This window comes from Electrophorus electricus, chromosome 11, assembly GCF_013358815.1.
Source record: "Electrophorus electricus isolate fEleEle1 chromosome 11, fEleEle1.pri, whole genome shotgun sequence".
In the NCBI taxonomy this organism is placed as follows: domain Eukaryota; kingdom Metazoa; phylum Chordata; class Actinopteri; order Gymnotiformes; family Gymnotidae; genus Electrophorus; species Electrophorus electricus.
The window spans coordinates 14008941-14153119 of record NC_049545.1 but is presented as its reverse complement, the minus strand read 5'-3'; the positions used below and the strand labels follow the sequence as shown (position 1 = coordinate 14153119).

At 40.4% G+C, this 144179-nt stretch overlaps 7 protein-coding genes across 16 annotated transcripts; 6 read left to right on the top strand and 1 right to left on the bottom strand.

Annotated features, from left to right (window-relative positions):
* Positions 1-27592: 27592 nt before the first annotated feature.
* On the bottom strand, positions 27593-50564 carry myom2b (myomesin 2b). The gene is made up of 36 exons (XM_027023031.2): positions 50487-50564; positions 48961-49065; positions 47999-48056; positions 47532-47686; positions 46845-46931; positions 45460-45548; positions 45292-45342; positions 44810-44974; positions 44283-44444; positions 43972-44113; positions 43247-43446; positions 43101-43154; positions 42331-42458; positions 41864-42047; positions 41353-41527; positions 40927-41048; positions 39201-39388; positions 38957-39083; positions 38624-38802; positions 38401-38515; positions 37463-37625; positions 37238-37344; positions 36574-36618; positions 36134-36270; positions 35706-35850; positions 35529-35591; positions 34856-34923; positions 34460-34573; positions 32614-32701; positions 32469-32507; positions 31531-31636; positions 30560-30723; positions 29764-29800; positions 29573-29595; positions 29410-29465; positions 27593-28217 (listed from the first exon to the last, which is right to left on the bottom strand). The coding sequence occupies exons 2-36, from the start codon at positions 49044-49046 to the stop codon at positions 27807-27809; spliced, it is 4233 nt and encodes a 1410-aa protein (XP_026878832.2). The 5' UTR covers positions 49047-49065; positions 50487-50564; the 3' UTR covers positions 27593-27806.
* Positions 50565-51606: 1042 nt separating this feature from the next.
* rnaset2 (ribonuclease T2) lies at positions 51607-54685 on the top strand. 2 transcript variants are annotated; one of them, XM_027022748.2, is made up of 10 exons: positions 51607-51707; positions 52168-52236; positions 52322-52376; positions 52489-52538; positions 52664-52721; positions 52892-52956; positions 53061-53174; positions 53553-53598; positions 54048-54122; positions 54262-54685. In XM_027022748.2, the coding sequence occupies exons 2-10, from the start codon at positions 52172-52174 to the stop codon at positions 54469-54471; spliced, it is 738 nt and encodes a 245-aa protein (XP_026878549.2). In that variant the 5' UTR covers positions 51607-51707; positions 52168-52171; the 3' UTR covers positions 54472-54685. The 2 variants fall into 2 exon arrangements, with proteins under 2 accessions (XP_026878549.2, XP_026878541.2); XM_027022740.2 differs by having other exon boundaries at positions 51610-51881.
* Positions 54686-62780: 8095 nt separating this feature from the next.
* rps6ka2 (ribosomal protein S6 kinase, polypeptide 2) lies at positions 62781-89305 on the top strand. Of its 2 annotated transcripts, none has more exons than XM_027022994.2 (21): positions 62781-63199; positions 71177-71293; positions 71472-71553; positions 74068-74148; positions 74457-74536; positions 77623-77729; positions 78721-78758; positions 78861-79003; positions 80154-80224; positions 80395-80483; positions 81262-81326; positions 82313-82415; positions 82940-83070; positions 84458-84583; positions 85006-85095; positions 85339-85497; positions 85613-85774; positions 86023-86099; positions 87615-87732; positions 87897-88034; positions 88234-89305. In XM_027022994.2, exons 1-21 carry the CDS (start codon positions 63101-63103, stop codon positions 88357-88359), a joined length of 2202 nt encoding a protein of 733 aa, XP_026878795.2. In that variant the 5' UTR covers positions 62781-63100; the 3' UTR covers positions 88360-89305. The 2 variants fall into 2 exon arrangements, with proteins under 2 accessions (XP_026878795.2, XP_026878787.2); XM_027022986.2 differs by having other exon boundaries at positions 82901-83070.
* Positions 89306-93322: 4017 nt separating this feature from the next.
* sft2d1 (SFT2 domain containing 1) lies at positions 93323-106297 on the top strand. Of its 3 annotated transcripts, none has more exons than XM_027023163.2 (9): positions 93323-93756; positions 95576-95662; positions 96701-96777; positions 99407-99488; positions 100926-100961; positions 101100-101158; positions 103426-103455; positions 104359-104401; positions 105759-106297. In XM_027023163.2, the coding sequence occupies exons 1-9, from the start codon at positions 93691-93693 to the stop codon at positions 105840-105842; spliced, it is 564 nt and encodes a 187-aa protein (XP_026878964.1). In that variant the 5' UTR covers positions 93323-93690; the 3' UTR covers positions 105843-106297. The 3 variants fall into 3 exon arrangements, with proteins under 3 accessions (XP_026878964.1, XP_026878980.1, XP_026878972.1); XM_027023179.2 differs by lacking the exon at positions 104359-104401 and adding an exon at positions 103997-104020 and having other exon boundaries at positions 93324-93756; positions 105759-105812; XM_027023171.2 differs by lacking the exon at positions 104359-104401 and having other exon boundaries at positions 93326-93756.
* A 1656-nt stretch (positions 106298-107953) lies between these two features.
* Positions 107954-109504, top strand: prr18 (proline rich 18). Its single transcript, XM_027023513.2, has one exon. The coding sequence runs from the start codon at positions 108108-108110 to the stop codon at positions 108897-108899; it is 792 nt and encodes a 263-aa protein (XP_026879314.2). The 5' UTR covers positions 107954-108107; the 3' UTR covers positions 108900-109504.
* A 766-nt stretch (positions 109505-110270) lies between these two features.
* On the top strand, positions 110271-125252 carry si:ch211-130h14.4. 6 transcript variants are annotated; one of them, XM_027023727.2, is made up of 14 exons: positions 110271-110403; positions 110514-110609; positions 114209-114346; positions 115210-115365; positions 117187-117279; positions 117418-117544; positions 117831-117943; positions 120569-120700; positions 123114-123200; positions 123460-123572; positions 123747-123807; positions 123950-124101; positions 124178-124286; positions 124372-125252. In XM_027023727.2, exons 2-14 carry the CDS (start codon positions 110520-110522, stop codon positions 124411-124413), a joined length of 1413 nt encoding a protein of 470 aa, XP_026879528.2. In that variant the 5' UTR covers positions 110271-110403; positions 110514-110519; the 3' UTR covers positions 124414-125252. The 6 variants fall into 6 exon arrangements, with proteins under 6 accessions (XP_026879528.2, XP_035387664.1, XP_035387662.1 ...); XM_035531771.1 differs by having other exon boundaries at positions 117463-117544; positions 124178-124390; XM_035531769.1 differs by having other exon boundaries at positions 120572-120700; positions 124178-124390.
* Positions 125253-125572: 320 nt separating this feature from the next.
* On the top strand, positions 125573-129104 carry tbxtb (T-box transcription factor Tb). The gene is made up of 8 exons (XM_027023523.2): positions 125573-125893; positions 126397-126661; positions 126805-126939; positions 127049-127110; positions 127240-127301; positions 127480-127656; positions 128039-128171; positions 128443-129104. Exons 1-8 carry the CDS (start codon positions 125688-125690, stop codon positions 128711-128713), a joined length of 1311 nt encoding a protein of 436 aa, XP_026879324.2. The 5' UTR covers positions 125573-125687; the 3' UTR covers positions 128714-129104.
* Positions 129105-144179: the final 15075 nt, after the last annotated feature.

Below are 144179 nucleotides of genomic sequence, written 5' to 3'. Positions count from 1 at the left end.
AGGCTAAAAGCTTCCTGTAAAGAACTAAAATCTGAAGTAAGGTAGATTGTTGGGAAATCAAAACTATCACAATAACTCTGGGCTGAAATTTGGAACTTTAATATGCAACAGGAACTCAAAGTGATCCTTATGTCATGTTATTTTTGCCATCTATTCTATATTAGCGCATGTCGGTCCAATTTTTTCTTTGTTTTCTATTTCCCATTTTCTTTGGTCAGAATCCAAGGAAAACAAAAATACACAACAGATCGAGCATGTAATATTTTTGGAATTTGGATAAACCCAGTTTGGTGATTAAGATTTATCAATCTTATTTTTTGTTTTTCATTCTGAGTCTTGAGTGGTCTCAAAAGCATCATTTTAGGCAATGCAATACACATCTGTAATGGCTGCTTGATTTTCTATCTGGCAGATGGCAAATGAGACCACCAATTTTACAAGTAGTTTGCAGAAAAAATAACAGAATGGTCTCCTTTAGTCTCCAGAGGAGATAGTAACAGTGCAAAACCTTGGAAAAAGAAGCAGTAAAATATTTCACAGATTAGCTGTGAGTTGGAGCTGAAATTGAAATTGATCAACTATAGCAGCAATGAATCTAAAACCACAGAGGGAATAAAATGTGTAGTTGAAGTACAGTATGTTCAGGGTTTCCTGAGGGTTTACCCTTTCCCTGATCTCCTGTATTCTGTTATGGGTTTGGGGAGGAGGTGAAAGTATAATGAATACACAAACATACACCTCAAGACTAATTCATTTTTTGCTTTGAACTATAATTAACCTAAAGAAGGTGCCTTTAATGACTTTCTTTCTAATATTATCAATATTATCTCATTTACATTCTAATTCTCACCCACCAACTAGCTAACCCCCCCGTTGTCAGACAACTATCAAGTATGTGTACCATGAGCACAAGCTTCCTCCAAGACCCATGAGGCCTAACACCACATCTTTTCAAACTGCTCTTCATGCTTCAACAGAGCACAGTCCAGATCACTCAAAGGATAGTTCTAACTGCTATCATTGGCAAGCACAAACACACATGGCTACACAATTGGCTAGTGTTGCAGTGAATAACAAGGAGCAGAATAATACCATCCCACCCACCCAAAGTCTTGGTCTCCCAGCCACAGATGGATGTGGCACCATCATCATCAAACCCGCAAACTCAATGATAGGGCAAACATTTTTCTGTTGCAACATTCAGGGGCCCAAAAGTGCCATTCTATGGCCATATTAAGCTAATAAATGTGTTAAGTGTCAGAAAGACACTGACTTTAAAATGCATGATTCTAACTTGCTGCTAATCATACAGCTGACTGCAGAAGTCTATAATGGGTAATAAGTAGAAAGTCCAGCGTCAGTCATCATAAAAGAAAAACATTTTCTTGGCTGAAGGAGCAATGTAGCCTTTGAATCTCCCCACATACCATGTAATATGTAATAACACATTATATGGCAACAGCATAATATTCATTGTTTCTATTATTTTGTTGCATATTGATGGTATAATGCCTGGTGTAGTAGCTTGATGGTAAACAACAGCATATGCTCCCTTGCCTTCACCTCCAAATCCAGCTCCATTCAGGAGATAAATCATATCAGAAATGAGCCCCCCAAGCTCAGCCACTCAACACCTCACTTCTTTAATGTCCAGAAATATATAGCCTCATTTTTAGGCTCTCTTCTGACAGAGCCTTTTTTAATGTGTCCCATGAGAAGATTTTGGGAAAGGATGCATTTTTATTTCTTTTCTATTTTTGTGGCAATAAAAATATATATATGACCACTAATAAGTATAATTGTTTATTCCTCACATCAATTTTAATATGCATGTTAAAGTGATGCCTTCATCATCAGGCTAGGCAAAAGCTCAAGTTTATATTCATTTATTCCCTTTGTTTTGTTTTTTGACATTAAAAGAACTCAAGCAATGTTTCTGGCTAGCTGTGTGGTTATTTAGACATTTTCAATCCATTTTCATTCCACAATAATAGCATGTTGATCAAAAAAAAAAAAAAAAAAGCAGATCAGTTTCGAGAAGGTTCCAGTACAAGGAAGCTCTGTTTTAGTCTTACTGCAAGATTACTATAAAATAAACCAGTTTGGTTAAAAATGGGAAGAACAACTTATTTTAAATCCTTATTTTTAGCTATACAAGAAAATGTCTCCGGATGCCATCTTGTTTAAAGGAAAATGCTATCTTGTGAAGGAAAATAAGTGATGTTGGGTATTTATACAGATGATTTAGTGTTATAGATATTTTACAGTGAACACAACATAAAAATCTTTTCCACACTTTCATAATAATGCTTCTCTAACATGTTAAGAGATTTATGTATGTGAATGTGTAGTTTCCATCACACCTTTTGACTGAGAAATGCTCTTCCATTTACCACATGACCTTTGATCGGGGCTGCTTGGGATGATCCACTGTCAACGGCAGTAAAAATCACTCAGCTTCAAAACCAGAGTAAATGGGTTTCAGCTTACCTGGCTTTTTTGCCCATTTATGACCACTGCGGATTTCCATTCTGACCATAACAAGAGCAATCATCTTCATTTACGCCCCAGTATTTTTGTTCTGCAGAAAGCAGCTGTGGATTTTTGGGATTGCACAGCTTAAAGTGTGGGCATTATTACTCCCCTATTCTGCGAAATATGGCCCTGTTTATTTTAGTATTCTGCGCAAAATCAATTTCAGATCCCCTTGTCATTTTGTCCTGTGCAATTTGTCAGGGAAGATATGTGGTAATATTCCCAAAGCACAGCCCTGTGCTGGGGGTACTATAAAACGACAATGATGTCCCCACTTTGCTCATCCTTTTTTTTTTTTTTATTGAGATCCCTTGTCCTTAAGACTGCCTCTCCAGCCAAGAGAGATTGATGGTTGTTCCTTTTAAGCCATATAAAAGTACAAAACCCCTCCATATATAAACGGGACTGGTGTAATTTCGGGCTGAGTTTCAGGGGAATGGCTCACAAGCTCTCAGGACATCCATTCTTATCCCCACTGTGGGCCAATGGGCTGCACACCCCCCCCCAAAATTGTAAACAAAAGAAAGAATGATCACCAACATTTTTCGTGCCTCCCGTATTTTAGAAGGCCTCCAGATTAAGCAACTTTGGCACTTTGAGCCAAAGGCAAGGTGAAATACTGCCCACAAATAATTGAGATTTATGTTCTTTGTCATTGAGCAAATGCCTGTGCCCGTGTAGAAGTGATGCTTGCCCTGGCACCATTAGATTCTTGTTTTTCTCCTTCATCTTTTGTTGAATCTAAGAAGAAGAAGAAGAAGAAGAAGAAGAAGAAGAGAGCTACCTTTAAGTGCATTTCATTTAATTACAGTGCAGTGAAATGCCCAGTTTATCAGACACCCTCTAATCCATTCATCACTAACCCAAGCATCACGTCTGACTGGATATTAGTGGCAGCTCTTCTCAGCACATCATAAAATGTTGACATGGTCGAAGCATGCCGCAAGTCTGAGTGCTTCAGGCACAGCAGTTTTACTGAGGTTTTACATTTGTTTGTGTCAGTGCTGTGTGGAGAGAGATATATGCTACACAAGATTATCTAGCCAGCAGTGTCCCTGTGTTCAGAAACTGACCATTGATGAAGAGTTGGAGAATGGTTATACAATATTGTTCAAAGCAACAGAGGGGCACAGGTCTGTAACTGTATGCATTAAAAGTGTTTCTAATATATAAATGTTGCTAAATTGTGGGTGGTGGATGTATATTGTCTTTTCAATGTACATTCCTAAATCTTAAGATATATATATATATATATATATATATATATATATATATATATATATATATATATATATAGTTGCATAGGTTAAAAAGGAATATTTTTATTCTATGATATAGGTGACTCCTGTGTTGTATAATAGTCTTCTAAATTTCTTGCTTCCCTGAGCTGATCCTGATCTGATTCCTGCCGTGTGTGGTGAATTGCCTACTGGGCTGACTCAGGCATACTTTGACAAAACTGTGATGTCACTGATGACTAATGCAGCACTTGCAGTTGTATTTATGTGGCCTTTTATTGTACAAGCTTCCAATTCTTATCTCCTTCTATAAATCCTCCTGGTATTTATTCCCAGTGGAGGGTATTTCTTTATTAGATTTACTCCATTATTAAGTGTCATTTTCACTTGGTTTGAGGACTTTGTCATGCACGTGGATCGTTTCTGCTTCCAATGACACTAGAGACTTGCCCCATGGAGTGCAGGCTTCAGACTGATAAATACTGCTGTTAGCCAGATGACACTCTGATAGCAGTGTTTACAGTAGGAGATCACAACTAATCCAGCCAATACACAGGAAAGATTGTCTTCTTCAACAACAGCTGAAAACTAATCAGTCAGAGCAGCTTCTCATTTTGCATATGGATTCGCAAACCTTCATCCATGCCACCAGGGAGGTGTGCTTGACTGAATCATTAGGACTGCAGGCTCTCACTGCATTTCACTCAGCTTGTTTTTCGAAAATGAAGGGGATGTGATCGGTTGTGAATAACAAGCAAACCAATTCAACTTTTTTTTTTCTGTTCATGAACATTTTTGGTCTATTTGCCTAGGATGGATACAAAGATACCAGACCAATCAGCTGAAATAATATGTGGTGCTTTTGACTTTAGCGCAAACCATGTGATTGCTCTGGGATGATTAGAATGAAAAAGAAGTTAATTAGTTTACCACAGTAGCTAACACATCTGTACCAAACAAAGCAGTTCTGTAGTAGCACATTTAGTAGTATAAAACAAGCCCAAGTAAACATAGTCACCAGATGTGTGATGGCATCCTTAAGTCATCTATTTATGTGTATTATGTTTTAATGGACAAGGCAAGCATGGAAGCTCCTGTATGCATGAAACATTATATCATTGCACCATTGTACCAGAGTAAGGGAATCTCTGGTTACCCAGTGTGGAAACAATCACCAGGCCAGTCTGGTTTCCATAGGGACCTCTAAGGCAGTTGTGCTGTCACCACACATCTGAGAAGGATTGACTCTGTCATGTTGCACCTGAGAGAGCACGGGAGAGGGTTGTTCTCATTGTCCAAGGTGGCGTATCAGTGTGAATACAGCCTAATGGAATCATTGGATGGAAATGGGTTCTGACTGAAGGATGGGTAGGGGGAAATATTGATAATCACTTTTGTTTTCTCGCCGAGGAGCATGACACAGAGTGAATCACATTTTCTATTACCAGTCTCCACCTGGCTCTATTATCACTGGAGAACAGGTAGGATATGCTTCTGGTGCTTGGTAAGTACTGCTTTCTCTCTCAGTCACTCAGTCATTGGGTCAGAACAAGCATCTCAGGTCCAAATGGGCTTTGGCCATACCTTTCACAGGTGCAAAAGGATGGTAAATAATAATGGGCACCCTTATTGCCTGACCCTAGAACGGTGTTAGCTGTCAGTGTAATATGTTGGGTCATTTAATTGTCCTCTGCTTTCTGGGTGTTTTTTGCCTTTGTTGTGTCTGACAAATAAAAGATGACTTAACTACCCTCCCCACCGTTACTCCCTGCACACTAGGACTGTTTTTCAAGGTGAGCAAGTGCATCATTTACTAGATTAGACATTTAATACATAGAGGTGTAGGAACCGCATCATTTAATTTCATGTATTGCCACTCAACAGCAAACCACCAAAATGCTCCACATTCATTAATTTCACTTAAAGCATGTTCAGGGTCTGGAACAAACATAATAAAAATCAATGGAACCGCAATGCAAATATTCTTACAAAAAGATGGAGTGTTCCAATCATATCCCATTTCTCCATGCAACCACAGCAGTTGGCCTGTGATCATAGGTATCAGTGCTTATTAAGTGACAATGACCCCCCCCCCCCCCCCCCCCCGTCTCCTCTGGGAAGATGCATACAGGATGGTTTATGCAAGCTTATGTAATGAGGCTCCCTGAAAAAGAGTTCCAGCAGATATCAGTCACAATATTGCATTGTGCAAGCACTCAAATAAAGTAATGCACTTGTTGCAATGATAAGGTCATGGAAGGTTTCCTCAGATTACACAAGGCAACTACAAAATCGACTTCCTTATTTACTTATCAGGGACAAAGATGAAGGATATATTACTATTTAGATATAATATATGAAGAGCATACTATTGAACCATTAACCTTTTTTATCATTTCTTGCTTTCTATATGCTCCTCTGAACTATGGTGACTCTCCATTCCCGGTTTGCCAGATGTCCATCCCGCTCTACAAGGATGGATTTGTACAGATAATTACTCACACCTACAATTAATTGATAGACTACTTAACACACCTACATATAATGACTGATGATGTGAACCCTTATAAAACCCTTAATAAAGCCTGTATTCACATGCAGCCTAATGCCTTAGGTGATGTTGTAGGAGTCTAACTGTACAGCTTTTTAACATTATAATATCTATAAAGATTCCTTAGCTGAACCCCCCCCCCCCCCCTCAGCTAATTTTGAATGTTTCCTAATTTTATCCCTGGAATACTCTTAGACTGCATGGCTTAGTGATCAGACACGCCAGATTCATATCCTGTGTTCCTATCCGGCCTTTCATTGGCTGAACTGGACTGTGCGGTGTGTAGACATGCCAGAAGTGGGAACAAGAAACACTGGTTTTACAACATGATCCCAAAAATTGGCCCCTGTGTGAACACTCTTGATTCTGAGAGGCTTCGTGCACAAAGCCTGGCCTTCATGGCCTTTAGAAAGCTGTTCAGAATTGATGGATGGAATATTTTATCTAGACAACCTTGGAGCGATGTCTGGAAATCATAGACATGGATGATCTAAGCTTGAGAGGTACTTTTTTGTTCTCAGGAGGGAAGTCACATTTTCTTTTTCACTGTGCACTAGGCTCCACACAGTCAATGTGGAGTACAGATGATAGCTTGAAGGTTGACAAGTCCTTCCCTACAGGTCTGCCATGGAGAACCCTGGTGTGCTGTCCAAATGATCCGTGGATGATAATCACTCTGACAGAATAATCTGAAACAGGTATAGACAAGTAGTTCTTGCTCTTTTTTTATATGTTCTGATCAGGGGAAAGACTGCTTAGATCCATGTCATTTATGTGAACCAACTTGACATCAGTATGTGTGAAATTATATGTGAAATGTATTCAGATTTGTGAAAAGTTGTCATCTTAATTTTAAAAACACCTCAATTCATTAATTTTATAACATATAATATCTCTCAATTGGTACCATGTTTTAGTGAATTACCCAATTTTCAAGCTCCTGATTATGCAAAAAGTTTTGAGAGGATATAGTGAGCATTTTTATTGAATATATTTTTTCTATTTAGCTTTCCTATCTTTGGCCATAGCATACCTGCAATTGTAATTAGAGCAACGCTATGTCACCATGGCAGCTTTTTGACAGACTGTATCTAATATACATACATCCTAGCTAAAATGAATCCTTGTCTAAAAGACTTTACCATCCAAGCTGTCTAATCTCCCTAACCTGTCAAAGATATAAGTGTGGAGGAGGGGCGACATTTTACTGTTTGCCGCATTGAATTTCACAGGAGTGGGTTACCATGAGCCCAGGACTCCAGGGTAGGGACAGCGCCCCGCTTCAGGGCTCCAGAGGTGACCGCAGCAGAGATGCACATACACATGCCAGGCATCTGCTCCTCCCTCTTCTTCTGGGATACACGGTTCTCCACATAACTTGCCATTGTCTTCCACTTGGCCTGCTGAGAGCCAGCAAATATGCAATTAAGTCTGACTGCATACTCCTGTGAATTTCATCCTCCCCCTGTCCCACACTATCAATGCAGCTGCATTTCCACATGACTTGTCGGCTTGATTAGGAGTCGATGAAAAGAGATGAACTCTGGGAATTTTTCGATCCCTGCTCCTCCCCACAAACAGCTCCCACCATTTTACATTCATGCATCATTTCCAGACATTTGGAAATGCTGAAGGTACCTTGCTGGGCTAGACTTCAGACTACAGAAGGATTTTCTGTATTAATTTGATGACAGCACAAACTCAACAGAAAAGAATTATAGAATAAAAGGAATATAATTTTAGTATGGAAGGGTTTTTTGTTTATTTTTGGTTTTAGCTTACCACTGAGCCCCTGACAATCTCACAGAGGCAGGAAGCAGTTTCCAGATACCCGACAAAAATAAAAACATTAAAGTGATATACTGCCAGACCAATGGGAAGGTCCGGCTTACTAACAAGCAAAACAACTTTCAGCCAGCTGGGGTGGGGCAAGCTGAGCTTGTTTGGGCCGGTGGCTGCCATACGACCTGCCCCGTGGCTGTTTTGCGCTTGTGCCCAGCCCCCTTTGTCACAGGTCATGCCCCAGTCATGGCTTAGGCCATAGCCCTTGAGCTGTTGCCCTGGTGATCCACTGCTTCCACTGGAGTCACAGCTGTCCGCCATTGTGTTGTTCTGCAGCCCACACAGGTGCAGGAGGTAGCCCTGCAGGGAACGTTTTGGAAGAAGATGTTTAGAAAAAAGAAATGGAGAGGACAGCACAGCTAACAAGGATGCTAACGAGGCTGAAGGAGGTCTGAATTTGCCCGGTTCCTGCTCTCTGGTGGCACTGGTGCTGAGAGAGTGTCATAAACTCAGGTTATTCTCCAAGTTGTGTGTCAGTGGAAGATTTATCAAAGCAGGAGGCTCAGGGAGCTTTGTTAAAGCTGAATCCCCCATGTTCTGCTGTAACTCATGTCACCCTATACATTACCCTGGCTGTTTGCATAGATACCTAACACACCAGGACTGTCATCTTTCGCTGAAGAACCTCAGTAGTAGGCTGCTTGCAATTCTTACTAATTTCCTCAGGATCACATACTGTAATCTGTGAGGATCCTGAAGTCTGAATAACATGGTATATTTCGGATTTCAACACACATCTCCTCTACCTGAAGCCTCTTGGCCATGGTTTATTTATGGATGTGAGGAAAAAAGCAGCATCTTTTATTGTGAACTTGGAACGGAAGAGGCAAAAGTTATGAACAGTAAGGAGAACGCTTACTAACATACTAATACAGTGTGGAAGCCCAGTGTTGTGTGTTTTGGACAGCAACACTGCTTTGTTGTATCTTGACCTCCAGCACTGGGCCTGAAATGAAACAATTTCAGATCAGAATGTCAGCTTTAATTTCAAGGAACTTTTTCAATTAATTTCAGTGAATCATTACAGAATGCAAGTCCTTTTCATACCTAGCTCCCTGATTTTAGAGGACCATAACAAAAAAATTATTGTTTAGTGTTTTGTTACAAATCTTTAAGTCTGCATCCAGACTCAGAGTATCTGCCAGAAATGTAATTCAGACGTTGTTCAGTTCCTGCTTGTTTCAGGGACTTTTACCTTCCGCTTGTCTTAGGTACATGAAACACATGCTTATTGTGATTCTGGACATGTGAGTGACTTGGCTTTTGCCCTGAAATCTCCATAGATGCTTTAGTAGTACACATCAGGTCATTGTCTTGTAATGTGCATCACCATCCATTGAAATATGAAGCATTTGTTGGGATCTGCACCATTCAAGTACTTCAGTGCATTTCAGAATTTATGGTGATACTGCTCCTGGAAGTCATAAAATCAATAAAGACACGTGAGCCATATATGCCACCAGAGGAGCTGGAATGCTTTGGGTCATGATAAGATCCCTTTTTTCCTCCACAGTTTTGTAATTCCACTCTTACATTTCCACTATACTCATTTACGGGTTTATTTTTGTTTCATCTGTCCTTAAGACTTGTCCTAGAGCACTACAAGATTTCTTATGTACATTTTTTAGCAAACTGTAACCTGGCCTTTCTGTGCTTGAGGCTTATCAGTGGTTTAAATGTTTTTTAAAAGTCATGCTAATGTATTCTTTGTGGAGTCTGTGACACATCTGCAGCTATATCCCCAGTAGCAATCTTAATCTGTTCAACCATTTTTTCTTCATGTATTCTGTCTTCCACAGTGCTATTGTTAAACTTAGAGGTGTTCACTTGTCACTTATCAACATACCAAACATCTTTTAACACACCTAATAGTTTTTTTAAAAATATATTAAACAGGGATGTAATTCTTACATGGTTTATCCTTGATTTAAACCCAGCAGTCTGTCCAGTAGCATCCTAGTAATTGCTTCAATTTCAAATCTAATTATGGAGCAAGAACATAAAATCATGTCAAGATGCAATTATTCATGGACTGAAAGGGTGTCACTTCATTTCCAGGAATGAATGATGCATTATGATGCTTCATCCAACATTCCTCTCAGGTCAGTAAGAGTATGGTAAATAATATTGGTTATCTTTAGTGGGCATTCGTGGCCTTGGGGAGATGAGGGCAGCATGGCTAAGGTATGGATGTTGAGACCACACTGTCCCTTCATTTTTAAATGACCAGAAAGGTATTCCCATGGTCTCCATGGTCGAAGACTTCGTGCAGCCGTTCATTAGAGTGACACTGACTTTTGTGCAGATAGAGGCGAACTGAATGAGTCCCACAGGGTTTGCAGACACCCTGCAAGAACCAGAGCTCTGGATCTCATACGAGAATGAACTTAACCTCTGTAATCTATAATTGCCATGATGAATTCTTACCATGTAGCACTGCCTGATGAAGAGGCAAGGAGAGGAAAGGCCAGGCTATTTGCACTCTCTCTTCTCTCCTCTATAGTACCTTTTGTCCAAAGCAAAAATCTGCCACCTGGAATGTCATGAGGCAAATGGTGGTGCTTCGCCTAATGTCATCTGACCTTTTATTGCGACACCAATCCTAATTGCATTTAGAATTATTACACAACATAATCACTTTCATTGAGATCATGAATAGATCTATAAATAGAATGTTTAATTGACACAGTGAATGGACCAATGGGTTGTCTCTGAACCTGCCACTGGTTAGAACGTGCTTATTGATGGCATTTAAAATTCTCTGAGTAAGTGAGTCTGACTGTGAGTTCTGATCCTTCAGGGTAGCTAGAAGAACCTACATGTGTGTTTGGGAATTGTGTGAACACTGTAGGCACCTTAATAGGGCAGCAAAAGTGTTAATATTAATCAGTATTTTCAGATTTTGTCAATGAGTGGTCCATAGGTATTTGATGTCATACAAGTGATCTAACACAAATCAATATTTTTGGTCAAAATGCTGCTATGCAGCAGGTCCATTTTAAAATACCAACAACTACATCGAGAGCAATAAGTTGAAAACAACACTCTAAAGGAATGTGTACAATTACTTGTGAACTTAATCTCATAAGACCTTATTATGAGGTGTGGAAAAAATAACTCCCAAACTGGTAACTGGCAGTGTATTTCGAGACAATGGCAGCAGCTGTCAAACAGCAAGACATCTAGATGGTTTGAATGTCAGTACGAATAGCATTCTGGAATGGCTTCAATTTGATGGACACACATGTTGCGAGGGTCAGCTTTGCCTTGACATTTAGAGCCATCATGAATTTGGCAATAATGTCTGGCTTCAGGACACTATCCCACTGGATTTGAGTGGATTTGAGTAAATGGTTGTATACACTGTAGAGGAGATAAGTAGGCCAGTGTTTTCCAGTCTGACCAAATGCTCCAATTTTTATATATATATATATATATATATATATATATATATATATATATATATATATATATATATAAATTTTTACACACACACACATGTGAATGATGTGAAGAATATGGGGTCAGGGACGAATCTGGCAATTAATTAAACTAAATCCTTCTTAATAATTTCTATGTAGTTGTTTTATGAGCTAAAAAAAATAGTGTTATGTATTTGAAAGACTTTGCCCCAATTGAGTGCTGGTTATTTAACTCCAGTGATATAACTAATCTAAGCAATAGTGTCAACTGGAAATCAATGCAGGAATCAGCCTTTCCCTCTCTCTAAATACAGTGCAACACCTGTTAATATATGTTTGTTTTGACAGTTAGAGAGTGCATTCCAAGGCATTTTCCCTGTGGCTGTCCTACTTAAATTTTCAAAGCTTAATGTGCACTTGGCTGGTTGTTCTAACATATGTTAAGTGCCATTTAGAAATTGCACACATGACTAAAGGTTAAATGCAAATGCCAATTATTTTGACATAATAATGAAAGCAGTGATTATCTTGTTCATATCATTGCTTCTGTAGCATACAGAGATTAAGTATGTCTGCTATAGTGATAGCATGCACTCAGTATTTTAATAATATTTTAGTTTGCAAATATACAGCAAAACTATAGTATCCACAGGGAAACTGGTTAAAAAAGGTTACAACAAAGGCAGTTTAGTGGACATAATTTTTCAAAACCTTCTTTTAAACTCTGAAATATCAACATTTATTCTGAGGCAGTACACTTTGTTTGTTTTGTATGTTGTGGCATTGTAAAGTCTTTATACCAAAATGACGACGCAAATTCCGCATAGACTGTTGACTTAGCTTAACAACCTTGCGAGAGAACATGTGAGCACCCCAGTTATGGCTTACAAAATACATGATATCTGGCCACAGGTAGACTCCTGCATGCTGATTGGTTCAGCCCATAGCAGACAAAACAGGGCGCTTATTCAAATGCTCTACATCTCTTCCCTTTACTTGTACCTCCTGAAGAAGGCAGAACAGTTTAACTAGTTGCATAGGTAGCCTATTACTCAAATCACTATGTAGAAAACAAGATATTTTAAAAATAAATCAATCAATCAAACCACGTCATTGCATGTATTTTGGGTTGAGTCTACAGACATGACCCGAGCGCACTGTATAAGGTGTAACAGTATTCCCATTGGGGAATCATGCAAAGGGCATAGGCCAGGAAGGGGATGTGGGTGCGCTCCACACAGGGCTTTATCACCATTCCAAGCTGGTCGTACCCTTTAAGGGTTTGCATGCGAAACACTTGACCCATAGTTAGGGTCTTTTATTGAGAAGTTGCACACTGACTTGCTGGGTGATCTTGGGGACACACTCTAGGAGTCTGGTACTCACTGGAATGGCTGCGTGTGTCTGGCGTGACATCAGGCGCTCAGCAGGAGACCCTGGTGTTGGATCACGGGGGATATTCATGAGGTTTAGAAGGTTGAGAAAGACATCAGTACCGTCTCTGTGTGATTTCTCCATGAGTTGTTTTGTGCTGCGGACTGCCCTTTCCGCAAGACCACTTGACTGGGGAAACTCAGGACTGCTGGTGATGTGGACAAAATCCCATTGTTCGGCAAAACCTTTGAGATGTTGACTGGTGTATTGTCTAGCATTATCAGTGAAAAGGGTGTGGGGCGTTCCATGGACGAGAAATATCTTTTCAGTTTAGAGATGATCGTAGACAATGTCATGTTGTGGAGAAGATCGATTTCAAAGCAACTGTAGTACGAGTCAATGAGCAATTGGTAGTGTTTCCCATGCCAACCAAAGATGTCCATGGCCACTGTGGACCATGTAAGACTCGTGACTGGATGGAGGTGGAGAGGCTCTCTTTGTTGGTAGGACTTGGTGCTGTTGCATACTGTGCATGAGTGGGCTTGTAGTGTGTCATCCTTTGTTGTGTGCTGTCTAAGCTCCTCGAGACGAGCTGTGGAGATGTAACTCACTGACATAACTTCGAAGGCATTGTCCTCTGCAGGACATGACGGGGTTTGCATGTTTGGAGCTCTTGAAAGTGTATCTGCTAGATACATGTACTTGCCCTTTTTGTACACCAGATTGAGGTCATAGCTCTGTATCTTGAGCAGCATCCTCTGAAGACAAGCAGGGGCTGCGTGAAAGGGCTTCCTCATGATTGTCACTAAAGGCTGGTGGTCTGTCTCAACAATTGTTGGTTTGCCATAGATATAGTCTGAATTTTGTGCAGGCAAACACGACACCCAGGAGCTCCTTTTCTATTTGAGTGTATCGTGTCTCTGTGTCTGTGAGGACACGTGATGCAAATGCTACTTTTCTGCCATTTTGCAAGCATGCAGCTCCGAGTCCGTGGCATGACGCATCGCACGTGAGTGTGACTGGCTGTCTGACATCATAGTACGCCAATACTGGTGGACTGGACAGGCATGCCTTGAGGCAGTCGAATGCCTCCTGATGCTGCCGGAACCAGCACCATGTGGTCTCTTTTTGGGTTAGTTTCCTCAGGGGCACTGCGATGTCACTGAAATTTTGTATATACTTGGCAAGGTAATTGACTATGCCTAGGAAGCGTTGTAGTGACATGACATCTGTGGGGACTGGCATGTTGACGATTGCTGCAGTTTTGGAAGGATCAGCTTTTAAACTGTCACTTGTGAAGATGTGGCCTACATAGCTTACTTGGTCCAGATGAAACTTGCACTTATCTGGATTCAGCTTGAGGTTGACTTCTCTTGCACGATTGAGTACTTTCCTCAAGTTGGCATCATGTTCAGCTATTCCTCGGCCTCTGATGATGATGTTGTCGACAATGACAGAGCATGGCTGGCCCGCAAATAGATGTTCCGTGAGCGCTGAAACACTTCACTAGCAGAGCTGATGCTGAACAGCATTCGCAGAAACCTGTAGTGCTCAAATGGAGTACTAAATGTGGTTAACATTGAAGACTTCTTGTCTAGATGGATCTGCCAGAAAATACTGTTGCTCCTGCCATCTGGGCTGCTACTTCTTCAACACTACACATAGGATGATGGGGTCTCTTCAGTGTTGTGCTGAGGTCTTTTGGATTTATGCAAAGTCTAATTTCCTGCTTGCCCTTTTTATTTGCTGCCACCATTGAGGAGACAAAGTCTGTAGGCTCGGTGACTGGAGTTATGACACCAATACTCTGCAAGCTCTACAATTGGGATGGTTTGGACTACTATTAATGTTGCCCAAACCCACCCCACTTCAGGACATTGGAGAGAACCTTCTATAGGATTTCAACACTATGGTAGAGTTCAGAACTATAATAAGAGAAACCAGTGGTTCCCTCAACAAACACGGAGGATAAGAACCAGATTGCTTAAGGCTGGAACCAGCTGGAAAGCCTCTAACACATTCCATTCTCAGACATCTAGTTCTTAGTCTTCTTGCAGATTCTCCAGATTAGAAAAAACATTTCTCAGAATGACAGAAAATGATGCTTCAGCTGAGCCTGAACTCTACACTCCATTGTCTGTCTCCTGGGCCCCAGAGTACTCTGCCCAGCTCTCTAACCTTCATGTCACATGAACTTCACCCATGCACTCCTCACCTTTCTGCCTTCTCTCAAAATACCTTGAATGCAAATATGCAGGAAGAGGTCTGAAAATAACTCAAACTCTGTAAATAACAAAAAATCTCAAATTTCTTGGGGGGGGAGAGGGGGCAGTTGCTGTGTGTGTGTATGCAAGGTCTGTGCTGGGCCTCTAGGCTTACAGTTCATGAAGGTCTCTGTATTTTTGTGGAGACATAAGTCAGTCCTTTGGGGCACGAGTGCCTCCAGCTATGAGTTTCTTCTCCCGATTCTCCACCATAGCTACTGCAACCACCCAACTAGTCTTTCCTAGGCTCCAGCTAAGGATAGCACAAACATTACCACTGCCTGGAGTTTTTTGTGCTCAAATATGAGGTAATAACAAAAACAAATATTATATACACATGCATTCTCCCTAGGAATGATTCATAATGTATTTAGATATGAATTTGTATTTTCATAACTGCTGCCAAACTGTAGTATTTCCCTGTAGAGCCATTAAAATGGATAAGCAATGGCTAAAAAAGCAAGTGAATTTAATTTCAGGTTCCTCAAGCGAACTCCACCAGCGACACAACTTTTAGCTGTCCCTCCAGGAATCCGCATCACAAGCTTATTTTCCAACCATAGCGTGTTTAGAGCTGAACTTACATCCGCTTGGGCTGATCCAGTTTAAGCTCGAGCGAAAGAGTTGCGAAATACCATTGCACTGTCCGGAGCATCGAACGCCACCTCCGATTTAAAAAACTGAGCAGTCACCCATAAAACAGGGGGTAATGAGTGTGGCGAGGGGGCCAGCCAAGAGACCTGAGCATTGTGTGAGTGGATAATGCAGTTATTAACCCGCCGACATCGGCGAATATTAACAACACTCGAGCCGGAAATTAGAAATACTGTTTCCATAACTCTAAACGCCGCGGAGACAGACATCTCAGTGTGTTTCTTCTAGGGACAACAACAAAAAACATGTTACCTGGCGGAGGGGCCTGACGTCCCAAGAATCACAGCTCAGATCCACGGTGGCGCTTGGTGTCAAAATCATCTGCTATATCCTCAGTGCTGTGAAGCCCAGTGAACTAGAGGTTAATGCGGTTTGTGAAGCTGCCGCTGTTTTGGTTTTCACCTATCAGCCACAATACAGACAAAGCACAGCAAATGAAGAGGGAAATTATGTTCAGTCATTACAGCTAAACTAAATTACATCGCAGAAATCTCGAGGTATTTTTAATGATCTACTCCTACATACTCGTTTAGTTAAATGCAGCCTACCTGTCACATATAGAAGAAGAGGATGTGCTAACCTGACAGGACTGCTAGGAGTAGTACGCGCAAGCGTAACCTTAACAGCCAGTTTGAAAGAAAGTAGTATATAAAGATAAATTATTGAATGAAGACACAGATGCCCTCTGTGTCTTGCATTTCTATTTTTCAAGATCTAAGAAAGAATCAGATTGGTATGGATTAAGAGTGACATGAGAGACACCTCAAGCAAAGTAAACAGTTGGCCTGACTGGAAAAAGGTTCATAGCATTACTTCAAATTTGAATGTTTTCCGCATAGGAATATTTAGGCTACTTCTGCGAAACTATTTTCTCTTGTGTTTGCCCGACGGATTGGAAACTTGGCACTATAGAGAAAATTCATGCTGAATAGGTTACACATAGCGTGAATAAAATTAATTAGGATCAAAATCAATATTTTACAGGGAGAAAATACAAAAACCAGAGACAGTACAGTCAGAGGTTTGATACAGTGCATTATCAAACATTCTCTACATTGCATTGTTCAACTATTTTTCTTTTTTTACTTAGCTAGCCTCCTGTGTTTACGTGTTTGTAGTAACATTTTCATCCTCCCTAAAGTATTTCCATGCTGGGGAGTAAGTTAGACTACTCCTGTTTTTACTTTTCTCATTTGCTGGAAACAAAATACATCCGATAGCTCAGTCTGAAAACTGGAAAAACAGGAGGGAAGAATGCGGAACCACAGCTGTCCTCTTTCTGATAAAGCCATTGTATGGTTGTCTTTTGGAATTAGGTCCAGTTCAAGTCTGGCTGAGATGACCTCGCAATGCAACTTCGCTGTGTGCTCCCGAGCATTTGTGAAAGGGAAACGTCCAGACCCTATGGCACAGGAGTTACCGTGCACTGTTTGTGCTTCTCAATTAACGCATCCCGATGCTGCCAGTGCTCACTCGCAATTGAGAGAACAGAAGAGAAGCAAATAATTCCTTTTTATAGGCCAGATGGGTTTAAATAAGAAGACAGTGGCGGACGAGATTATCTCCAGAAATTCCCGATGCTGCCAGAATGTATATAAAATGCTTGAGTACAAAATTATACACATTTAATTCAGACTGGCAAATGAATTAGATTGTAGCCTTTAAAATTGTTTTTTTTTTCAGTTCCTGAACTGCCAATCAATGATACAAGCGACCAAATATGACGTTTTGGCATATTTATTTATAAATCTTCCTAAACAAACCTTGCATGACGGCTGACTCAAAGGGAAGTAGCAGCGCACGCGGCAGTGTTGCATAACCAGTAGGACATTAGCCACAGCATGCGTGTGTTTTGGTGGTGGCTTTGTTTTGGATTTGTATGTAGGAGAACTGCCTGAATGACTGATTTAAACACAGGTCCCACTGCTTCCTCTTTTCCCGTTTACGTGGCCTGCGCAGCACTCAACGACACACATTACTTCAATCCTCAGTATTGTTCAGCTGTTCTTAGGAATTATGGCAGGCACCGTGCTAAAACAATAGCACGCCAAATTCCACATATCCGAAGGCCCAAACAACTCACATATTTTAGCTCCACACTCTTGGAAAACCTTTCCCTAGGCGGTGTGACGCCACTCACCTGAGAGCTCATTACTCGGGTCTCATTGGCTCCACTCCTAAAGCTTTCCTCATGAACAACGCAAATTCGGCATGACTATTATGTTACATCATTTTTGCTTAGAGTTTTTTTTTTCAATCTTGTTGTTGTTTTTTTTGTTTGTTGGTTTATTTTTGCTGCGTGTATGTGTTGCTTTGAGTCATGGAATAGATTATTGTTTAAATGTAAGTAAAATCCAGGTCAGTTTGAGTATTAACTTTCCCTATTGGTACCTTTCATGTAAGAAAAATAGAGGTGCAGTGGTGATAACTCTATTGGACTGAAGCCGTCCAATCACATCAATATGTAGTTGCTAGTTTTCAAAATTGAGAACTGAACAAGAAGTGCATACATGAAACGTGCTTAAATAGACATATTAACAAACCGCGAGTCTCACCAGACACTTGATATGTTCTAAGTATACAGAGTTCATTATTAGAAGAAAAACAATAAAACGTGGTAGTGTAATTAAAAAGATTCTGAATGAAAGCAGAATGCTAATTACTTTCAGTAGTATGACTTGTTTACATGCCTTTCAGGATTAATTGGATGTCAAATCTGAATTACAAGAAAGATATTAATTTCCTCTGTGCCGTTTCTTCTTTCAGTTCTTAAGAGAGATTACGTCTTTTGTTACATTATTCTTTGGTCACTCTGTTTGAAATATGTGGATGAGGTACTCGCTGGCTCATCAATTACTAATTCATGTATGTATGTAACTGAAGAGCCTGAATTCTGAGCCTTGATCACCCCTTGCAGTCACTCTGACCATTACGTGAGGGACACCGACATAATTTGTTTTCATATCATTTATCAAACAGTGTACCCAGCTGCAATGGTTTTGGCTCTGTACGACTACAGTTTGGCTGCAGAATTGAAGAGAGGGCAATTAATGAGGCCTTCCTCCAGCAGCAATGTAAATAAATGTAAATGGGCTGCTCGAAGCCCGCTGACTGTGATTATCACTGCAAGTCAATAGCATTCCACTCCAGCTTCCACTGGTATAGGCATTTAACCTTTGCTTGCTTCAAGGCTCCAGTAGTAGAGCACACTCTGATCTTCTGCCTTGCTACACTCCCTTAAAACACAGGGAATTCCAACATATTACTTCTAACTCTGCATATATGGCAATGATATTCTGTTTATTCACCAGGTGGTCCAGTAGCTGTGTTTTAAGGTAATTATGTTGTTTTAGGAGATGAAATATATTGTCTGCAGAAAGAAGCTACATACAACAAAACACTTTATTGCTTTTAACACAAGGTGTATTTGTCCATGGTCTGATCATTTTGCTGCTTCCTTTATATAGTCCAACAGATCTCATGGCCAGCAGTGAAAGGTGCTACCACTTTTTTGCCAAGTTACAAAACAATGTTAGGCCATTCAAAATAACAACTTCTTCCTTGTCAGTTTTATACAGTAACAACACAGTGATGCAATGATAGAAATATAAAGAAGCAAAAATAAAGACTGCCAAATTACTCATGTAAATATAACAGCAATGCACATCATGCAGATCACAGTGTTGTTCAAACAATGTGACATAAAAATCAACTAATTTTAAAACAGAATGATTTTCTTGCCAATAGCTTAATTAAATCACCTTTCTTTCTCATTCTGATGCTCAGTATGAACTGTGATTCAGCAGTGATTAGATTACTAGAAATCTAATACTTAATATGTGTGTGCATGCATATATATATATATATATATATATATATATATATGTGTGTGTGTGTGTGTGTGTGTGTGTGTGTGTGTGTGTGTGTGTGTGTGTGTGTGTGTGTACCTCAATAGACAAAACATTTGTTGTCTTATTGATTCCTATGTCCACATATCAAACATTAAATGATCACCTAATGTGAAAACTGGTCATTAGCTGCTCTTCTACAGATGTTGTATTCTGGGCACCTGCTGTGTCAAGCCTCTGTTCCAGGAGCGGGAGCACAGTGGGCTTGGAGGGCCAGTATCCGCAGGAAGCTAGTCGTAATGGGCACCTGACCAGTCCTCGCATGATTACAGGCTGCCCACTGGCTGCAGGCGCTGGTGGCTGGAGGTGGATGCCTGGATCTGGAGGCCAGGATCTGGAGGGCAGCCGCAGGAATGACTGATGCTCCCCTGAAGACACTGCTGTTGTTGCAGCAGGTGTGGCTGGCTTTGTTTACTCTGGCACCAGGAAGCTCAGGCAGCAGTGGCCCATCAGTAAATATGGATTTGGGTTTTTTCGCTTCCCATCTGCTGGAGTGGTGTGGTTCTTCAAACATGGTGTTCAGACCAGCAGCCATTACAGGCCTCCACAAGCTGTTGTAGTGTGCTTCAAGAACTGGCAGTGATGCTGTTGGACTTCTGTTTAGACAGGCTCCTAAGCACCAAGTCAAAAAGCAACCATTCCAGTGGGCTATGAGTAATAATCATGTTTGTTATTATGCTTGTATAGTCATTATGTTATGTGAACAATTTAGATTTCATCACTGAATAATAGCAATGCATCTTATGGCAGATCACAATATAGTTATGGCACATGGCTCATATTTCAGCAAGAGTTATATCACTTTAAATAGAAAATACTGTAATTAGCAAAAGCTTATGATGTTATTATACTTTATATATCTGCAGCATACATTTGATCCATATTTGAATACAGATAATGAAATTAAAATATACATATTATGAAATAAAAATATTAGGTGAAATATTGCTCACTTTGTATCTGGCCATGTATATGGCCATTTAGCTGCAAATCTGTTTCACAAGCTCAAACCTTATGCATCCAGTACATCACAATACTTTGAGATTTTTAAAAATCTGCATGACATCATTTGTCAATCCTGAAGAATATACTAATTACACTCCTGCTTTCCCATGCCAGGAGATCATCATATATGAAATGCTCAAATAGGTACACAGCAAAAGGCACAGGTTTATTTTTTTGTGACTACAGCAAGCTGGATTGGACAGAAATCACATCGCCAGATTTTGGAATTACAAAGCAGTTTGAAAAATCTACCCTTAAACAATGCGTGAATACAGCTATGACCTCATGACTTGTTTACAAGTAGCAACCATGGAGCATTGGTGAGTTGAAAAAACTGCATGAATTGGTGCAAAAATTTGTAAGTATAGAGCTGAATATACTTGAACATATTGTAAGGCTGCAATGTTTTTTAAATGATGTGTATCACAGTTTCAAGAAGGAGCCAACTTTTGAGTTTAGCACTTAATGCTTGACACAATTAATGTCACTAAGTGTAAGTAAGGTTGTAGTATAGTTATAATTGGTCATATTTTATGTATAACATCATTATAATCCCAGAAACTTTAAATAATTTAAGACTTATTAACATTCACATATAAGCAAAACAAAAAGATGCTAATTGTGCCTTCATTAAAAATGCATTTTGTACCTGAAATATTAAAAGCAAGGCAATTTTCAGACATGCACTCTATTTATTTATTTATTTATTTATTTTCACATTCCATATTGCCATTTAGTGACAGAGAAAGTCTTTGTTTGCAGTCTACTGAGTGGTTCTTTATTATTATTTATTTTGTGTATCGTGCAGTGGCACTGCCTCAAGGCAGCATTTTAATAAACAGCTGATAAGTAAAATACTGTATCTGTTCACTGCAGTAAAAGGAAAGGCTCATCGAACCTGAAATAGCCATTTAGAAGGGTTCTGAATGGAAGGCTTCATATATATATATATATATATATATATATATATATATATATATATATATATATATATATATATATATATATATATATGGCTGTATTAATGAATGCTCTACAGACTTGAACTTTCTTCTTTCACAAAATAAATGATGAAACACATTCCAGCCCTTTTTGCTCCAGGATTTTCTCCTTGATTATGATGATTTGGTGTCTATGATAAAGCTTAGCATACACTTCCTAACTTGTTGAATTATGGTGAAATTGTATAATCTTCAGTGCAGCACACTGAGGGTGCACAGAGGATGCAAGCATGATCATCAGATAACTCTAGGCTGCTGCAACATTCTTTGTTAAATGATTTGGTCTTTTCCAAAGAATATAGGAGCAGAGAGGAGACAAGAGGCCAGACCTGTGTATGTTGCAACGGTGTCCTTCTTGCGATATTACACTGAAGCCATTCTCCATATCAGCAAGCTAGGGCTTCACTTTTGCTGCTAGTTTTATCTGAGATGGAGCCATATTACTCGCACTTGGTTTCTGGCATAATTCCCATACCATTTACTGGGAATCAAATCTGGAATCTGGAGGGTGTACCATTGACCCAGTGTTGTTTCATTTAAATTGTTTTGAAATGCAGTTTCTGAAAGCTTACAACTCAAAGTAAATTCACAGACCAAACTGAACCTGTGCAGAGAGAGTCCAATGCATGAGTGTGAAATGTTCTGACTGGGTTTAGCATGGGCCCAGTCTGAGTTTATTTGTGCTAAGTGACTGAATTTGGGACACAGAACGTTTTAATTGTCTATAGTGTATAGATGGACTTACCATACCCATGAGGCTAATGTACTTTTGTATGCCCCTGCCTGTTGATAAAAGTATTTCCACTTTATCATTCCTTCTTTAATATTCCTTTCATATTCTCATTTCCTAATTTTGCTTGGGGCAAGGTTAGCTCTTTTGAAAGTGGTCCTCTTTGTGCGGTTTACAGCACAAAAGTGTGTTATTTGGGGACCTAACACAATTTTTTAAAGTTTAACAGTTGTACCAGGATAGTCAAGTTGGAGACATGACTCTAAAGCACACCAGTATTTTATTAGGTGCTCTCCACAGTGGCCTTTGTTACATGAAGCTTTATTGAATGCTGTTTCTGAGATATTAGTAAGACCCATATTTGATGCAGTGTGCTGATATACAGTGTGCTGATATACTTGGTTCAAGCTTCCTCATAGGCCCTGAACAACTCTGGGATGAATTCTAGATGAAACTGTCTGCAGGCCCTTACCTTAGTATTTGAGCCAGTTCTCTTCTGCATAGCAGGTTTCCATGACCTATGGTCAAAGCTTGTAGGCTTGATGTCTGATAAAATTGCATGTTTATTTTACAGCACCCACACTCACTGATTTTTAGCTGATTGCTCTCCTGAAACTCACTGAACCGCAGTGCAAACATCAGTGTTTTCATTGATGCTGAACTCCCAGGTTTCTTTTTGCAAATTAATGTTGAATTTTCTATTTCTTGAGAAGCTAGTGCCAAAACTACCAGGGATACTTAATTTCCTATAGAAGAGATTTATCATGAAACCCAGTGTGTTTAGTTTAAAAAAGCAATAATAAATATTGAACGGTAAAACTGGACAATATGTGTTGAGATTTTGCTGAGTCCATGCCCATTATAGTAAAAAAAAAAAAAACATTGTAGTAAACATCATAGTCTGTTGTAGTAAAAAACTTTCAATCAGATAACATTATGTGCCTATTTCATAAAAAAGGCTGTAACATTCCCTTACATTGCTGAGAGTTTCCACTCATTTACAAATTGTTTTAATCCAAACAACTTTCACAAGAACAAGAAACACAGAGGTGCTTGTGGCTATAAAGTATAATCTCTAGTATGAGCATGACTGCATATTTCTGCATGCAGATTTTGATCTGATATACCCCAATCAGTGTGCAGGCCCATTAAAGCACAATTAGGCAAAGCTACAAATGCCAAGATCATTTCAGATACTCCAATTACCCAAACTTTGTAACAAGAAGAATGCTACACAATTACCACTAAAATGTACATTTTACAGTCTGCATGTGTTTCGTTAACATTAAAGACTGTGAGGTTATAGTGGGTTTAAAATATCTCTATTGGGTGAGCCATATTGGCACAGCCCATTCACATCAGAAAACAAAAGCCCGTAGTTAAATTGAAATGCATTCTTGGTGGGAGATCTACTTGGCCAGCTAAAACATTCCACACTCTGGTCCTGAAAATCTTCTACAAGGTTAATCTCCACCCAATTTGGTTTTGAGGAATTCAGTGGCATATGAGCATATAAGATGCTTGTGTCCATTTGGAGATGCATCCTACTGTTGCTGCTGGCAGTTACATCAATAAAGACAAGTGAGACAATACCACAGACAGCCTCCTGTGCTCCTGCAATCGTGTTTCACAGAAGAAATGAGAGATTTTGGACTTAACTCCATCTTTGAGTATTTTAACCCTTCATGGCTAAGATAATATACATGCATACATCCCCTCGAGCTAACCCTGATGGCTTGTTCTTTAACTTTTCATTGTGTCATAGAGTCTTTTTCCCAAATCCGGTGTGCTGGATCACAGAACCAGAATGGTAAAACATCTAACTGTATTACACCCACACTGGTTAGTTAGCAATTCCTGATTGAAGCTTTAAACTTTGAAGGTCACAGTTCCAAATCCCTAATTACGGTTAAAGCACATCGGAATCTTATCTGGCTATACTGTGGGTCAGAAAGTCAGTTTAAATATCTTATATAAAATGAATATTTCAGAAAGTTCATAACGCTACATTAGCTAAACAGATGTTTAGTGTTACTGCCTTAAGCTTCTGCTGCGTGTGAAAGCAGTGTATACGGAGCAGTTTAGTTCAATTCGTCAAGTCTGAAAGTTGAGTTTCTCTTTTCAGACCACTGAAAACGGAAAACATCCAACATTTCAAAACAAGTGCTGCATTATGTTTGAATGTGTGTCACTCGAATGTGTTGTTTTCGCCCTGTAATGTACCTCTCTGACCAGAGACAGAGGGAAAAAAAACGCATCAAGCTAAGAGCCTGCTTGGCTTAAACAGCTTACTACATTGCGACCTACATTTTAAGTGTGCTTAAATGCCGTCCATTCCACAGGATATCAGCTTATGCAAGCTGATTATTATCAAATAACCCTGATGGCATGTTCCAAGTCTTTGAGCTGCAACCTCCGTTTCTCATATCCATTCCCTATCATCGTTATTAAAAAGATTTCCAGACACGTCGCCCAGCAGTAAAGTTAACCCCTACTTCCTGGTCCGTTTCCAGCCATAGGACCCACTAAAGTACTGACCACTGGTTCACCCCCGAGGCTGTATCAATCACCGTTATGTACTTGATGTCCTTCGGCTAAAGCTTTCAACAGTGACAGAAATGGCTCTCAACATTTTAATGTGTTATTACTGCATTGCAGAAGTTTAAATGACCAGATCAGTACATGGCAGGGGGCACAGATCCCCAGTGCTGATTTAACTGTTAGTGTTCGATTGCGTTTATATGTTAATTTAACAGTGCAGGCATTGACTCAACACAGTGTTTTGCCATGAATCGATGTATCGAAAATGTTTAAACTGACGAAGAGTTTCATTTTTGTATCTCGGGGATGCACGAGCGAGCTTTGCACTGATCACTGAAGACCAGTTTCAGATGCCCAACTTGCGCAAGCTGTGTGAATAGTGCAACAGGGACAAAGTACTGTTGTAAATACAGGTACTTAAATTCATGTCGGTCGTTCAGATGTTCAACAAATGTTCAACAAAATAAACAATTTCCACTTGATTTCATAAACGCTACATTGTACAATAGAATAACTTGCAGAGAGAAACATATGGTCTGGTAAACGTGGTAGGTTAGGAGGGAAAGCCATGCTCATGTCGAGGTAACTTCTGGTCCCAGTGTTTACTATTGTATTTATGAGAAACTCAGTATTTATTTTCTGCCAGTATCATTTTTTGTTTAGTGTGACGGAAGCGCGCAGTCGCTCATTCAGAGATTATCTGCAATTGCAAAGGTCTTGTGTGCTCAGCTACGATAACAATAGCAAACGTCCTACTTCAAAGTAATCTCAAATTCTATTAAAAAAACACCTTCCAATACGTGACAGCATGCTTCTTCACAGCACATCTTCATAATTTTGATTGCACGTGCGTTGTGGGGTGCATGCCATGTGAAACAGAACATGCCCCATCGCCCAAAAACAGAAAAGAAACCCAGGCTTTATTCGTTACCGTGGCTACGGTTGTCACGTGTGGGTTAGGGGCGAAATTTGAGATAAGTGATAATACCGCTGATGGGGTTTCCACTGCACGTGAAGGTGTTCATAACAACCATCCAAACACCTGCGTTTCCTGGCATTTTCCATTGTTTGTGGGCGGCTTATTTTCTTGTACGGTCGCGCTCGTGTAATGCCTGGACGGAGCACGACTTTGAGAGGACAATTTTGATTCATCCGATGACACTGTGTATGTAAAGAGATGCTTCGTCTACATCGCCAGTTCTTTTACTTTACTTTCCCCCAGCAAATCAATGTGTAGAAACTGAGCGCTGTAATTTGGATGTCTTAGCTGCTTTACCTATTGGGTCAGTTGGTTTGGTGTTGATAATGTGCAGACTCCCCCACTGAGGCAGCAGCGCCACCATGTGGTGGTCTCTCGTAGAGCGCGAGTCTATCGTGTGCTCTGCCCTGCAAGAACTGGCCAACCATAACAAGTGTAACAACAGTTGAGTCCTACATGTTCAGAACTACACATTATTGCAGAGGGGAACCTGTCGTGTGCAAATAAAATCAATATTATTCCATAGGGCAAAATGATATATCAGGAGGTGACATTTTGTAAACAAGTCTGCTGGTAGGATTTATAGATCTTCTGAGTTGCCATAGAAACCCATGATTTCTAAGCAAACCATTTACAGTGATTAAATATGCATGATTTAATTAAAGCCACATTTGAAATCTAAACAAGCTCAATTTCCTTACATTTTAATTATTCTAATCAAATTCCCATTGAAGTGTAATGATTACTGGAGCCGTTTCATGAGCATAACGGGAAGCGTTAGAATATTAACTATTCCCATTTTTCTAGAATATTGTAAAAGTGTGAAAATGCACAGAATGTGAAGCAAGATGAGAGCATGGCCAAAATATATGCACATTCTCCTACAGAGATCTATATCAGTGGCATTGAAAGTCATTTGCTGTGAAGTATATGCAGGCATGTAAATCAGAGTCATGCACTGGGCTCTGAATTAGAGTCTATTGCCACGTACTCCATGCAAGGCATTCCATATACAAGAATTGTGGGTAACAGCTTGCAAGTGTGCAAAGTGCTGATGCAGTTCAGATAGGCCCGCTAGCTCCGCTAATTGCTTTCGTCTTTTGTCGGGGCCGTGCATTCATGCGCTGCGTGCGTGCGTCCGTGCGCGTCTGTCTGGTAAACAACACAAGTACAACATGGCGAAAGTGATGACTGCTTCTTTTTAATAACACAAAAGCAAGATGGAAGTAAAAGAGGAGAGGCTGTGGGGGGGGTCTATTGCTGAGGAGGATTACTGACAAGGGGGAGCTGCTGCTGACCGAGCCCAGGCCCCGGCCCCAGAGCCGGGACAGACCCACTTAGAGCAGGTACTTGGAGATGCCACCACCTAATTGAAAGTGCAGCTTTTAAAAACCAGAGATTTAATAGAAACAAAACACAAAATGGGGACCATTTTTCACCAAAGCACCTCCAGGGAGAGGCAGCCAAATTCATTAGGCGCACACTCCGCTTAAGCAACCCAGATGACAAACTGTTTCGGACTGTTTTCTTTGTGTGTGTGTGTGTGTGTGTGTGTGTGTGTGGTGAGGAAGGCACTAAATATAACTTGACCCCTCTCTTTGACGTTCCACCTTTTATTTTCGTTCAAGACACTAGATCATCTTAAAATACTCCGAATACCAACTCAATACAACTTTCATTATTTTGATTTCATTCTACAGTTTAATCTTTTTTTCCTCCTGCTTCTTTTTGTCTGGAATTAAACAGCACTGGGAAGGCCTGTTTACTTCCTCCTAGCCCCAAAGCGGCTTGAGGATGGGGATTTGGTGCTCTGAGGCGGGGCTGAAGACTTAGAAGGGGCAGGGGCAGGGGAGGAGCTAATAGGAATTACAATAGGATGAGTTGGAGGCAAGATCCTTTTGGGTGCGGCCATGGGCTTGATGTCTGGGATTTTATCGCCATGCTTGAACACGCTGACGATGATGTCCACTGACTCACCACCATACTTGTTCTGCACACACATCGTGAACTTGCCCGAGTCCTCCAGGGTCACGCCCTTGATGGTGACGCTGGCAAATTTTCCCGAGTCCAGTAAGATCACGTACTGGTCACCAGGCTCCACCTCCTGGTCATTCTTGAACCAGGTAACCTGTGGTTTAGGGTCACCGCACACTGTGCAGGTCAGGCTCAGCGTCTGCAGAAAGCCAAACAGAGAAGAGATGCAGTAGATAACAGTGTATTTTTCCCATGCAATATATCCTTAAAGTAGAATGCATATTTTTAAACCAAAACCATTTTTTTTAAATCTGTGGCATACTGTCTTTCATCCCAGGAACTCATTTTGGATTTGGGTCTGCTTTAAAGTAATTTACCGCAACAGTGACTTTTCCCACTGTTCCCCAGTGGAGCAGCTTGACTCACATAAACAAAACTTGTTTGTTTAAAATCTGCAAATTATCCAGCCTGCCAATACATATCTTAAAATGGCATTCATATGCAGTAATTCTTCACTGAAGGCTTTTACTGTTATTAAACTCCATTTTCTGTCAATATCAGGCAATAACATCAGTCTCATTTCTGACTTAATTGTCCCACATGAAATATTCACAAATATATATACATATCTACGTTTTTATGAATATTTCATACCGGTACCTTTGTAACTAAAACTGTAACCGGTGCCTTTGTAACTAAAATAAGTAATGTTGATTTCTGATTAAATTTTAATATTCTGTTAAGTTTATTTTCATATGGATACAGTATATATACATAAATAATGACTTTAGCCCAGTTTTGTCATAGTAAAGTAGTATGTTAAATTTATAATTGTTAGAAATGTTTTAAGTAACACTTGCTTTACGATGTTCCAATGAACATTACACTACAACGTGTTAAGCCACTTCAACTAACTGTTACAAACAAGAGGGTGGAAGCACTGGAGACACCTTCTGCCATCGCCCATTTAGAAGAACCACAACCATGCTAAATCCAAATCCAACTTCCCACACACACACACACACACACCACTTCCAGCTGCTCCGACCTTGGCTTACAAGGCCAGAGACAGCTCACATGCCTCTAGAACAGGAGAAGAGTGCTGACTGCTCCTCTGCATTCTCTCTAGGAGGAAGACAGGAGATGATCCTGGGCCTGCCTGCTACTCATCAACAGCTAGCAAGAGCACTGAGCAGCAGCTGGGTCAGAGGCACGGCGGCCGGCGTAACGGCCTGCAAAATGCGGGTGAACACAATGCGCCAATACCTTCGCTTCTGCGCTATTTGTCTCTGAAACCTACACGACTTCGATGCCTGTGCATATTTTTTTGTTTTTCCCTCACGCATGTTTGCTTTGTGTTACAGCACACCCGTGCTGAGGTGAAGCCAAACCTTCTTTTCCATGATACTGACGACATCGGGCAGACCACCAAGCACTTTGCCACGATCTGGAAAAAACGAAATCATGGCACATGGAGTCACACCGAAGGATATAATTATATCAATAAAAGAGCCCAGCAGGCGGAGGGGAGGGGCTCGCATTCAGCATACTCACTCTTTTCGGCATATGCTTCCGCTCTGAAAAGGAAAAGAAGAATGGCGTTGTTAGTGGGCTCATTAGCACGCGCTAATATTTTACCCCCACGCTGACATGCGGCTCACATGCTCTGCATTGGTAAGCATTCCATGCAACAAAAAAAAAAATACAGCCCAAATGCATTGCCTCAGAAGCAAGGATCAGCTTACTTGAGTCTCTGGAACTCCACATATGCATTATCATAGACTGGAGGGAAGAAGAGGGAAAACACAGTAAGAAGATAAACACTGCGTTTTGACAGAACAGAATAAGGTGAGACTCGAGAAGGAACTATTTTCTGCTTCTACCCCCTGATTCCTTGTTTCTTGTCCTGCAGGGACAAAGGCTCATATCTCATTATTTTAAAAGCTTTGTTTTCTAGTGTTGCAGGGAATTGGTCTTTTCCTCCTACTAATTACTGTCTCTCCTCCACGGAACTGCCAGACACCAAGCTGACTTTAGTTATGTTTGCTGTGAAACAGTCTGTGCACTAACTACCAGAGCCGGGATCCACACCTTTGATACTTTGCCTACGGTGGTTTTAGCCCTAGATTTGCTAAATTCTTTTGCTTGTATGCATAGCGGTGCAAATGGCCTGTGCTTTTAATCAGCAGCATACCTGAATTAACTTTATATATGTATATATATATATGCGCATATACTTGAACAAAACAACTTTGAAATAAAAATAATAAATACTTTTTAAAAAGCTTTTCCATTCGGATAGAATTCCATGAAAGGTACAGCTACAAGGGATATGAATTTGCGTTCAAGGGGGGAAGGTTGTGCAAAAGTGATATGATTATTCCGAGGTCACACAGACTGTTCAAACCTTAATTAGACTTTTTCTTGTCTTTGCCTGGAACTCTGCTGCTAAAAGGCAGTGCTAATGCTTCACTTTTTGTGAGTCATGAAACACATCATTAAGAGATTATGGAAGACCTGCTCAAAGCGAGCTCCACTTGCCTTGGCCAGAGAGTTCAAGGGTGCGGGTGTATGTCTTCTCAGCGTCCGTGATCTGAAAGGTGTACACGCCTTTATCTCGCTCAGTAGGCTCAACTATCTCCAGACTGGCCATGGCTGGGGTCCCACCCACACGCATCCTTTCAGATGAACTAATTTTACTGTCCCTGTTAAAACATGAAATCTATGGTGACATATTGCTACAAATCTAATACCAAAATCACATGGGTTCATGTTAAGTCTGTACACCTTTATAAGACCAGTAGTGTACTCGTGCAGAGTGCATTGAACTGTGTGTGTATTTGCCATTTTAATTCAAGCAATTGGCTTTCCAAATCACAGGGGGCAATTTCCTGGCAGATGTCAAGTAACTATGTGAAAAATCCCTGCGGAATCGATGCCTTCTCCATGCTCATTTCTCAGGATGCGTCGGTGGGAAGGAAAGACACGGAACAACCACTTCAAAATACTAATGCGGGGATTAGAAGGCTCACGAACGCGAAACAAAAGTGGGCCGCATTTGCGCATAAGACAAAGAGGCGGGAGCAGCCTTGTCCCACTCATTGGTATTCCTCATACTCCCACACCTTCCCAGAGCGAACCCTACCTCTCTCCCCAACCCCCCTAGAGGCCCGGTCATTATGTAACTGTAAATCTGATAGGTTTGGTTTGTATTGACAGAAAGCGAGCCACTCTCTTGTCACTCAGCCCAAGGTAATTTCCCGTCGTTCAATAATCATTTTCATGCTTGGTGCAGTAAAGTGACACAGCTGTAGACAAAAATCTTCAAATCACATTTGCATGTGACACCGCTGACACGCACACAGGAGGGCAAGTGTAGGTCACACATCTGCTTCATGTCCACGAGCCGCCCTCCCGCACCTCCCAGTTCCATCCCTGCACATCACACCCCCACCCCATGTCACAGAAGCTGACAATGCGCAACAAGCGAGGAGTGGGAGGAGCATATGTACTTTAGCATCCAGATGATCTTCATCTCCTCTGTGTAATATTTCATATGGCACTGCAGCATTATCCCCTCGGCAGTGCACTGGATCACCAAATCGCCAGCACTGGAACCTGTCCAAGGCAAAGAGGGACAGAGAGAAAGAGATTGAAAGAGAGTGGCTTCCTCAAATTTAAGACAGGCTGCAGGTTTTTCCTGTTATGTAAAACTTCAGCCCCACATTGAGGTGCACATTGGAGTCTGCAAGGGAGTAACTGGTGATTGGTTTGGGAAATGGGAGATTAGCACTGGGATTTGGAAGAAAGGAGGTTGACATGCAATAATCCTGCAAGACAGAATGCACCGCTAATGAGTGGCTCACAGTGATTAGACCAAAAAATACTGGGATCAAAACCAGCCTATGATGTTATCCGTATTGCGTTATTCTTGACTCATCAGCTGTTAACACATGGGTTATTCAATTATCGGGACACTGCTATTTATCATGGGTTCTGTAAACAGGTTGATACCTTGAAACCAGAAACGTTATTTATGACAAAAGCCAAACAGCATACAGATAGAGCGTGAAGTAAGCGGATTTAAACTTCAGTAAATGTGTGTAATGTCTTACTACTGAATGAAAAAATCAGCCTGTTTTATGGAAGTCTAAGAGTTCACAGACTTGACATTCAGCCAGACCACCTCGGGCTCAGAAGTGCCGAGGTATACAGCAGCTCTTCATCATGATTCAGGCACTGGTCAGCAGCGGCACTAAAGATGATATATGGGAAATCATAAAAGCTTAATAATTGCAGCTCTGATTCTGTTTAAGATAGACGGCCCATCTTTGAAGCACCTGATGGGCAGGTGAAATCTGGTCAATTTAAGATCTGTCAGCAGTTGGACACCGAACGCCGACCAGCTGTAGTGTCAGAAATGGGGCTGCAACACCAAAGCGATACGTACCAGCGATTCGGGCGAGCTCGTTAACAATGTTGTCAAAGGCTGCGGGTGAAAGAAAAGGCATGTTAAGGTGGCTTCATGGGACATTTTCTTAAAGTCCACAATATTGCATGATAGAACATATTAGCCGAGGCAAGCACCCAGTTACCTTTGCCAGAAATATCAACCTGTGACTCATCTTTTCCTCGGTCGTCGCTGATGGTTGCTTTATGCATGCCCATGTCCTTCTTTGAGAACTAGAGATGTAGTTCCAGGAAACACAAAAACACATTTGAGGAGCTCTTCCGTGGGCTGCTCACTCCAAACGGCTCACTTAAGGAGCATTATATGCTCTGGGCTCCTCAGCCAAGCACCAAGATTTCAGTGAAGTGTTTAGGCAGCAGCGGCTGGGTAAATGGGGGCCAAGACCACCCACCAGAGGAGTCAATTAGATGTGAAGCACAGACATCCTCCAACTCACTGACTAGGGTGTCTTTGTAGAAGGAGTTAGCACTGGAACTGTTTGCCCTTAGCACTGTGACTATATATATCGTATAATTATGTAACTGACAACTCTGTTGTATACTATTACTTTCCCATTGATACCTACTGTATATTCCCAAGGGTCACTCACGTTGCCGTCAACTAAGTAGGGTCAATTTGGCATTCTATGACATTTGCCATGTGATAGCATATGATAAGGGCTACAGCAAAATCATGAGTTCAAGGAAAAATCTACATGTGCAATATGTAGTTTTTGGATGCATTTATAACAGGTGGCAAGAGATGAGGCTCTGCTGATCACTGCAGCTGAGACAACGTTGCAGGTGACCATAATACTGATTTGACTTGAACAAACAAAAGGATGTCTTATGTCATTCAGGAGGAGAGGACAGCATGGACCACCTACTCTCCAAAAAGAATCACAGGGTATTGGGTTTATTACTCTAAGATATGAGATTGAGAATTGTGGGAATAAGCTCAATGCATATGCGTATCTGTCTTATTTTAAATATTTAACAGATCAATTAAGACATTATTGTTGTTGTTGTTGTTGTTGTTATATATTACCATAAGTTTCTTGATTTCCACTGAGCAGTCACTCAGTGGGTTAGGTTAGTCACACTGCACGGAAGTTTCATTACTGTACCTTGGTCTTGTCCCACTGTATAACCAAAAGACTGAAAAAATAACATCCTTGATACCGGACAGCATTGCTAACAACCATAAACATCAGCTAAAATCTTGCAGTGTGATCCAGTAGTTAATCCTGAGTTTAAATGCCATACATGAGCAGTACTGCTAAAGTGGCTGTCACAGAAGACATATAATGACCCTTCAGTTTTCACAAGGAACTAATGAGCCCCATATTCTCTACTTGGGAGCTGGTACTATGAGCAAGTAATAGCCACATTGAGCCAGATGTATATTCTGGAAATGGGTGGGACATATTCATTCAGCCAATTGCTACTGCCTAAAGGCTTGACTGAAATGGGTTTCATCAAATTACATAGAGCATCTTAGTCTCAATCACCTGTTTAGTGAATTTATGTTTCACACAAAACTGGTCAGATTGTATGGTCATTACCATGGAGACATATCTGCACTTCATTGTTTTAGAGTCAGTTATAGTAATTTCATGCAATTTTGTAACTCTTTAAGAGTTCTGCTTAGATCAAAGCATTTGAAACACGCTTTGGGCATTTTGGCTTGCATTTCTTTGAAGATTGCAGAAATCTGATTTACCTCTGTAATCATGAACCTGACAAAAGGGGCCAAAAAGCCCTACTGATCTGGCATTGATCCAGCGTTGAATCCTGCAATTAATCTCCACAACTTTATGATGGCATAAACTAACACTGCAAACGCTTCAACAACATCTCTTACTCCTGACTGCCGTTGCACGGCAACCTCTCATCATTCCACCATGCTGCTGGCTAAGCCCTGTAACAACAAAGCCGTTTGTGTCTGTGCTTCCTCGGCAGGGAGCAGAGGCAGCGGGAGTCGGCTCTCACCAAAGGCAGCGGGAGTCTGCACACTCCGGAGCTCAGGTCGGCTGGCACATCGGGAATCACTTCCACGTCGTCCTTAAACCAGTGGAACGCAGATTCCTTCTTCAAATTGGCCACCTGAGGGGAGGGGAGGGCATGTGAAAGACTGACAGACAGGGTGGGGTATGTTGGGGGGGGGGGGGGGGGGCGGGACGGGACGATGGAACAAGCACAAAACACGCCATCTGTCAGGCTCATTCCTCAAGCGCCTCCAAACACTGGGCGACCACAGTGATCTCTTCATGACAGAGACGAATGAGACTCGCCGTGCTAGCCGCAGGTATCGGCGCTGCCCGTAACCCGGGCCATTTGTTCCCGCTCGGCTGATCTAATTGCATGGAGGACGAGGGCTTCACTTGCCTTGCAGATGAGGCTGATGCTGGCGTCCTCGCTGATGTGGACAGACAAGAACTGGCTAAAATGAGGCCCTGGAAAAATGGGAAAAATGGACATGTCACATTAAAGGGGCTAGTGACCTAAAACACTAACCTTGCTAGCAGTAAATAAAGAACATGAAGGGGTAGCCCATCTGTTTACTGCTACCTTCTATTGGCTGGGTCCAGACGTTATTAGAAATTTTAGCAATGGGCACCGAATTGATTCTTTGAAGGTGCAGCAGTGCTTTGATGTTTCAGCTAGCCACATTACAAAGGCACTGCTGCCCGCAAACCCATTTCTTATTAAATTCATAAAACGCTGTAAAAATGCACAGCTTTTTCTGCATACCATCTATCTGCATACATAAATCCAAGATTAATTTGTGTCAACAGCTGGTAGGCCTGGTTCTGTGATGCAGATGGAAAATTGAGGTTTCACGACTCTATTATATGACTGTATTATATACCAAATAGTTTCAAGTTTCAAGTTTGACTATTTGGCTAGTCAAATATAAATATAATGACAAAATATAAATATAAAATATAAAAAAATGGCAAAAAGTACAGCTTGGGTATTAGTGGGCCACAGACAGATATTTGGTCTGGTGCAAGCCATTTCTTTCCCTTGGCACAGATGCCCGTGTAGAGTTCTGTACCCTCTTTCACGCGGATGTACTCCCTCCTCTGATAATCAGCCTCAGCCAGGGCTGCTTTGAAGGCTGAAGGGGGAAAAATATATAGCGTTAAGGGTTGGCAAGCAGAGCATGGGAGAGATACATCATATCGCAAACGAGGGTGAGATGACCCCCAACACAGGATGCAAGGAGGCTCACCATTCCCAATTAGCACCAGGGAGGACTGGGCCTTTGCCCTCCCATCCTGGATCTGCACGGAAAACGTGCCCTCGTTGTCCTCAGTGAAGTGATCCAGCACCAGCTCAATAATGCCCGTGGCTACATCATGTCTCATCTTGGTTTGCTATAAAAAAGAAAGACAGGTAGTTTTCTTCTGATTGCCGCAAAGGGTAGGGTTTTTTTTTCCTTTGGGTGGGGGGGTGGGTGATGGATTTGAACTTATTTGATTGGATCTGTTATTACCTTTTTCTTGCCGCTCACAGGCATTTGGGGGTAAGGCTGTGCTCAATGCGATGTGTTACGGTCGACATAATAAAAAGTTCTTGCCGAGCGCTCAGAGATTTATGCTGGAATAGGCAGTGTGGCAGCGGCTGTCGATGCAGCTCGGCCTAACTCTAGATGCCTACCTCACTGTTGACAAGCTCCTTGTTATTGGCAAAGAATTTGTAGGTCACAGCAGAGGAGATGCCCTCAGCTTGCAGCCAGAAACACACGCGACCTCTCTCCATGATCTTGTACGCCAGCTCGCTCTTCAGAGGGATAACTGAGGCAGAAAGAAAGGTGACGACAGCATTTTTTTTCCCCTCTGGCCAGGCTGTCATGGTTCATGCGTCTGACCTCTGAGGCGATACAAACATAGACTCAGTTTGCTCTAAATTCTCACAGGTCCTGTGTGCACTGATAAAAGATGGAATGCAGAAGAAACAGGCAAGGCTCATGCAGTAATCCCTGCCTTTAACTCATATTTTCTGTTGGATTTTGGGCCAACAGAACTTTTGGGCCATGCTGGAATTTAGCCGGAGTAAAGAAATAGCAGGAAAACAAGTTTTTGGGGCCTGTCCCTTACTCGGATTACGGATGTCATAGCTGAGGGCCATCATTTTCTCAAGCTCTAAAACAGAGAGAGAAGAAACATATTTTTGTACCATTAAACGATTATCAGCACTATAAAATAGCAATTATGACTTGATATGACAATGGGAATGTTTTAAGGAAACTGGCACTTTTGGTAAGACAGGCACTTTGATGAATGCTTCACTGAAACAGAAATGTTGAAAAAGCCAGATTCATTTTTACCAATCTTTAAAATCTTTACATTTTTTTATATGGTTCTAAGAGTAGAATATGTATTTTTGCAATATGGTGCACAGTTCCTCACAACTCTAGATTTGCCGTAAAAGCAAGAGTGCTTATAAAAATGTGTTATTAAAGGACAGTGGATGCTGAATAAATGCACTGATTAGAGCTACAAAAATCTTTCATCCATAATATTCCATTGCATTTGGCAATAGCTGTGGAGGTGAAAATGTGGCTGTGCAGGTCAAAATCTCTGTGTTGTGAGCATATTGGTCCAATAACTGCCTGGACTACATTAATAAGTAAACTTAGGGTCATAGTGTATCTGGCACTATCCTGATGTTCAGCATAACATACTTCATAATATGTTGTGCTTCTTTTATAATCATTTTTACCTGATTTATATTCATCATACAAATATGTCCAGGCCTCACCTTCTGCTGTGATCTTGTAACTGGCTGAAGCTCCATCAGTGTTTGTGACGGAGACTGAAAAAGTGCCCACATCCTCTTTATCAGGGTTCTTGAAGGACAGAGTTGATCTAGACGAGCAGAAAAAAGCCAAATGATTCATTGCATTTAAGGAGAGCAGCACGGTTACAAACAGAGTATGACGGAACTGCTCCATTCTCAGATTTCCCACATTTTTTCCCCCCTTACTGGTTGCCTGATGTTTTAATGGAGATTCCTTTGGAGAAGTCCGTTATTTCTTGGTAGGACTTCTTCCACACAAACTGCGATTTCTCAGTTATCTGGCAGCTCTCAAAACAGAGGTAAACGTCACCCGTCTTCTCATCCACTCCACATTTGATTTCCTTGGTGCCTTGACGACAGCACACAAAAAGAAGAGGATTTACACATAAGCCAGGTAAATCGGGTGCTGCGTAAAAGGAGCATGGCATGGCCATGTTGGATTCGTGTTAAGGACATGAAGGTCTGCTTCCCATGTCTGTCTCCAGTGCCTCAGCTCCCTAAGTCTGCTGTCCTGCACTGAGCCACTGGAGCACAGACGACCCCACAGTGCACTCTGGTGGCCAAAGACTGACGGGCCTCACTTTCTCCATTATGAATGTTTCAGAGGGGATCAAGATGAATCATCATCATCTCTCCTCGGCTGGCGGCTGGGTTTTTTCTTTATCGGCAGCTGGGCAGACAGCTGCTCCCCGCGCCACTTCAGAGCGCCTCCTATAGCAGCTCCCACACTGCCTAGAACAACCACTTCGCCCTCACTCTCTGTCACAGTCTCTCTCTCCCTCTCTCTCCCCTCCCATTCACACCCATTCAATCTCCCTCTCTCTCTCATTCCAACCTGCTCTCTTTCTCACCCTCTCTTCCCCTGGCTTTCTGTCCCCCTCTCATTTTCCCCCAGCCGCTCTCTGTCCCATATGACTCAATATCACCTCAACAAGCTCTTTCATTGCGCACCTGACCCCTTCAGTTTGCAGTTTGCCTATATCTGCTTTAGCTATATTTGGAGGGCGAGTGTGTGGTCATGTGGGTTTTTTTGTTGTTTTTGTGTGTGTGTGTGTGTGTGTGTGTGTGTGTGTGTGTGTGTGTGTGTGCGTGTGCATGTGCATGTGCATGTGCATGCAGGTTACCTGATAGAGCCTTGGCATAGACCGGGTCAGAGGGGACGGAAGTCTTGCCAGTGCCACTGGCGTTCTCTGCACGCACCCTGAACACATAAGATGAGCCGGTCTCCAAGCCTTTCACCTGAGGACGACCCATCGTCAAGGTTACTAAATCCGCTCACAAGCTTGTTCGGCTTTGTGTGCAGCACCAAGTGCTTGCAGGTGTCTTTCTTCTCCACAGATGTTTTACCTTGAGGTAGCAATGGTTGACAGCGGCCGCATTGGCAACCGTCCAGGTGTCTGTGCCTTCCTTGCAAATGTCCACATAGTAACCGGTAACAGCGCTGGCACCATTGTAGACAGGAGCCTTCCACTCCACCACCCCGGAGTCATCTCTTATCTCAGTGATGCTTAGGTCATACGCTGGCCCTTTGCAACACATCAACACACAAACTTCCATTTGTATGTATTATTGCAAACCGCTAAAGAAAACAAAGCACAGTGTTTCAGCTTAAAGGGGCAGTTTACTTTTCCTTAGACAAACTTTCCTTAGCATATTTGTTGACTCGTTTTCTGTACGTACCTGGCTCTGGCATGGTCCAGGCCTCACATCTGAAAGGTGCGCTGGGGGAAGAGGGCTCTCCCAACCCGATGAAATTGGCAGCATAAACCCTGAACTGATACACTGTGCCAAGAGTCAGTTTGGGAACCTGCAAACACGGGTCACAAAACCAGTCATCACCTGAAGCTTTTGGTCACGCTACTCCAATCCTCTCAGTAATGTCAGCGGTAACACAAAATGGCATCTGAGGACATGTTGTAGCTACCTTGTACAGCCTCTCCTTAAGGGGTGGCACATTAACCTCTCTCCATTCTCTTTTGGCCACATTGTACTTGTCGATGTAGTAGTCGGTCACCGGGGTGCCACCAGAGCAGAGGGGACGCTTCCAGTTGAGCACCATGGACTCACCATCACAGTGGAGGAGGGCCACACCATAGGGGGATGAAGGGAGCTCTGGGGAGAAGACAAATAAGATGCCCCTTAAACAGGATGCATGACAAATCTGAGTGTGATGGTTCTGAGTGCACCAGCTAGCACCAGATTTGAACAAATCTGTTTCACAGTCATTTGTTATCTGCCGCAGCTTAGAACAGGAGACTGTATAACAACAGGCTTGACACATCATATCTGGCATTTGAGGCAAATTACCAGTATTAATTTAAGATTAAAATTGACTTTTAAACTCAAAATGTATAAGATGCATTTGAGCCTTCACAATGACTTACAAAGCCTCCATTTGTGTATGTTATTGCAAACTGATAAAGTGCTCATTTATTATCATTTTGTAAAGGTAGACAGCACTAAACCTTTGAGACACTGAGCATATACAGTATATGTACTACATACATATATAGCAGTCTTGGTACAGAAAAGGGCAATTGCTCCACACCTTCAAACACTCAAGCCTCTATTTGAAGGTCCAGGTCTACACACTTCTGAAAAAGCCCCACAGTGCATTGCAACCAGCTCAATATATCTCTATTTTCAGGCAGTGCATATTTCACCCTCGACAGTGTTGCTAAAAAGTGCATCCTATGTGGATTTAGCAGTGTGAACTTTTACCCATGCTCTTCATACAGTACTTTAAAGCACTTTGAGGTCCTCCAAACTCCTCGCTTGCCATTGCATTCCCCATAGTTTGCTCAAGAAAAGTACTTGCAAACGTTTTATGGAGGGAGCATGGACCTAACAAAGCGTCCCCTCTGTTCATGCAAACCAGCAGGACTTTTTTTTTACTACACCACAGCCCATTTTATTACAGGGAAAAAGGTTAGTGTGTTTTTTAATTCACATACATTCAAGAATGTTTAAGAACGTTTGGGCTTGTACTGAAATGTCTGATTTGTTGGTTCTTTATATGTGTGGTTTACATGTGTTTCCTGTGAATTTAAGACGTAAAACAAAGATGCTTGGGAGAAATTGCCATAGTGCTGCGACTCTGGTACATGACTAGAGCCCCATTTTGTGGCCTTTTACTGCATTTGGGTGCCATCTTTCCCACCAGCCAGCTCTTAGTATGTGGAGGGCTATAAATAATTTATGGCTGGAATTGTAACTTGTCATCAAAATTACATTAATTCAGAATAAAGTAATTATTTTGATAAAGTGTAAATTGTTTATCAAATCAGAAAAAAATGCTTGAAATTTCTTCTGAAGAAATCTGCACTGCTGAGTGAATTCACACAGATAATGTTGTTCTAAAAATAAAAAGGATTTGAGAATTATTTTCCCAGATCACCAAACATCATCAAAGAGGTGCCTCTGGCTACACCCAGTGGGTGACTAGCAGAAACTAGCCCTGTTTTCTTGCTTTCTTCCACTCTTGTCACTGCTTACTGCATCTAGATCAAACCGCAGCAAATAACCAGTGCCTCCTGCTGCAGTTAAAGGCGGACTCTGGGGAGAGCTGCTATGAGATTTCAGCTTCTCAGCAGGAGCAATGAAGTGGTTGAGGAGGAGGGTGGTAGGAGGGGCCAGTGATGTGTACGTACTAAGGGCGGCCCGCACAGAGAGTGGGGCAGATTCCTGTGACTCGTCGCTGAGTCCCAGCTCATTGATGGCCTGCACGCGGAACATGTACATCTCGCCCGTCGTCAGGCCATGGACAACAAACCTGCAGGAAGACAGACAGCCCTTCATTTCCAGAGGGAGTGGCTTCTGCTGTATGGAACAGGCTTTAAAACACTACACAGTGTTACTAGTATGCTAATAGAGTGCTACTAGAGTGAAATGAGGAAACATTTTTTAAATTCTGTCTCTCCCAGAAAGAGGACGGTTTTCTCAAATTATTCAGTGCCAGCAGGGACACAAACATGTCACAAAAGGAGTTGGGCTTATCTGAGGTAAAACAGTATACTCACACGAATAGAGGTCTTGGCAAATGACATGCACATGTCAGAATACTATATAACATGTACCTTGTGTCCTTGAGAGGCTTGTGGTTAGCAGAGGTCCAGTTCTTCGATCCTTTAACACATGAGTCAATGTAATATCCAATGAGGTTGTTAGGCTCCTTTGGAGGGGCCCACTGGATCAGTACGGAAGTGTCAGTTTCTCTTGTGGAGACCACCTGACCAGGAGCCGAGGGCACACCTGGAGGACCAGAGAACTTCACTTGAGGGGTGACATCACACAACCTTGATTGGGGTTTTACACAGCATGCTATTTGTCATGGCCAAGCATGGGCAGTATAATTACTATTCAAAAATGACAACAAAGCCAAGCCCTTCATTATGCTCCATCTCTAAGTGATACTTCTGAACATGCAACAATCAAATCCTAACTGGATATATCCAAGGTAAGGAACCAATAGTTTACTCAGGAGAGACTAAAATGTCCTGAAGTGTTAGGAATCCTGAAGTCTTTTTCTTCATCCTTTCTTTCATTTTTGTCTTTATAAAAATGGCACAACTTTTCCGGATATCTTACCCCGCAACACCTGTGTCCGGATTGGTCTGGTGGGCTCCGATGGGTTGCTAATGCCGTGCATATTGGCTGCGAGCACTCGGAAAAGGTACTCCTTCCCCTCAGCCAGGTCAAATACGGCGTAGCGTGGCGAGCGCACAGGAACCTGGGTGTTAACCCTCTGCCAGGATCCACTGCCAACCAGCGACTGTGTGGGCCCATAGAGAAGCATTCCATTACCTCACAGAGTCACGCCAGCCAACAAGCCACAAGCAAAGAACAGTTACACTAATTCAGACCTCCTAATTTTATGGAATTAAATGGCTGGTTCACGGATTCATTTGAGCTGTCCTTAACGTGCACAGTGAATGTGAACTGGTGATGGTTTGGTATGCTTTGTGCAGGAGCTGTCGAGTATGGAGTGATGCAAAGTAGCCAGTAGTTTGTTTATCTGCGCTGAGCTTAGGGTTCCAGGGACGAATGAGACCAACCTTCTCAATGTAGTACCACAAGGGGGCCTTGCCGTGGTAGACTGGGGGGGTCCAGCTGAGCACAACATATGTTCTGTCGGTCTCAGAGGCGTAGACTTTGGAGGGAGCTCCTGGAGCTTTTCCCTCAGCTGCAGGCAGAGCACATCAAACAGAATTACTGTTCTTGCCAAACGGTGTGCTCACAATCATTCTATCGCTCTCAGTTGCACACCATCACGCCAACACACGCAGAGAAACATACACACAGCCACAAAACATCTCTAGCAAATGTCCTCCTAGAGTCTTTTGCTTTCAATGACACTATCACAGCATTAGTCTGAGTGCATCATCACTGCCTCTGCTGTGCACCCCCTACCCATCCACACACACACACACACACACACAAACACACACACACACACACACAAACATACGCACACATATGACTGTACACCCCCCAACACCTGACACAGCTTGATGTGTTCATTTCAATTTGAAAAAGCGCCACAGATGTTTGGATGTTCCTCTCCTGATGGAATTCTCATCAAAAACTAATCTGTACCTCTCAGATGAGAGCCAATTACAGGCCATGTAATCACTGTTATTTTCAAAGGACAAACCCATGAAGAGAAAAGTGAAAATAAAAAGTTAAATGAAAACAACTGACATTGTACATACAAACATGTAGGGCTTTAAAGGTTCTTTAAAAGAACCTTTTTCTGTAGCCCTTCCTGAAATACACTTCGCCCAAACACAACTAATAATGGCAGTAATGTGCGAATGCACGATACCTTCAAGGTCGTCGTGAATGGTCACAACATCGAGTTTTCCACCAAGCTTTGTGGCTGTTCAAACAAAGAGTGAAAATCCAACATCTTAGGTCATCAGTGGGCCACACCAGTGCAATCTCACTCCAATGGTGGTTGTGCATTTTTACCTTGAAGTCTCCCGAACTCGGTGGGGTCCAGAGCGGCGACTGGGTTGGACATCCTGGATGGCCTGCTGATGCCATGCGAGTTGACAGCACGCACACGGAAGCAGTAGGAGTGGCCCTCGAACAGGCCGGACACGGGGTACTTGCAGATCTTAATGGGCGAGTCGTTACACTGCATCCAGTTCTCCATCCCAACCTCGCAGCTGTCAAGAAAGGAAGACACGGTTGAAGAGAGCAAAAAGTGAGATAGGGAATACTTTTCTAAAATCATCCAGATAACCAGGGTGCGTATCCTGTCATTACATTCGTGTGTACTCTGAAAGACAGCGAAAATTGCTGGCCCTCTTAACGTCAACATGTGAGCTTAATGCCCATTGATAGTAATCGCAGGGATAAGCTTTTCTTCCCCACCTGATTATAAGTTTGGTGAGCAAAAATAGAAGCAACACAGCCTTAAAGTTCCACAGAGTTAAAATAATTACTGCATAGATTAGCACATATGAACTGGATTCAAGGGAAAGGGCCCTTTTTTCATCAAAGCTTAATTGTTTTTCATTTTTGAGGACTCCACTACAATGAGGTACATATATAGCAACACCTAATGCTTTCTTTTCTGAGATCAGTATTGGTAAGGTTCCCCCAATGCACACATACACAGTTGTGAAGTCAATCAGTGTCAGGTTAGCTAAGGTTTTTATGGTAATCATCAGACATCTTAGCTCAGTCACCGGTCAACAAAGTATCCAATGATGGGGCCCTCTGTAGTGGTGTTGGGAGGCTTCCAAGACACTATGACATAATCTCTATTAGCATCATGGATCTTAATGTCCATGGGGGCTCCAGGGGCCAAAGGAACTGGAGGGGGGCCATCTGAAGAAAAACAAAACAAAACACCAGTTGCAGGTTTTGTGGGAAGTGTAGTTCTACAAGTTCAAGTTCAAGAAGACCTGTACGAGGGTGGAGATATTAATAAGCAGCCTTGACTGAAGTATAGCAAGGGGAAATCTGTATCGGCTTCATTAAATTCAGAAATCTTTACCCTCCACAAAGACATAGGCCTTGTGGACTGCATCCCCTCCCTTGGTCACCATGCGGAGCGTATAAAGGCCCTCATCATCCTTGGCGAGGTGAGTCAGTGTGAGTTTGGCAACACCTCCCCCGGACTCCATTTTTACCCACTTAGATTCTTTCAAAAGGTGCTCTGGAAGTTGAGGAAAAAAAACTTGTCACATGTGCACCTGATTACTTTTTTGAACCATACATGAAATATAGCCTTTCTTTTCTAATATTTGCCCGTGATGTGGAACAGGGCTGTAATTTGATCGTGTTTTTGTGGGCAAGGAGCGACAGTGTGTGTCACAGAACAGAGAAAAAGCAAAGCTCAATTTCAGTGTTACAGACCTGATACAATATGAAAAAAGAAAGAGTATATAGAATCTGCTCAGAGGTGGTGAAAGTGTGAACTGTGAACAGCCATTAGAAGGATTACATAGGTCTTGAATAGCAAGTATGGAAGATTTTGGACCTCAGTCTGTATGTGTGATAAAGGTGGAATGCATTTCCTACCATCTCTGTACCACTGGGCTTCAGGCTGCAGATTGGCCAGATTGGGGCTTATGGTCATCTTGCAGGCCAGAGTGACACAGTCACCCTCTTTACCAAATGTCACATCAAATGTCTCCAGAAATGTGATATTGATTTTGGTGTATTTAATCTCAGGCAAGATGGCATCTAAAAAATGCAGTAAAAGAAAAATTTTAAATCATAACAAAGTTACATGGCATCTAAACCACAGCAATATCTAAACTAAAAGACTAGTAACTTTAAATTCAGGTCACTACATAGGGTTTTCTAAAGGTTTTAAGACTTGCTTATAAGTAGTAGACATACATATATGAAAGCTTATAAATCTAACTATACACAGTTGAAAATAAATGCTTATTCCAGAAAGCAGCATTCATAAATACATAGGTTTTGTGAACTTGTGTAATTTTTATGAATGTCAAATTCAGTCCTTAACTAGGAACTTTCAAAGCTTTTAAACTTACACTGATAGGACATCCAAGAATATGGAGAGGGTTTCTCTTCCTCTTTGGCCCCTGTAAAACAAGCCCAAACAGATATTTCCAGTTACAATATTACAGTAACTCCTTCCATAACAGAAATAACTAAAATCCAACAATATATGAAAAACTATCCAGGGAGCAGGGACTCACTCTTGACAATCACAGCAGCCTGAGAGGAGGCCTGACCATGAGAGTTAGAGGCTACAGCTGTGTACTGGGCAGTGTCATCAATCCCACACCTGCATAAGGGACACACTCACGATGGTGGATGTTGTACCTCCACTCCCAGACACCACCCCAGGCTCAGATCAATACACAGCTGAATCAATAACAATTTCAATCTCATTCGACTCATAAATCAATTGATAAATCTGCCAGAGCAGCACAATGTCTGCTTTGATTGGATATATGGCGCGGTAATTTCTTAACTGACATTTGGACAGCACACAAAATTCTCCCGTCTGAAATGGATAAACTCTCGATTATCTGGCGCTGGGAGGTTAGTGGGACATTGCCTGTGTGCAGAAGAGCACAGAGCGTTAGGACACGCACTGCAGTGAGCCGTCAATGGCAAACATGTGACGCTGCCGGGAGAGAGGCGAGCTACAGTAATTTGACCTTCACCCCGATGTTGCTATTTTAAAGTAAAGATGTTGCCATCTTCGCTGACGGTGCAGCGCGTTACCCTTTGTTAAAGGGAAGTGAAAATATATTGTTCGTCGCAGGAAGAATGCAGAATATCAACGTCGCTGTTAAGGAGCTCCGGCCTGAAGCGTTATAGGCGAGCGGGGTTTGCGATTTGACGCAAGGGCCGGGTCGAACGTCGGCGGGACTGACGCGGGTACAGAGAAAGCGAACCCACACTCTTTAAGGAGCTGGAGGATCGTATGACGCCGAGATCAGCGTTTATGCATGAACAGCTGACAAGGGCTCAAGACGTGAGCGACGCCCAGGTCAAGGCTTGGACTAAATTAAGAAAGGCTCACACGCGCGGGCATTCTCAAAGCTTCCTTTTGAGGAGGCTCACGTGTCCATACAGTTACTGTAGGGTTACTTCACTGTGGAGGACTGCGTGCAAATAGAATGGCAAATAATCACATTCTTCTGGGATCAGTCTTTAGGTTTATACATCTTAGTTAATACAAGTGTATGGATAGAGGGTAGATGGAGTCTGATCATTTATCTGTAAAAAAAAAAAAAAATTATCTGGGCAAATAATATGGGCATTTATTTATTATAATATGGGCAACATTTCACCAACCTTGTGACAAACTACAGCTGGATGATTGAAAGTTTAAGAAAATATTAAAATGTACATACGGGCATGAAAAAAAATCTCTCTCTAAACTTGGTCAGGTAACATATACAGTAACTTGGAGTTGCTAAGTATGAGTGTAAAGAGGCCTACAGTGAATTATGCCATTCTATTCTAAGTTATTATAAGAACAATAGACCCTGAAATTACAGTCATTTTTACCTAGTAGTTAGCACCCTCATGTTGGAAAAAACAAAATCTAGACCAATAACATAATTACTTTAAAATGGTAAGGCTGTGAATTCCAACACTGCCTTCCACAAAGTATTTCCCAGAAGAAATGTCCAGGAGAACATCATCCTTGAACCTGTCAGAAATCAAAAGATAACCAGTTATTATAGCCACTATACTCTTCACCAGATTTTTCTGTACATCTCAGTGTAATTCAGTATCAGTTTACACACTACTTAATAGACAGGGGTAGCATATACAGTAACGGCTTTACATTATCTGTGCATTAAATGCATTTCTTTGACAGAGTGTCAGGCCTTTTGTCTGCATGCTAGCATATTTTAATGTATGCTTTTATTGCTTATTTTACTTCTTGCATTGGGGTAGTGGTCATGCAACCCTGACCAGTTCGAAGCTTTCTCTCCTGTGGCCCTCTGTCGATCACCACAGCCCTGCATGATTAACAGGTGCTAACTTAAGCCTATCTACTGAGTATGGCTGTAGGAGTGAAAGTTCACAATTCTCCTTTTGTGTTCTGGCTGTGGTATTATATTGCAAGTCCATTCATCTTGATTTGCTACTACATGACTTGCCACTAAAACCATGAATGACTGAGAACTCCCCTAGACACTGGTCTGCGCTAGTTTCTGCAGGGCCGCAGACAACCTGTGGTACTTTTTATGGCATTTAGCTGACTTGACCTGTCATTGACTACAGTAGGCTTGTCCATACTCACCAGCTCACTTGCGGGGTGGGGTAGCCCTCTACAGTGCAAAACAGCTTCACAGGAGTGTTCTCAAACACAGTGTGCGACCTCAGCCTGACCAGGAACTTGGGGCCCCTTATCATGGATGACTCACGGACATACTTTTCTGGAACCTTCTTCTCCACCTGTTAAAGGGAGAATGAACAAAGGTTTTATTGCCTAATTTGATTTTTAAAATCTCTGCAATTCCAAGTAGATGTTCCATGTCACTGATATAAGGACACAATTTAGTCTAACTTAGGAAGCATATGACTTTCAAACACATTCTCCTAAGAAACCCAAATAAAAACTATATTGTTAGACTAGGGTTCACGAAGTAAAAGCTGTTATAAATGTAGGATTACTGTAATTAGAGCTGTAAGATGCTCAGCATTCAAAAACATTTACAGACAAATTCTTCATGTAATGTTTAGGTGCAGACACTCATAAGGGCATACCACTCTCTTGATATTCTTCTCTGTTTTGTATTCATATCTTACTTCTTCAACTTCAGAGCTAAAAGCACAGATATTCATACACATTAGAATTAATACGGTGCATGTGCCAAATGATTGGGTGCAAACAGTCACCATAAGTGCAGTGAATACACAAGCACATAATCAGAAAGTCAGCACATATATATGCAGGTCCATTATAGTAAACATTCACTGAATATGGCCGGCCAGACCAAAACATGGAAGAAATATTAACAGAATGATCTTGTAAGATTCTCACCAAATTGCACTTAATCTTAATCTTGACTGAAATGTTTTTGTGGCAAAACTGCTTTATTTAATCTTGAACGAATGTAGTTCAGATATGAGGTCTGATTCAGAATTAGAATTAAGTTCTAATTTTAACAAATTTAATAACTATTTTATCTGTATCTAAAACTCCTACAGAAGCTATGACCTCAACCCATTCCAGACACTAAACCTATACATAAAATTAAGAAATGTTATCATTCACTACAGTTCCCTTCACTTTCTGTCCTTATTATAAAACTGTAGTTCACTAGATAAAATGAAAACCAAAAAGGCCTCTTACTACCTTTTGTGTTAATACTAATAATATCAAACTGCAATTTTGACTGCAGTGTAACATCAGTTACATAAAATATCTGATCCACAATAAGTTTAATGTGTAATGTCACTGATGCATTTTGTTTGAGCACAATACTGTATCACTGCTACATGTGGTATAATGGCCTACCACTATAGCCTACTTCTAATGTATTGTATGCCTTTCAGTTATTAAAACATGCCAACCATAGTTCTCAAATAATTCCAGTAAATCTCCTATGGACCATAAATATGAGAGAAAGGACATGTAGGACCATCGTTTCCAAACCTGGTGATTCACCAGGAAAAGTTAATATACTGCATTTTATCTGAAGAAATCCCAGACTACATATTTTTACCTGGAGTAATCCTGGACTACATATTTTGAATGTGTACTGCGGTAGTCTTCAGTGAAATGCTTGTGTCTGGCGAGAGCTGCAGCCATGTTCAACAACCTCAGTGACCTTTGGATCAAAAACCAGTAATAGAGTTATATCCTCCACAAGCATAATGAATTCAGTAATTTAGAGATAAAATGCAGCGAATGCCAGCTGAATCAACATTCATTAAACAATTTTAGCCCACTGTTTTGAATAGGATTCATTTTCTGTGTAATTTAGATGTTGCATAGTAAATTTAGTTCAGCACAAAGCTGAATGCCAAACGGAAGGCCAGATTCAAAGAGGTTTTAAATGAGAGATGATCGGCCGGGGAAACAGAGAGAAATGGATTACAGGTAAAGCATTCTGTGAAGCATTTTCCGCAGACGATAGATCAGACCGCCTATGAAAAAATCCGCAAATGTTCATTAATTTCTTTGTTCGCGTCTGTGTTCCCTTCACTTACAACTACCATTACACGTTGCTACATCAAGATATAGATACTGTACCACATCACACATCAACACGAAAATATACATAACTGCCATGTCAAATTGCAAAACAAACCGATTAACAATAATGCTTATCTATCCAGCTAGTTCACTTAGGTGACTGGAACCATTTTCTCCTAACTGCCTCCTCAAAAAGCTAAGCTACATTTCCAGTTGCACCCAAAGATTTTCAAATGAACCTGCTCACATTCTTTTCATCTCGTGAAACAAGCTGGACTGAAATTCAGTGGTGTACTACTCAATAAGGACGTGATCACACACTGTTTTTGTAACATTTACTGCTATTCCATACCTCAAAAGAAAAATCTGGTATTGCGGACTTCCCAAAATGTACATCTAAACCAAAGGCGCCCCCTTCTATCGCAGGGGTGTACTGTCTGAACGCAACATGGAAGCAAATAACGACTTAAGACCCAAAATGTCAAACCTTTTACACGTGCACTAGCATTGCCTACTAGAGGTCTACTGCCGGCGTTAATGTAGTTATGTAAGAGATGCATTTAATGTGCACGGCAGGCTCTGTGAAAGTTTCGGTTCCAGCTAACTTTTTATTAATAATAATTTACATCTAAACCAAAGACGCCCCCTTCAATCGCATCATAATGATGATGATGATGATAATAATAACAATAATGTTGGGGATGTTTTTACACAGTCAATTATCACTCTGTCTATTCATATAACATATCCATATTGGATTACTCTTACATCCTTAATCAACCAGCAGCAGAGTTAAAAATATAGCAATAGTGGGCTAGGTCTAATTAAGCTATCATACTAATCATTATTGTCACCATAGTAATCATCGCCATCATTATCATTAAGGCAACCAAGGACGAAGATAGGTGTTGAGAAATCGCCTACATTTTCCCTCAAGATTCAATTTCAGATATAAACCAGCTACTGTAAAAACTGTTTCTGCAGTGTCTATAATGACTTTTACAAAGACTTTTTACAAAGTACAAAAACATTTTTAAAAGCTCACAGACTTACCCCGAGAGACTACAGGAGCGCGAAGCACAGATACATCAGCCTCAACTCGCCTGGGAGTCACCCGGTGATAACAAAAATATTACCCACACAGAAAGCTGTAGCGCTCGCATCCCATTTATGGGTAGGCCGAAGACTATATATAGCATTTACACTAACCTCCCACATTATTTCTTAGCCAGAGGGAGACGTTTAACAATGCCGTAAAGGACATATTATTAGGTGTTTAGTTCCATTTATATATCTGATTGAATAGGTTTTGTGTGAATTTATTTGTTTTAAGATATCACAAAAGAAGAGGATAAAAGATAAAAGCCTTTGATTTAAGATATAAAAACTAATTTACAGTAAAGTAACCTGTCTATATATCTTTTAAGATCAGTCTTTTTCTCTTTTTTAAAATCCGATTGTTAAATATTACACATTCTTAAGACAGCCCACTGCCGAGTTCTATTTTTGAAAGCAGATTAAATTTACAGACATTAAGGACCATATCTCCCAACGCAATGGCTGAAGCTCTGGCTATTGCCACGACCTATACTTTTTGGTGTATTTTCAATGTTGAATAAGTCGTTTGCTTCTTAAGTTGTCAGACCTGCAGTTTTTCCGTAGTGCAACAGTTACAGGCTACAGAGCGTTAAAGGCAAAACATTTTTATTAAACTGAAGCAGTGTGCAAGTTTCCGCAGAAGTAGACAAAAAAGAACAGTTCTCCTTTTGGCATGCATAAATAATTTAAACATTTTTATAAGAAACTACATAGGTACAATCTCCCAGAGGACACCAAAATTTGACTGTCGAGTAGAAAATTAAATTGCTTTACGATACTGTTAAAGCACCCAAACTAACATGGAAGGGTATATTGCTAATTATAATGGGACATTTTAATAATTCTTCTTAGTAGTAATAGTAGTAATAGTGGTGGTGATGGTGATTTTAGTAGTAGTAGTAGTAATAGCCTATGTATTTAATGAGTAGGATAGTATTTAATAATAAGTTGGCTAATATTTAATAATAAGGATGAGCGTTTTACAGAACAATCAGCAGTCTCACTTGAATAAGTTTGCAGCAACCACATTCACGTGACATTGAAAGGGCTTATGCTGCTGTCACGTGACCAACCGCGCAAACTCACTGATCGAAGAATGCAATGTAAACAGGTTCAGCATATTAATCTATACATTATAGCTACGACGAGCGTTTAACTTCATATTGAAGAAGCTGGGTAGGTTACTCTTTACTCGGCAGTTTTTGTTCGAGAACGTTTGTTTTTCTGTCTATTGCGTTTTTTAAAACGGAGACCCTCTCTTGAAGAACTCTTTTACTATACAAAACGCCCTCAACAAATTTCGACGTTATTATCCGTTTTTACATAGCTCTGTATTACGGAGAGAACCTGGTAAGGAACATGCCTTGTTGTGGCCATTATCAAGACTTCCGCTAACCACTTTGACCATATTCTTGGTTCTTGCTCGATATGATAATAGTTCGATATGGTCTTTACATTGTAAACTACTTAACCTAAGTAGTTTATAAAAAGTCAGAATTTTCAAAACAGTAAATGTGCGATAGCTTTCCGTTTATCTATGCCTACCTTTTGTCTCTATTTTATGACTTAGTTTATTGTAATATTAAACACAGCCTATATTACTGTCTCGCTCTCTGTGTGTGGACTTTTTTCGTAGAAGAATGAAAACCCTTATGATCTCCATTTTTCTTGGCTACGTCCTGTCATCGACACTGAAGTTTTCTCCGTAGGGATAAGTTACTTTTGCTTATTTTAAATTAGGCTTGGATTGACTCTTTTTGTTTAATATCAGTTGATTTTGCTTCTTTTAGGCATAAATGGACTAAGGTCATCTTGACTCACCACTGGCCAGAGACATTTTGCACTGTAAGAAACTTGAATGTTTACTTTTGTTCTTGGAAATGTTACATTTGTTCTGTCAAGTAGATGTTTTAGTCAGTAGGTGCATGGAACTAAAGACATGCTTCTGTATTGGTAGATCGAACACTGCAAAGCCAACTTTAGTTACTGGACCCTACATGGATTTTGGTAGGTTTCAAATCCTAGATTTTTTGTTGTTGTTGTTGTTGGTGGTGGTGGCTTGACCTTTTTTTATGCGTACATTGTCCCTTTTCCAAACTGTTCACTGCATAAAAAATGTCTTTGTGACACAGGCCTAACCATGGCAATGAATGTAACTCATCCTGGCATTTCAATGCAAGTTTGATAAAGGTGTGTAAGCATGTGAGCTTTGTGAGATGGTGGGTAAAAGTTAGGACATTATTGTAATAATGAAGCAGACATATTATTATACTTTTTATTTTGTAAAAAGATCTACAAATAACATGGAAAATTACTTTATAGTAGCCACATTTGCATACCCACCTTTGTCTGGTTTACAGGACTTAATGCCAGAAATGAGAACATACTGGCCAGATCTTCTTAATCCTGCATCTACAGCATTTTGGTATGATTTTGTATAAAACTGATCTTGTGTAATAGTCATCATTTCCTGATATCCCAACTTTATTACTAAACATTAATGTTTTGTTTTTTTGTTCGTTTGTCCAGGAAGCATGAATGGTTGAAGCACGGAACATGTGCTGCTGAAGTAGAGGCTCTAAACGGTCAACACAAATATTTCAGCAAAGCACTTGAGCTCTACCACAAACTGGACCTTGATGGGTGAGGGAATACTTATGGCACATCCCTGTTCTGTTTTTGCCCCAAGATGTGCCATAGGATTTCATTTACCGCTGCAAACCTTTCACACCATTTCATTTTGTCATTCTTCACACAGGAATAATTTATTCCTGACATAGACTTCAGTAATGTGCACATTCTTGATGAAAGAACATTTATTAGCAGTTCTGCAAAGGCCTGGATGTGCCAAAAAATCAGGAAGTGTCAATGGGGAAAATGTGTAAATGCTTATTACAGCAGTTTCTGACTTCAGTTAAGTCACGCAAGCCACTGCATGCTGTAACAGAACCAAAGTCATGGGTTGTTATGCTTGGCTCATGTAGATTCCCAAGTCATCAAAATATTTTTGTCCGGCTTTAGTGTACTGAAGAAGAGTCAGATACTTCCCTCTGAAAACCCCTACAAGGTGAGAAACTGCTGAAAAACATAGATTAGAACACCTCTAATTATGTGGCTAGAACTACATCCTTGTGCAGATGAATATGAAGAAGAAATTATAAATATTTACAGCTCAATTTTGACTGTATATGCTGTGTGGGTTGTTTATGACTTGATTTTTGTATGTTGATTAATGCAAAAAGTAGACATTGGACCATTGGTGACATTCTTAACTTAAGAGCAGAACCAAAGAATACTTTACAGAAGTATTTCTGTCTGTCTGTCTGTCTTGTTTTTGAGGTAAATAGACAGCTCGCTGTTCTCTTTTTTTTTTCTTTTTTTTTTTTTGTATAATCATCAATTGTTCCCCTTAGTCAGGTGGCAATACAGTGCCAAGCCTGTTGCTCAAAACCTGTTTTGTAATGCTAAAGCTGCTGGCTGTGATTCCTATCCATGTTGTGTGTCGTTTTTTTGAAGCTGGCAGATCTGGAAATGAGCATCAGCGATGCTTATAAAGTAACGCCAAAGATTCAGTGCATTTCCCAAGAACAGGTAGGAACCCAAATACCTCAGTCCAGAATACATTTGCGCATGCCCAAGGAGTAATACTTAAAAAGTAATTTTTTATTCTCAGATGACTAACATGCAAAAATGAACAAGTTTCTCCAATGTCTTGTGGTGTTTTAATCAGGGTGGTCAGATTCTGGGTCAGATTGAGATCTGTATGGACAGGCAGTTTCAGCTCATTGACTGTGAGAAAACTTCAGAGGAGCTTTGGAGCAGAGACAACGAAGTTCTGTGGCTTGCACTCAACAGCAGCTCAATCTACAGTGTGTGTGATCCATCTGTGCCAGTATACTATCCCTTAGTTGACACACTGGAGAGGACGAAGGCTCGTTAAGATACTTACACTTCCGTGCTTCTGTGCATACACGTCTTTTCCATTAGAGGTCAGCACTTGCACTCTCCAATATAGGTTTGAGACCTTATTTTAAGTCATATTTTAAGAGAAAGTTTTTTTTATAATGTATCTTTTAAATTTTAACTACAACTCTGTGTGTAACCTCATAATTTAAATAAAGAATAGAAAAAAGAATGATATATCCTTTTGAAAATGTCTAGTTTGGTGTATTTTCTTTCCCTGGCAAGTTAAGTAAATGAGAATTAAGTTATATGAATGTTGTTTACATGAATATGTAAGTTACATGAATGTAATTGCAATTTGGGCATTTTAATGTTAACCTACTGAATTTCAAACCATGGAACCAGTTGGTGAAAGCATATGAAATTTTCTGAATTATGTGGCCTGTAGTACTATACTGAAATATAAGCCCTCTTAATTTGTTAAACATTTTTTTTATTCTAACGATGTAAGGGAGTCATACATTTTTCTTTTGTTCTGGAAAGGACAGCATTGCCATGAACTCTGCTCCATTCCTTACCATGTGTGCAAGTGCTCCAGCAGTGAACAGACAATACAAATACAGTGAGATAAGCCTGGTCTGTGGAGCTCAGAGTCAGCCCTAAAGGCAGGGCTATTCTACCTCATAGATTATCATTCCTAATTTCATCTATAGAACACTGTTAGTCTCTGAACTTTCAAATGAGTACAATGAAATGGTTTAAACATGTATTATATGTGCACAAAAAGGAGGATTCTGCTTGTTGGTGCCTCTAATTTCAGATTTCTCGGAGTAACGTTTCTAATGAAAGATAAATATGTTTTTTTTTCTGGAAGTAAAGAATGCATTGAAATTTGGTGGGTGATTTTAAAAAATGAGTACAGTTAACATTGGTCGATTATTTATTTAATGCTTTGCATAAAATGATTGAATACCATTAGCTATGCAATTTCTGAATATTTCAGAATGTCTGGTGTAAAGTCTTTCTGCATTTATTTATTCAAGCGTGTAATTAAGTAGGGACAGTTCAGTTTGGTCAAGACAATAGTTTTCAATGCCAGCTTAAATAATTCAATGTATTATTTCAAAGTACAAAGTTTTCCTAAATATTAACTCAATATATGAGGTATAGAAAGTTTTGAGCCAAACATTTATCAGTGAGTAATTCATTTAAATATTACTAAAGAACTATTTGTTCTTGTATGTTAAACTTGTAACTCTCAGACTTGCATGTAATCCTGACTGACACTTCTTTCCCAAACTAATATGTAACATCACCAACAGGATACCAGGATTTGCCCAGTATAGGAGTCAAAAAATGGCACCAAATGGACAGGTTTCCATTTAAACAGTGTCTGTAACTTGTACTAGTGATTTCCAACTGATCCGAATATTCCCAGACTCAAAAAGGTTCCCAGGATTTTGGGCTGTACAGTCACCTCGGAGACACTGTATTTGAGAGCACGCTGGTGATGACAATCACTTACAGTACAGTCCGTACCCTCCACAGTCATTGGCTTGACTAAATATAGTTTTAATCCTTGGAGACATCTTTGGCTTTCATTCCAACCAACTCACAGTGCATGGGAGCAAAATACATTTACAATATTTGGCAGATGTTCTTATCCCGAGAAACTTCCTTATATATTAGTATGATACTATGTTCTTCTTGTGAACTGAACCTCACTTTGCTCCACCAGATGAGTTGCAGGAGCATAATACACTTACATGTTTCATGTGGGTTTATCATGGTTTCAGTTGACTGAAACATCATATTTATTGCCGTAATAGTGAAGATGAGTATTACATTCACTACCCCCTTTTAGAAATGCCCACCCAAAACCTTCACTTCCAGGCTCCTTTATAAGGAACACCTCATAGCTGCATTTTATAGGTGTACAATCCAAAGATTGCAGCTCATTTGTAACACAAGTTCATCTTCTAAACCTGCTTAATCCAATATGTGGCTTGGGGGGACTATCCTGGCAGCACAGAGTGCAAGGTGGCAACCAACCCCAAAGAGGGCACCAATCCATTGCAGGGCACATGCAGTTACTGTTTGTATAGGTGGCAATGTTTCCTATATTTTTAATATGCAGCTAATAATTTAGCATTACCAGTACCTGATGAAGAATGACTAATGTCATTAATCAATGAGCTCCTGGTTGTACTTTAGAAATTATTTTACTGTACTGTACTTTAGAGTCTTTGAGAAAAACTAGGAGTTTAATTTAATTCAGTCAGTTCCATAAAGTCTTAGTGTGCTGTAGACTTGCATATTTGAGACCCTGTCCAACCTGTTCTGAGATCTGCTCTATGTAAGCTGACAGTTAAAACAGATCACAGTGTCAAAATGAGATCTCATATAGAAGGTATGTCATAGATCATACTGAGATGTGTACTCTTGTGATACACAAAACACATTCATCCATCTTCTTGTATCACGTTTAGTGCTCCTTGGCTAAATCATTATTCTCACATATAAAAGCATATTTTGCTTGAGTTGATTTAAACCACTTTTTGTCACCGGTAATGACTCTCAGTGATATGACTTGCTCATGCAATAACGATTACATACAGAGGCTTGTTTGTAGTGCACCTTCTTACACTGGAGCACCTTGGGGAGCTCAGAGATCATAAGACGATGTGTCTGCTCTGTGATCTGTGACTGAACCTGGCCACTGGCCTTCCTTTGTTCATTCCGCAGAGGTAGCTAGATGTAGCCATCAGTAGTTAAAGTCGTCTGAGCTGACAGCAGCCAAGGTGAATTCTGCCCCTGGCTGTTGCTGAAACCTTCTCCTCTTGGGTATTTGATTGCAGTTATGGAGAGACTGAATAATTCCTGCTGGGGAGAAGAGGGGACTCACCATAGACAATATAGTCTGTATACACTCTATGGGACACCTGAAGCCAACTGGGAGCTCCTTGGTTTATTAACAGAGGTCAGAAAGGATTGTGTATCTGTCTGCGTGTGTGTGTATTGTCATATAATCTCCTCCTTTTTACAAGGTGGTGACAGAATGAAGCTATGGCCTGGCACTGAATTGTAAACACCTAGAGACAATCTAATTCTCTACATTGTGATCTAAAATCTAGGAGAATTCCATACCATTAAACCCGAGAAAAGGCTGTGCAGATTTTCCTACAAATCCTTTAGTGAACTAGAAAAGTGCTACAAATTCTCTGCATCTTGGGATCCAAGCCAGACACTACATAATTTGTCTCCCAGTAAAGCCACTATGTCAAATGGCCTTCTTTCTCAATTGCACTGGTGTTTTTTGCAGACTTTTTGAAGAAAGTCGCCCACAGCCAAATAATTGTGAATGCCTTACAAGACAATGTGCAATTACAATTTGACAATAGCACGAGACATGGCAATAATACTGCTTTTGACTTTGGCATTATATGCAGCAGCCAAAGAGATAACAGCAGGTGAACAGGGAGATGGAATGTCAATGAGAATTTCTACTGTCCTGGCTTCTCCGAAAGTGATAAATAGTGATCTTTTGGTGTGTGCAATATCTAGGTTGTTTGGATATGTGTACCCATGATTATGAGTTTGCTGTGCACTGCCACATATCCAGGCAGACCTTAATGCAGTTTGTCTAATCTTTCCTCACATTGAAGCTGCCCACGTATTTGATGCTGTCATCAATTATTACTGCACGTTTGCTGTTTCCTCTGCATTTGCTGCAGTAGTTGTGACCCTTCTATGCTGAGGTTCATTTCAAGAGGCTCTGCTGATGCTTGAGCCTCATATCATGATTAAAATGTGACACTCTGCACTTTCTCCAGCTGTACTACACAGGAGGATTTACACCCCATTACAGACACATACATCTACGATGGGACCACTGCCCTGTGAAGCCACACTATCACACACTCACACATACACACGCAATGGGACCACTTTCTTGAGAATCCACACCATCAAACACACACCTGTAATGGGACCACTTGCATGGGAATGCACACTATTACCCACGCACACCTGCATTGGCACTTCCCTGCACTTCCCTGCAGTGCTGTGTGATAGGCTGGGGTGCATAGGAAGCTGACTGCAGATGTTCCATCAGTGATTATTCATCAACAGAATGCACTGCTGTGCATTGCCTCCCTATAGTGTCACCCGATTTCTTATGGCTAATTTCATTTTGCTAATTGGCTTCATGTTGTCTGCACTCTAGATACAGGTGGTGGAATATATTTCCTAAGGGACTGCAAATGGTTGCCTAAGTACACTGTGCAACTATTGTGAAGTAATTCCTGTTCGTTTCACAGTTGAGTTTTGTCAGCTGAGTTTGTAGGCTCTGCCACAAAAGGGTTGAAAATTACATTTCCTAAACAAATGTTGGCCCCATTAATTTTGTCTGTATTTATACTTACAATGATAATAATCAGAATCAAAGTACTAACATATACTATATTTTAATCACCATGTGTTGTCTATTGTAACATGAACATGAAAATGAAGTAATAAAATATTTGTTTTTACTACGAAAATTAATCATTAATATTTAACTTCATAACCTTTCATTCTAACCAGTGTTATTGGAGGCTTAGATGATACTCTCTTAGTTTCTTTTTCTTCATTTAATATTTTTTCTTTATTTAATGAACAATTTAGTGTTCAATGCATACTTAAAATAAACCTATGCTTATTAATAATTCTTTCCAACAGATCACAAACTGCTTTAATTTCTGTAACTGGAGCTGCACTGGTACCATCACCACTAGCCAAGTTGTAAGAAATCAGACATTCTGTTCTCTTCTGTATGATCATAACTCCTATTCACTTTCTAAAACTGAGTCACTCTGAGGGGGAAGAGGTGACATGTTACTCCATCATTAAGTCTCAGTCACTTAATGTCATCAAATTTCCATTAAATATTATTTTTCTAAACTATACCTAAAACCAGAAAAAAAAACTATTTGGGTGAAATGTCATGAGCCAGCATCTGCACTATGGCAACATTTTGTCATCAGAGAGTTGGCATCAGTGTTTCTAACACATCGTGTCAGTCACCTTAGTATCAGATGGACAACTGGTACACTTGGTTCTATCAGATGAACAGATGGTTCTTCTGAGACTCTTCATGCATGTCAATGTTGAGCAAGCAAATTTACAAAATTACATCCATCCCCAATGAGAAATCTTAAATTAACCTCAAGATACTTGAAACAGTAAAGGATCATCCTTAAATTTCATGTTTTAACCCTCTTGATGAAAGGAATCCAAAGTGACTATCTTCAAAGTGTCATCTAAGACAATTTCTTCAGGATTTGAAAAAGACTCAACTGGCCAGCAAGCCAACCTAAAATTCCTGGTAATAAACAACTTGTGCAGTACATCAGAGGGCTGTAAGGTCACATGTCTCACCACTTGTCTGATGGCATCTATCCTGCAAAGAGGTCATGCATTTCTATTTAGAAAGTAAAGCACCCAGAACATGTCTTCTGCCTGGCTCTTAGCTAGCTTAGACTCCATTCTTCTGCTACCATTGTGTCATTCTCATGAACTCTCCACAAGAATTCCAAATAAACCCAGTGTACCGCATATAGAAATTGTACTGTAAAAAGTTGTACATTCCCTCCACTTTTTAATCTGAGTGTGAGACAAAGAGTCCCACACACAATTAAAGCATTTTGTGCAAACCATTAAAATATTGTTTTGACTTGTGTGCAAACTCTTTTGTGCATCAAACTGATTTTTACATTTACATTTCTGACATTTAGCAGACACTCTTATCCAGAGCCACTTACAAAAGTGCTTTGTCATCTACTCATACTGTGCATCATATCCAGTACAATAGATAGAGTATAAGACATCAATGAACTACAATACTACTGGATAGAGGAGTCCATGCTGATGCCTAGAAATAATTACAAGTCCAAACAACAATAAGAACTGATACCTGGGAGGAAGAAAAAAGAAAAAGTAGTGTAGTACAGGATGTTACAAGAGAATAATCTATTTCAGTAAGTGCATGATCAGTGGTCATTTCAATACAGTGCAAATGGATGGGTCTTCAGTCTGTGACTGAAGACAGCAAGGGACTCTACTATTCAGACAGTCAGTGGAAGTTCATGCCACCATCTGGGAACCAGGACACAAAAGAGAACTGATGCTTGTCTTCCATAAGACTTGATGGATTTCAAGACAAACCATACTTGAAGGTTAAAATATTAGAGGCACAGAGTGGGCTTTTACTATTGTCGTGATGTAGGGAGGGTCTGAGCCATCCTTGGCTTTGCAGGAAAACATCACATTTATAAATCTGATGTGAGCAGCTACTGGAAACAAGTGAATGGAATGCAACAGTAGCATAGCATGTGTGAACTTCTGAAGATTGAAGACCAGCTGTGTTGCTGCATTTTGGATCAATTGTAGGGGTTGATGGCCTGTAGAAGAAAACCATCAAGTAGTGAGTTACAATCATCAAGATGACAAGCGACTGAGCACCTGGGTAGCCTTCTGAAAGAGAAAGGGTTGAATCCTTTGCAAAGGAGAAACCTGCATGACTGGGTCATATTTGAAACATGAGTTGAGAAGGAGAACTGGTCATCCAAAGTTACACCAAGGCTACATTCAAAGGAACAGTAAAGTCACGGTGAAGATAAGGAGTTCCTGGGATATACAGAAGCTCTTGCTGGGGTTGCGCTTCAGGTGGTGAGCTGTTATTCATGAAGTAATGTCAGCGAGGCATCCTGAGATACGACTGGAAACCTGAGTGTCCAAATGTGGGAAAGAAAGGATTAGTTGAATGTCATTCATGCAACAGTGGTAGGAGAAATCATTATTACATCACCAAGAAAGCAAGTTTAAAGAGAGAAGACTGAGTCCTGAGGGACACCATTGAAAAATTTACATGTGGAGTAGATGTGGATCCTCTCCAATGTTGCCTGAGAGGACTGTCCCTCCAGATATAATGGGAACCCTTTCCATGTAGAGCCAATGATCCCAAAGTCAGAGAGAATGGACAGATATTGTAGTTTAGTTTGTTAAAGTCTTTAGAAAGATCCAGAAGAATAAGGACAGATGAAAATTTGGCTTCTCTGGCAGCATGAAGCTTCTCAGTTACTGTTATGAAGGCACTGCTATGAAGTTTCTGTGGAATACACAAGTTTAAAAACTGAAAAAATATATATTTATATTGTGATAAATTAGCATCCATGAAAAACCTGAGTCAGGTTTCTTATAAGAACAAAGTTTTGTATTTGCATTAGTGAAAGAAGTATATCACAATTAATGATAAACAAAATAATGTTTCTTGATGTAAATTCTACATTTGACATCATTGATCACATACTTCTAAATTGTCTATAATACTGTATAGATCTCTCTGGAACTGTACTAATGTGATTTGTGACTGATTTAGCTGTTAATCTAGGTGAGCAAAACTGGATAGCATGATATTCTCTATGATGAAGCACTTGGCTCTGTGCTAGGGCAACTAATTCTTTCAATATATGCTACCATTAGTTCAGATTTACAGTGATAATTTTCATTATTCAAATGATATGCAGGCACATTCAGATGTTATACATCTCTGTCATTAATGATTTGATACATTATTTGGACTGGATTAGAAATCCCAGTTTTCATAGTTTTTTTTGTTTGTTTGTTTGTTTTTATGGAAGTTTCTAAATAGTCAGCAAAAAGGATACCACTTGTTCCAAATACTGCAGCTGCAGTATTAACTCACACAAGAACAACATACCTCAGTAGCATCACAAAGCCATTTATTGGTTTGAAGTTCTTAATTGCATAGTTTGTTCATAATGCCTGAATGAAAGTAATGAAAATGTTTCAGAGTGAGTTTTATCATCAAGTGTATGTCCCAAAAGATAAGCACCTGATGCAGATGGGCTATGATTTATTTGATCTGAGTTTATAATTCTACCATTTATATTTGTTTGGTATCTTCAGTTGCAAATTGTAGAACAGCTAAAATCTCAGTTTTAACATTTGCACTTAATGATTTAATATTATCATTTTTAAGATGTATTTTAAATATATGATATATATGAAGTAATTATTATTAGCATTAATATTCAACACAATTTCTACATAAAATCACAGACTGATTTACGTAGGAACTCCGATTATTCACTTCTGTAGAATACACAGTTTCAATCAAACACATCGGCGAGGCTTTCTGATTTTTTGGCCAATGTGAGCTGTGCTATCTGTTCACTTTCATCAGCCATCCGGATGTCTAGAGTTTTCCACCGTCAGCCGACCAGGCAGAAGAAGGGCGGCGTGATTGGATGCTAAGCAACCCGAACATTTGGGAGAGAGCTAAGGGTTCACGTTAGTAAAGCGAGTCGCACTGACTTCACACCGTGACAGTGAAAGTGGTGCTGAGAACAGCGCCTGTCATATTGCCATGCCGTAATACAACTCAGTACAGCGCCTGCGTGAATAGGACAGGTCAGTGCAGACTGCGTTTTTGGATCTGCGTGCGTTACTTTGTGGTCGGCCATCCTGCTTAAAACTCTGTATTATGGATTAGGGAATGGGTGGCTGAGAAGCCACTGTAAATCCCTGCTGGAGTCCGCTGATCTGGGTTTAATCACAGGACAAAGATAAATTGCACTGAGAGGATAACAGACCGAATTGGGACAATGGATACGAACATGCGGAAATTCACAGTTCGAAGATGGTTTTCCGTGTACCTGCGTAAGAAGTCTCGGTCGAAAAGCTCGAGTCTATGCAAACTAGACGTGAGTGTCTTTTTTTTTTCTCTCGAAAAACCGTTATGCTTGTTTGAAGTTATGAGTTACACCAGTGCAGTACACAACTACATATTCCGCTGTTGCTACGCAAAGTTGTCGTGGATGCAGATATTTGGAGTCATTTATGTCATGGAATTTCTTGCGGGTAGTCGAGGCGAAGTGCATGAGTGAACAAACTAAAGTGGCTGTCTCCTCCACAGATATCATATGGATAAAGTATTTTACATAGACTGTATCATTATAGGCTCAGACAGAAATTGTGTGTATTTTCTGATAAACAATATCCCTTTCAGGTGTGTTAAACTTGAAACGTGAAATTATTTTGCAGAAAATCTGTTAAAATGTCGTGAAGGGCTTGTCATGCAAAAAGACTTAAACTGTATGTGTCCTGTACATATACGATATCACTGATTCATTTATCAAATATTTTATTGTGGATCTGGGTTACTGTTACCGTTACCGTTGAAAACACCCCCCAATAGCCTACCGTAAGATACAAATCACTAGTAGGCTACGGTTGTTAGAGAACCAAGGAGATTAAATACGTTTTGTCAGTAAAATGTGGCCTATTTTAAAGAATTTAACATTAGTGAACAGTAATGTACATTAACAGTGTACTCTTATTTTCGTAGTTTGTTTTCAAGCAGCTATCGACACATACGCATCCTGGTTTTGTTTGTTTGTTTGTTTGTTTTCTGCTAATTTGTCTGCTAACCAAGATAATCGACCTTGGCATGCCTACCTGTTTGAATACTTGTTAAACTGTAGTTCATCGAGAAGTGTATTAGTGTGACGTTAAGTTATGATTTTTCCAAGTATCCACTGGATGAAATTGATGACGGATTTACTAAGTTATCATTCTTTATTAATTATTCTATTATAGTGTAATGATTCATTTCATTATTGTTCTTACATGGAACCTATTAGTCATTATTTAAGTAATGGAATAAAGTAGGACTGGACAAATGATGCTGGACAAAATGAAGGAAAATATCTGCACAATTCTGAGACAATAAAATGGTCAACATATGCAGGCACTTTGAATTTAATTATGTGGATTTATTGAATTTAATTTTGCTGTCTGCCCTTTAACTTCTGTGTCATCCCTCATCTGTGTGCCTTGTTATGTAAATATACAACTAAATGAGTATGGACATAATCAGGTTAGTAACTTAGATGCTACAAAGTTGCTTTGAGAGTAGACCTTAGTGAGGGAAGAGCTGTCCAATGGAAGAAGTGGAAATGATAAATCAGGACCTGTGTACAATTCTGTAATATTATATTATGTATTCATTCATGCCTAGCTTCCTAAAATGTAATGCAGGGGTGCCCACTGTCAGGCCTGGATACCTGCCACCCTGCAGAGTTTGGTGCCAACACACCAGGCAGTAATATTCAAAATCTGCCCAAGGCCTTGATTATCTGGACAAAGCATTAAAAATAAGATATGCATTGTAATAGATTACCAGGCCCAGATCTGGGCATCTCTGGCATAAAAAGAAATGAGATTATACTTGTCAGGAGAACTTCATGATATGGTTATGGTTCTGTATACAACTGCCTGAACCTGATAAACCTGAAAACCTTGCTGTGAGGAGGTGGTGCTGTGATAATGTGTCACATATCTGTTACCAGAAGGTCATAGGTTCAATGCCCAGCATGTTTTTCATTAAAAAAAAAACAAAAAAAAACATTATTTAAAGGTCTGGAAACCAGAACCTAAATTATCTGTGTCCAGGTTCTCGACTTTGTCCTTCAAAAAGTCAAAAAGACCTTAAGCTTGCAGAAGAAAGGTAATAAGACAAATCTTGTGTTGCATTTTAGAACTTTTTGTCTCAAATGGGACAGTTCCTTAATAGCTGTTATGAGAACCGTGAAAAGCTGCTAGATGACACTGCTAAAAGTTCACCTACAGTTAAGAGCTGAACCACATCAAGCCTCTTTGCTGAAGTAAAAAAAGAACTTCCTGGAACATAACCCATTCATGAGAATTTCTGTGGGGATTAAAGTCCAGTTAAACACTCCTCCATGTGGGAGCGTTTGAGTATACTTTTTCAGTTGTGTACTGCACAAAGCCTGCAGTATATGGGCTGTTTTGGAGGAAGACACCTGCCTAGAGGCTAAAAATAATGCATCATACCTTAGAGCCAATACTGCCATTTGGCCCCTAGATAGTGGAGCCTTCAGTATACCAGGGCTCAACTGCTACTGGCACTGCGACCGCTCAGCCCCAGGAGCTGCTGTAAGCAAGCAGCAGGGCAGTGTAACAGAGCACATGTTGTACAGAGAGGCCGGGCAGTGTAACAGAGCACATGCTGTATAAAGAGGCAGGGCAGTGTAACAGAGCACACATGGCACGGCCTATGGCCAGTGCTGCTATATAATTTGTCCAGCTTGTTAAGTAAATGTAATGAACAGGTGATGCTCACTCCAGACAAACCTTTGCCCTTTTGAGGTATTAAAGGTATTTGAAACCTTTCCTAGGCAATGGCCTGCTCCTAAATCAGGATTAAAATATGGGGAATTTATATTTAGGACTCTTGAACCACTGGCAGTATATGCTGCACTGTCCAACAAAGGGTTGGGGTTTTTTGTTTTTTTTTTGGTCTCTATCAACTATAGCACAGCTAGGCACCAAGGGAATTTTGAATGCTTTGAACACAAAGGATATTTTGGGTTATTGATATTGTGACTTTAGAGGCAGTCTAGGCATGAAGCAAAATGGGATCTTTTGCATTATGATCTGTTTCCTCTTTGTGATCTAAATTGATGTTTGGTATATTGCTTTTGCTATTCTTTGCATTCGTCTGTCACTCACACACACACACGCACGCACGCACGCACACACACACACACACACACACACACACACACACACACACACACACACTATTCAAAGTGCAATATGATAGTAGTTTTAGTTTTATCAAGACTTGAATAAAAAACACAGTAGAGAAGGTATAAAGGAGCATCATGCCTTTCAATATGTTTTCATTGTTCATTACCTGTCCCACTGTCAATGGTGGTTTGTGGGTCATGCAAATTAGGTTTGAGAATCCGCTTCAGTGCTGAAGAAGCACCTTCAGTTCCAAAGCACTCCTAGTACCCATACATATCCAGAGACCTAGTATGGCACTGCCAGGTTTTGCATTGTGCAGCACACGAACAGCAGCATCCCAAAATGTATTACTTAGGCAGCATTCATTTAATGCTTCAGTCATGAGACCAGGTTTATGATCATGCACTGAACACTACGTCAAAGTAATTTTTTTCTTCTTTTTCTAAATGCATTGCAACCGGCAGTGACGCTGCCTGTGGGGTGGAACGACATGTCTGGTTCTTTTTCATGTCGCGGTCTTAAGGTGTCCATTCTCATATGGAGTGCGCAATCAAACATCCGAAGAGCTCTGTGAGGAATGTCGCACAGAGTGTGTGTAGCGCACAAAGTGAGTCACGCACTTATGCAAAAATGCGCTGCTGCCCTCTGCTCTCAAGCCATATTTGCCTGTTAAGATTAGAGGTCAGTGTATTAAATCCCGTGCATAGAAAAGAAGGGGGAAAAAAAAGATTCCATAAAGGAGCTCATTTGTTATGCTATCCCTTGCCTAAGAAGCCCCTAAGCTGATTGGTTTACTTTTGGAAAACCTTAAAGATCAATGAATGAAAACAGAAAGTGCAGTATATGTTTTCTGCTCAATTCCCCGAGCTCTCTCTGCTAGCCTCGGGTCAAGTGTTGAAACAGCTAAATGCAGCTGCTGCAATGTATTGCATCAGGTATGCCTTACAACCTACTGCAGTACAGGTTGGGGTTCTGGGCCTGCATGGTCACATGCTGGCACCAAGTGTCATGTGTGGCATGGACAATGAACAGAGTGAGTGAGCTAGTGGTCAGGGAAAGTTGCCCACTGTTCAGTACCCTGTCATGCATATCAGCTCCTCTGTAATATATAATGTATGGTATTGTATGGTAAAAGAGGGCTTTTTTTTTTTCAAGAGTATGAATTTTTTGTAGGAGATGCAAAGGAGCTACAGCGCTGTTTTATAGGGATAACTGCAAGCTCCCCCTAAGGCTTTTTCCTCACCAAAGTCACCCTCACCTTACTCATTAATGGTCTAGACCTGGATTTATGATAAGCTGCTTTGTGACAATGTCTACTGTAAAAGGCCCTCTACAAAAATACAAACAAAAAAAGCTAAAATAAATTTAACTTTGCATGTTGACAGGAATATTCTGACTGCTGAAACAGACGCAGATCCTTTTTATTTAAAATGTAACCTTTTCCAAGAAGCATCCTAACATTATGTAGTAAGTATAGATGGGTCTATGGGTATAGTGTTTTAAAGTGTGAAGAGAAGGGCCTACCATTTACATTTACATTTAAGGCATTTAGCAGACGCTTTTATCCAGAGCGACTTACAAAAGTGCTTTGTCATTTACTCATAGAATATGTACTAGAGCAATACAGTAGGTTAGAATCAAACATACCAATGAACTAGAATACTGTAGAATACAGGGATGAATGTTGATACCTAGAAGTACAAAATACATAAGGTCTATCTTAAACAAGTGCTATAAACAATAAGTGCTATACTTTCTTAAACAACATAAACAATACCCCACAACTATAAATATAAAGTATGTCTAGCAAGAAGCAGAACCCAGATGAAGTGTTTTGCATTTATATTTATGTAGAGAATATACAAAGGCAATGTTTTCTAAGAGATGAGTGCATACTTAGTCTCCGCCCATTATGATGACTTCAAACATGATTTTCCTCATTAAACATTAAAAAGGAGTGCCTATATATTGGAAGGACAAGATGAACCCAAAAAGGCCTATTATACCGTGGACTCATTCTAAACTCATTCTAAACCAATTACATCTTAGCACACAGAGGATGAGGTGGTGCTAGCATGAAACAAGAAAGAAAAAAAAAACAAAAAAACATCAATTTCCTGTTCATTGTGATCGCTCCTCCTTTTTCCCTCGGAATCTCTGGCTTTCACGTGAAACCACCCTTTGTGGTTTCAATTATTATTTGCTGTCTCTGGGGTAAGAGTGGATCATTTTCTTGTTTCCTGTTAGATATCCTGGTGGTTATAACTCTTGCCAATAATTTTTGTTAGTCTTCTAAATGTAAGAAAAACATCAGGAAGAAAAATGGACCTTTAGCAAAGGCAAAAAAGGAGGTCAAACAAAGGATATGTAGCAAGAAGGTGGCTTCACAAGGAGGAGCAACAAAAAATCTCAACATGGTCTGGCTTTATTGGTCCTCGCTACCTGTCAGTTATTTTCTGTGCACACAGTACATATAAAGGTAGGCTACTGCTAAGCATGCCCTTGGGGAAGGGGTTTTAAAGAATGATCTGGATGGAGGACATCTGATTGAAGGGAGGGGGTGGATTTCTTCAGGGGGCGAATTCACTTGTAGTAGCTTTAAAGAGCTCTTAAGTCTTTGATGGTGTGGCTATTTGGAAAAAACCTGAATCATCAGTATGGGCCATTTTAGCTGATAGCAGTATGACCTCCTACAGGGACAGTATATTCACACAGATGTCATGCTGACCTCCTGTTTCCTGGTTCGTCTTCCCTCTGGGCTTTTTATAAAAGTTTTTTTTTTTCTAAATCCAGCAGTTGAAATAGCGCATTGCCCCAATGATCTGAAACAGCTGCCAGACTGGATCATGTCATTCCTCACCCGCTGCAGGGACTGTGGGCCAAGGGGAATGAATCACCATTCACTTGTAGTTGGAGGTCTGCAAATTATTTCGTACACTGAGAGATTCAGTCAGTGGATTTTGAGACCATCATGCTATATGACATCGTCTCTACGTAATGATAATGTGATGTGCTGTGATGTGCTGTTTGCATTTGTTCTTGGTCCATAGTCTGGCTACACATCTTGTTTCCTTCAATACTTACACTGTTAGTTTCTAATGTTCGGTTATGGTTTGAGACCATTAAGAATAAATTGTAGTTATATATTATCTGTAGTAATGCAATACATCTGAAGTTTCCAGCTGGATTTCATTAACAATTAGAAAAAAACACAAAGGCCCATTTGTCCATATTATGTAATATGACCCAGACTCTTCGATGTTAGATTTCCAGGAATATGTCATACTCATATTTTAGAGATATGAATAGCTACTTACTATTGAACTGTTTCAATGCAGAAAAAAAATGGTTTAACCCATTTTAATTTTATTTTGTTTTGGACATATTAAACTGCTGTCCAGATATACATCTTTGTTGAGAAGCATTTATTTCAAAACTATGCATAACAATAAGAAGTAAAAGAACTGTGGTCTGGCAACCAAAAATCAGCATAGTTACTGAATATGCAGATCATTGGAAGAGCCTGCCCAGGAACAGAACATGGGGGAGGGGCAAAGGTGATATTTTCTTGCAGTGCATGCGTGTGTGTGGAGCAGCAACTGGCTATAGTGGATCTTACACAACTTCCATCTCACTGCTGCTTAACACTTGTTTTGTTCTGCAAGGGCTCAAGGATTCAATAAGCCACTTGGTGCAATTGTGGTTGGTGAATATGAAATATCTGGCTTTGACCTAATCTGATTATTAGGCATTGAAATGCTGCAGTTGCCTCTTAACCCATATGTCCTGAAGAGTACTGGTGAGGTTCTTGTCCTTATCTAATGTAATTATAAATAATTACAAATATATTTGTTTTTGTTTTTGAAGTGTATTGTCCTTTAAGGTGATATTTAAAAAATGAGTGATTAGGCTCTTTATATCCAGTCTCTATGTATGGAGACTAATTGGTCTCAGTATCTCAGTTTGAATATGTGATTTTGTAATGCCATTTTTGTGAAGCACCGTCCTGCAGCTGTTCAGACAAATTAGTTAGGGAAAGTCCTTGAGGATTTGTGATATCTTCTGTATTAGTATTCTCTGCCATAACAAATTGAAATGACTCGGTTAAAACTGTCGGCTATTTATTGAGAATTAACATTTGTCCATGTTTAAAATTTTGTTTGTTGTGATGTGACGAGCAGTTATATCTTCAGTCCTGCCTTAGAGGTTAGACATGTGACATGTTATGTTAACGTGACAGAAATTTCAGGAAGCCATTTGTCTGTGCGCAGATAGCCCCCACATGAGTACTCTTCAATCTCAATCTACTAATTACTTAATTTTAATAAAAATAGTTTTACTTTCCATGGTCTATATACAAAAAAAGAAAAAGAAAACCCAATTGAAGATTTGGCCTCTTCTGTCTAAGTTGTCCATTATGTTGATCAAGTAGTTCAGCACATTCATTACTTAGTTATAATGGCCCTCTTGGCATCCTGCATTGCACAAAGGCACTCTTAGCTTATTTACTTTCATGGGGCATGAGATAAGCTGGTTTAAGAGGGCTTTTAGTTGTGTCAGTCACGCATAGCCTTTGCAGTGACGTATTCAGCTTGGTGGCACGTGCCCGTAGGATGCTGGAGAAACCACTGCAGGGGCTCCTATTCTGGTGCCCCCTGCCTTTGGGAAGGGGGATAGACCCCACAGCTCACTCTGCTTTCGTTACACTGAGCCTGGGTCTTCATTAAGGTTCTGTCTGTCTCAGAGAACCACAGCCAAAGCACTTGACGTTTCAATGTCGTTCGTTGCCACCTCTTTTGGTATTGTTGCAGAGAAAGGGCGGTTGTCTTTACTGCTACAAGCTCACCTTTTCTGTGATGTACAGTACAGCCGCATGAGGGACAAAGTGAAAATACCTCATCATATTTAATATCAGATGTATTTATGGGTATTCAGTTGCTATGTACAATGGATCTGTTTACTCCAGCATCCTATTAGTCAGAATGGAAGCTGGTAAAATCAATCTCGCTCTCTCACACACACACACACACACACACACACACACGCACACACACACACACACACACACACAGGAGTTTGCAGTAGGAGTGTTTGTTTTGTCTCTGAACCATCTGTTGCTCTTGCAGGATGACAGCATTCTAAAAGAAATTGATATAAGCAACCATGTGAAAGAAGGCTTTGAGAAGGCAGACCCTTCCCAGTTCGAGCTTCTTAAAGTTCTGGGACAGGGTTCCTATGGAAAGGTGAGTTTAAAAAAAAGAAAAGAGGAAAACAAGAAAAGGCAGTAGTTGACTAAAACTATATTTGCTCTGGATTGCTAGGAACTGACAGTGCTATTAGCATTTCTGTGGAGATGGATTTCTTTTGGAAACTAATGGATTCCATGGAAAACTTATGGATTTTTTTTTTCCTGATTCACAGGTATTTTTGGTGAGAAAAACCAAAGGAACAGACACAGAGCAACTCTATGCCATGAAGGTGTTGAGAAAGGCAACTCTAAAAGGTAACACTCAGCGCAGTATTTGGAGAACTACAGCAGTAGTCCTAATGTCACATCTTGGAAACATATCTCCAGAACAGGTGTGCATGACATATGTCGGCCTTGGATGTGAAGCGCCGGGTCCGCTCTGTACAGTAACAAATCTGCACGTGGCATTTGAGCCCTGCATGTGTTAGTATATGACTCATCCCTGGGAAGATGAAGGAGCTGGCAAGCTCTCTGAGTGCTCTTTTAAAAATGATCTGAATCGTCATAAGATTAGCAGCAGAGAGCATTTGTGCTCGAATGCCTAGCCAGTCCTGCAGAGTGACCATTTTGCAGTGGTACAGCGTTCCTCAAAACTGCCTTCAATGGAATAATGAAACTGACGCGACATGGTAGCTTGTCAATCTAAAGTAAATATGGGTGTTGCAGGCTATGCACTTAAAGGGTTACTTAAAGATGCTACTTCACTTTTCAGTTGTATATTACCTTCCCACAGGTTATAAGGCACTCATTGCAGGAAGAGGTTTCTTAGTATGTGGACATTAGAAGGAATAAGTGGAAGGAGACTTCTCACCTTTTTCATTTACATGCCTAACTTTTATACTTCTAAGAAACTGTAACATTGAGCAGTAAGGAGGCGGACGCATGTGCTGAGTGGAGCGAGATTTACTAGGGGCAAACCCAAAATCAGGGTCATTAAGGCAGTCCAGGGTCACAGAACAGACACGGAGAGTACGAGGAAACATTACAAAACAAAAACACACAAAGGCTAACTAGGGAAGCAGGCTGGGAACTAAGGCTAGGAAAGACAAAGAGTACAAAGAAACAACCATCAAACATCCAAACAGTCAAACATTAATTCAAAATGAAACAAACAAACAACAGCCATGACCAAGGCACACAACAGGGTTTAAATACATGAACTCGAAACAAGGGACAGGTGTACACAATCAAACATGTGAGGACAAAACAAAACTATGGAATGGAACAAAACACAAGACAGGGAAAACACGAAACATGGAAGGGGCTGAATGTGACAGAAACCCGTGAACTCCAGTTGGAAAATGAAAAATGCTCAGTATTAAAGTACTAAATGAAGAAATTGATAACGAAATGAGAACAAAATTTTTACAAAATGCTGCCGGTTTAATCATACTCCCCTTAATGATTCACAGTTTAATCACAATAAACAAATTGTCAGTGCCCAGAGTCATGATGATTCATCATGTTTGTTTCAGAGACGATTGCACAGCCTGTCCACAGCTCACGTAACTCACTCACTTGGAGTAACCATGGTTACTTTCTGGAGTTTTTTTGACATGGGAATCACCATCCGTTGTTGGTCTTGTGCAAGTTTTTCATATACTTGCAAATCAAATTAATACAACCAGTGAAGGTGACACAGGGAGCAAAGAGCACCACATTAGCATTAGCAGTGCCTCCCTGAAGGGTAGGGTGGCCAGACGTCCAGTTTTAAACTGGACAGTCTGTTTTTCAGCACTCTGTCCTCCGTCTGGCAGAATGCTTGGACGCACACTTATTTGTCATCCTGGAGTGAACTGGTAGTTGCTTTTCATTGATCAATATTACATTATTGTATTACTGGGTCACATATACCAAAGCTAATGCCTTGTAACCCTTTGATTGAACAGATGTACTTTACCTACCAGCTAACCACAGAAATTCCTGTTAGTTAGATATGATGTGTTCAATTAAAAATAACTTCACTCAGCACATCCTTTCCTTTTGCGGTCAGAACATCCTTTCCTATTGAAGAGTAGGAAAGTATGAATTTCATGCCTTCTGTACCCTATGTCAGACTTGAATACTGAAAATAGGTCCTAGGTTTGTTGATTAATGCTATTTACATTACAGATTTTAGATCAAATTGGCCACCTTTGTTAGCTGGCTTTATTATGGTTTTAAATTTGTGTGTTTTATCCCTGTCTCCTGTATGTCCTCATTTTGGGGAGTGTGATATCTTCCATTTAGTGGTTTTAAAATTACAACCCTATTGGAAGGATCACCCAGCAATGCATCTCTTTTGATTCTACTGTTAGCAGCAGATGGTTATTCTAAATGATGTAAAATGAAGAGCTAAGAGCTAAACCTGTTATTTTTTTAGGATTTCTCTTGAACCTGCTAACATTGCTGATAGCTAAAGGGGACAGATTAACAGGGTCACAGAGTGTGAACTCTTACCAATAGGAAAGCACCGGCCAAGTTAGCTTCTTTTGTGGAAGCATTTTTAGATGTTGGAAATGCACTGTGCTTCTCATTTGTGTCTCATGTGCAGGAAGGTTTGGAGTGCACTGGGAACGAGGAATTCTTCAGCTCTATTTTAGTTTGTTTTAGCTGCAGGGTGTTCATGAAGCAGATGTAGTGCCCAGGTGGTTGAGGTTTTACCACATGAGCAGGTTGTGTTCAAGTGGAGGGTGGTCCTGAAGTTAGAAGTAGAGAATCTTCTAGAACCCCTTACTGTCTACGTTTGATTCCATGCATAACCCCTTTGCTTTCCTTTTCCCTTCCAAGTGCGGGACAGGGTGCGGTCCAAAATGGAGAGAGACATCCTCGCTGAGGTCAACCATCCTTTCATAGTCAAGCTTCACTATGGTGAGCGGGCTCCCTTCTCAAAGCATTAAAACTGCCAAATGTTATTGCACACTTGCTTTAAAAAATCACATGAAAAGCATTTACAATAAAAAACGGCTTTGTAAAGCATCCTTTTAGCCAGAACTTATAATATATGTCAGTCACGAGCTCTGGTTGGGAATACTTCATAATGTGTACCTGTATTTGTTACTGTGTAAAAGGATTGCAGTCACATGCGTCAGCCAGCACCTCTTAAGATTCCAGACAAGTGTGTGGTGAGTGAGAGGGCTGCTTTGATGTGATGCTTGTTTTGTTGTACTTCCATGCAGCTTTTCAGACAGAGGGGAAGCTCTATCTCATCCTGGACTTCCTTCGAGGAGGCGATCTCTTCACCCGTCTCTCCAAAGAGGTCAGTTCACCTTGAGGGGAAGGTATCATGGATGACTTGCATTTGTGAGTCTCACACTGGCACGCTCATGGAGGCATTTGAATTGGAAAAAATATATATGTGCCCATATGTCTGATTTCAAATGTGGTTAAGATGCATGTACTTCAACACTCACCAGTTGCATATTTGGTACTTATGATAAGAGGCACATTTTTTAAAGTGTACAATAACAGGCACAGTTTGTCAGTCATCCACTTCACTGACCACAGGACCACTGTTGATTAGATATTTTTGAATGGTAGGCCATTCTCAGTGCAGCTTTAATACTGACATGGAAGGGGCAGGTTGTGGGTGTTGAGCTGGCACAAGTTTATCATGCACAGCAGTGTTGCTTGGGTTTCTACATGTCAGTTTCAGTGCTAGGATGACACTGGTGCTACACAAAAAATTAACCTGCCATAGTGGTCCCATGGTCAGAAACTGACCAGTGAAAGAGATCAGAGGATGGATAACACTAATTGTGCATGTCAACTGATGAACTATAGACTGTAATTGTATAGTGCATCCTACATGTTTGAGATGAAGTGGTGTTCCTAAAGCTTGTTCAGTATGTATGTTCATTTATTTCCATTCATTATATAAGGTGTCCCTAAGTTTGCTTTCAAGTGTACTTGTGCAAAGTGGTTTGATATGTGTCAGCTCATTTAACAGAGGATATGACTTCCTGGTGCAATAACATCATTCTAACTTGGTACGGAGATGGTTTTCTAATGAAGATTTATACTGGGAATGTTGAGTAATTAAAGGCATGTCTGCCAGCTGTTCCCTGAAGACGTGACCCACCGTGGTGTAATTATTACTACAAGTGCTTCACGATAATTCTCCCTAATGGACTGGTTGATTCTCTTGATTGCATCACTTATCTCTCCTATCTGCTGGATTCGATTAAAAAAAACACTGTTCTCACAGTTTTGCCCCCTCTTGGTAAAACTCAGAAGAGAGATGGAATCACAGCTGATTTCTGATCTCAAGTCTACGATTGTTGCTGAAGAGAATATGCCCTTGCAAAGCCGACACCCTGCATATTATGGTGGGTGAAGTGTCTTCAAACGGCAGTTACAGGTATTGCTGCTACAAAATACAAGTCTCTATCGTGTCCTGTTTCTAGAATACTAAGCTGTTTTACACTGAATACTTTCTTTGGTGTTACCTTGACAGTTGGCATACATGGGGGACTCTGAAACAGATAGTTCTGTGTGTTGAGTATTTTGCTCATGGCAGCTTTGGTTTGCGATGGAGGTCTTCGTGCATTCTAGCTGCTGTTGCACACCTCTTTCCTTTTAATCAAATCACCTGCATTTACTGAATTATACAAGAAAGTAGTCCAAATAAGCCTTAGGCTTCGTCAGAGGTGTCACTCAGATTGTACAGTTGTTGGGTTTTTTTTGTGCCAGTGCTCACCTGAGACCATGAAGCGATATTGTTCAAATGCTAACTTAATGATTTCAGTGTACAATTAGTATAGATGATGTACACAATCTGAGATGGCCAAGAATAACTTGTTTCCTTGGTGATGTGAAATGAGCTGTTGCAAACCTATATTACATTTATATTACATTTAACCTATATTACATTTAGGGGCTTTCAGATATGATGGAGATCACTACTCTTTGACCATGTGGCCAGCTTCATATGCAACCTTGCCATCTTTTCTCTTTTGTTCACACAGAGGCATGTAAACGTGTATATTGAGACAGAAGATAGAGTGAATGAAATTAATTTCCTGATTAGTTGGCAGTCAGGAGTATGGCCTCATTGTACCCCTCTGCAGGACAGGGCCATCACATGAATAATTCCTCCATCCACCTTCGTTGTAGAGCATTGTTAAAAACTGCAAGTTTCCTTTTAATAACTCTAGCTTGAGTTTACTGTTAATTTTGTGCTATCGTTACATGTGCTACATAGATCTTGTTTAGACAGAATTCCTTGGGAAACCTCCCACTCAGTTTGCACAGCATGCTATTTTACAAGTGGACTTTTTCAGCACCACTGCTGTAAACAACACCCCACCCCCATTCCCCCGTGGCCCCAGACCTTTAGCAAGTAGAGCTTTTCTCTAGACAGTGATTAATGGGAGCCATTGGCCATACTTGTTCCCCCAACTAAACTGCCCACTCTAGCTACCAGTCTCGACTTCATCATCGCCAGCATCTCTCTCCATCGGTCTGACTGAACAACCTCTTCAGTGATGAATTACCCTTTTGGCTACATCATAAATTCAGCTCTTAAAAGAAAAAGAAAAAAAGCTCTGTATTCGGACAATAAAATGATGTACAACCTGGAGACAGACAGGCATTAATGACCTCTGCTGTCTTCAAACTTGTATGCATGCAGAAGAGAGCACCTGGAGAGCGGCTTTGTACTCAAGGCAGGTAGGGCCATGGGCTCCTTGGTTTAAGATGCAACATACTGCATGGCGGATCCACTACTGACAGGCCACTGCTCCTGAGTAAATAAGAATTAACATCACCATACAGCCTGAATACAGCGGCCCTATGTTAGCATCGCATCCAGTTCGGTCCCTTTTCGAAGTGACAGTCAGATGATGTCACCACGCTCGCTGTGGCTCGATGGATGTTCAGTTGCACTCCTCTGTGCAGAGGGCCTCAGGGAGGGAGACGTGAATTAATGACTGCCAGTGCTGGGAACAGTCATCTGCCAACAACAGCTGCCACGTTCCTGCCCGGAACTTGTTAGAATCTGTGCGAGCCAATTTTCTCTTCTCAGTATGCCACTGTCTGTCCCCTGATGTGCCCTGTTCAGAAGTTAAATAAACCTTCCAGCGGTTAAAATTACCTGTGTAGCAAGCTGAGAGTAGTCTTCCTGAAAAAGGGTTCCCCACTTCTTATCTACAAGATAAATCAATTACTGTGTGAAATATAACCAGCACTGTGGCTGGCACAGTATTTATAGTGAGACTGTTCTTTGGGTGGTTAGTAATCCCTTTCTCTTAATTCTGTATCAAACCTGTTTCCTATTAAAAGAGAGTTTTGGATGTTTTTCATGACTGTTTTTTCATCTGCTGCTCTTGTCTGTGTATGTGGCAGGTCATGTTCACTGAGGAGGATGTGAAGTTCTACCTGGCTGAGCTGGCTTTAGCTCTGGACCACCTTCACAGCCTGGGTATCATCTACCGAGACCTCAAGCCAGAAAAGTGAGTGAGCCCAAGGCATATGGTGTACTGTTAACATCTACTCTGCATGCTCTTCAACAAGGTCAGGGGCTGAACCTTCTCTTGGCCATTTCACGGTGTCCTATTGATCAATGTGTTGCCCTATCGATCGCCCCAGGCAGGGTCTGATTTGATATGCAGTTCAGAAGGTCTTAACCCCTGGCGCTTCAAGGCACAGTGCGACAAACTGCAGATTAGAAGCATGCAGGCAGAAACCCCAGCATAATTCCAATTATAGCCCAGCAGTTCGGCTAAGGTGAGAACACCCTCCTGTGGGTGTGACTTTGAAAGGCAAAAAATAAAACCAATTCATGTGTTCTGGTGTGATTAACATCAGCTGTGTTTGGCTGGATTTAGAAGTGCTGGAAAGGCTTTTTCCTCCCACAGATGGCTGAAACCTGCACTTTGTTCTTTGTCCTGGTCTGGGTAATCCTCAAACATGGTCTCTCTTTCAGCTGATCCATGCAGTTCACCTAAACATTAGGTGTATATTAAGTTTACATGTATTCTGACTTGGTGAGAGAGAGCAAAATAGAAGGAGGATCAATGAGAGATAACAAATTGGTGCTTGCTGAATGTGTAACCGAAGGCAGCTCCAGCCCTGTTTTCCGTTCTCATTTTCCCTGAAAGGGGCTGCAGAGCTGCACATTGAACACACTAGTCTTGTACCTATGACAAATGATTAATGGCATGTAACTAAAGGTAACGTGTAGGAAATTGCATTGCTTCAGTCATAGACAAGTCAAACGTCTTAAATCCTGTCATCCCCTACATACAACTGCACATGCACACAAGAGCCCCAGGCAGGGAACAGCAATCAGGAGAAGGAATTGTTGGTGAACACCACATAAAATGTTTTCAAGCTAATTAGGTTTAGTTTGTGGCATTTATTAGCCATGTTAGCATCTGTAATTTAACTACATTTTTAAAGCATTAAGAAAAAACATACTTAGAAGTGTTCTGTGTGTCACAGCATTCTTCTTGATGAGGAAGGTCATATAAAGATCACTGGTAAGGAAATTTCTCATCTTTCTTTGCTACGAATTGGTGTGGAGGGACTCAACAAAGGGCTATGCAATGCTAACACCTTCTTTTTCTCACTTTCCTTTTCAGATTTTGGCCTGAGTAAAGAGGCGATAGATCATGACAAGCGAGCATACTCATTCTGTGGGACCATCGAGTATATGGCCCCTGAGGTGGTAAATAGGAGAGGGCACACACAAAGTGCTGACTGGTGGTCCTTCGGAGTATTGATGGTAAGTGTGTGTGAGACCTTATGGAACAGCACTATGTCTACTTTCTAGAGAAGGTTTAGGCCATTTCCCCAGTGAACCCAATTAGACCTACAAATGGTATCAGTTTGGTGAACTCTCTGAGCCTGCCAGTCTACTCCAAAAAACCATAAAAACATCTTCCTGTACAATGGCATTCCCCACGTGATATTTTATGACAATTAAAGATTAGAACTGTTAAATTATTCCAATAACTTCAAATAAATTTGCTCTCCCTGCTGTATTAAAATTAGAGTCCAATGCTGAGGTTTCACCTGCAAGCACATAGCAACCTAAAACACTGTTACTCTTTAATCACACTGAATGGCTGCCGCATCAGCACATTCAGTCAAGTTTCAACTCAGCATTTTTATTTTTGACCGAGATTTTTTGCAGCTCTGGAACCCCCTACCTAAAAATAAGGTGAAAACAATAGTTTTTGTGCTTAGCCTGGCTCATATTGATTCTGCTGGAGTGAAGACGTGCCCTTTGAGAATTCTCATTCCCCTGAGCTGAAACATGACTCAGTGGAGTTGTTGCACCTAATGACATTTAATGCAGTCACTACTCAGCTGAGCCAAAACAGATAGGAATAACAGCTTTCACATCCAATGACAGCGGCTTTTGAAAGCGCTGAAAGGATTATGTTTCAGAGAATCGAGACATCAAGATGACTGCTTTAACTGCAGGCAAACAACAGCTCCTGTTTTTAGTGCATCCAAAAATGAATGAAGCATGCACTGAAATGTGCACTAAATGCACATTTATTAGATTACATACTATATGTTTTTTCCCACAAATTGTGTGGGTCACCATCAGTAAGGCTGATGTCTTTTCCTGGCCTTGCATTTGAAGATGGCCTTGAATGTACAAATTTAGCCATAGCACTTCCCAAGACCTGGCCCACCTCCGAGGTTCTACAGTATGGCGCTGCCTGAAAATATACTCACGCCCTCATAGTTAAGAGTGGGTTGCATAACTCCGAGCACAGAGAGAACATGCCAGCTTTGGCCGTCATAGAAGCTCCTGAGCTAAAATGATGCTGAATGTGTCTTCTTATTGTAATGTTGGGCGGCAGGGGGTGGGGGTAAGGATCTCTAGCACCAAAGCCTGATGTAGCCATTGTTGTCCCTAGTTTGAAATGCTGACTGGATCACTGCCATTTCAAGGCAAAGACCGCAAGGAGACCATGGCACTTATTCTGAAGTAAGACTAGACTTTTTCATCTGTAGTTTGTTTGTGGTGTTTTGGTTTTGAACAGGGTCTGCTTCTTTTTGTGTGAATGAAGTGTGGTGTGGCTTCAGTTTTCTTTCACATTTGAGTTACAAATAAAATGAAACCTGAGGAAACGTGGAGTTAATGTTTGTCTTTTTCAGGGCAAAGCTCGGCATGCCACAGTTCCTAAGCTCGGAGGTACAAAGCTTACTGAGAGCCCTCTTTAAAAGGAACCCTGCCAACAGATTAGGTAACATTATGCTATCAGAGGTCTACAGCACTCTTTTATTCAGGCAGGAATACAGCACACTAGCATTCACAATTACAGCTACAAAAAGCATTCATCCAAATCGTTTCAAGACAACTGAATAATGTCCCTTTTAGCTGAATATTTGATAAGAAGATTTCACCACTCCCTTGTGTCAAGGCATCTTCCTCCAACAGGAATAAATCTTATGTAAACCTACGTAAGTGAATCTTCATGTAAATAACTGTAGGTGGTCACGTCAGGCTCGCTATGCTACTTTTGTCTGAGCTGCAAATCACACTCTGCATTATTCATGAAACACAGTGGCAGCGCAGTGGACGTGTCTTTCCGAGCGCAGCTAAGCGTGTCGCAACTGTGCATTGCAAAGAGTCTGCTTCCCTCTCTCATGCTAGCAGGCTACCTCACCCGGAAGGGCACAGTGCTTTGAAACATGTCAGTCAAAGCACGCCACACTACCCAGGGATCTGTTAGCAAAGCTCTTGAAGAAGGGAAAACCTGAAGAGTCACATGTGACTAATGAGGTTAATGGTGAATGAATGTTAATGTTGCCAGTTAGAATGGGTTCTTAAAGCTCTGGCAAAAGGTATGGCCAAGGAGAGGAATTCACAACACAAATTGTTGCTTTGTGCAAGCCAGTGTAGCTAGCTATGATTTGAGGAGAAACTCTTAACTCTTGAGCTCTTGAGGCATTTTGCGTGACAGAAAGGAATATTTTGTTCTAGGCACTGTAGACTGATCTTTCCTCCTGTCATTACCATAGGAGCCGGACCCGAAGGGGTGGAGGAAATCAAAAGTCATCCTTTCTTCACAACCATCGACTGGAAAGTGAGTGTGCTCTTTTCACAACTGGTACCTTCTTGTGAGATAGATTCAGCTGGTTGTAATTTAACAGGAAGGGACAGACTCCTGCGGGATCTTCACCAACACACACACACACATACACACAAACACACACACACACACACACACACACACACACACACACACACACACACACACACACACAGGTCTTGCATAAACCTCTTCTAAAGACTGCCCACTCCAAAGAGGTCAAGGAAGAAGTGAATCTCTGAATCTTCAGTTCGGAATAGTGCTTTTTCCACGCAATCGCGAGGAAGGCCATTTCGTCTGTTCCTCCTCTGCTCTCAGGTTGCCATATCAACCATTAATAATACAGTGATTTAGTCATAACATTGCTTTTTTAAAAACAGAAATAGGGCTGAAACTTTAAACAAGGGGAAATAAGTGTGTGAGTGAAGCAGAGTTTTTAGATTATGGACTGTGACAGAAGTGTAAATGGTGTTATCTATAGATGTACAATCCAACAAAAATCTCATGAGAATGGCTCCTTATTTGCAGGTGCTTTTTTTTCTTTCCAAGCAAAATAATAAAAAGCAAACAAATGAAGCTTCTTCCTACAATTTTGCAAATATATGTGCAGAAAAGAGATGTATGGAAATGCACAACCAATCCACGGTTTGGATAGAGTTCTTGTGTGTTAAAGCAAACCAGTGATAATGAGCCCCTCCCTCAAGCAAGCCCAGAATCGGTTCTGGATGAGGTCTCAAGTTTTCAGGACAAGTGTGAAAACATTTTCAAAACATTAAAGTGATATGGATGAGAATTCTAGGTGTGTGAAATCAGGGTACATAGGGAAAGGGACTTTTATTGTTGATAAATCCACCTATACATAGCCCAACTGGGAGCAAGGATTGACTAGCAATATCAGGACTGAAGGTTTTTTAAAAATGGGGAAAATGGGTATATTTATAAAAGTATATTTATATATTTTTTGCCTTGTTGACCAACAGAAATTGTATAGAAAAGAGATCAAACCTCCATTCAAGCCAGCAGTGGGCAGACCTGAGGACACCTTCCATTTTGACCCTGAATTCACCTGCCGCACTCCAACAGGTGGCTGTTTGCTAGTGTATAGCTACTCACAACTTGTTATCCAGGTGTAGAATGTAAAGAAGTGAATAGATTATATATCACTGATATCATTGACTGTCACATTGTATCCCTGTCAATATTTATTTCACAACATTATTTACCTTGAAGTGATAGACCATTTTGGTCGATCGTGCTTGAAAGTAGTAAATAATGCATCATTATAGTATTGAAGGTGGGTACAGCATGTGGGATCAGTAACGTTTCAGCACAGCTTTCAAAAAAATAGAAAAAAAAAAGTTGTTTTTTTTCGGAGCCAGCCTGTTTCCTTGAGTTTTTTTTAGAATTCTATCTGACTTAATTTGCTAGAATTTTTCTATGCCATCAAATATGAATAACGTGAGCGCAATTGTGTGCTTTTAACCATAGCGGAGTCTGTGTCCTAGTTGCCATTCTAAGGGAGTGTGTGTCTGTATATATGTATGTTTGTCTCTGTGTATGCGTGTGAGTGTGTGTGTGCGTGCGCATGTGCATGTGTCTGCCCTCAGATTCACCTGGTGTTCCTCCCAGTGCTAATGCCCATCAGCTTTTTAGAGGCTTCAGTTTTGTGGCCAGTAACCTGGGGCAGGAGCAATCTATAACAGAGACCAGGCAGAATGCCATCAAACCTATAGTACAGGTGAGAAGAGCTGCATTGGTTAGAGGAGAAAACTACTCCCAGAATGCAATGCTAAAACAGACAGAACATCATCAATCCTATAGTACAGGTGAGAAGAGTTGCATTGGTGTAGCGAGAAAGCTACCACTCCCAGAGTGCAATGCTAACATCCAATTCAGGTTAATTTCTTAACTGGAAAAAGAAAACCATTATGTGGTTGATTGTGAATATGAATATGGTTGATAAGGTTGATAGAATATGGTTTTATAAAAATTAATTAAAGAAGCGCTTGTGTAATATGCTATAATGCTACAAAATAGAACAGCTGCTTTGTCATTGCATAGCTATTCAGAGGTGTTGCAAAGCATGTAAGGAGTTTGGCCTTCACTGTGGCCTTCAGTGACCTTTGACACATTCATATTTTGGAAATTAAAAGAACTTGCAAGCTGCAAATATTAAGATCAATGGTGTATTTTTATTGTAATATACGCAAATAATTTTTATCTGAGATTATCTGATCAGACACTGATTTGATCAGTCTCACTGCAGTCAACACCTTTGCAGTGTATTCTTAAATTGGCTGTGGCTATCTTTCCAGACCTGTTGCTACAGAAAAAAAAAAAAGAAATAAAGAAAAAGAATCAGCAAAAGCTGATCTGATTATGGCAGAAGGATCTTCTTAGTGATTTGGTCCAATGATGTGGGTGGAGATCTTAAACCCTTAAGACCATTGTGTTGGGAAGAAAACCCTTGATGAGGTGCTGAAGGACCATTTGTTCAGAAACTGTCACAAGCCTGCCATGAAACAGCACAGATTTTCCGCTCACCACTGCGTTTGTCTACAGAGGCAGCTATGGTCTGCATAGTTATTTGTTTTCAGGCATTTTTAAATTTTTTCTTCAAAAAAACATTTTTTTGGTTTATGCTGAGGTTTCTCGTTACTTGTCGCATGCAGTGGAAAGAAGGGCATGTTTGAATGTTTCTGCAAAATGGAATGCCATTTTTAATTTGTTCCAAAGACATTAAAAGTTGTCTGCAAAAATCAGTGTCATGAAATCCTTATGATTACAGCATTTTCTGGTATACCTCAACATACACTATGTACCTGAAACGTGATCCGCACTCCTCAAAAGGAGTTCCTGCAGATTTTCTTTCATCTAGGACTCAAGCAGGATGACACAGTGGCAAATCAGTTGAGCTGACTGGTCAGTGATTACAGAAACCTGAGACTGCTTTGGATTCAAGGGTCAGTGAGCGTGGCCACAATTGAGTAACCGGCGTTATATCATAAGTAGATTATGACATTAGCTCATATTAAAAAAAAGCCACACCTCAGGTGTAATGTAAAGATGTCAACCCTAAGGTATGCCTCTTGTCTCACTGTTTCTGTCTTTGTATTTTATTTCAGCAACTCCACAGCAGCAGCATCAATTTCACCGATGGCTATGAGCTGAAGGAGGACATTGGCATTGGCTCATACTCGGTGTGCAAGCGATGCATCCACAGGATCACCAGCGTGGAATATGCCATGAAAGTGAGGCAATTGCTTTCTTCCATTGGTCTGGTCACATTTTTATAAAGTCCCAACCACAGCGATGAAGAACTCCAGTAGCATTTTTTTGTGCATTTGGCTCAAATTGCTGTACGGTCATAGCTGCACAGAACAGCAAAAGTACAAATTTAGTAAGTAAAATGGATAACCTGATCTAGATAACTTGATTTAGCACCTATTGAGTCCTTGTCCCCATTTCCTGACATATTGCTTGTTGCTGTAAACTGCAGTGTCAATTGGTGCCACTTTGAAAGTTTTTGTTTAGTACTTTCTGAACGCTCGTCCTCATTTCCTGGGGAATTGTTCGTTGCTATGGAGAGCAGTGTAATTCAATGTCAGCTTGAACCAGCTGCCATTGCACTCACTTTTTTTGGCAGCAGTGTGACAGGGTAACTTCATTTCAGATCATTGACAGAGCTAAAAAAGACCCATCAGAGGAGATCGAGATTCTGCTGCGGTATGGACAGCACCCGAACATCATTACCCTGAAAGACGTGAGTCAAAATTTTATTCACACGCAAGCTTTCAAACATAGATACTTGTCAGACTGTCTGCTTGGGGCATATCAGCATGACAGAAAAAACCAAGACCAAACCAAACTAAAGACTTTATTGATAAAGGGATTCCCAGTCTAACACAGTCATTCACCTCAGGCATCTCTCCTTACCAGTCTTATCTAAACATTGGTGTCACTGACTCCTTTTCCCCCCTTTTTTCAACAACACTGCTGGGCTTAGGTCTACGATGATGGGAAGTGTGTGTACCTGGTCATGGAGCTGATGCGTGGAGGGGAGTTATTGGACCGAATCCTTCACCACAAGGGCTTCTCGGAGTGCGAGGCCTCTGCCGTGATGTGCACCATCACCAAGACCGTGGAGTACCTCCACTCACAGGGGGTCTGTTCCCCGCTATCGCTCTCCCTCTCCGTCTCCCTTCCTCCCTTTAGGAGCACTTTGCTACAGTGTCTCATTTTATTGCCGTCTGACTCATCATCTTCATACCCCTGCAAAGGTCGTACACCGAGACCTGAAGCCAAGCAATATCCTGTATGCGGATGAGAACGGGGACCCTGAGTCGATCCGGATCTGTGACTTTGGCTTTGCCAAGCAGCTCCGAGCTGAAAATGGCCTCCTCATGACCCCTTGCTACACTGCTAACTTTGTGGCTCCTGAGGTATTGAAGCATCCTCTTTCTATCACTACGGTTGTAAGTGTATGTTTGAAGGAGTTCTTATAATAATATAAGTAAGTAATTATAATAATATTTATTATAATATTTGCATGAAATTAATTTTGTACATTACTTCTGTACCACATATTTCTTAAATGATATGTGATGAGTGTAGAGGATGCCTGCCACCGCACAGTCACGTGGTGATGTGACCTGCTTTGTGTGTGTGTGTGTGTGTGTGTGAACTGCAGGTTCTTAAGAAACAGGGTTATGATGCAGCGTGCGATATCTGGAGTCTGGGGATCTTGCTCTACACCATGCTCGCTGGGTAAGTTGTAGCTCTCTCTGTCTCCAATTTTTCATGTTTCAAAAATGTCATTCTACATGATACATAAGTAAAGTAAACAATATGGGATTATATTGGATTTCGGAAACACCGAAGATACACTATGCAATATGTGTCCTGTGGAGCTTCTGCAGTATTATTTCTACTTGAACGCACCTGACCTGACTCCCACGATCCTGCTCTTCCTGAACTCAACCAGATGTGTTCAAGTGGGGAAACCATTACACCCTACAGTGCCATGCTCCCCCAGCAATGCAGGTGTACTCCAGTCTAGCACAGCATTAGAGCTGTGTACAAAGTTATGAATTACCATAACTTTATCTGGATAAGTGTATGTAAAACTTTGTCCAGTATGCAACTGAATCTGGGGTAAGCAGTTAGGTGGTTATATTGAAGGTCCTAACCCCAGCATTTATGTGAGCTCACCCTTACAGCAGTGTATAAGTCATAGTGAAATGGAACATGAACGTCCATTACTCCTGTTCCATTATTATAAAAAGAACAGAAAGCTTCTCAGGTTTTGTTAATGTCTCCACATTTGAGATGGTGCGAATAGATGCTCCACCTCTAAATTTGGCAGTGATAATGACTAGATAAAACATGATCTACTACGTATGTGTTTGCATCGGTGCAGGATTTTTTAAATTTAAATTTTTTTTTTGCATGCCAAATATTGCTTCAGAAGCAATCAGGCATTTCTTGCAAAGTCCTTAACTTTCCAGCAGCTAAACCAAGAAACTTTGCTGTCAATTACAGTTGCAGAGTTAGCTGATGTATTAACTGTCAACCAATTTACACTTTAATATAACTTATTTCAAACCTGTGAGTTCTACCTATGAACTTTTCCACATAGATTGTCAGATCTTGCACAGAGTTCAATCTGTGAAAGGCTTGTCACTGGAGTTTAAACAGTTAGTAACATCTTTAGTAGATACAAAATTTCCACTCTGTGCTCCTACCATCAAAATAGCATAGATAATTTGCAATATGTTCTCTCACACTGACAGCTTGGCTGTGTGGGAGTGAATTGGCCCCAGAGCTGTGTGCCGCCTGCTCGTACTTTAAATAGAATCCCATCTGGGTCCATTTTACTAGCATGCAAACAAGTGACAAGACCACACACCTTTTAGAAGACCCCTGCTTCCCATGACCTCTAGGAAAAGGGCTAATTCCTGAAGTATGATCAGAGAGATTACACCATAAAGCAGGAGCAGGTCAACAGCAGGCACACGGAGTAACTGTGCCATCGGGCATCAACAATATAATGCACCTGTCCACTGAACTTTAAATCTCCCTGTAATCAGAATGACTGAAAAGCTACATTTCAATTCATCCAACCTGGTCACATGTGGTGATTAAAATAACATCTGGGAAATGGAAAAAAGAAGGAAATAAGTTTCTCTGATCTCTGTATCCCATACTCCCACCTATTTTTTGAACAGAAATGATTGAATACACTTTCATACTCTCAACCTTTTGTATTCTCCTTCCTACCAGATTCACACCCTTTGCCAACAGCCCAGATGACACCCCAGAGGAGATCTTGGCCCGGATTGGCAGTGGCAAATATTCTTTGACCGGGGGCAACTGGGATATCGTGTCTGATGCTGCGAAGGTTATAATGCTTCCCCATAAATGATAAAAGAACATTTAGTAACTTTTGGTGGTGCAGTTGGTCATTGCCTCACACATATTAAATAGTCTTAGCATTGGTTGGTATTATTATTGATATGATTTCAAGAAATGTCATCCAGAGTTTTGAAAACTCTGCGTTCGCAGGACATCGTAACTAAAATGCTGCACGTGGACCCTCACCAGCGGCTGACCGCCCCACTGGTCCTCCGGCACCCCTGGATTGTAAACCATGATCAGCTGTCCCAGGGTCAGCTCATTCGACAGGATGTGCAGCTGGTCAAGGTAAAACTCAGTGGAACTATTTATATCCTTTGTATTGTAATGAAGTATAGCAATGCCACCATCTTGTTCTGTGAAACACTGTAACATAAGCATTATTGTATCAACAAGCTGAAATTTTGCTCATTATTCAATAAAACCAATTTGATTTCACTGCTGCACATGGTGAGTCCTTCAGACAGTGTGTGGTTTGACTTCCTAGGGGGCAATGGCTGCTACATACTCTGCACTCAACCGAACGCCTCAGGCTCCAAAGCTCGAGCCCGTCCTCTCATCCTGCCTGGCCAAGAGAAGAGGCATGAGAAGACTGACGTCCACTTGCTTGTAGCTGGCCTCCCACCAAACAGTACCCCCTACAGGCTGTGAAGATATCTGTCCACTCACCAGTGGGAGAAGAAAGAGGCCAATCAGCAGAGGAGAGTGATCGATGTGATGGAGGAGGTGCACCAGAGGAGAATTTCTCAACTGACTTCACTCCGCAGATACACCTCAAGGATCTCAGGGCCAGATGGTTGCGAATATTAATGCTGAAGGTATTAATATTACATCCAGAGCTCCCTCTGGATTTTGCTGTGTTACCACTCTAATGCCTCTGGAAGGCATTTGGTTGGTGTGTCACAGTGAAGGGGTTTAGATTATGACACTGGCCAAGAGTACAGATATAACGTGCTTATAAGGTTGGCTGAAATCCTTGGCTGGAAAGGTTGACACTTCGTGTGAACCCACACCAATTGAACCATTTTGAGCTTACTGGGCTGGCAATTTAGGGTACAACCACACACATACATAGTCTGACCAGCAAAAGAGATTTCAGAATATGAATAGAAAATATTTGAATAAATTTGTTCATAAAACTACCTGGATAGAAGCTCACTATCCAAGCAAATGGAATTTATTGGGCCAAAATAGTTTATCTGTCAGATTTAATCTACCAGTAGTAGACACAACAACCTCAATGCTAAAATGTGCTATCACTGAAAGTGTTATGCAGATATGCCAGCATTTTTTACCTTTTTTCTTTTTTATTATTTTTGTCTAATCAATAAAATGCATGCAGTGTAAGTGGTTTTATAAACAAAAAAGAATATGGTTGAAAGTGTACATGCATCTGACTTGCTGCAATAAGCACAATGAACATTTTAAATTGAAAAAAATTTGAATACTTTATATTTACCATGTAATTTTCATTTCATCTGTTTATCCTCACTGCGTCTAAACCCTACACCATGAAACACCATGAAGAACTTGCTAATTAACTAACTCATATATATATATATATATATATATATATATATATATATATATATATATATATATATATATATATATATATATATATAATGGGAAAAAGCTTTATTTCAAGATATTATGTCATTTATTTATATTATTTTCGTTCATTGCATAAGTATTTAAATGAGTCAGAGATTTTAAATTGTATTTATGTATGTATTTGTTCTTATTTATTGGAAAACAAGGTCAATATGTTTTGCACTAACCTTTGCTAACCATTTACAATGAGAAGAATGTGCAGATTTGATAATTTGATCAAATCATTTTGATCATTGAAAGTAGAGAATGTGGGTTCAGTACCTGTGAAGTTCAAACTAATGTGGGCGGTGCAGTGCCTATCGGGCAAAGGGCAGTGACAGAGGGGCTCTTGGTTTTGCAGACCTAGGCAGAGGAAACTGGCTCTTGATACATGGGAAGTTACCTCACTTGGGATGAAGAACCTGGAGCTAGTGCATGAGGTTGAGAGATACCAGCTAGATATAATTGGATTCACCTCTGAACATACTGTGGGGTCTGGAACCAAACTAGTCAATAGAAGATAGTCTCTTTCCTACTCAGGAGTTGCCAGGCAGGTATTATTGGATGGGTTAACATAAGCTGAACGAGAGTAACAAAGGCTAAAACTAATGGTAAATGGAGTAAACTGGGCAAAAAAATGGAACAGAGACATGAAATTAAGAAATGGTTCAGTATTTTGTGAGTTAAGGTGGAAACAGTGGAACAACACCAGTAAGGAAATCATGCCGAACAGCAACGAGTCAAAACTCAAAAGAGCTCTAGGTTGTTTCAAATGTGCATGCATAGATCTTTTATATATTTTAGAGAGATGACATAGTCATGCAGTGGCGGTCCTTGACTGGCCCATGGACAAACTCCAAGGAAGATCAGCCAAAACCAGGGCAAGAGCAAAAAGGGAACTGGAGCTGCAAAACCTCAAGAAACTTGCAACCAAAAGCAAATAAAACACAGAACAGCCAGAATACACACAGAGACATAACAATACAGAGATTTTCAGCATGGACTTAAGTGTGAAACTGTCAGTATGCAGATCAGCACCTCCAAGTCTGAGGGCATGGTTATTAACTGGAAAAGGATGGCATGCTTTCTTTGGGTATGGGCAAGAATGTCCCCCAATTGGAGAAGTTTGAATATTTAACAATCTTGTCCACAAGTGATGGGAAGAGAGATCATGAGATCAACCATAGATTAGGTGCAGTGGCATTTATGTGGCCAAGGTACCAGAGTGTAGTAGTGAAGATAGAGCTGAACTATAAAGCAAATCTCTGACTTTAGTAGTCAATTTACGTCCCCACCCTCACCTGTGTTCATGTGCACAGGGCAATGACTGAAAAAATGAAATTATGGATACAAGTGGCTGAAATGAACTTTCTCCACCAGGTAGCAGGGTTCACTCTCCGTGATAGGGTGAAGTGCTTGACTATACAGTTGGAGTTTAGAGTAGAGCTGTTGTTCAACACAGGGTCCCATGAAGGGGTGGCATATCTTGGCTGGTGTGAGAACAAGGTATCTCCCAGTAGGATCTGGATGAAGTAGTTGAGGACAAACACCTGGGCTTCTTTGCTCACCCTTTTGCACTCACGACCCTGAAATGGATTAAGCGGATAAGAAGATGAAGTGAGATTAAATAGAGAACATAAAAACTATGGGCTTTGTGTGAGCAGTTTTGATTTCAAAACTTGAGCTCTCTATTTAATACATTTTGGATACAAATAGGACAGTTTGTATTTTCAGATCACAGTTATGACTAAATATACATGAAAAAGATGAAAATATCTTCACATTTTTCATATTGACCATCAAACCTTTACTGTACAGAATGTTCATTTATGTAATGCATGGGAGTGCATACAAAACCTTTTTTCCCATTATCTCAGTGAATCCTATGCTTAAAAAGAGAAAGCTTTGATGCAACACACTGCAACACTTTGATGTTGTCACCCCCCCCAATCATATTTGACATTTCCCACATGTACAGCAGTCTAAAAATGAACTTAGTGATAGGGGTGTATGTAAAAGTGCAGGATTGTACAATATGTAATGTACACTTGAGTACAGAACACAGTAATATTTTTATACCATTGTGAAATTCCTTTTTCAACATGGCAGTTCACAGCTAGAGATTATATTGTACACTGTCTGGCCAAAAAAAAAAAGGTCACCACCTGAATTTAACTAAGCAAATAGGTAAGAGCCTCCCATTGGATAGTTACTGCATGGGTGATTATTTTTCAGCTGGCAACAAGTTATTTAACCTTAACTGATGCAGTGAGTAACTTCTCATTTGTTGAAAGACACATCAAAAGACACATCCTGTGGGTGTGCAGAAGATGTTAATCTGTTTCAGAAGGGTCAAATGATTGGCATGCATCAAGCAGAGAAAACATCTAAGGAGATTGCTGAAACTATTAAAATCGGGTTAAGAACTGTCCAGTGCATTATAAAAAAGTGGAAGGACAGTGGGGAAACATCATCTTCGAGGAAGGAATGTGGTGGGGGAAAAATTTTTGAATGATTGTGATCGGCGATCACTTAAACGTGTGGTGAAATCAAATTGTAGAAAAACAACAGTAGAACTCAGGGATATGTTTAATAGTGAAAGTAAGAGCATTTCCACAATGCAAAGGGAACTCAAAGGATTGGGACTAAACAGCTGTGTAGCTTCAAGAAAACCACTTGTCAGTGAGGCTAACCGGCAAAAAACGGCTTCAATTTGCTAGGGAGCATAAAGATTGGACTCTGGAGTAATGGAAGAAGGCCATGTGGTCTGAGGAGTCCAGATTTACCCTGTTCCACTGTGATGGGTGCATCAGGGTAAGAAGAGAGGCAGCTGAAGTGATGCACCCATCGTTCCTAGTGCCTACCATACAAGCCTGTGTGGGCAGCGCTATGATCTGGGGTTGCTGCAGTTGGTCAGGTCTAGGTTCAGCAACATTGTGCCCAAAGAATGAGGTCATCTGGCTGCCTGAATATACTGAACAACCAGGTTATTCCATCAATGTTTTTTTTTTCTTCCCTGATGGCATGGGAATATTCCAAGATGACAATGCCAGGATTCATCAGACTCAAATTGAGTGGTTCAGGGAGCACGAGACATCATTTTCAAACATTGATTAGCCGCCACAGAGTCCAGACCTGAATCCCATTAAGAATCTTTGGGATGTGCTGCAGAAGACTTTGTAGTGGTCCAAATCTCCCATCATCAATACAAGATCTTGGGGGAAAAATTAATACAACTCTGGGCAGAAATAAATGCTGTGACATTGCAGAAGCTTGTGAAAACAATGCCACAGCGAATGTGTGCTGTAATCAAAGCTAAAGGTGGTCCAACGAAATATTAGTGTGAGACCTTTTTTTTTTTTTTTGGCCAGGCAATGTATGTTTCCCATGTCACCAAGGCCTTGATAAGACCACTTATCCTTGATTATGTGGTTGTTGTTTTTTTATGTATAAGAAGTTGATTTAGATTTGTTCTTATGCTTATGTTTTTAACCATGCTTGAACCTGCAAATTAAACACAATGTAGTAGCACTAGGCCATGTGTCAGGTGGGGAAAAAATAACCTATAGTGATTCAAATAAAACAATTGCCATGTTGCTACTTTGCTTTGTATTGGCATGCATGCCAGCCATTTATTAATAAACTACATTGAAAAATATATCTGGGTTGTAAATTGATAATAGTCTTATTGAAAAGTAAATATTTTGTTGGTTATCCCTCCATAGTAGCTCTAAAAACAAGTCATAAAAACACTTAATTATCGCCTGATAATTTTCCTATGTAAGTCCTACAACTTGTCGTTACCCATGGTAGGCCTATCGTCACATTTTAATTTCGTTGTTCACTTTGGAGTTACTGTGGGTTTCATTTTAAAATTTCAGATAAGTAGGTCCCGTTTTATCTGGTGCTCACACGGTTTCCTTCGCAAGAAGAACAACTAGAGTTGTGTCCCTCTAGAGGCTGTTTTTGGTACTTTTTTTTACATCGACGCACACAATAACAACACAGGATCAACCCAAGCATACAGTCTGTGGTCCAGCCCCTGACGGAAATAATGCCTTTAATGTAAAGTCCAGAATATCTAATGGTTCAAATGTTGCCTAATTTATGCACTGCTATAACGCCGCACTTAATTGAACATTTATTTTGAACGAGTTCGTCGGTTTATTTCGCAGATTCCGCATTAGCTAACCTAACCTAGCTAAGCTAATACTGCTGTGGATTGAATGATAAGAGATCTTCAGTTCTCCCAGAGTGCTTTAGTGCTGTGTTTTGACACGCCTCGGCTACGTTTCCTCAATGACTAACTTTTAGGAAGTGTCAAGGCAATTTCAAAAATAAAACAGAAACAATGGACAAGCTTCGTCGTGTGTTAAGTGGAAGGGAAGACAATGAAGAACTGGGGCTAACAGCGCAGGTGACTTCTACTTTGATTTCCAGAGAAGCTCCTGAACTGAACTGTTTGCTGATTGTGTCTTGCTTTTAAGAGCTAGCTAGCTACCTATCGTTAACATACTGGGGATAAAACTGCTAGCTACGGTAGCTAACTATCCTATCGTTAGATGTGGCTAACTAGATAGCTAGCTTGCCCGATACAGTGCCCTTGCAATACCACCGAGTCTCTGAGTTTTTAATTACATTTTTACTGCAGCGAGCTACACAAACCACTATTTCAAATTCCTCAAACAAACAGGCAACCTAGCAGATTGCTTTAGGTTAGCTAGGAAGCCGCAGTCCTTTGAACACTCAACGTTTTGCCACTTCATTATTTAACTTGACTGATAGCTAACTAATATTGATCATTTGGCTTTTACTTTCAAAAGTCGGACATGTACAAAGTCACTTGTAAGTCTGGAGATGAACAAATAAATAAATAATAAAGTAAATAGCCACTATCTAGAAAATTTCATGAAAACGATTTATTTTAGAAATAATGAACACGAAATAAACAAAAGTTTTAGGACTTAGTTATTTACGTTCATATCTATACACAGTTCAGGTGTGTACTTAGTTGGCTGTTTCGTTTTCTCGGTCTGCTTTATGTTAACATTTGTTTGCACCACTAATGTTTCATGCTCTCAGAGGATGAATCTTGTGAGGTAAGATGTGACGTGATATATAAAACTACTGGATCTGGATGTGATGTGAGAGATTTTATATATATATATATATATATATATATATATATATATATATATATATAAACAGAGTTTGATAGATATATATATATATATATATATATATATATATATATATATATATATATATATCTCAAACTCTGTTTATATATATATATATATATATAAACAGAGTTTGATATATATATATATATATATATATATATATATATATATATATATATATATATATATATCTCAAACTCTGTTTATATATATATATATATATATATATATATATAAACAGAGTTTGAGATATATATATATATATATATATATAAACAGAGTTTGATTGATATATATATATATATATATATATATATATATATATCAATCAAACTCTGTTTATATATATATATATATATCTCAAACTCTGTTTATATATATATATATATATATATATATAAACAGAGTTTGAGATATATATATATATATATATATATATATATATATATATATATATATCAAACTCTGTTTATATATATATATATATATATATATATATATATATATATATATATATATATATATAAAGAGCCAAATAACTTTAATCAACCTACTGTGCCCTTGCTAATTGTGGTGATGGTAGTGTTAACTTTGTGTATGTTATGTTTTTGCATGTGTATATTTAGTGTGCAGCATGCTTTGCTAAAGTTAGTAGACTAGATGTTTGTTAGCCCAGTCCAATTTCATTTATGCTTCTAAGCCTGCCTGTTGCTTGCTTGTTTTGTATATTTTGAAATTCAAACTCTGTTAATGTTCTTGAACTACAAAGGCAGCACATCTGACAAATGTGCCTTTTGGCTGTCAATTTGTGAGCGTGCTAGTAACAGAGCCCTAGAATAAATCAAAATTGGAATAAACTTTTTTTTCCCCCTCCCCTATTCTTATTTCCTATTCTGTGTGTGTGAGATTGTGTTTCTCTTAAAATACAAATTGCCCTCATTAGCCTCTGTTTAACTGTGGCAAGGCACACTTCTCACGAAAGGGAAGCCCCGGGGGTCATTATGTGGCAGGGCACAGTGGAGCTCATGACATCCTCTCATTGTTCCCCTACAGGTCCTGGATGCCTCTACGCTCAGCTTCAGCACAAGGATTAAGTGGTTTGTGATATGCTTCGCCGCTGGGATCCTGTGCTCCATCTTTGTAAGTAAAGGGGTTTTAACTCCATTGCCTGTAGTATTCCCATTTCTCACTCTGTTTATTAGCTTGCCATTTGGCTTTCTTGCATAACATTTTGGTGTATGAAAGCTGCAGTGTTTATACATAAATATAAATGTGTTAAAGAAACCCTCACTCTTCATTAAACACACATTAATTCAGCCTGTTCACTTTGATTTTCAGTGTATTTAAACTTTAGTTAAAGTCAACCCCTCTAAACTCACATTTCAAGTTTTGTAAGTCCAGCCAAACATTACTGTTTCAGAATTTTACATGCTTATCCACTGCCACTGCATACTGACCAACTCCTTTACTTAGCCCACTTATTTAATACAGATGTGTCAAATAATCTGCATGCTTCCATAGGTTTTTTGTCCAAAACAAGTTTGTACAAGTTCATTTTGCCCATCCTATGTTCTACCATACCATACCATACCATACCTTACCATACCTCCCCCCCCCCCCCACACACACACACACACACACACACACACACACACACACACACACACACAGAGCCAGTGACAGTTTGTCCTCCCAGTCAGTTGCTCTATGGGAGTACTGATAACAGAGCTGACAATTCGTACTGTGATAACCGCACTGCTAGTTAACGCTGTGTTAACCACGCTGCAGTGTGCCCTTCAAGAGCATACCATATTCCCCCTCAGAGCCTGACTGCCTGTGAGACCTAGAGCATGTTGGCACATGCCAGGCAGAGCACAGCAGACTCTGCCACCCTCTTTCTATTTGTTTCATTAAAAAGTTCTTTTGTGGTAACATTTGAAGTCATTTGTAATGCTTCTTTCTGCAGGCTCTCACTTGAGTCTGTTACCATTGTAACACCAGTAGGTGGCACAATAACTCAAGTTTGTTTTCCATACTCATAGATTTGAGTACTTGGAACAACAATATCTCAGGTTTACAATGTAATAATTTAATAATGTTATCACAAGTCATGTTGCTGTTTTTTCCCTGTGTGCTGTATTAAGTACAATTTTGTTATTTTGTGTTCGGTCCAAACAGGGCACTGCAATGCTCTTTGTGAACATAACACTGTTTGCAATATTCTACACCTTAGGGAACATCGCAGCTCTGGCCAGGTAAGGTGACCTGAATCTACTGATCAATGTTTGTGTGTTTGTGTGTTTGTTTGTTTGTTTGTTTGTTTGTTTGTTTGTTTTTACCCTTCTCTTCCATCCCATGTTGACCTCAAGTTTGACTTTTCTCTGCTGTTTTATCCCAACCTGAATTGCTCTAAGCAGTAGATGCTGCAGCAACAGAGACATTTGAATCACCACAGCTATGCACAGTAGCACCACTCCTGTTATTTTCACAAGTCTCACCATACTCTTCCTTAGACCCAGAGGTCTGCCTGCGATACCTGTTACGGCAGCTCAGATTCAAGGCTTTTTAATCCTTATTGGATGGTGTTTAAATGAGTAAACCTGTGGGCGTCTGTCTGATTGTTTCTGAGAGCGTTGTCCTCTTGCTGCTGCTAATGTTATGTAAACATCCCAAGGTGTACAAAGCTATTCTCTGTGGAAACTCTGGTCTTCCATACAACTGACTGAGTGGTATGTGACCAATGCCCACGATGACCTGTGGTGCTAAAGTTCTCTTTATGTGACTAATTAGCCTCAGAAACCCCAATTCAGCATTCTTGGTCACCTGTCTGTGTCTTGTTTCAGCATTCTTGGTAACCTATCTGTGTCTTCTGTTTCTGTGATTGCCCTGTGGGCCCACTTGCATAAATTAAGGGACAGGGTCTGTGTACTAAAACCATGCATTTTGTTTGGTTTCATAAGAGTATGTCTGGTGTTTTCAAAGGGACAGACGACAATGCTTTTCCCCCCTGAAACGACCATGAGCTTATGTAATGCGCAAAACTCATGTGGTGTTAATGTGTCTTTTCGCTGGAAATCAAGAAGCACAATCACCCACCCACACATGCACACCAAGAGACTTTTCTCTTTGGCTGCGTGGAAATCAAGGCATGTGGCACCACTTGTGACTCTGTGCAATGCATGTGTGCGTACGCAGTAGCTATTCTCATCCGCTAATGTTTTTCAGGTTACCATGAGATCTGGGCCATTAGATCTGTACAGTGCCAGTTGGACAGGTCCTCCTGGTTTACTTGTAGCACCCCAGGATGAAACACCGGACCTGCCGGTTCTGATCGTGTTGCCATTGTGGTTTGTTATTGGAGAAGAGACAAGAAAAAACTGGGTCACCTTTTATGTGACATGTTGCCTATTTGGCATTCAAGACGGACGCCAGCCCAACCTAATTCATTAACAGAGAACTAATCCTACAGCTAATTCTTCAGTTGGCCTCAGCACAGCTCATCTTCCATATTTCAGTACAGCAAGCAGTAGGCTTTTGCACATCACCAGTGATGTCTAACTTCAAAGATTAGTTACAGCTCAAACCCAAAGAGCCTGATGACCACTTATGTTTGGCATAGCAAGAATACAGGACCAGCCCTTTGACACCAATTTTCAATGAATCACACGGGATGCAGGAAGAGGTGTAATCATTAACTATAACTGGAAAGTGTGTACATACCCCAGGATTCCCCTAGCAGCCATTTCCACTGTACTGTGCCTGGAGTCAGATGGCATGTGCAAAACGCCATACTGGGCATTCATTCGAAGTGGAAGTGACAGCCACTTTGTACCGGTAAGCACTACAGTGGTATTCTGCTGAGACTGGTACAAGATGGAGTTTACCCAGTAACCCCAGACTCTGCCCTTATATGCGAGTGTGACTATGTCTTTAAAATGGGAGCACATCACTGGCTTGTAGGTGAACATGCAGTCTGAGTAAACACCTTCATATTTTTGTCAGTTCATTGATTTCCTCAGTTACAGTACACTTAAACATCATATGCTATAGCAGGTCGGAGATGAATCCTTGTGGCAGGTGCTGGTGTTCCATGTGACATGGGTGACATGACCCCTGTGATGGTCAGCTCATACATTTAGACCTTCTCTGATCTAATGCAAGCCCGCAGTTCTGATCTAATGAACACTGCAGATTGTACATATACACAGCTAGAATACCCTTGGGTCTCCAGTGACTGGACCACAGGCTTTCCATTTGCAATTGGCAGATGTGACAGAGGCCTGTGATGCTCTTTCATCTGATTTCTGTAATTCCTCATAGTCATGCAATCTAATATTTGTAGTCCCAAGTTTGCTATTCCTTTAAAAAAATCTAATTTATTGTGACATTGAAGCCAGTGATTTTATAGACAAAGTCTCAAGACAATAATTCATGATCTCAGTATTTTTCATCATCAGGTAACTGCTTAATTTAGATTGGTTTGTTGTTTGTTGATCATGTATATTGATTGTTTAGCCTTTGGTCCAGCTGAGCAGATTGGCATAGAACACGTCTTTTAAAGTGTGGCAGAACATTTAAGTGTTGTGAGGAGAGAACTAAATATATACTTTTAATATCTGAAAATTATCTCCCAAAAATGTTTAATTTGATCTGTTGCTGATCCTATTTATTCTGTATTTAAGAAGACAAAAATATTGGAGTATGCTTAATTATTGGAAGATATTCATGGAAAATTATCCAGTTATTGGCATCAGCAACTTAAGAGGACACGTATTATTATTATTATTATTATTATTATTATTATTATTATTCATCTGTTTTTCCATGAAAGTAAGTAATGGGTTGACAGTTTGTATTTGAACCTTGCCATATCTCTTCCACCAGCACCTGTTTCCTGATGGGCCCACTGAAACAGCTGAAGCGCATGTTTGAGCCAACCAGACTCATAGCCACCTGCTTAGTACTGGTAATGATCAACATTTACATTTATGGCATTTAACAGATGCCTTTATCCAAAGTGACTTACAGAAGTGTTTTATTTGTCTACTAAAAAAGCACAAATAGTTTAAAAGTCCAATAAATACTCTTAACTGAGACACTGCCAGTGTCAGTGCTGAAACCTAGAATGACAGCTACAATACAATTCAGGAGCAGTTACCAAACAAGACAGGTTAAGTACAATTATGAATTCTTGCCATGGTGACATGGGAAAATATAGGAGCGTTGAAGACTAGCCGCACTGCAGCTTGCTGCATAAGTTGCAAGGATCTGATGGTACACATTGGACCTGCCAGGAGTAAGCTGCAAGCCTGGAGATGACAAGAGACTAAACAAACACCTGAGGTGCCTTCTTAGAAGAAGGGTGAGAAAAGGGTGAGTCCTCCGAATGCTGAAGAGGACAAAACCATAGCCCTGAATGCAGTCTGATGCCACCACGCAAGTGTATGAGCTGAAGAGGCAAGGAGGAGCAAGAAATGAGGCATCTGCAGTAGCTCTGTAGCTGTAATGACTTTGCACTTAGGCAGCACGTGTCACTGTACTCTTTAAATACAATCACACATTTACTTCAAGAGGATCTTTTCAATGAAGGGATCAAAGTTCTACTTAAGAGTTCTTGGTGGATCCTTTTAGAGTGTTGCATTAATCCAGCAAATCATCATATTCTACTTATCAGCAATGCTTGCATTACCTACCCTACAAGAAAAAAAGAAACTCACTGTTTTGCTTTCAACCTTTTAAACTCTCCCTTTAGAGATTGGCCAATTCTCTCTTAAGTGCAGCCATGTGACCGACAAACGAGATCTGATGGATATCGCAAGTTACCAATGCCATTAACATGAATTTTGAAATTAGATTGTGTAAATTAATTGTGTAATTAGAATTTGCTAGCTATTGTATAGACTTATGTGAGGCATTTTTCTTAGTTTTTTGTTTATTTATTCTAAGAGGATTTTATAAATGCTCATGTGATTGTTTTTTAAAACTGCCATGTGGGTGAGAGAAAAGTCCAGTCCAGTAAAGAAGACAGATCTGATAACTGGCACTTTGCTTCTGAATCTGGCATTTATGTTGTACAGCCTACACCATTTTAATGGTTCAAGTTATCTGGTTATTAAGTAGTAATTACAGTATATCAGCAGCTGTAAATCATGTGGGATATTACCACATTTCAAATTCCTGTCCCAAAAAAGAGCAAAGTTCATAATAAATGTCCCAATCAGTCACCATATTTAATGAATGGCAGCTGTTTGATGTTCTGCTAAACATTACTGATCTTCATGTACTAGTGGGTTAAATGCACCCATGTCCTACACTAGCTTGCACATTATCCAAAGAAGCCTTTAAGGCACTTTATGGATATTTTATTATGATTTCTCAATTTGTTTCCTCTTTGTTTCCCTAGCTCTTTCTTATTCTGACATTATGTTCAGCCCTTTGGGTAAGTTGCTTTTTGTTATGGTTTAATAATGGTGTTGCTTTAGTAATAACTTTGTCCTTTGGCTATTAGTGGGGCTTATGACTGTAATTGACTTTTGGAAGTTTTAGCACTGTTATTTGTTTTCCCTTTTTCCAATAGTGGCATAAAAAGGCCCTGGCCATCATCTTCTGCATTTTACAGTTCTTGGCAATGACTTGGTAAGTTACCACTGCTACCTGTCTAATATGGATTTTTACTTGAGAGAAGTCCTTCAGATTGATTTGACATTATATAGAGGTTTTAGAGGTGCTTTACCTCACGCTACAACAAGCTGTTAAAGCATTCCTGTTTAAAGTCTGTACAAAGATGTCTTCCACTGCTTATGAATGAGCTTCTGATTGCTTGCACTAAACATGGTGTTGGGATTTTGCCAGGCTATGCCTGTACATGCGTAAGTGCATCTATCAAGTGCGTGAGCGCAGATTTAACCACCCCCAATCTGCTTAGAGAAGTCTCAACATGGGCTGAGCAGCATCCAGCCATGCCATTGCCCAGTAGCCCGAAATCAACTTGGCAGCATCTTGGTCTCGTCCCTGGACGACAGCCACAGGGATGCTCATACGCCAAACCAGAGCCTAGAGCTAGCCACATTATTTGCAGTTAACTCCATGCTGCCATGTTCATTTAGCTGGGTCAAGTCCTTGGCAATCTGGCAAGAAAAAAGACCCAAAAATATCAGCATGTGTCCAGACCGAGTGAAGGGACGTGCAAAAGAAATTCTCAAAAGGTTTGAAATAAGTTATTCATTAAACTAACATGGCTTTCCCAAAACATAGTATGGTGAGTGAGAGCTTTATTGGGAACACACGATACATGTGCATAAAAGACTGCCGTACATTTTACAGTCAGTTGTAAGTAAGTATTCCACCCCTCCTGGCACTACTGTTGTACACAGAGGTCAGGTGGCTGACGATACCAAAGTCCTGAACCTTGCTGGAGGCTTTTAAGAGTGACCTGTTTATGAAGAGCAAGTGTTGGCTAGGTGCTTTTAATTTACATTTAGACTTTAAGTGTGCTTGTAAATTCAGTTTATTTATTTGTTTAGTTAGTTATTTTTGTTTAATAAATTGGCCATTCATGAAAGAAACTACTGGAAATGTCTGTATTTGTAAAGATACATTACCACAAGTTATAGGGAATTGAGGTCTGAGTACATACAATTTAGTGAAAAAGAGTTTGTAACCTATATGTACAGAAATGGAGTAGGTGTTAAGTCTACTAAAAAAGTAATAGAGTGAGTGAGGTGGATGCACAATGTTTCCAGCTCATTGAAGAAGTGAAGCATAAGCATAAGATGGGGGATAGAGCTAATCTGACTGCTGTGAAGCACGTCCTGGAACCTCTCCACCGGCTACACACACCACACAGGTGTACAGGACTGGGCAGTCAGGACAGCAGGGCACTGGGACGTGACAGACAAATGGATAACTTTTATTTGCATTCCTCATGCGTACGTGTGCGTGTGTATGTGGTGGGATGAGCAATAGACACTTCACTGGGCCAGGCTTTATTTGCCTTGTCTTTGCCGTCATTTTCAGTGACGGCCCATGCACACACACTCCCACCCAACACAATACACCCCCCCCCCCCCGCTCTCGGTGTGACTCACTTGCTTGGCCAGTCCATTTGCCAGCAGCCGTCACCATGCTAACCACCTGCACATATAGCCTCTCACTCACACGTACCCCGACACCCCCACCCCCACCATTAAACACAGGAAGTAGCAGGCATGCCCTAAGCCTGCCCATGTGTAGCAGTCAGATGCCACACATACCTGGACAATGTGGTTCTCTGTCTACCATTAACATTTGAACTCATTATGCAGTTCTTTTTCCAATTTAAATAACTGTTATGTCTTTGCAGCAGTGAAAGACTGATGTAAATATTTAATGTACAATATAGGGACAAAGTGCCAAACTAATTATATAGTTTGATTTTCTCCACCTTTGCTTTCAAGCCTTAAGCAGTAATTGCTTTGACTAAGCATTGTGCCCATTGTGCTAACCATTAGTCAACTAGTCCTTAACCTATGTGGTGACCTTGTTTTATTATGTTTACAAATTTGGATTAAAATGCAGTGGGAGCTAAGTCTGTTACATAAGTCTGTTACATAATTACATTAACGTTTCCTTTATTTGAAAGCCTTTAGCTAGTGAGCAGTCTGTATGTTGGCTTTTCTGAGTTCTTTTTTTAAGAGATTATTATGCTCTCATAGAGTTGTTCCACAAATGCCACCCTCACTGCAGTTTATTTTTGGATGTACTGCCTCTGCCTTTTTAAAGATGAAATTGAGTTTGACGTTATTATGAGAAGCAGGAGCAGTGTGTCTTTAGGTTAGTGTTCTATCCCCAATATGTTTCTTCTGGCTCTTAGTTTTGAATGGGAGAAACCATTAACCTCTATCTCCACTTTTCTGGTCTCGCAGGTACAGCATTTCATACATTCCTTTTGCAAGGTAAGCTAAAACAGTTACATTTCTATATGTGTGATTCTGTGTCTCTTGAACTGTTTTGGCTTTTAAAAAATCAATCTAAATTCACCCTGCAAGGTTATGAATCCAGATAACTCATGAAAAGATGCTGATAATACCATAACTTTAACCTTTCTTTTGCCCTTACCTTATCCTTTTTCTGTCTTTCTTAAATGACTTTATATTATATACCCATTTATTATATATACGCATGACATGGGCCAGTCCAAGATGTGCTCCTTGGCAGATTAGCTCAAATATCAGCTCAGTTCAATGAATGAAGCCTAGAGAATGCCTCCAAATGGCTTCCATATTGGCTATACCACACAGGTTGTCCTCATTCCCAAGAGGGGTTACTGAAAACAAGTTTATCTGTGGCTGGAGGACTTCTTGTCCTCCACCATATGGCACTAATCCTGACCTGAAGCACTCTGTTTCTCCTAATGCCACGTAAATGGCTGCTTGTTTTTATTCTGTCCCTCTTTGTCTCTTTCCTTCTCTCCACTCCACACTCAAACCCAATAAGGCTGTGTGTTTAATTCCTAAATGCGTGAGTCAAAAGCCATCCCTGCTGTTTCGGGGGGCTCAGCCAGCTTTGCAGATTCCCTGCTTGCATGTCTGGGTTGCTTCCTTCGTCTGTGAGATTAGATAAGACAGTGAGCTAATGATTAGACAATAGACCTTTCTTTATAGTAAATTATGGAGCTGGAGATTTTTTATTTATTTTTTATTTTATTTATTTATTTTAAACATCCATCCGTCGCTATTTAGGGGTCTCTCTCTCTCTCTCTCTCTCTCTCTCTCTCTCTCTCTCTCTCTCTCTCTCTCTCTCTGTCTCTCTCTCTCTCTCTCTCTGTCTCTCTCTCTGTCTCCTGTATTGGGGAGAAGCTTTTTCCTGTCTGTATCCAGTCTAAATGATGCTCCTTGGCAGGTAAGATCAGAGCTCAGTTCAAACAATCAGAATGAAGCCTAAAGTATGCCTTCAAATGGCTATGTGTTGGCTATAGCACCCAGCCTGCGGTGCTCTGAGTGAGTGGACTCCTAATACTACAGCCTGACAGCTATCAAGCTCCTGAACCCTCCCCCCACATCCTGACATCCTCTTTGGGGAGTGCCGAGTGTTGCGAATAAGTGCCTGCAAAACGGAGATTGAAAAAGAGAGCTTGCCTCTCCATAAACCTCTCACCTGCCAATTTGGTATTATTTGATAGTATTGTTTTCTGATTTCCTTTAGGACTTGAGTTTTGTGCTGTAATTCATGAGTACTAGTTTGCTCTGCTACTGTTCCTGTACTGTTTTGCACGCCTGTGTTCATTATGTACAAGACACACCTTTGCTGAAGCGCTTACTGCTGTTTGTTGACTGGCTTTACATGCCTTGGTTGTTGCATTATTGGCGAGCTGGCCTACGTCGTGCTGTGTTCGGCCAGCCACGCTGCATGCTAACCCCCCCACCCCATGCTGCCTGCTCTTTGTTGCCTGGCCCTTGCTCCAATCCCTTAATGTCTTTTTCTCAGCTCTTTAATATGTATTAGCCTGCAGTGGGGCTTTTCTCCCCATGCTGCATATTGAGGCTTAATCATCTCTACACACACAAAACAGCTCTTCTGTGCTCCATTGCCAAGGCATGTCATCAGAACCAAGTGGAACCTAATCATTATTGATTCATTTGGCATTTTTCAATGCTAAGCAAGAAATTGGTTGCCTCAGTGTAACATCGTGGGAGGTTCTGAGGTGAAGATGTGCTTTTGACCTGGAGGGGAATGGAACAACCTTTTAGTCTAAAGCTATTGGGGATGCCATGGACTTCAGGGAGAGGCCCTCCCCTGCCCCACCTTCTGTTCTCTTCTAACCATTCCTTTATAACCTTGACTGCTTTCACACCTCCTTTTTGTATGCTGGGCTCTGGGATAGTCTGCATAGCAACACAGAGGGGGTGGGGGGAAAGAAGGGGGAATGGAAGCTGAAGCAAAGAAGGCGCCATGACCTTGTTCTGCTGTTACCATGGTGACTGTGAGGATTGCATCATCCCTCTGTCTCATACCTGGTGTGAGGGGTGGTCCGTCACCCTAAGCAAGGGCCTTTTCCCGCCAAAACAGAATAGAATATACAGCTCCGCCCAGCTGCAACAAAGAAAAGAGCTATTCAAAGACAGCAAACTGGATTTTTTTAGAGCTTTTTAAAGCTTCTATTTCAAATCCTAGCAACTTTTAAAATGACATTTTAGTTACAAGTATAGGGCAGCATGTAACTCTAGCAAATGTAATGTCTTGTATTTTCCTTCCTCAGGGATGCAGTTATAAAGTGCTTCACCACCTGTCTGAGCTAAAGATGCCTCCCTCAGCACTTAATGTGATGTCCTGTTGTATGTAAGCCAACAGTAAATATGTAAAATATTTTATTCTGAAGACTTCTCTTTATTGAGCTCACTTTTCTGCCTGACCCTAGTACACCTTCTCATCTGTTATACTAATGATTTCACAAAAAAAAGTTATTGTAAGTGCTGTATATTTTTGCCTTTTAATATAAAGAAAAATGCTCATTTCATTTTGTTTGCAGCTTCTTTTTTCATAGTGTGTATGCTTTAGTGAGTGAAAAAAAACAGGAATTAAATTAATACTGTTTTTCATGGTTAAAAAGCTAATTGAAAATGTATAATGAGTGACTTAGCGAGTTTTCATGTGCATTATTGTGCTGTCTTAATTTCCACATTTTATATTTGTAAACTGACCCCAGTAATGCCTTTTTACAGAATACTTAGGATTTACACAAGAAATTGTTTAATAAAATACTGCACTTCATCTAGTAAACTTAATAATTGTCAATCCTGTTTGACTCCTGTTAAATTTGTTTTATAATATTGTTTACCGTAAGCGTACTGACTCATATTACGTTCTAGTCTTAGTTGAGATTAGTGATGTATGAAACTGACTGCCTGGCATCGTGTCGGATATAGCGGTGTGCTACAAGGCAGCCGTGGAGCCTGACCAACTCATAGGCGCTGCCTAGCCCTGTGCACCAAGGACATCGGTTAGCTAATGTTCTTACACGCGTTCTTAGTCAAATCCTGGAAACATCAAATGACGACGGCCTTTTTTGTATTGTTTCCCATATGTTCAAGTGTAGCATTTGTAGTTTACCTCCACGCGATAAGGACTTGACCTAATAGCCCTAGCTTCTAGACGCGGGTTTGTTTTTCAAATCGTTTAGCCTGGTAGTCTGCGAGTACGCAGCTGCGATTGCCATGGTGACGGCTGGGTGCGCTCCATGTCGAGCGGCCCTCCTCCACCGGCGTGTGCTATTGTGTGCTACACGGATCACGAGTCTGCCATTGTGTTGACTGGGACATCGTGTACAAGTCTTGGTGGAGCCTCTTCATCCATCTCAGCTTACTGGTTTTACTGGGGTCAAGGGTTTTTTTCAGTTTGTGACGAGCCTTATACGGAAAGTTACATTCTTGAGTATGTGATCTCAAACAAAGACCACTTGGCATACTGTGTTTCTTCTACAAAAGGTGATTTATGAGAGTAGGTTTTTAGGCCTACACATTTGTAAAATTCCTAACCTTCAGCTCTCATCACATGAGAGGATTTAAGTGTCAAAATGGAAATAAATGACTGTTAAAGATATATACTGCCTATGTCCAGCAGTAATTGTTTTTAGAGCCAACCACAACAATAGAACACCTTCTGATGACTAAGAGTCTATTGTATGAACCACTTCACTGAATAACAAAGGTTGGTCTATATTGTTGACTTAATCTTCCAGTTTCTGGGTGTAGACCAACCTAAATGAATAAATGCTTACGATCTATAATTGCAAAGATGTATTTGGCATAAGCAATAGGCCTAAATATAAATTAGAATATTTTTGGAAGACTATTTTTCCAATTTTCTAATTAAGAGCATTTGTATGTAACATAAAATAGCCCACGTTCACTGTTGTAAACAGCTTGATTATAATTTGATGACAAGGTTCTTCAAGCCAACCAGGAGTCATTAAACAAGATAACATCAGAAGGTAAAGAATCTGTGTTTTTATTTATGAAGGAAATGTTTTTAAAAAGCATACGTAAGGGTATCGATTTTTGTTTACTTCACAGACTGGGCGACTTCACGGTTGCCACTGTGAACGTAAAGCACTATGAGATAAAAACATCAAATTAAGTGCAGTGTCATTAACGTTTCCTCCGTTATCTCAAGGTCACTGCTGTACAAAATGTTTAATTACTAATGTACTGAAAAGCGAGGGGGAAAGACTTAATAAAGGCTGTTGCTGCATTAGATTAACGATGATATTTAATTCCATTATTTCAGGAAATGTTGGTCATATGTGATTGTATATCTAAGTATTGGTTGCCTAAAATAAAGCGTAAAATAAAATGACGGAATCTCTGCCCATTACAGGCTTTTTCCCTTTTGAGTCGCGTGTCATACCACGCCTTCCGCCAAGGATCAGATAAATCCCGGAGAAACCCCCTCCTTCTGGCAGTGGAGTTCAGATCCGGCGACGTGCTCGAAAAGGGACATTTGGAATAAAGGGGATAGCAGAATAATGCCAAACTTCTTTGAGTTATTTTAGTGAACTGAGCACTGCATTTCCCCACATAGTACGTGCTGTAACGTCTTAACCTATAAGATGCCTTTTCCACCTATAAATCTCCATTCACGGATATCGTCGCCGGGAAAAGAACTCTTCAGGAAAAAGAAAACCAGCACCGATATTGTGCCTCCTCAGTCTTTTCTCGGTCATAAATCAAGGGACGAAAAGGAAATCGAGAGAGAAAAACTGTCTACATCATGGCCTTCCACCGGTTTGAAACAGATGGGTCGAAAACCGCAGCAACAAGCGACTAAAGTCCCTACAGAAAGTTCAGTTCCAAACCTTGAGACGGACAGCAAGAATTCGTGGCTTAATTTAAGCAAACCCTTAGCCAGCTCGTGCGATAGTGTCCCGCGCTCGAGCTCTGGAGAGTCCGCGGCGCATCGCAGATACTCTTCTCGGAATTCTCTCGGTAAAGAAGAGGTGGAACAGGAGGTTCAGTTCTCGCTTAGTCTTACACCCGAAGCCATTCTAGTCATTCAGAAACGTAACCTTGAAAAACAGATGATGGCTAAACAGCAGAAATGTTGCGCGTCTGCGGACCTTAGACATCGCCGGGTTTTTCCCGCAAAGAGAGCGCAGAATAGTTCAAAGAACGCGACACCTGTTGCGAAACTGGACAATGCAAACGACATCAGTACGATTGTAAAGATCTCCCTTCTCAATGACCAGTACAAATACGACGACGTCGAGTATGAGGAGGAAGATGGGGATGTGGATGAGACCGTGATGAGGAAATGTAAAGAATGGCTCAAAGGTGTGGAGAGCGCCGCAGCTTTTGGTAAAGTTGACAAACTCTCATCTCTCCCGCATCTGAAAAGCTGCTGACTTTGCGCTGTTTGACTCAAACACAACAAGAAGACACACTGTGAAAACCTCGGACAAACAAGCAAAATCACCTGTGAGGAAATGTTCCTCGGGCCACACACACTGTCACCTTAACGGAGTAGAATGTGATCTGCACCGGTGTAGTCTACTGATACGGCACTGCGTTGTTCGTCTTAGTGACTTCTCACTGTCATTTGCAACGATGCCGCATGGTTCTTTTTAGTCTTTTGCACTTGGCTTTGGTTTGCACTCAGGAACGTTTAATTCTGTGCGTTTAAAGTATTTGCGCACGCAATGGAGAAACGATTGGTAGAGGAAGGGAATGTCAACCAATGGATTACGAAGTATACAGTGACATCCTATTGCCGCGATGTTTTCTTTGTGCGAGAAGACAATAGCTGTCAAAGACAATGTCTGCCTCCGTGAGAATGAGCTTCATGACCAAGGACTTGCAAGTTTGTACGAAATATGCTCGAAGGAAATGCGTTAAAAGAAAAAACAGCTTTGTACAGTATTTATTTTAAAATGCTAAGTTGTATATGTCTTGTGTTCGATATATTGTCATTTTTAAAGGGTTTTGAAAAATAAAATGTTAAATTATTTAAGCTTTTGTTTTTCGATTGCTTTATACCGTAAACAATATTTCTGCAAACATGGAAAACATTACGCTATGTTTTAGCGGGTGAACCAGTGCAAAACGTTTGTCCTGTCTTTGTTCCTGTGAGACTGTGCTAAATTGCTTCATTCTCTGAAGCACTTTTACGTTGATTCAGGTACCGAGGAGACTAAAAATATAAATGTATATTGAAAGTTGAATGTGAAGGGTTTATCATTATTGGATATCTTGGTTACATTAAAGAGGGCTTGTCTGGAACTGTGGAAAACGTTCACTTTAAGAGAACTTGACGTTCTCCAAATGCGCGACTATTGCACGCCATATCAAATGACATAATTAGATTTATGTACGTGTACTGAGCAAAGTCCTGGAATCAGGCTGATAAATAATTAAGTTCTTCATTCCTTTGCTTGGCGAATCGTTGGGTTATGCGTAAAACGTGTCAAGGTGGGGAGACCGATTTGAAGAGATTTTTCAGTGGCTGTGAAGCATTGCGAACATGCCTTTTACCATTGATAAAAGGGAAATGGAACAATAGTTGGCTCACCTAAATCTAAAGAAACTTAAGTTGTGGGAAAGATCTAAAGGTCTAAAAAAACGCCACACGAAAACTGCTCTCACTATGGCAACAACCTCTTAAACACAGACTTATTGTCAACTCTCTTTGAGCAGTACTTGCTGCTGTGGAGACGGTGTTTGATCTGAAAATTGGCATTTACGTTTAGGAGCATTAACTGAATCTTTCAATACCGAAATGTATATATGATTTGAGCGGAAATTTTATCATAGAAAACAGCATACGGTATTACCTATGTAGTTCAACACGACTACATACGAGTGGGTATTAATTTATTAGAAAATAATTTCATTTATTAGGCTATATTTGTGGTAAGTCATTTACCCTTTTGAAATGTATAGGACCTATATGTCTTCATTTAACGGACAGTGATTTTTGAATGATGAAGATAAACTTATATCGAAAATTAATTTGCATATAGAGCAGTATGTTGACACACAAGGTCCAAGATATTCATCACACAAGCTCTCTTCCATCTATCCTGGACACTTACCTTTCTCCTGAATCCTTTGAAAAGGTACGTAGTTCATTTTAAACATGATTTTTATACATCAAAAATACCTTTAAACTAACTTCACAATCTGATGAATCAGCATTTTAACATCAATATTACCTCCCAACTATTTTGCCTTAGATAATACTATATATAAGAAATTGGTTTAAAATGATTTTATTATGTAAATAACCTGTGTACCTTTTGGCTTTTGATAATTATATCCCCCCCAATACACATTCAGTGCTTTACTGATTTTTGCCATGTTCAGATTTTCAGCATTAGTGTTTGGGGCAATGGAAGATACATACAATATAATGGAATAATTGTGCTATCAACATTTCTAAATTATATTTAAAGACTGAAACCAAAAGACATAACATGAAAGACTTCTGTCCATGGAAATGAGCATTCTAGGTATGGTCATTGTGCTTCCTTTAGTACATAAATGGTGTAAGCATTAAATACTAAGTGGATAAATGGATGCAAGTCATCACATATAGGATATGCAAGTAATCACATATAGGATATTGGGATATGATTAGCAGATTAGCATATAATTGCATGACTTTCTTTAATGTGCCTATATGTATGTGAGTAATTGATATAGAGGTCTATGGAGACACCATAGTAAATAACAAAATGGATAGAAATTAGTTATAGACACAATGATTTGGCATCTTAACTTGGGAAGCAGGTATGGTAAAATAAAATGGCAGTTAATATAATCAGCAAAATAAGATTCAGCCTATGAAGTCAAAATGTACTGGATGCCCTGAAATGGAAGCAACAGTGGTGTTTATTAAGTAATATCTATGACAATTCTAGGATAAGCAAAGGATTTGTGAGGTACACACCTCACCCTTCTTCTGCCTCTAAAGACACACTAGAGGTTCTAAATAAACAAATTAGGCATTTATCAATCTATGCTTAAAATAATGTTTTTCATGTTGATCCATTTATATATCTACTTGCAATATTCTGATATAAAGGCAATGGATGCTATCAAATAAAATACTGTTTTCACTGTACTGTAATATTTTGTACCTACATTGCTAGCATCTTTGCCTTGGAAGGCTTATGCTTTTTTGCAAAATATGTTAATCCCAGTATCAGATTGGTTTGAGGTCAGTGATCACCATAGCAATGCAAGCAAGCTGGAAGGAAAACATTGTCATAGAGTGAGGTTATACAGAAATGTAAACCACTATCCCCAGTTAAGCCCCAGAAGCCCCTCCTCCCAGTGCCTGGTACAATAAAAAACACTTACAAGTAACTGTTGCGTAACTGTCCTTATGTGTCAACCCTCAGCAGGAGTATTGTCTGCGTCCATGTCTACACAATCTCTCCGCGTTTTTCTTGTCATTGTAATTCATTTTGTCCTCACAAGGGGTTCTCTGTGTGGGGTGGTGGCTGTGGAGAACTTCTGAACTACACTGCTTTTGTGTTCCCGTCCACTGGTGGACAGACTAGAATGACAAGAGAGTACAAACAAATGACTGCTGCAGGGGTCGCCTAGGTTACAGCCAGCAACACAGTCTCCTCTCTTCCCCCCTGGCTCGTCAAATCTTCCGATCTACTTTTTGAATGGTCCACCTCCACCCTCTCGCACTTTGGATGCCCCAGTCTCTGCGTTCATCTTCTGTACTCTATGTCATCTCCTTTTTCTATTTCCCCTTCCTTTTATTGCTACTGCTTCATATTCTCTGTTAATCTCCTCACGTATGGGGCATAGGGATGGCTGATCACTGGGGGGGGGGGAAACATTGTCCAGTGTCTGTGATGTAGGGTCCTGCCTCTGACCTGGTCCCCTCCGATGTGTCTGTCTCTGGGTCCAAGGCTGCATATACCAGAGCCATTGCTCACAGACCTTTCCTCTATCTTATCACAAACATTTTCTCTATCATCACTGAGGCAACTGACCTGATAAATGCCACTTCCATGTGAAGTCCTTTGTGAGTGATGACAAAGCCTTCCTAAATGGGGCAACCCTGTAAAATGTGAGAATGTGGGCATTAAGAGGCTGCCAGCTAAGCCACTGTTATTGTCTGCACTTTTCCTAAGGGGACAGAGAGTTGAGACCAGTGAAGTCTCTCCTTACTTAAGGGAATTAAATATACTATCTGCTGAGGTGAGTTCTGACCATTATCTCTTATAAGGGGAAATATCAAACAAGAGCTGCTCTGCTATTGCATTGTTCATATTGTGTATCGTGATGCCATTTTGCTTTTTTCAAACAAAATAAGGATCAACAGAAATGTTTGATTAATGTTTGTTCACAAAATATAATGTTGAACAGAACCTGTTCACTCGTAGGTCACCATGCTAGGGTGATAGGCTGAAAACAAGAGTCAACAGCAGAATGTTGCAACATCTCTGAAACAAAACAGGACCTTTGAGATGACTGATGTCTTGCCTGAGATTTAACCAGGTGCTCATCTGGTGTTTGCCCCACAGAGTTGCTCTGTGAATGAATTCATACCAAGAATCCATGGCACCATTCATTTAAGCAGAGTTGTCACCATGGAAACCTTAGGAGACAGTCCAGCGACTTCTTGAATAGAATCAAAGGTGTGGTTCAGTGCCCAGGCAGTCTGTTAAATGTGAAACCATTGCTGGAACTGGCAAATGTGATCAGGCATTCAGAGACCTGCAAAGGGTGCTTGTAAAGAGATGCATTGGAAAAGTGCCTGGACCAAGTGAAATGTATGACTCTATAATGCATATTGGCTCCAAAGCAAGTGAGCTCACACTGAACTGGACGTACTAACTAACTGCTCTAATGCTGAGGCTCCTGTTTGGGCTGAGGCTGATGTTTGTGTTGTTTTGTGGTGCTTTGTATCCAAGCAAAGATAGAACGTTTTGTAATCCTGAAAATCAATCATTGGTTTTTAAAATGGCTCACCACCCTCGTCTTCTCTTATCCCAGATCAGTATCAACATGCTTTGCAGTGTAGCTGCATTAAAAGTAACCAATTTGACATCATTAGGCAGAGTGAAATGGTAAACTGCAGTGTTTATTTGCATGGAATATACTATTTTCACAGCAGAACAAGACAGCTGCAGGTATTTGTTACATGCTGACAAACCAAGAAAGAAGTTCTCACACTTTCGCTAACAAACCCATGCAAACGGCCCAGTTGCAGTGTGGCCAGCAGTGCTGTGGATGAGTGTGTTACATGGACAGAGTCAATAAATGCTGTGAGCACAAGTATTACGTAAGAACAGGGGCATGCCACAATGATTTGTGGTGTGTGTATGTGTGTGTGTTGGGGGGGGTTTGGTTCTTATTGTCTGTTTTAAGTGGTCTCACACTAATGGCCCAGTAGAAAAAAATACATATCTGATCTTTCTTTCTGGGAAGCTGAAAAGGACAAGTGCAGTGCACGTCACACAATGCTGTCTGTCTCATCCATGCCTTCAAAGGCTGTGAAAGTGGAATTAGGCCTCTTCTTGGCATTGGTGAGAACATGATGTCTGGGCAATTCGAGGGTGATTACTGTGGTGTTCAGGACAAACTGAAGCGGTTTCTAACTAATGGGTTATTGTGGGAGACAGGAAAACAAGTGCACCTTGTTACTTACTAGGCTTATCTATTTTATTCATTTTTACCCCTCAAAAAGACAGCCTGCGTCAGCAAAGAAGTGACACAGATGAGGAAGCTGAAAGTGGGAGGGGCCAAAGAGGCTGTTCTGCCCCCTGGATTTGCTTTGGATTCAGACAGAGTGGCTGAGGACAAACAGAAATCTTTGCGCAATCAGGTACCGTCAAGGAATCTTTTTTGATGTGGTACCTACACCGTAGCGTGCGCTACACACACACACACGCACGCACACACACAAATACAACAGTCCTTTTTATTTTTAAAAATATGAAAAGCTAAAAAGCAAAGAACCAAAACACATGGTTTAACTATTTTCACTTCTGGACTTCTTAAAGTTGACATTGTTTGGTCAGACGGCATCATAATTAAATCCCTAATAGTTGGAGTGAGACTGACTGTTCAATAAATTGAAACCCCATCAGAACAAAGATCCCCAGTAATACTGACATGTTAGAAAAGCATTACCCTGTCTTGGACAGTTTAGAATAGAATACAATAGATGTAAAATGCCACCCCTTGAAACTTCACCTTGGTGAGAGAAAGATCAAACATGCAAGCCATTAGTGGAAACCTTCCTGTAACCTGCTATAATTTCAGCTCACTCGTATTATACTACTCTACTGGTTATTCACAAGTAACATTTTTATTTAATATTACCATGCATTTTAAAGCAGTACATATTTCTACAGTACACTTTCTTTTCCACTAGGAACACTGCTTTATGATAAATTATATATATATATATATATATATATATATATATATATATATATATATATATATATATATATATATATATATATATATATTAATGCACATTTGGTACAGACAAACCAGGACCATTTTTATAAAATGACATATAATTTTATTGTATCCAATGTAATAATTAAATAATGTGTTACAGTAATTTCTGTTCATTGATTAGTCTGTATCTTGCGAACGTTCTCTCCTGTATGTTCCACGTTTGTGCGCTTCTTTACTATCAGGTCATTGTTTTTACTGCATTATTTTACACTTCAGCGCCATCTAGAGACATATCGCAACATTCACCGTTTGAGGAATATCCTGTCTCGACACTACGCTGAGTTGTTGAAAGAGAAGGTCCAGAGACAACGACGTGGAATAAAACAAAACAACTCAGCTACTCTGAAAACCACAGAAAAGCTCAATGAACAGGTATTCCCGTTTATACTAATGCACCTTTATTTTTGGGGGGGTTTTCACGGTAGGTGAATGCCTTCAAATCAGTGTCAATAGTTAAGGTGCTTGACTTGTACTCTGGTGGTTGCTGGTTCAATCCCTGCTGCCAAGTTGCCACTGTTTGTACCCTGAGCAAGCCCCTTAACCCTCACTTGATCGTGTATGACTGTAAGGGTTTTTTGGATAAAAGCGTCAGCTAAATGCCGTAAATGTAAATCCTCAGAGCAATGGCTGGATATCACCAATAGGTGGTAGCAGCCTAAGATGTTTTTTGTCACGGAGCTATACCTGGGCCTGTAAGTGTTCATAAAAGGAACTATTAAGATACTGTGAACTGTCAGTCAAAAACATAAACCCAGTCCAGTAAAAACTAAGATTAGTTTTAGACTGTCAATCTGCAATTGATTGATATTTGATATTGATATTTGTATTTGCAATAGTAGATTCATAACAGGCTCTAATCACAGGTACCACAATGAATTTAGATTTAAATGGCAATGTAAACAGTTGGGTTAGTTTACAGATTCTTCTTTACAACATCTAGGCTATACCCTCCTTTGTTCTTTGAGCTTGTGGCCAAATTCAGGATATCCTGGAGAACTCTGTCCACAGTTGTGTATGGTAATGAAATCTTCAGTGATTGACCCCCTTCCCCTCACTGTCTGTGCTCTAATACACAAGTGGCCGAATCAAAGACTCTCACTGATCAACAGCCCTGCAGCCTACCCCAGGACACACCCAAACTCACCCTCACACACACACATAACACAGGCAGCAAAGGATCCACATCAACTCTATCTCGGACAGAGTGAAAAATTCATAGTTCCATAAGATTTTAATCTGTTTTACAAATACAGAGGTAATACTGCAATGATTAAAGCATATTGCCTAACTTTCTGAGCCCGGTTGATACAGTTATTCAAAGACAAGATTCAATGTAAAGGAGCTCCACTAAGGCCAATACAGCTTCCACTGTATTTTGTCTTCGCCGGGTAAGTAAGTAATCTCTAAATTCATGCTGCACTTTGTGATATCTTGTTGAATGCTGCTGTATGCCTGTACTGTCACGCAGCTTTGAAGTGCAGGCATGATGCCACTGAAGCTGTGAAGACTGAGGAAGCTCCTCGTTTTAATATGGCAGCTGGGGGCTGTTGGTGCAGACTTGTGATTGACTTTGATTTTGGCCCGTCTGGCCTAAAGACAATGAGGGTGAGAGAGAGTGAAGTGGCAGTTGGGGTGGGGGCTTAATGTAAGGAGTTGGGGGGGGGGGGGGGGGCAGCTTGAGACAGATCCTGTCTTATCAACCCCCTCCTATAAAAGCCGGCCGCCTTCAGTGGGCTGTAATTGTCTCCTCTAATGACCTGCACTGGAGATGGGGACAAAGACAGTGCTATAAAGGCCTTTATGAGCCTGCCGGTAGGAAACCTTTGGTGGAGAAGAAAAAAAGAAAGAAAAGAATAAACTGCTGAGCAAATGAAACTACCCCTGTTGTTTCCTCAGCCCAGGACGTGATTCCACCACCCCACCCCACCCCGCCCCAGTCGGGACTGTCCGGCAGGGCAGGAGTGGAGCAGGCAAAACCCAGGCCACCTGCTGGGGCCTAATTGGTCCCTGCTGTGTTTAATGGCTTCCTGTGGCTGCATGTTTACTTCTCATTTGCTTTGGGTGCTGGCTTTCCCAGCCACACTGCAAGACGAGGCTCCTCACTGAGCCTCCGCGTTCTCACCTCACCACGCTCTCTTAATCCTCTTCCGATGCTCTTGCCAATGTCTCACACCTGACCCTCTTTTTGTGTAGAAAAAGAGATCAACTTCCCAGAAGCTCACTGGATCAACCCTTCTCCACGATGATACATGCCTGAGGTCGTTGCCTAAAACACGCCATTACCTGGTGAATCGTCCTCGTTGCATCGTATAAATATAACAAAGTATTGTATGATCAGGCTGATGGTCGTCAGCAATTATATCAGTGCATGAAAGAAATTAAATGTTCCTTCTAAGCTCTTGCCCTCATTATTGTGTGCTTGAGGTCCTTGAGCTGAAAAGGCATTTGGACCGATGTGGGTGTCTGCAGGGTCCCAGGGAGCAAGAGGTGTTCAGGCACTGGGTGGATCAGCACAAAACAACACAACTGGAGAAACAGCTTCAGCAACTATGTGAGTGGAGTCTGGTTTTTTGGGTTTTTTTGTGCTATAACAAAACAAAAATGGTTATACTGTGATGTTTTTGTGATAAAGAAGCCCAGAATAGAATGCAGTCCTCTTAGTTAGTTTTTCTGGGTTTGATCAGATAATGTTTTTAAATAATCCTTTGCACTTGAGAAGAAAACTTGGTGCATTCTCTCATGAAGAATCAGATGAAATGGGTCATAAGAATAAAAATGGGATATTGAGAATGGTTCTACAGTAAATTGAAGCAATGATGCTAGTTTCATGTTGCCAGTGCTTCGCAGTGACTCTGCTCCTAAGGTGAAGATGGAGGACTTACTGAAGAGACCGCCAGCCCTGCCAAAGATACAGGTTTCAGCAGATGCCAATTCTACCCAACAGGACCATGTGAGGCATAGCTCTTGCTTTATTTCAAAGCTTAATGCTTTATGTCCTTTTGCAATACTCACTGTCCCGGTCCCAGGATGTGTTTCATGTGTGTGTTTTTTTTTTTTTATAATCATCATTCAAAATGTCACACGACTATGTGACTTTTATAGTGTTAACTGTAGTTAAATAACTGTTGACTGGGATGAGCTCAAACATCTAGCATCTTGTCCTCCATAAGTGTGGTCAGGGTTCTCCGGCAGAACAGAGTCTTAACTAAACTGAGTTTCGCCCCCTGCCCTCGCTTCCCCATGTTGTCCATGCACAAACATGCTTTCTGCAGGAGGCTTGTTTGGCTTCAGCTCTATGGGAAGAGATTTTGGCCTGCTCACAGAGCAGTGAGATGACTAAACAGAAGTCCCACCACCACCACAACCACTGCAATCACTCCCTGCAGTAGAGAAGTTTCCCTGTTCACCACAGCAAGGGCAAACATCACCAAGGGGTGAATGTCTAATTCATTTCACATACAAAGACGACGGACCAATTTGGCTTGGGATGTCACATCAGGCCGTAGTTCAGGGCCGCCATAGGGCTGTTAAGAAGACTGTACCGCAGAGACGACAGGGCCTGTTCACAAAGGTTAACCTAATTTGGATATCTTCAGACTGCAGATATGCAAAGAAAGGAGTTTACTGCAGGGCTCTCCAGCTGCTTCTGATAAAACAAGGTTTTTCCAGCTATTGCCATCATCCTAAGTCATCTTTCTGCTACTATTCTTTTATATGGCCTATAATAAGCTTGAAGATGAGCGGTGCAGCTTTTCCTCTTTAAATGTTTTGAGCGACTTCACTAAATAGAAGTAGATTTCTCCTGTGTGCTGCTTGGTCTGAACTGCTTTGCAGCCTGTTCTCCATGGTGGCACTTGAACATAAGGTGGAGTGTCAGGCTGGCAGCGGTTAAAACAGCGAGCAATATCAAGCGTAGCGGGTAAAACATGTCAGCTAAACGCGCTAGCAATGTTTGAGAGCACATGTTACCCTGCTTTTCAAAGGCTCTGAGCACTTTTAGGCCTCAGCCCCGTGCTAGGAGGACAGCTAGACATAATGTCTCATCTTGTCTATGCGAATTCTCACCACTACTGAGACAGACGTGGGCACGAGCCCTCTGGCCAGCCACCCATCAGGGATATGGCATTCTCCATCGCCAAGGCCAGGAAAAAAATATTGCTCCCCGTTATAAGCTTGGAGGGAAGGGATAGCCAAGGATCTAAAACTTGTATCTAAAAGTGAACATCCATCCAAACTGTCTCTATTTATTCATGATGCTGTGTTTACTTTCCATAAAAGACACTGAGTCATGGTGTCTCCTGAGCATGTAGAATTTCACATGTATTTATTTTCAGGCAAATATGGCTTCTCCTAGCATCAGCCAGTCTATTTGCTGGACTAAGTGGAAAAATAATAAGTCTCGGGTCAAATCATTTCAATCACACACTGAAGCAGAAAAGCAAAACACAACTGCAACCTTCACATGCAACGGTGATACCCCACCACAAACCGCGTATTTTAATCAGAGTTGATGTTATTGGCCTCACCCATTGTGACCAACCCCTTGCAACTGAAGCCGGGCCTTTTTGTGTATCTGACCCCCTATCTCTCACTGTGTGTGGATGGTGCTTGATACCGGCCTGCTAGTTGCTACACACCGATGTGAGCAAACTGTGTCCTACAGCGAGCCGCTGTGGAGGGCCAGTTTGCACCCAGCAGACGAAGTGTGTCCTCACCCGAGTGTGTGGTGTTATCAGGCGAGAGCCACACCACGCCAAAGCTGCCCCCTCGAAATGTGGCACATCATTAACCAACACCCACCCCTACCCCCCCCATGGTTGGGGAGCAGAGCGGGCATCTGCCGGAGAGTGGCACTCTGCCACCTAATCTGGAAGCAAGACGGGCAGGTTCAGTTAATGGTTTGGATTTCATGAAAGAATAAGATCACTAGACGCATTTTTATGCGCACTGGACAATCTTTTATTAGAATTGATGTGTCTTTTCTTCTGCATCACCCTGAGTCAAAGACACAGAACCATGAGGGCATATTCATAAAGAATGATAGTTTTCATGGTTCAAGAATTTCATGATGATTAGATCACTAGAATGTATATTTATGATAAAAGTCTTATTTTAGTATGATTAGGGCTAGTATTCACAAATCATATCAGGAGCATGTGCACTCAGGTAGGAGCTCCTAGAGGAATGCTCCTACTTTGTGATGCTTTGTGAGTAGCCAGATGTGGCTCTTTTAAAACAAACTTCTGATGCCATGAAATTCAGTTTTAATGTTTCTAGGATCTTGACTATGTCAGCCATGTGGGGATAAAACCATTTCTGTAAAAAATAATAATCAAATGGACTAAAAACATTTTTGGAATCATTTGTTTAATTCTTAATCAGAAATATCATTTAATCAGAAATATCATTTTAATGGGTCACAAAAAGCCAGGTATTATAGTGAGATGTTATGGGTGAGAAGTTATACAGTTATAATGAGATATTATACAGTTTAATGGGTTTTTTTGTTTGTTTGTTTAAATTTTTTGCTTTGCTTTGCAGGTATATCTTGTTTTGTGGCTTTTGTGTATTCCAGCAGATTGCAGTCACAGAGGGAGGGGACGGAGGAGGAGGTAAACAGTCTGGTACTCGCAGCCTTCTTGCCTCACAGACCCAAACCCAGACGCAGGCCCAGACCCAGGACAAAGCTGAGCTAAGGCTTCCCAAGGTACACAACAAACCGCAGAAGCCACAATCATGCCTAGCGGGGGTGTAGGTGGACAAACACACATGCATGGGTCACCCACCCATCCACCACCTCATTGCACTCTCTCTCTATCACACATACACACCACAACCCTGATCGCATTTTCTCTCTCTCACACATGTGCACAACCGCCCTGATCACACTTTCTCTCTCGCACACATGCGTACCACCACCCTGATCGCACGTTCTCTCTTTCACACATACACACCACCAACTTGATCGTACTTTCTCTCTCACACATGCTACCACCACCCCGATCATACTTTCTCTCTCACACATACACACCACCACCCTGATTGCACTCTCTCTCTCTCTCTCTCTCTCTCTCTCTCTCTCTCTCTCACGTGTACCACCACCCTCATTGCATTTTCTCTCTCTCTCACATGTGTACCACCACCCCAATTGCACTTTCTCTCTCTCATACATATATTCCTCTGAACAGTGTTACATAGTTTTCAGCTTCCACAAAATTACACATGAAAATCACTGCTTGGAAATTTTATTCTTAAATGGCCACATGAATGAAGTCTTAATAATTTAGCGTTTAGCGTTTAAACTAAAATTGCACAAAATGACACTAAAGTTTGTGTAATTTTACATAAAAAGATTACACAAAAAAGAGAAATGGCTGATATATGATTTCTCATTGCAAGGACTCACTATTTGTGTATATGTACTGCTCATTATTTCACCAACACCGTGATTTCTAGTAGTGAAACATTCGTGAATAAAATGAAATGCAGTCTGGTTGGTTTCATCTAAAACTCCAGGAAAATGTTTGTGATGCCTGATGTAGCCCCATTACAAATAAATATGAAATAGTCTCTGACACCTTTCCCAAAGAAAGCATTTATGCCAGGTTCAGGATGCACTGGGTCTAACTGCCTTGAAATCAAAGTTAGCTCATAAATACATATCCCTTATGATAGTACACATGTACATATACAAATTCTCCACAGATTATAAAATTCACATTATGAAGTCATTTGATTTTTTATAGTACACTAAATGTGCCCTAATATGTAATGTTCAAATAGTTTGAGAGTGTGTGTGTGTGTGTGTGTGTGTGTGTTTCAAGTAAAAAGCAGAGTGGAAAAAACAAGCACTTTGAACCCTCTCAGAATAGCCCACTGGGAAACAAGACCACCATCACACACACCTGCAGAGAGGTAGAGTGAAGGAGGACAGCAGGAGGGTGAGAAAACGGGTGAAGGAGAGAAGCGGTAGAGAGCAGTAAGGGGTGGGGGGCAGACAGTCCCTCAGAGTTCTCGCTTCTCGCACCTCCTTGTCAGGGTGGATGTGGGCAAAGAGATCATGTCCCAGCTCAGGGAGAGGACGGGGAAGGCAAACAAGTGGGCCGACAGAGGGCTAGGGCGCATTAGTCAGCCGTGTGGCCCACTCATGCCAGCACTGTCCAGGCACAGAGACAGAGCCATCCACCTGGAGCAGGGTTAGTAGACAACCATCACTCTTTCACACAGACGTTCTGTCAGCACCAAGGAGGAGGACACTCAGAGGTGTATGGTAGCGGCCTGGGGTACGGTGGAGATGAACATTGCAACTTTTCTGAGCCAGCAATGGAAAAGACGCTGATATTTCACAATGATATTTATCTGAGGAATTTCCTTTATTTTCCTAACATAATATTTATAGTAGTTGCATTATAGCAATGTGGAATGAAACCTAGTCCACTGTATGCTAGAGGCCTGGAAACAGATTTCTTTTCACTGTAATACTCTGGTGACCGGCTATTCTGAGCGAACACAATGCTTAGATTTCAGATTATGAGAAGATTTGTCAGGACGAATAATTAGAATTTCAATTACAGTTGCTCTAAAATGCACATTTACATCTACTTTTATAGCATTTAAGAGACACTCTTGTCTAGAGCAACTTACAGAAGTGTTTTTATTGTCTTCATCCTCATAAAATTTGCTCAGAGTCTAAGCATAGCACCATGCTACAAGTCCTGCGTGAAAGTCAGAGGTAGTAAAACACAAATAAAAAACGAGCATTTTTTTCCTAAAGTCATTTAGGATTAGTTCAACTTGGCTCAGCGCCAAATACACTGAATGAATTGTGGAAAGGTCTTATGGGGGACTGTAGGTGTGGGATTAGTCATTTACATCAACAACTCTCTTCCTAAGTCCTTCCCCTGGAGCTTCTCCTCCCATGTTGTATGTGTAGGGTGAGAGACTCAGGTGCTGAGGCTTACACCCAAAACTATGAGAGATGATGTGCTGCTTGTCACCTTTCCCCGCTGAACTAAAACACCCCCCCCCCCCCACCCCCACAATGATGACGCTTTCTGCAATGCCATAGAATGAAAATCAGCCTTTAAAGTTCATTTTCAAGCATCCTGTTATCTCCACAGGTCTTCTCACAGGAGCTCCAAGTACCCAGGTTTTACACTTTACAACCCAGCTTTTTGGAGAATTTCAGCACTGATATGCATTTTTTGGTATCTTTTACATCCTATTTCATTCTTAATTTGTTGTATCTATGCTAAACAACTAAACAATTCTTGATAGATTAAGTTGATTAAGTTAATTAAGTGGATGTATATGTGCATATGTTTGTGTTTGGCTACATTAGCAAAGTACAACAATTACAAATTTGAGAAAATAATCTAAACTGGAAGATTCTAAAACACAATTTGTGATGAGATTAATCTTTTATTCATCTTATGTTTGTTTGTTTGCTTGCTTGCGATGAACTAGCAGCAGAGATTTAAGGAGCTGCTCTGCAGATCGAGGGCTGCAGTGGCCCCAACCCAGCACAAGATGCATCTCATGTACGACATCTCACTCTCGCACATGGCCCATGCTCGGAGGTCAGTCTGCCAGTTCCAGGAACTGTAGGAAAACAAAAGCCTGATAGCACACACTTGTTAGCTAAACACAGATACTGGCAAGCTAAAATGTCATCATTTTAAAAATGAACACAAATCTTTGTATTCATGAATTTATTTTCCTATTTCGTTTTTTATCATTGGTCTTATGAACAGATTACTGGATATTAATGGACTAAGCTCACAGTATGATAAAGGGTTCAGCACCAAAGACCTGGTTAGTTTCATCCAGAACACACAAAGCATAACATTGCCAAGACATGAATGCAATTTTCCTCTCCAACTTGAGTTCATGTGACATTATTACTGACTTACTCCCCAACACTTTACCTGTTCTGAAATTTCACCTTATTGAGCAGATGGAGCTAGTGTGTCCAAACAAAGTCTTAACTAAAGAGCCAAAGACTCCTGGTGAGTCCCCCCCACCACAGCCTTTGACAGATGAGGCAACAACTGAGGACACACAACACCTTAAGGAGGAACTAAGCAGACCAGTTGACGGAGTGACCAGGTGGGTCTGTTCTTTGTGAACACAGTGAATTCTGTAACTGTACGTGGTAATGCTGACATTACAAACATTTATTTAGTTTTCAAGACTCTAACAGCTCCAAGCTAAGCAGCAGCAGAGCCTATAACTCCTGGAACCCAGAGGAGCCGCTGTCCATTGAGGACATTTCTTCTTATTGTGTTTCACAGGTCAGTAAATTTATATTTTTGGTGACACTGCTCATTTACATTGTACATTTTTTTAAACTTACCTAACTGATGTTGTTCATTTCAGAGTAAAATTCTTGGCAACAAGACATGGACCAATTACATATAGCAAAATACTGCCTATGATTTCACCACTACTGCTTTGACAATGTTGTACTCAAATATGTTGTACTAATGATTTTTATTCACTTTTCCCAATTAGTTTTGCTATAGTGGAGAAGCATAAGTTATATCTACAGTGTGTCTTCTCACGGTTTATTTTATATAAGCTCTTATCAATATGAAATTTCAATCTATCAGCATTAAGTTACTTTTCAGACAGTGCGGCATTAATGTTACTTATTTTAGTTTATCAATTACTTAGGACACTCCCACTTAGTTTCTAAACAGTTTCTCAGGAGTCTTGAGAGTAATGTAGCTTATGTAAAAAGAGATATCAACATCGATGAGGATAAATAAACAGAAATGAATTGAAATAATGTGCATATCCATATTTTTAATAAGACTATGTAGGCTGATCACTAATAGATACAAACACACATACATACATACATAATAGATAGATTCTTTGATAAATGTTTAGAGGCTATAAATCTTTATTTAAAGGGGAATGCTTTACTAGGCTCAAGAGTATTCAACTGTACAGAGTGCCCCAACGTATTGCGTTTACAGCTTTGTGCTGAGATTCCCACAGGCTTCAAACTCTTATCATCAATGGCTTTCAGTATCGCTGAAACTGCTTATATCACAGTACTCTACACTGACCCTTTGCCCCATTAATTCTGTCGACCCTATTTACCTTAGAAATAAACTTTATTTACATGCTTGTTTGTTTTAAATGTTGTAATAAAAATATAAGTCTTTGACCCTAAATGTATTATAAAGTCGATTAACAATTATTAAAATGAAATAAAGTGGATTACAATTGATTTAGTGCAATATTGTATTATAAGGGTACCCTTATGACTAAGCAGCTGATAAACTGGAATTATATATCCTTCTCCATAAAAACTAGAAGTTATGTATAGGCTACACGAAGTGTTTTGAGTGCATATTTGTTTGTGTTATGTTAAACTAAATTTGTAAGAAGACCTAAAGTCTTGGTCTGTTCTCATGAATATGGACGTGCTTAACCAATAACGTTTAGACGGCACAAATCAAAGCTCAGGGGAGCCAATCAGATACACCTACAGCAATGCGTGGAGAGGCAGTGTTACCCAGGTCTATTTATTTGGAACCTCTGTTACTTAGGCCTAACGGTAACCTCTAACTTTTTCATGGCACGGAGTATTTGACATTACACTCAGCTAAAGGACCTGTCAGTGGCTCAGCCAAATCGGATATATTTTATTCACGCACGAAGCCCTGGACTTCTTGGATAGTATGGCTTCGGGTGCCAGTGAATGCTCAGGAAAAACTGCTCAATACCGGGTTGACCATCTACTAAGCGCTGTCGAGAACGAACTTCAGGCTGGGAGCGAAAAAGGAGACCCAACAGAAAGAGACCTCAAAGTCAGTCTCGATGATTTGGAGCTTTGGCAGAAGTTCAAAGAACTTACAAATGAAATGATTGTAACCAAGAATGGCAGGTATTACGTTCATATCAAAATAACTTATAATAACAGAGAATAAGTTTATAAGTTTGTAAAATCTCATATTTATATAAATATAAATAATGCAGGCTTTTATTAAATGTATATAAGATTTGAATAAGCGAAGAATATTAGTTCCTGTAATCTCGTGTAAGTAAAATGCGAAACAACATTTTATGAAAGTCGTATTTCATATTCATATTTATTTATCATAGACATGAAGACTTTTTATTTGATAAGATGTCCGACTATATTTTAGTAATATATCAGCCAATTTCGATCTGAAATTAAAAACAAACTAATGGCAAATGTGTTCGCAAGAAAGGCAGCATAATGTCTTGTTTGCGCTTGTACATTCTTCACGTCCTCTTTCTTATTTTTACTTTATTTTACTATAATACTATACTATAGGTACTAAAACATTCAGTTTTAATGTTGTCTGCGGTTAGTAATTCCCTTAATGTTCTTCAAGTTTCTATCTTCTATTTCCTCGCACGAAGGCGCATGTTCCCCGTCCTGAAGGTAAACGTTTCTGGTTTGGATCCAAACGCCATGTATTCATTCCTGCTGGATTTCGTGGCAGCGGACAATCATAGATGGAAGTACGTTAACGGAGAATGGGTCCCTGGAGGCAAGCCAGAGCCTCAGGCCCCGAGCTGCGTCTACATCCACCCAGATTCTCCAAACTTCGGAGCCCACTGGATGAAAGCCCCGGTGTCCTTTAGCAAAGTCAAACTCACTAACAAACTGAACGGCGGCGGACAGGTAAGACAAAAAGATTTACTGAATGAAAAACACGTATGAAATGTTTGTTATTGTTTAAAAATCGTATTTCTTACATGTCCATATATCGACTGTTGTGTATTCCATATTACCTTGATGACCGTATATATTTTTATGCTTTGCAGATCATGTTAAACTCATTGCACAAGTACGAACCCCGTATTCACATAGTGCGTGTTGGAGGACCACGGCGAATGATCACCAGTCACTCCTTCCCTGAAACCCAGTTCATCGCAGTTACTGCATACCAGAATGAAGAAGTAATTTTAAAACAATTTCTTGTAAACGTAACCCATTATATTACCTAAAATATTTGCCTAATGCACCGATTTTGGAGGCATAAGTTATATTGCTCTTCTGTTGTTTCAGATCACTGCGCTAAAAATAAAATTCAACCCCTTCGCCAAAGCTTTCCTTGATGCCAAGGAAAGGTACCTTGTTTGACATTACAACAAAATTCTAATTCTTCAACCACAACTGTTTCACTTATTTCCTGTTATATTTATTTATGTTGTTTATTGACAAGAAGACACATAACTCTTGTTAATTTTGTTTTGTAGAAGTGATCATAAAGAAATAATGGATGATGTCAGTGATAGCCAACAGTCGGGATATACTCCATGTAAGTTTAATCACATTCTTCCCATAGTAAATTCTGGATGTAGTAGAATTAAAAAGAAATATCCCCCTACCCTTGGTCAGCACTATATGTAGATCTTTGGGGGGAGGTTATAGATCCCATGGTCGCTGTATGCTAACACATCTCTCTACTAAAATTCTCCCCTCTGTTCTGTCTGCAGTGAGTGGATGGTTTCTACCAGGAACAGGGTCTCTCTGCCCTCCTGGAAACTCTCACCCTTCGTTCAGCAACCCCTTGTCTTTGTCATCTTCTCATAGCTGTGAACGCTATTCCACTCTGAGGAGTCACCGCTCCTCACCCTACCCCAGTGCCTACCCACACCGAACAGCCTCCCCCAGTAAGTGCGTGCACACACACACAAACACATGCCTGCATGCATGCACACTCGCACAGATACGCACACACTTTCTTTCCCTCCACTGCCTGCCTGTACCCAGGACTCCATTCCATTAATGAGAAACTCAAACATGTGCCACTGAACAGGGAATGTCCTGCATTCCTCCAGCTTTTGTGTATACTAGAGCTCCCAGTCGTAAACAAGCACCCTCAGCCATGGAACCACAAGGCGCCAACAATGACTTCAGTTGGCCCCAGCCATACTGTCGGTCTTGACATGCAAAAATCATATGTGTTAATGTCTCACAGTATGTTTCTTCTTGTATATATGCCCCGTGGTGACTCAGAGTATGAGCAGGGATGTCTCTTTGGTTGCCCTACAGCTAGTTACCCAGATAACCCTCCAGCATGCCTGTCCATGCTGCCCACTCATGAGAACTGGTCCAGTCTGCAGATGTCCTCTCACTCCAGCATGGTTCCTGTGGGCCAGCACTCATCACCCAGCTCCAACTCCAGGTTAGTTTTCTCTTCATACACACACACACACACACACACACACACACACACACACACACACACACACACACACACACACACACACACGCACACACACAGACAGGGCATCCCTATATATATAATATTTTCCAATAACATACTAAAACATATGGTACTTCAAGTATCAGGCACTATATTTGACATATAGTAAAGCAGTATACATAGTATATATAAATTTACTTCACAATACAGATATTAGCAGCTTTTTCACATCCACATGTCTCTCCTGCAGCCAGTACACCAACCTGTGGACTGTGGGAAATACTCCTCTGACTCCCATGTCCCAGTCAGGAGGCATGGCAGGCAGCCTAGGCTCCCAGTTCCTCCGTGGCTCTGCCAGCCACTACACCAGCCTGTCTCACCCAGGCACAGCGCCCCCTCCTGGATCCCCACTTTACGATAGCACTGCCAGCCCCGAGGTGCACGAATCCACCCCTTATGACGGCTCAGCTCACGTGCGGCTGCACGCGGCCTGGGCACCCATCACTCCTCCATCCCTCTAGGCCACAGAGCTCCATGTACTGAGGCTCCAGAGAGGCCAGGAAGCTTTTGAACAAGCACTCAGTCTATGTACCAAAACTATCACAACTGGATCCTTCTGTCCAGTTAACAAATTCATTAGGCCATCTGAGCAAAAGTAGGCCTTGTTCAAACTGTACATATAACCAGTGTTTAACAGACCTGCTAATGCCTTTAAATTTCTGCACCATTTAAAATATACATGTGGGTTTATTTATAGTTTTCTAATGCATAGCTTATTTTTGTGCCATGTGCAGACAATCATTTGTACAAAGTGTAAATGTCAGTATTGTTAAAATTGATTTATTTTCACCTCAGGATTTAAATTTCAGCATGATTTGCATAACAATTTTATTTGTAATAATATGAATTTGATTGATGCTGTACAATTGATATAAAGCTAATAAATCTTTATTAAAAATTATAGTAATAAATGAGTCAGACTGTATTCAAACCCAGAAACCAAGTCCTACATATTTTGTATGAAGGGTCTTTTGCATGTACCTAATGTTTCTGTATTAATGGTGTGACTGGTACAATATGTACAATGAAAAAAATGTCAGATTTTATCTATACCTCAGTGAACAACCCAGAAAAGTAATTAAACTGAGAATTGTAACTCCCATAAAATAACATTATCCTATAATACCTTTAAAATGGTATCACTGATTGGGTGTAATGTCTCATATAACCCGTTTATGGCCATGGTCTAGATTTCCAGTACAGGTAATCTTTCCACAATAAAACAAATTAACAAAGAATGCATGCACATTGTGCATAATTCACAAAAAAAAAAAAAGTATGTATTTGCACAAACCTACCACTGTGTAAAATCTTTGGGAAAAGCAAAAAACTGTATCTGAGACTGTATCTGTGTTTTCCCAAGATTCCAATAGATCAATTTGTTCTTGGAAAGCTTATAGCCAGGAGTTTTTCTTTGAATTGCCTTTGTATCACCCCTGTTGGTAATTAAATGGGTAGGAGAAATATTTTCCATTCACTCAGTAAAATGTATTGAGTAAAACTTTTAAATTGAAAAGTCTTTAAAAAAAATACCATTTTAAAGGTACATTCTCTATCAGTAGAACAACAAAAGAACATCCCCATCTCACTATGTAATCTTATTTACTGATATAATGAAAGAATATACTAAATTCCAATGTACTGAATGTTTTTAGGGCCCTGTGAATATGTGATGCATAAAGACATTGAGAAACTATATTCTTGAGGTTTTATGGTAGTTTATTGAGAAACAGTATAATCAAAACCATCCTATTTTGACTAAGGATGGACTATGAGGTTGTGTTTTGATTGTAAAGCATCTAAAATGTGTTTTAGTCAGAACTGGGAATGTAGATTTGTTTTAATGTAATTTTTTAAAAAAAACTTAAATAATTCATAGAGGTGGTATTTAACAGAATCAAAACTCAATATTATGTGGATCCTGAAAGACCTCTCATATGTGGGGGTCTACTTATCAAAGTATGTGTTATTATATTATATTCTAAAGAAAAGTCTGATGGATCTGTTTAAAGACCCCACACACTACTCTTTTCTTACAATGTTCATAGCTGACCCTGCTAAGTGTAATTCAGATCTGTTTACTCTTCTCTTATGAGCAAATTCCACTCACTTAAGTGAGGAATTGCATCTATCTGAAGGAGGTTACCACAGTCAGAGTTTGACATTAGGGGGTTATAAAGGGAATTGAGGGAATAACACAGTGAGCACGCTGACCATGCATTATGAAGTTGCCACAGCTGATTTTAATTCACAATTCAGCGAGAGGAATATAAATTCTACTGATTTAATTATGTTCTTTTATTTATTTTCTCCCTCACATTCCAGAAGTCAAATTAAACCGATCACATCTGAGCAGAAAAAAACGTGAAACTTAGGCTACTTATATAACACAGACAAAGAAAGTTATTTAAGATTTTTGTTTGGTTGGTTGTTTCAAGCCTTGTGTTGCACTTGTGTACAATCGTTTTTTGTAATGGCTGAAATGTTCTATTCCCCAATAAATAGATTCTCGCTATTTTTAAAACTGCCCAAAAGGTGGCAGTACAACCTACTAAAGGTTGGTTTGAACAACAGCAAAAAAGAAAAACGTGTATAAGTGCATAAAAGTGTATAAGCAACGCAGTTCTATCTACGCAGATAAAGACCTTATATTTGTTTTATATGTTGCTCATACGTGGTTTTATGTCATTTTTCACACTGATGATTTCAAAATACCCATCACCTTCTAGACATTTTCAAGCTTTTAAAATATTCGGGGTATTTCATAATTTTTGACCGTTTTCATTGTTGTGTTTCTGCAAAGTTTAAATCAGATTAACTGAATGAGAAGCGCACCCCTTCAGATCTATATATGGTAAACAAGTCGCATGTAGCGTACAAATTATTTGTAAATCACTGGAAACAGCATGTCTCATTATCCACACAAGATATCTCCCTCTGTTGGTCAGGAATAACAGAACAAGTTTCTCTTGTTTACGTCAGTCTGACATCTGAACGTTCTTTATATGCGCCCTAAACTAACTCTTGCGTCCAATCATTTCAGTCGCTGATATATTAACGTATGAGACTGGTTTAGTTTACATGACAGTTGCACAAGCAAGCCATTTAGGATGCTGTGCAGAGTGGTACGAGCACGTACGTCATCAAGACGGATCAATTATTTGTCAGCGGAAGACTGATTAATTTTACTTTGAAAAATCCCAAAGCGATTTTCAGCGTAAGCGAAAAGCAGCGTTTTCTGCAGCTCATTTGATGCTTTGTATGCAGCGTGAAAGGAAGTAGGCTACAGCTCACAGAAACTATGGTGCTTTTTTCTTTTGCTTTGCGTGTGTGTGTGTTGGTGTGGATGTGGGGGGGGGGGGGGGGGGTGAGTGCGTGGGTGTGTATGGGATATGTTATTACCTACCACAATATTTTCTACAAGCTGCATTTGTAAAAAAAAAAAAAAATGCATGCACAACTAGCGAACTATGCAGATTATGCATCTGAAAATAATATTATCTACTGCACAATAGCGGAGCTACATTCACTAATGCACGCACACACACACACACACACACACACACACACACACATACGCACACAAAGCAAAGCAAAAGAAAAAAGCACCATAGTTTCTGTGAACTGTAGCCTACTTCCTTTCACGTTGCATACAAAGCATCAAATGAGCAGTAGAAAATGCTGCTTTTCGCTTCCGTTGAAAATCACTTTGGGATTTTTTTTTTCTAGTAATCCCATTAGGATCCTATGAGAAAAAAAACCCTTCTGTCAAAGAGAGCATTGACGCAAGCAGCTTTTGACGTCAGTAGCTGCAGTGAAGGGCGGGCGGGGAGGGGGTTGGTGCGCAGCGAAGCGCGAAGAGCCTGTTTGACTACAGAAAACACGAGGGCGGGCGTCATTGGCATTAGTTAAGGGTGCTAGAGTTAAAGGGAGCATCTGTACAAAAACCGACTCACGTGGTAAATGCAGAACAACTAAAACTCGTTGGCATGATCCAGATCCTGGATTATGAGGGAATCCTCAAAGCATGCGCTCCAAACAGCCGCCGCCCCAGTTCTTCTGTCAGGAGATAGGGCGGCAGTCGCTTGCAATTATTTCGCTGCCTACAAAATTGCATTTGCATCTCAAATTAATTTCATTTCACCTCAGAAATCAATGGTTCCTGAACAATCCCTCGAGTGAGAATGTATGGCCTATTTTATTCTCGCCTCTATTCCCTTTAGATATCCTCTGATTCAACAGGTGTGCGCGCTAATTCCTGAAAGGTAAGGTAGTAAGGTAGTAAAAATAACAGGCAAGAAACAACGTGGAACAAGATGTTTGTCACGATCTGTAAAATTTCCCTGCATTCATCGTTCTGTAGGATTCAAGGGGGAGATCACTGCAGATGAACAATATAATAAAACAAGAACATGCGCTGAATATTTTGTTTTTGCTATTTTCTGCCAGGTTTTCGTCCTTTCATTTTCTACTTGTCTGTCTCAGCTAGCAGACGTAGGCTATGCAGAATCGAGCCACGATGAATCTAAAGGTTAATTTGCTTGCGTAAAATAAGTGATGTTATCATTTGAGTCAATCTAAACTGTAGCCTTGGCACCATTTGCGGAGGAGGCTACTGACGTCACTGACTGTTGAATGGAAAAGCTACCCTTGTTGCTGATGGACCCTTTATTTGCAGAAAACTCGTAAGTTGCCTTGTGCCGTCAAAACACTCAGATACTTTGCGTTGGAAGTCAAGCAACTGCAGGGAGTTCACCGCTGCGCAAGTTAAAGTACTTAAGACCTGTGCTAAACCATGCCCGTTTGGTCGATCCGTGTTTCCCTAGCAACTGGATCAAGAAGTTTGTTCAAGAGCTTGATAAAAACAAGGGGGACATCTTTAATACATCGCTGGACCTATGATTTTTGCGTGAGATCAAAAGGTACGGCGCAGTTCTCACCCCTTCACTATTTAGCAGTTTGGTGGTCTGCCCGTCTAAACTGGACACAGGAATCTGGAGAGATGCTCCGTAATGGCACAGGTGTTATTGCATCCGCCGCCTACAGCCTATGGCGCGTTTATCGCACTGTTTAAAACCGCCTCAAGGCAAAGCATGAGAGATGCCTAGAGCACTCTACGGCCGTGTTTGAATTGCTGTCGGATGCCGGTTGCTTTGTGGTGACGAGGAAAATCAGAGATATAGGGAGGAATCTGACAGATCTGTCACCGGTGGTCTTTGCGCTCATTCTTAGTTGGTTCCAAGCTGACCATGCAAATTAATGCAATGAAAATGTTACAGTGGACTACCAGAATAAGACGCAGAACTTCGTGGATTTTTGTTCTGCTGCGAATAGAATTGCGAGCTGTGAAAGATCGTGGATGTGTACTTTCCTGCTTCAGTATAAAACCGGACACACGTGATTTGCAAATCACTTTCGTGACAATATTTCTCAGTTGTCAGAGGAAATCTAAGCTTTTTTGTGTTTTAGGACACCAAGTGTGTCTAAAGCTGAGCGTTTTCCTGTAGTAAGTCTTACATGTGACGGCCTTCGTTCCTTTAATCATCTCCAATAGCCTGCATTCGCGCACCTGCCAACTTTCACTCTCATTGCGTTGATTTTGGAGCGCGCAAGAGCGAAGGGAGCAGTGATAGTCTGAATGAATGAGATTGTGTCTTGCAGAGATAACATTTCTCGCCATCTGGCCAGTTGCATGTGCTTATCCAGACAGTTGAAAGTGTTTTGCTTTTACCTGTCTGTTTGTTCGAGAACAAATTCATACAACGTTAAGTCCTATTCTGAATCGTGGGAACAACCAATGTCGAAGAAACGAAAAACTCCAGACGATGGTGGAGGAGGAGACCTCGCGAGCGCAGAGGATTCCCCGTGCTCGAGCTGCGTTGACCAAGGTATGAACTCGTCCATCCAAGCACTGTCACGGTCGGTTCTACTTATGGAGGAATCATAACTGAAATAACTATAGGAGATGCGCGATCTGGTGAAAATACACATTACGTTAGACCAACAAAAAAAATCCAAAGAGCATGAAAATGTTCGGGTAAACTGTTCCGCAGAGAGAAGAGAGTAAGTTCCGCTTAGATGTACTAATTATCTACGTCATTCAAGCGGAGAAGTAACGCTTCAGTTTGTACCCTGTAGCAAGCACACCGTCTTGAGAAACAAAAAAGAGAGAAGAACGATCTCATTGTATTCTTACATGGCGAGCGGGCCTACATTTAAGAAAAGGGCTTCAAATGTCTGTCATAGCATGATAACATTAAACACAGAACGGCGTTTTACATGACTCCATGGCTACTCAGGATGTGAATAAACAACCTTATATATATATATATATATATATATATATATATATATATATATATATATATATATATATATATATATATATATATATATATATATATATATATATATATATAAAACCACAACGCTATATAGTTCATGGGAAATGTTAAATTTCCCATGAACTATGTAGCGGTTAGTTATATGCCCATTAAAAATGCAGAATGTCATAAGAGAGATGTTTACAATATTTGCACCTTGCTAATCACAAAAAATGGTTAGTTCCACCCTTGTGTCTGTTATGTCAGACAAACTGATCAAGTTTCCACATGGTCCACATTAGGGGGATTTGCTAGAATTATTTTAGATCAAAATTCTAATTATGACACAGTACCTCACCTCTCTACTACCCCAGCTCCTCACCCCAATTACATGGCATTGTGCGAGTATGTGAAAGTCCTGCAAGAGTCAGACTATTTAGGGTTGGCACCGGGCAGACCTCACTCTGGGTGTCCATGTGGAGGAGAGTCCAGTTATGTTGTTTACACACATTGTGTGACCCAGCAGCAGGCTTGTTGGCTGTGCCCTTTGATGCGGAGCCAGAATGTGAGTTTCCCTTGGCCGGTGCGGATAGGGAAGTGAGCACTTCCTTTAGCCCCGTAGAGCATGGCGTCTGTGTCAAACCCCACACAGGGTGGAAATGTTGCAAAATGTCCACTACCACATAAACTGTGCATGCTAAAAGGCCTAGAAGCCAGTACAGGGAAACCTAAAACCGGTAATGGTGTTACTTAATTTGAACACATAAAATCTTATTTAAGAGGAAGAAAGTAGTGTATACTGCAGGGCATCACAGATCAATTCCCACTGCTTTCATTTCTAGAGCATCGTAGAAGAAATAGCTTGCGCCAAGCAAACGTCGTTGCACAAAGCAGCCTTGCGAACGCTAAGGTTACTGCCGACCCTCCCTGTTTCGGCTCACTTCCCCCCATCAGACCCCTTCTTCTCTGTGATTTCGGTAGCTCAGGGAAAGAGCAGAGCCTTAGAAAGAGGGGCATTGAGATTCATATCAGGGGCCACAAAGGCCCTTTTGTCTCTGCTGCTGGAGTGAAAGCTTGACCTGTCCGTGAAGGGAATTCTCCCCAGGTTGCAACCCCGCAGCACGCCAGTCTGTTTCCCATGAAAACAGAGACGCCATAGCATCTCCAACCACAGGCGCAAAATCAAAACCCCCGCACAACCCAAAAGAGGCAAATCAGACCTGAAATGGCGACGACAGCAACTGCATCATTTTCATGCGCTGAAATGTGCCATTCGCCGAAAGCAAAAGGAGTTCAGGCGCTGTGACAGACTCCAGACTGCACAACACTTTAAAATGTGATTGGATATCCACAAGGGACATGTTAAAGGCATTCATTTAACCACTAGTTAAAAATCTGGCCCTGGTGAGTTATCTGGGGAAAGATGAAACGTCAAAAGCTGTCAGTGTCTTGAGTGAGCCTGCACAAAGATGTCACGAGCACAGAGCTTGTTGTGACATGTAATACGTTTGTGCTGGTTCAGTTTTCTAGGGTACAGCAAATTGCATTTGTTTCCAAGTCCTTGCTTTGTGCAGCTGTGCCTAACCTATCCATGTCCTGGGGGAAAGCCATGTAGAAACTTCTGTGCAGTTTGCTGGTAAAGAAAACATGCCTTTCATCTAACATTTCTCATCTGGAATCAACCTGTCGTGGATTTTGAAAGCAGTGAAAGGTCTGATTCCCTGGAAATACGAGCAAATGCTGTAAGAGCTTTGCAGATGATTGTGTTGCCATTAGGTAGCTAGCTGGCTGGCTACCACAACTCAGTAGTGCCTTTGTAACCTTAATATTTAATGATGCATAGTCAGCTCTGAAACTCTAAAAATGGCATTCCAAAACTACACTAGCGTTTGCAATGAGGAAAATTTTCCAGCTTGTAATTTAGGTACCAGCAGTGAACATTTTATTTACTGGAATAATACCACCAAAGTTCTTGTGTTAGAGAAGTTGGTCATCTTTAATTAATATTTTTTTAGGTTATCTTGATGAGACACTTGTACACCAGCTTTTTATGTCAAATACTAATTATTCATTACCAAGATTGATGTTACTGCAGTAAAATGCTATAATCATAGACTTTAACTGATTGTCATATTGCATTAGTGATGTTCTCCTCAATGTGCAAAATCAGTATTAATAGATGTTACAAAGATGGAGTCATCCATCAGTAATTCCTGTTCCAGTATAAAAACATCTGAAGATACATCTTTTTCTTTTTCCCAGTGTGTTTACAGTAAGATGTAAGGTTTTTGTCCTCCCATTGGTGTGGAGGAACATTCTGGAATTAATAGGCTCATTAGAGCTTTTCCTGATCGGAAGTCATTTCCTAAGTAAAGTTTTGGTTATACATTTCTGAATCTTTTTTTTTTTTGCTTGATATACCACAGTCTACCAAGTGAATAACTTACATTATGAGATAGATTATGAGATACCATTGGGTTACATTATGAGTTACATTATGAGATACCATTCAGTTCCTGAATCCACAAAGCTAAAATTATCACAATATGGTGCAGCATCTCAAGAGTTCCAGCCATTGTTATGGTGTTTTCTTTAATTTCCATGCTATTGTAAATATCATTACTAACAGAAACACCCTACAGTTGGTCTGGCTAGTTAGTAGGCTTATGCCAGACTAAATCTGTGGAGAAAGCCCACAGAACTAAATGAAATATCACACACCACGAGTATTTAATTTGTATTTATTTATTTATTTTCATAGTTATTTCACATCTGTCCTATAAGAAATGAAACAATGAGAAAAGTTAGCCTTTATTGATTTTGCAAAGTCAAGGTCAAATGTATTTATTTCTGTATTTATTTTACCGCAGCCATTCTAAGAAAGCAGATTTAATGATAATAAAGCTTGTTTTGTTGTGCAATAATGTGTAATAGTGTAATAGTGAGGCCATGGGTTTATTAACAATGAATTAAGGTAGGTGAAACCTATAGCAATAATTAAGACCGATAATGTAGGCTTAATTATGTCAACATGAGAACTGCTGGGTCAAATCTTGCATTAGGCATTAAAAGGCATTAATTAGCATTTGAAGAGCTCTACGTTCTAGAACCCTGAGTGTTGGTGGTTGCTGTTGGGCTCTTGACTAAGACATGTCAGTCCAGGACCACAGAATCATGTCATCACATGATCCTTGTTCCTATAAAAGACACTAGGGAGGCATGTATTGAACTTCATTGCCTAACAGGGAGCAAACATGTTGTTTTGAGTTTGGCCCAAGACATCATGAGTGCTGATCTATTATTAACCAGTGGGCCTCATATATACCAAAGAGGCAACTGTGCCAGGGTTAGCATTTTGTGGAAACCCTTCAAATCATGGCAAGTTGCTCTGATCCACGAGCAATTAAAATGACTGTCAGGTGACAACAGGGAGGTTAAAATTAAAGGCTGGGATAGTATTTTATAAGGAAGGCTGACAGCCCTTGTGACAGCCGGATGAACGCAAATTTGCAGTGTTTTCTGACAACACTATGCTATCTATACTATACAACCACGTTAATTTGCATAAAGTAAACATAGTTTTGAATTAATCCCAACAGAATTAATTACTCATAATACATAGAAGCGTTGTGTCTTCTGAATCGATAAAACTAAAGAAACAGAATAGTTAGAATCGCCGAGTGTATGGCAAATATGCGTTTTTTTAACGTGTCGAAAAGATTTTTAGAAAATGAAGAGTGTTTTCCGGTGATAAAGTGACTATAGAAGGGGGTGGCGGGTTGGGGGTGGAGGAGGGAGGCTGGGTTGCTGTGTGAATGCCATGACGCGTAGGCCTGTGTTTGGGTGCATGCCGAAGCGCAAAGACAGATTGCATTGTAGTTGCCACAGTCTTGACGTCATGGTGTTGGCACGAGCTTTGGTTCCTGCGCGCTGGATCTGAACAGGGTGTACTATGTCTCATGTTAATAAGAGAGCTACAAATTTGGCTGAATGAGAAAATACTACTAGGGGCCGAATAAATCATACGTCAGCCGTAATATTTTCAAGCTCTAGATATGAAAATAAATAGTTCCATAATGATTTTTAAATAATTAAATTGTCTGATTTTACGAAATATGTAGACTAGTCTTCTTAAAATGAATACGTATTTGTCGCGCTGGGATTTATTAGCACATGATAATAAGTGATTTGCATGATTGTAAAACCTCTCTCAATAAAGATTTAGTTATGCATCTCTGAGTTAGGTCTTGAGCAACTATACCCACAGTGCTGTAGTATTGAACCGCAGCGAATTCATACCCCATGCAGTAAACAAGGACATTTCTAACGAATTTAACCCTCAAATATCATATATAATTCGAACTCCGTTAAAACTACATACTACAGCAAACCAAGGCCCTGTCGAATCCGCCAGTAAATGGTTTCTTTAAAACGTATAAACGTAAATATTATATATATATATATATATATATATATATATATATATATATATATATATATATATATATATATATATATATATATAAGTTTTTTAAGTTTTTTTCTTTTTTTATGTACTACTAGGAAAATAATTGGACTACAATATAAAACGTTGTTATATTGTTGCTGGTTTCGCATAGTTTAATATACAACATCGCAATAAGGTCTAAACAGCATATCAGGTTGGACAGCCATCATAGTCGTAGAGAGCGAGTTTATATCACTTTCAACACTAGATGGCGGTAACGTCGTTTTAAAAATACCCTATGCAAGAATGTGAATATCATCTGAAAGTCATACGAGTTGATGGGCCGAGTGGTGCCTTGCTACACCGTGTAGGGTATAGTGGTCTATGCCACTGATCACAGAACATTTACTTACTTACTTGCTTTTCTTTCTTTCTTTTAACCTATATCACTGAGCCAATATGACAAACATATCTATAGAAGCACATGTATCTATCTTTTGTGGGAGCTCACCAGACATCTCCCATAACCCACTTCTCTTCATCCTCCTGAGTCATTAGTCTGTATAAACACTTTGTATCTCCTCCTTGATTTTTAGTCTACATTTTATTTTCAATATAATTAAGCCTAATAGTTTCCTATTTTTTAGATCCTGCTTTTTCCGTGTATGTAAAAAAATTGTCAGTAAATAGTTTATATGAGAAACATTTTAAAAAGGCTGACTTCACATGCCAAATCCCTGTGTCTTTGGTGCAACTTTGCTCAGTGCCATTGTGCTTTATAAGATGTCCCCCTTTTAATGTACATTACGATCCACACCAGCAGTCTCTCTCTGTTATCCTAGGGAATATGTCATTAATTGGAATATTTTAAGAACTGCAGGTAATTTCTTACCAGTTATTGGTCATGCTGTACATTTAATGTTATGGCTATGGATATTTTCACCATGTCCCTCACACCCACCTAATTACTTTCAGTTTGCCACATTTTGTTTGATAGTTCAGTAAACTGTCAACCAGAAAATAATCGTTGTAACTAAATATGTAATGTACTACATCTTAGCTACTGTAATTGAATGACATAAATATTATTACATTTAGCAAGTGCTGTATAGGGAAGAATACTAAAACTAAAAACTACAATAATATCAACTCATTTTCAGTTGTATAACTGACCTGTTGACTGCGTGCTATGGGCTTCCTTTGGCAGGCCTTTCTGCAAGCAAATGTGTCTGCAAACATTAACTAGTTGATTCTCCTTTTACTTCTGTTTTATTTCTTTTACTGAATACTGCAAGATTCAAAGGGTCAGCGTGGTCTTTTTACACAAACAACATAGCTGTTCACCTGTATGGAACTGTAGACATTGTAACACAACTGTGTGTGAGGGTAGGTTATTATAGGTCGGGTTTGTGTCCCATACCACAATAGAGCACGATCACATCCCACTTTATGTAAATACCAGAGTAAACACAGACTGAGTGTCATTTCTTTTCGAGTGCCAGGATGTTTTCTCCCTGTGTCCCTGCTCTTCCCCATAATCGGAGTTCATAATACCTCATATGCCTATGAAAGATCTGTAACGTATGACACCCTTTCTTGTTTTGGGCCACTTGCCTGCATGAATATTTCCTTCTGCTCATTCCCTTCTAGTTATGCTTGCCCTCTCTGATGGGCCATTTATTGCATGACCTCGCTGGACATCCTTGGGCCGTGGCTAATGTTGATAAATAAGCCTGGGCTATGGACATTGCTTTCCTTTCAGATAGGGTGCTCCAGACTTGTTTACATTCCACTGACTATTTCAAACTCTGTTGCTTTACATAGGCCAACAATATTGTGCTTTTCTTTCTTTGTTGTTTTTTTTGGGGGGGGGGGGGGGGTTGTTTTGTTTTGTTTTTTTGACATCATGGCAAAAATAATGTTTGCAATGAATTAACTTTGTTTTATTTATCCATGCATTTTGTTAATTTTCAGCATAGTTATTTACATTTATAATTTGTTATGTTTTAGCTAGTAAGCTACATTTATATTTACATAAAAAATTATATATGGCAAACTGTAAGGTTAATAAATGTTTATCAGTTTGCAGTCTCTCACAGATGATAATATGGCCCATATTTCATTTATGGTCACAAACCTCAAACGTTTTAACAGTCACACAAACATGCATTCACAGGCATGCACGCACACGCACAAAGTTTTTATTGTTTCTAGGTCTTAAACAATTAAGCAATCACCAGTAAAGTTGTGTTCTTCTTTCCCTAGAAATCAAGAAATAAGTGTTTTTTCTGCAAAAATTACAGTGAAACATAAAATAGTTCTATCTATCTATCTATCTATCTATCTATCTATCTATCTATCTATCTATCTATCTATCTATCTATCTATCTATCTATCTATCTATCTATATAAAATATTAAAATTAAATTGTAAATCAAGATTTAGAATTGTATTTGTGTCCAATTTTGTTCCACAATACTAGACAAAAAGAAGATTGTCAAACATATAAATAAGATTTCTAGATAACACAAAACCTGTAACAGAGATTGCATATGCCATTGTCACTGTTGCATCACTTTTTGGTTTCATGCCATTTCTGATCTGAAGGAAGACATGAATAATAAAAGCATAAATATTCTCAGTAGCTACGGAAAAAGCAGTCAGCTGTCTGCTAAGAAACACATTTTCTAAGTTCCCTACAAAATCCAAGTCACCTTTTACATGAGGGGGAAAAAAAGAGATACACAATGCTTGTTTCTAACGAGCACATTGACGATGACACGTACTGCCCATTTCTGTCAAACAAGCACAGAGTGAGAGATGGCTTGTGTTACTGGCCATTTTTGGTACTTTCGGGTATATACAAGATGCACTGGATGGAGGCTGACATCAGCGAAGAAGGCTGTTGGAGATCATTCAGATGTAGGACAGGGTGGTGTAACATTGTTGCTGACGTAGGTTAAGGCTATAGACAACCCCTCTATGGTAGGACGTACAGTCCAAACGGCTGGTAGTCAAGACATGGTTAGACATGCCTCTTGGTTAGCCAGGAGGCATGAGTTTGAACTTGACCACCATAGGCTAAGCAGAATGCTTTTTAAGACAAAAACTGGATGTAAAACATTTGGTAAGAGAGGAGGCAGCTAGAGAGTCGTGGAGAGATGAAAGTGTTTGAAGGAAGACAGGAAAATAGAGAGAGAGCTGACTTTTAGATCTAGGCCTCTAAAACATCTGTGTGTGTGCAGCAGGCTGGAAAAAACAAAGATGTGAACCATCTTAAGGCTTGGGAAGTGGACTTTGATTTTAGATACGTCTGATATAATTTTGATATGTTTCACTACTTGCAGTTTCACCAAATCAAAATAGCAGTAAATTTAACTCATTAAAAGAAAATAGTTGGTTATGGAACTTGCAACAATAGTTACAGATGTATATAGTGGATCTTATACTATGTATTAAAGCTCAATGTTGGCTTTATTTCAGGACTTTGTACATGTTAAATGTATTTTGAGCACCTATCTATATAATTAAGATAAATATTCTTATATTTTGCCATTTTTAGTGTAATGTAACACAAGGCAAATCACTACATAACTGATTAAATTGTCAGACCAAAACACAGCTGATTAGATAATGCATGTCTCTTTAATACACAACAAATCCTCTGTAAACTAATTCAATTTATTTAGGACTTATAATTTAACATTTGCTAAATATCACCTCATTAAGTCTTTGTTAGATCAAGTACCAAAAGACAGTTTAACACAAGGACAAAAAGCATTAGGCTCTTCTTCACAAACAAAGAGCACCATGTGGCAAGGGCAAATGTAGTGATGTCATCAAGGGCAGTTGCAGTGATCTGAGCCCTATTAAGTTTTTCTTTTTAATAAATTACTCTAGAAAAGTTTTAAAAAATCTTGCTCACCTACCATAAAATCAGACTGCACAGAAAATAAAAATGATTAAGACATGCGGTTTCAGTAGTGAGCTCATGGATTGGGTTGTGGTATACAAACACATGGTAGTTTTACAAGCGAAGGGATAAAGGTATACACATCGCTATGACTTTATGAACACAGACGTATGGGTAGGGGAGCATTCAATCCCAAAAGAAACCTGTTTGTAGGCCTGCAGTCAAGTTGTGTAAATCAGGGCCTAAGTGAACGTAGAGACATGTATGAACAGGGGGTTCATGCATGCCACATGTAAATGCATGATTGAATGTCTCACTCCCTGTCTCTCCCTCTCCCTCACTCGCTGTTCCTCTTGCTCCCCCTCACCCTCTCTCCCGTTGCCCTCTGGGAGGTGATGACGTATGTCACACTCATCATCATAATCAGCTCTCCAAATTAATGAGGGCAAAGATTGAGGTTGGGAGCGGCCTCTGTGAAAAAATTCCAGGTCACCGGTCTCAGTGGAAGGCATGTGCGCATGTGTGTGTGTATGTGTGAGTGTGTATGTGTGTGTATGTGAACGTGTGTCCTGCATGGTGTCCTGAGAGAGTGTCACGGTGACGTATAAAGGAAATGTATTGGGAAAACTGTGCTAGGTGTTCTGGGAATGTGCGATTACCTGGTGATGTTTTACATTGTGCAATTATATTCTCACTGTCATGGGTCCTCACAATAAATAAGATATTACAGTTTTTCTGATTTGCTAAAACACATTTCCCCTCCTTTACTCAAAACAGTAAACACAAACCCAAAAATGTAAGCTACACTCTCGGAACCTTTGGCTTGACTTGCAAAATCAGAATTGATTCAACTGATTCAAAACTATTTTATCTTTACTCAAAACCAAACATTGTCATCAGATAGCACACAAAGCCAGCCAATGCATAAACACTGTGCAGCAATCATTACATACTACATAAATAAATGCAAAACACTGCACTCTGGTCAGAGCAGGAGAAAAAAAAAAAAGACTGTAGACTACTTATACATTCCTGCACTTATTTATACATAAAGAAGAAAATCTGCAGCACGAAAAGCACTATATGATTACAGTAAGCAATGTGTCAATCATTCATTCTGCCTCTGCATCATGCCTGTGGGCCGGGTCAGGCCACAGGACTTCAACTACATCACAGGCAATCCTTTCCATTGCTAGGCAACGGGGAAAGAATCCTTTAGCATGCCAAAGACAGCCTTGAACAGA

Coding starts and splice junctions, on each gene's coding strand:
- rps6ka2 (XM_027022986.2), top strand. CDS start 63,101: ATGGATACGAACATGCGGAAATTCACAGTTCGAAGATGGTTTTCCGTG. Junction 80,484..81,261: donor GAACCCTGCCAACAGATTAG/GTAACATTATGC, acceptor TCATTACCATAG/GAGCCGGACCCGAAGGGGTG. Junction 83,071..84,457: donor CCATCAAACCTATAGTACAG/GTGAGAAGAGCT, acceptor ATTTTATTTCAG/CAACTCCACAGCAGCAGCAT.
- rnaset2 (XM_027022748.2), top strand. CDS start 52,172: ATGAAAACCCTTATGATCTCCATTTTTCTTGGCTACGTCCTGTCATCG. Junction 52,722..52,891: donor TCAATGCAAGTTTGATAAAG/GTGTGTAAGCAT, acceptor TCTGGTTTACAG/GACTTAATGCCAGAAATGAG. Junction 52,957..53,060: donor CCTGCATCTACAGCATTTTG/GTATGATTTTGT, acceptor TCGTTTGTCCAG/GAAGCATGAATGGTTGAAGC.
- prr18 (XM_027023513.2), top strand. CDS start 108,108: ATGCCTTTTCCACCTATAAATCTCCATTCACGGATATCGTCGCCGGGA.
- sft2d1 (XM_027023163.2), top strand. CDS start 93,691: ATGGACAAGCTTCGTCGTGTGTTAAGTGGAAGGGAAGACAATGAAGAA. Junction 99,489..100,925: donor TAGCCACCTGCTTAGTACTG/GTAATGATCAAC, acceptor TTGTTTCCCTAG/CTCTTTCTTATTCTGACATT. Junction 104,402..105,758: donor TAAATGATGCTCCTTGGCAG/GTAAGATCAGAG, acceptor TTCCTTCCTCAG/GGATGCAGTTATAAAGTGCT.
- tbxtb (XM_027023523.2), top strand. CDS start 125,688: ATGGCTTCGGGTGCCAGTGAATGCTCAGGAAAAACTGCTCAATACCGG. Junction 125,894..126,396: donor ATTGTAACCAAGAATGGCAG/GTATTACGTTCA, acceptor CCTCGCACGAAG/GCGCATGTTCCCCGTCCTGA. Junction 127,111..127,239: donor TTCCTTGATGCCAAGGAAAG/GTACCTTGTTTG, acceptor TTTGTTTTGTAG/AAGTGATCATAAAGAAATAA.
- myom2b (XM_027023031.2), bottom strand. CDS start 49,046: ATGGCTGCAGCTCTCGCCAGACACAAGCATTTCACTGAAGACTACCGC. Junction 47,687..47,998: donor AGAAGAATATCAAGAGAGTG/GTATGCCCTTAT, acceptor TCCCTTTAACAG/GTGGAGAAGAAGGTTCCAGA. Junction 32,702..34,459: donor GCAGACTCCCGCTGCCTTTG/GTGAGAGCCGAC, acceptor CTACATCTCTAG/TTCTCAAAGAAGGACATGGG.
- si:ch211-130h14.4 (XM_035531768.1), top strand. CDS start 110,520: ATGTTGACACACAAGGTCCAAGATATTCATCACACAAGCTCTCTTCCA. Junction 114,347..115,209: donor AGAAATCTTTGCGCAATCAG/GTACCGTCAAGG, acceptor TTTACACTTCAG/CGCCATCTAGAGACATATCG. Junction 123,201..123,459: donor GCACTGATATGCATTTTTTG/GTATCTTTTACA, acceptor GCGATGAACTAG/CAGCAGAGATTTAAGGAGCT.